A 121,896-nucleotide genomic window follows, 5' to 3' on the forward strand; every position below is an offset into this window, starting at 1 on the left:
CATTGTGTGGAAAAATGAAGCCACTCACTCATTCTTCTTTCTTTCTTTCTTTCTTTCTTTCTTTCTTTCTTTCTTTCTTTCTTTCTTTCTCTTTCTCTCTCTCTCTCTCTCTCTCTCTCTCTCTCTCTCTCTCTCTCTCACACACACACACACACACACACACACACACTGCTTATAGGTTTAGGTGCGTACACTGCATTACAGATGAATACACAGCCTTAGAATTTAGTTTGGGAACCATTCCCTCCCATTTAAACACAAAAATATTTTCATTAAGATGACATGTTAAGAATACAGGTTTAAAAGGTCAAGTTTGCTTTGCTAATTGTTTAAATTTAGGTCTCCTTGAAACTTTTCTGATCCTAGAAATCACAGCTGTGAAAAAATGCATTTTCTTGTTTCTTAAAAACTGTTTCTTCAAAACTAATTTATACCCTATTCTTAAGTAGCATAGGTTACAAAATGTTAAAATACTCCGCCTTGCTATAAATGTAATCAGACTGTGCCCAGAGTTTATTCAAATGTTATTTTTACTTTACATTTTGTATGTCCTAGTAAGTATACTTCCTGCGCAAAGCAGTTATCAGTAACCCCTAAATAAACCATGATATAACACAAAACCAATGCACCGTCAGCACATCCTTGCATATGTGAGAAGTCTTGCACACAATGTAAACTTTATTTTAGGATTTCCACTGCCTGAAAAACTAGAGCTTCTGCACCCTTCCCCTGTCCCCACTATTTATGTACTGTATTTTTTCATGTATAACACTCCCCCCCCCCCGGTGTATAAGACGCCCCTTATTTCGGGGGACTCAAATTTAAGAAAATGGGGGGAGATGGCCCAGAGTTGTTGAGCTTCTTTTGAGGAGAATTGCCCATAGTTATGGAGCTTTTTTGGGGGGGGGGATACGGAAAATCACCAACCCGACAGACAAATGCTTATAATCGCTCGCGCTGCAGAATCATACCAGCGCCCGCCCACTCACAACAACCCCTATTGCCACACCAGCCAATCCACAGCAGCACTTCACGCAGCAACCAATCATCCACCCAATTACCGCAGCAGCCAATCCAAAGCAGCCCCTGCCGCAGCCACCAATCACCCACAAAATTACCGCTTACAAGCTGCAGCTCACGGCTGCAACCAATCACCTATCCCCCCTATGCACTATCTGTGTATAAGATGACCCCAGTTTTTTAACCTTATTTTTGTGTAAAAAAAGCTCGACTTATACACGGAAAGGTACCGTAATTACTTTGAGCAATTTAAAAATGGTTCTGTTTGGAAATTGCACCGATGACCTCATCAGTATGCTGAAATCCTACACAGCAGCAAACCTTCTGCCAGATTCTGAGTAGATACAGGAAATGACACACTGTGCAGCCCATAGTACTGTATGTGGGCACATCCTCCCTTCTTTCAGAGATACACGTTGGAAAGTCAGTGCTGCAGGTTGTCAACTCACAACAGCACAAAGCTAGAAGCACTGGGTACTTCTATAAAGGGGCTTAAAAAAACCACAACCCTAAGACTCTAGCTCACTAACATTAAATCTGTTTGGTCCTTGAAGGTGCTACAAAACTTAATTGACCTGTCCAAGTGATCCTGTCCCTAGGTACACATGTGACCAAAGGACAATGACATCAGAAACCAACAAAGAAATCATACACCAAGTACATTGTGCTAGATCACAGGATGTGCCGACCTGTTTGTATCAGTGGATGTTTGGGGCAATGGTATTTTAGGTTAGGATGCCAGACTAGACAATCTCCATTAGTTATTCCAGGACAGAATCATAGAACCACACAGTTGGAAGGGACCCCAAGGGTCATCTACTCCAACCTCCTGCAATGCAGGAATCTTAACTAAATCTTACATGAAGAAGAAGAAGAAGAGGAGGAGGAAGAGGAGGAGGAGGAGGAGGAGGAGTTTGGATTTGATATCCCGCCTTTCACTCCCCTTCAGGAGTCTCAAAGCGGCTAACATTCTCCTTTCCCTTCCTCCCCCACAACAAACACTCTGTGAGGTGAGTGGGGCTGAGAGACTTCAGAGAATTGTGACTAGCCCAGGGTCACCCAGCAGCTGCATGTGGAGAAGCGGAGACACAAACCCGGTTCCCCAGATTACGAGACTACCACTCTTAACCACTACACCACACTGGCTCCACATGACAGATGGCCATCTAAACTTCTGCTTAAAAACCTCCAAGGAAGGAGAGTCCACTTGTCATTTAAGTTCATCGTTCAACAACTGTTACATTTGAGCAAGATTTTTCTTTTTTTCTGCACAGTGAAGAGAAAGTATAGAGGCAGGAAGTGGAAAGACAACACATCTGGACCCTATGAAGCATTTAGCCAATTAGAAAAAATAATAATAAAAAGGTCCAATGTGGCAGTCTGTAATTACTTAAAATTCCCAGAACAGATCTATAATATAAAAGTGATTTTTTATATTTACATTCCAGATTTCCATTCTATTCAGAAGCATGCAGAAAATACAAATGAAAATAAAAACAGGAACAGAGATCTCAACTTGAAGAGCACTGGTCAGGCTTTTTTTCCTTCAGATGACCTGTTGCTGGGTTCCTTCACAGATATTTTTGAGGAGGGTACAGGGGGCACGAAAGGGTAAGAAAAACCTACTTTGCAAATGGACTCTACTCATAACAACTCTGGATCCAACCTATTGTCAGTTTCTATATTATTATTAATTTCTATACTGCCCTTCATTCAAAGATTATGAAGGATGAGGATGAGGACAATTACTACTACAATTTACTACCAGCCCTTCACCATATAGTCCCAGGATGGATTACAGCAATTAAAATACAATATTAAAAATAAAATATAATATTAAAAACAGTTTAAAACAATTTACATTAACAGAAATAATGTGGGTCCTGAAAGTATACATGCATATAGTTGTAATGCAATATACACATGCCATTTAGGATACAAATATAGAGCGACCACAGTTTCTGCATCAGCTTAATCAGGGAAATGGCTATTGTGAGGGGTGAGGTTTTAGAGTACAGAATATGACTACAGTACTATTAAAGAGCGTAACACACATAGCTAAAGAAAGCCCTGTTATGAATACGTGCTGTTAAACAGTATTCTGGTGTGATCATATGCCCACAATGACCCAACAATGCTCTCTAATTAATTTAACAATACTGATATTTCTTGAAAATGGTCCAATACTTTTAATTACCACTGTTAACTTATGTATTGCTGCAGTTTTTAACTAGTTATTCGGTCATGTTTACTTAAGACTATTCCACAATTAAACAATGTTTTCAGGTATACTTTTATTAATATAACAGTGTAACTTTGATCAGCACAACTAATTGCTCCCTGTCTTAAGCTAAAATGTATGTAATTATATGCGTCAAACATATAAACATTTTAAAAAATCTGCCACATAAAAAGCAAAAGGGAATGAGCACCATCTCATGGGCATTGGAGGTAATGAAAGAAGAAAAAACGTATTTGCAAGTCTCCTGTACAGTGGTACCTCTAGTTACGAACTTAATTCATTCCAGAGATCCGTTCTTAACCTGAAACTGTTCTTAACTAGAGGCGTGCTTTCGCTAATGGGGCCTCTTGCTGCCACTGCACCGCCGGCACATGATTTTCGTTCTCATCCTGGGACAAAGTTCTCAACTCGAGGTAACTCTTCCAGGTTAGCGGAGTTTATAACCTGAAGCATTTGTAACCTGAGGCGTTTGTAACTCGAGGCACCACTGTACTCAGATGTGAAAATCTCCACCTGATTCTCTAAAATTCTTCAAAAGTATACTAATATTTTAACAGGTTTTTAAAATGTAATTTAAGAGAAGAACTCACGTAACTATACAAAGCTTTTCCACCAGTAAGCTAAACATATACTGGTAGCATGTAAAATTTAATCAATTAAATCCTATAGGAAATGTTGTACAGGTTTTAGATTACCAAAGCTACAATCCCTATTGGAAGTACCTGTAAACAGAGTGAGATTTATCTTCATGTAAACATGCATAGGATTGCACTGCAGGCCATTAGTTATCAAAGGGGCGGGTAGAAATATGAACACACCACTGAAGATGCCAAGGTAACTTTTTTTTGTCAAGCTTAGCTTAATTTAGTACAATGGTACCTCTGGCTGCGGACACAATCCGTTCTGGGGTGCTGTTCGCACCTCGAAAAGTCCGTAACCAAAGCGGCGCTTCTGCGCATGTGCGAAGTGTGATAGAGCGCTTCTGTGCATGAACGAATCGCACAGAACGCTTCTGCACGTGCGGCGAAACCCGGAAGTAAACACTTCTGGGTTTGACGCATTCTTAACCCGAAAAAACGCAACACGAAGCTAATGCTATTCTAGGCTGCATATATATTATGCAGAGAGAGAGAGAGAGAGCGCACTTTATTTTATCAAGCACACTTTGCTTTGGAAGTAAATTAATTCTGCTTCTTCACAATACCCTTCTTAATTTTGTACAGTATAGAAAAATAGTGAACAAAAAAATACAATTAATTCCATTAAATTTGATCAAAGTACTCTTTATTTCACAAAAATGGCCCTTGCTCATTTCCTTTAAGCTGTTTTACGTGTACTAATTTAAGTACTGATTCCAGTACCCACTGACCTGAAATTTTACCCAGTAATAGCAGTACTCGGAGAAGTCCCACACCAGCTTCTGTGTCAGTTCAAGTTACAAACACCTGTCTACTGCCATAACAGTTTGGCAACATGCTCTTAGAGGAAATGATTATAACAATGCCATGTTTATACACTGGTGCTGTCTGTCATTAATGAAAGTGTTCACAAAAGGAAACTGTATCAACTTCTGATGCTAGGAAAACGTTCGCAATTTGTTGTTGTTGTTTAGTCGTTTAGTCGTGTCCGACTCTTCGTGACCCCATGGACCAGAGCACGCCAGGCACCTCTGTCCTCCACTACTTCCCGCAGTTTGGTCAGACTCATGCTGGTAACCTCGAAAACGCTATCCAACCATCTCGTCCTCTGTCGCCCCCTTCTCCTTGTGCCCTCAATCTTTCCCAGCATCAGTGTCTTCTCCAGGGAGTCTTCTCTTCTCATGAGGTGGCCAAAGTACTGGAGCCTCAGCTTCACGATCTGTCCTTCCAGTGAGCACTCAGGGCTGATTTCCTTAAGAATGGATGCGTTTGATCTTCTTGCAGTCCATGGGACTCTCAAGAGTCTTCTCCAGCACCATAATTCAAAAGCATCAATTCTTCGGCGATCAGCCTTCTTTATGGTCCAGCTCTCACTTCCATACATCACTACCGGGAAAACCATGGCTTTAACTATACGGACCTTTGTTGGCAAGGTGACATCTCTACTTCTCAAGATGCTGTCTAGGCCTGTCATTGCCCTTCTCCCAAGAAGGAGGCGTCTTTTAATTTCGTGGCTGCTGTCACCATCTGCAGTGATCATGGAGCCCAAGAAAGTAAAATCTCTCACTGCCTCCATTTCTTCCCCTTCTATTTGCCAGGAGGTGATGGGACCAGTGGCCATGATCTTCGTTTTTTTGATGTTGAGCTTCAGACCATATTTTGCGCTCTCCTCTTTCACCCTCATTAAAAGGTTCTTTAATTCCTCCTCACTTTCTGCCATCAAGGTTGTGTCATCTGCATATCTGAGGTTGTTGATATTTCTTCCGGCAATCTTAATTCCAGCTTGGGATTCATCCAGCCCAGCCTTTCGCATGATGTATTCTGCATATAAATTAAATAAGCAGGGAGACAAAATACAGCCTTGTCGTACTCCTTTCCCAATTTTGAACCAATCAGTTGTTCCATATCCAGTTCTAACTGTAGCTTCTTGTCCCACATAGAGATTTCTCAGGAGACAGATGAGGTGATCAGGCACTCCCATTTCTTTAAGAACTTGCCATAGTTTGCTGTGGTCAACACAGTCAAAGGCTTTTGCATAGTCAATGAAGCAGAAGTAGATGTCTTTCTGGAACTCTCTAGCTTTCTCCATAATCCAGCGCATGTTTGCAATTTGGTCTCTGGTTCCTCTGCCTCTTCTAAATCCAGCTTGCACTTCTGGGAGTTCTTGATCCACATACTGCTTAAGCCTTCCTTGTAGAATTTTAAGCATAACCTTGCTAGCGTGTGAAATGAGTGCAATTGTGCGGTAGTTGGAGCATTCTTTGGCACTACCCTTCTTTGGGACTGGGATGTAGACTGATCTTCTCCAATCTTCTGGCCACTGCTGAGTTTTCCAAATTTGCTGGCATATTGAGTGTAGCACCTTAACAGCATCATCTTTTAAAATTTTAAATAGTTCAGCTGGAATACCATCACTTCCACTGGCCTTGTTATTTGCAGTGCTTTCTAAGGCCCATTTGACTTCACTCTCCAGGATGTCTGGCTCAAGGTCAGCAACCACACTACCTGGGGTGTACGAGACATCCATATCTTTCTGGTATAATTCTTCTGTGTATTCTTGCCACCTCTTCTTGATGTCTTCTGCTTCTGTTAGGTCCTTACCACTTTTGTCCTTTATTATGGTAATCTTTGTACGAAATGTTCCTTTCATATCTCCAATTTTCTTGAACAGATCTCTGGTTCTTCCCATTCTGTTGTTTTCCTCTATTTGTTTGCATTGCTCATTTAAGAAGGCCTTCTTGTCTCTCCTTGCTATTCTTTGGAAATCTGCATTCAATTTCCTGTATCTTTCACTATCTCCCTCGCATTTTGCTTGCCTTCTCTCCTCCGCTATTTGTAAGGCCTCGTTGGACAGCCACTTTGCTTTCTTGCATTTCCTTTTCATTGGGATGGTTTTCGTTGCTGCCTCCTGTACAATGTTACGAGCCTCCATCCATAGTTCTTCAGGCACTCTGTCCACCAAATCTAAATCCTTAAACCTGTTCCTCACTTCCACTGTGTATTCATAAGGGATTTGACTTAGATTGTATCTTACCGGCCCAGTGGTTTTTCCTACTTTCTTCAGTTTAAGCTTGAATTTTGCTATAAGAAGCTGATGATCTGAGCCACAGTCAGCTCCAGGTCTTGTTTTTGCTGACTGTATAGAGCTTCTCCATCTTTGGCTGCAGAGAATATAATCAATCTGATTTCGATGCTGCCCATCTGGTGATGTCCATGTGTAGAGTCGTCTCTTGTGTTGTTGGAAAAGCGTGTTTGTGATGACCAGCTTGTTCTCTTGACAGAACTCTATTAGCCTTTGCCCTGCTTCGTTTTGATCTCCAAGGCCAAACTTGCCAGTTGTTCCTTTTATCTCTTGCCTCCCTACTTTAGCATTCCAATCCCCTATAATGAGAAGAACATCCTTCTTTGGTGTCACTTCTATAAGGTGTTGTAAGTCTTCATAGAATTGGTCAATTTCAGTTTCTTCAGCACCAGTAGTTGGTGCATAAACTTGGATTACTGTGATGTTAAAAGGTCTGCCTTGGATTCGTATCGAGATCATTCTATCATTTTTGAGATTGCATCCCAGTACAGCTTTCGCCACTCTTTTGTTGACTATGAGGGCCACTCCATTTCTTTTACGGGTTTCTTGCCCGCAGTAGTAGATGTGATGGTCATCCGAACTGAATTCGCCCATTCCCGTCCATTTTAGTTCACTGATGCCCAGGATGTCAATATTTATTCTTGCCATCTCATTTTTGACCACCTCCAACTTACCCAGGTTCATGGTTCTTACATTCCAGGTTCCTATGCAATATTTTTCTTTACAGCATTGGACTTTCCTTTCGCTTCCAGGCATATCCGCAACTGAGCGTCCTTTCGGCTTTGGCCCAGCCGCTTCATCAGCTCTGGATCTACTTGTACTTGCCCTCCGCTCTTCCCCAGTAGCATGTTGGACGCCTTCCGACCTGAGGGGCTCATCTTCCAGCGTCATAACTTTTATATGCCTGTTGTCTTTGTCCATGGAGTTTTCTTGGCAAGGATACTGGAGTGGTTTGCCGGTTCCTCCTCCAGGTGGATCACGTTTGGTCGAAACTCTCCACTATGAACGTTCGCAATAGTCTGCACCAATTAACAATTAAACATGAATGCATAGCTTTGTGAAAAAAAACTATTTTTACACACTTCCAAATAGAGCTCTTTAATTTAATGGGCATGTTTGGACTACAGCCATCAGTGTTGCGAGTTCTATTTTTCTGTGAGGTGCTGGAACTGAGTTCTGGCTGAAAAAAAGCCCTGGTTGTGAGTAGCCTCTGAATGGACCTAAGTGTAAAATGACATGCAGAGAGGATTCTTCTTGCTCTATATAATTTTTAAAAGTTTTTGGGGGGGGAAATCAAGAAGTTATGGTGTACAGGGGCGCCGACTTATAAAAAATATTGGGGGGGCCCATACCGGGGTCCTGGGGGAGGGAGAACGCGAGAAGCAGCGCGAGCCTCTGAGAGAACGCGAGACCCCGCGCAGCTGCTGCTCCTGCCTCAAGGCAGCGGGTTGGCCGGGTAGGCGTCGGTTCCTTGCTTGAGCAGGACCCCCGTGCCTGCCCGCCTCCCTCCAGGTAGACCGGGTAGGAACCTGTACCTTCGTATAGAAGCGCCAGGCGGCCGCAGGCAGGCAGGAAGGCAGCAGGCCAGGGTGCGTGGACGTCCCATGCCTGCCTGCCTGCCTGCCTTCTTCCAGGTAGACCGGGTAAGAACCTGGACCTTGGTATAGAAGGCAGGCTTGCAGGCAGGCAGGCAGGCAGGCGGCTGCTGCTGCTGTTCGGTCGGCGGCTCCTTTGCTTTGCTTGCTGCCGCCCAGGCCCCGGGAGCCACAGAGCCAGCGCCGCCTGAGGAGGAATATCCAGCCCATTCAGAGATGCTGCTGCTTCTCTCTCTCTCTCTCTCTCTCTCTCTCTCTCTCTCTCTCTCTTGTTGCTGTTCCGTTCGGATTCCCCCTCCCACCCGGCGGCTCCTCTGGCGCGTCCTGGCAGCAGCAGCGGCGGCGGCAGCAGCTCCTCCTGCAAAACACTTTTCCCTCTCCCTCGGTGTGTTTGTATTTGCGTGTGCGTGCGCGCGGCGAACGAGTGCACCTCCTGCCTCTCTCTCCCCCTCTCTCTCCCTCTCTCTCTCCCCCGCCGTGCAATCTCCTCGGGAATCGAATTTTTGAGGGGGCTCGGGCCCCCTCAGGCCCCATGGAGTCGGCGCCTATGAGTATGAAGGTAGGAAACGCCTTGCTGGATCCAGCCAAAGGATTAACTAGTTCTGCAGTCCATCAGATGCTTATGTGAAGCCAACTAGTAGGACCTGAGTACCCTCCTCACTTGCAATTCCCAGCAGCCAGTAGTCAGGAGGCATACTAGCTCCCATAGTGGAGGTACAGCATAGACATTGTGGCTAATACTTACTGTATACTCCATAAATTTCTCCAATTCCCTTTCAAAGCCGTATGACATACAAAACACTTTCTTTTAAGCAATTTACAGAGATTTAGATTCTCTACTAAAAACGAGGAAGACTACCTGCAAAGCATTTCATATGGCTCACTAAAAAATCAAGTGCATGGAACCTGGAACATTATAAACGGAGGGTGAAATATGCCATTTTGAACATACTTGTTATGCAGGGTCACGGCCTTATTCCAGTGCTGGTATGCACAATTCAATTAACTCAAGTTGTTAACTCAAGAGGCGCAAACTGCCACATTAAGTGAACAAAATAGTTTACTGTGGGTTTTATTTTCTGCCTGTGCAATGGAACTTCTTCCTCTCCCTGCTCCCACCCCCCACCCCCCAACAAAAAAATTAATCCAGAGGGTTAGTGGAAACCCTAGGGTGCAGCACAGGAGTAAAAGACCAGGTAGGAGCAAAGCAGCTGCAAGCTCTCCAGGGCCCAGTGTGGTGCCAGTAAGCTACAGCTTGTCTTACTGTGATGTGCAGACCAAGTCAATGCTCAAGTTGTCTAAATTAGATTTAATTGCCCCGTTGCTCGGTCCCAGCTCCTGCCAACCTAGCAGTTCAAAAGCACATCAAAGTGCAAGTAGATAAATAGGTCTGGCGGGAAGGTAAATGGTGTTTCTGTGCACTGCTCTGGTTCGCCAGAAGTGGCTTATTCATGCTGTCCACATGACCCGGAAGCTGTACGCCGGCTCCCTCAGCCAATAACGTGAGATGAGCGCCGCAACCTCAGAGTCGGTCACGACTGGACCTAATGGTCAGGGGTCCCTTTACCTTTACCTATAAACTAACCAAACAAAAACAAATCTAAAATAAATTCTGTTGAAAATGAAAGAATACTCCTTTTCTTGATTTGTTATCAGAGTTAAAGGGTTATGAAAGAACATGTGCTATGGGTGGCATTCAACTGTGTTTTACTCAGAGTAAAACTTACTCTGAGTAAAATTTGAACACGCAATGTTACAACATAAGCAGGGATTTGATCTACCAAAGGGGATTCCACCAGCTTAATCAATTGCTGCCATGTGTCAACAACTTGGCTTGCTAATATATACTGTCATGCAACAGTCCCAATTCCTCTTTGTTACTTGCCAGGTTTGGTTTAGTCTCTCTGGTTGCAGCTGTGAGCTGTTCTCTGTCTGTTACCGGTGTGATAGTTGCTTGTGTTAGTATGTTTTGTTAGTACTATTTCCTAATAAAGGGACAGCCTCTTTGAGAGCCTCCCTGTCTCTGTTGAGAACAAGGCCTATTAGGGCATGGAAGCCTGAGTCAGTACTCCACCCCTGGAACTCACAAGGAAACAATTTTGTAACACAATTTTGTAAACAATTTTGTAACACTAGTTTTGGCTGATATTCAAACTACTTACAAATTGTGAAATATCTAGCGAATGAAGGTGCAATTTGCACACACGTTTTGGTCAGCTTCCACATTTAAAGAGATAATACAGTGGTACCTCGGGTTGCATACACTTCAGGTTACATACGCTTCAGGTTACAGACTCCGCTAACCCAGAAATACTACCTCGGGTTAAGAACTTTGCTTCAGGATGAGAACAGAAATCATGCAGCGGTGGCGCAGCGGCAGCAGGAGGCCCCATTAGCTAAAGTGGTGCTTCAGGTTAAGAACAGTTTCAGGTTAAGAACAAACCTCCAGAACAAATTAAGTTCTTAACCTGACGTACCACTGTAGACTTAATAGACGTGAGTCCCTCAGACTGCAAAATGGAAATATCCCCAGGCATAGCTAGGGATATCTAGACTTATATAGATAGGAGAGCCAAACCATGGATGGAACATTGACAGCAGTTGCAGACTTTGGGCTCTCAAATTTCCTGCAGTGCCCTGTGCAATGCTAAAATCCACGTTGCACAGATTTGAACTGCCAACCTTCTGATCAGCAAGCCCAAGAGGCTCGGTGGTTTAGACCACAACGCCACCAGGTCCCTACAATTACCTTTACTTATTTCAACAATACTGGGCTGTACAGACTAAGGCAGACAATTAATTAGAAAACACTAATTTGTACAATTTTAAAGCACTGGCATCTCATTTTTGGAGTAATGCTCTAGCAGAAAGCGTTGTGAACAATTAAGCTGTTTAAGTAGGTCTTTGATAACTACAAGCTACTTCATTACAACAAGCTGTGCAATTTATTGACAATATGTCTTGTCCTAGTCTGTACAATTGTAACAGAAGAGCATGCAAAGGGTTTGAAAGTTACAGAGAACATGAAAAAGACTATTCTGAAAATGGTTAATTGAGATCAGATGCACAGGCTACAAGACAGTCAAATCAATTTTGACGAGGCTTTGTTTATTCATTGATACAAGTCAGAAAATAGTTACAAGAAGTGGAAGAACAATCAAGAACTCATCCAATTATTCTGTCAAACATTCACAGTTGGCCAAAGAGCCCATTTTGTATCAATAAAAATATAAGATCACAGCTAGAAAATGCATTAAAACCTCCTGCATTCTGTCAGGTTGGATTGAAAACAAGTAACAAACAAACCCCAAGAAATACACAAAAATATGTTTCCTTGAAACATAGTATGTCAGTCTGTACTGAACCTTACTCAGACTGGGAAAAACCAGGTTGCAAAATTTAGAGTAAGGTTTTACTGGGGGTGGGGTAGTATGAGTCTCAGATCATACTGCCTTCTGTGTGTCTTCCTTATAACACATGTTTCACAAGGTCATCTTGGATTTTGTTTTCAAGGGTTGGGTTTACACAATGGTTAGTATAATGAGACATACGGCTGTAAGATACTGGTGTCCATTGTGCTTTCATAGTGAAAATAGAGTATCTTGTGACATCAAGACCAAAAACAAGACATCTAAAAGCAAGACATCTTAGAAATATACAGTAGCCCTTAAAGACTGGTGATAAACTAGCTGCAAGCTAGAAAGTCAGTAGTGCTAAAAGGAGTAGGTGGGGACTGCAACTTCTATCAGTTTGGCAAAGGAAGTGGCATCTATCTGGTATACTGAAAGTAATGAGTAAGTGACCTGTTCTACTGCCTTTTTAGGTCTCTTGCTGCTTGAAAAACCCACAACTCATGCAAAATAAATAAAAGATCTTGTTAAATACAGTGGTACCTCGGGTTACATACGCTTCAGGTTACATACACTTCAGGTTACAGACTCCGCTAACCCAGAAATAGTGCTTCAGGTTAAGAACTTTGCTTCAGTATGAGAACAGAAATTGTGCTCCAGCGGCGTGGCGGCAGCAGGAGGCCCCATTAGCTAAAGTGGTGCTTCAGGTTAAGAACAGTTTCAGGTTAAGTACAGACCTCCGGAACGAATTAAGTACTTAACCCGAGGTACCACTGTACTCTACTCTGACAGAAACCTCCCCAACCCCAATACATGACCTTACCATCCCTTGAGGTGCAGTTTATGCAAGACAAACCTAGAACTCATATCATTTTCTGTTCTCTTGGCTCACAATGACATTAAAAAATGTTCTGTAACCTACTGATAATGGTAGCAATTAATAGCCATTTGCAGTGTATTTACTTAATAATCAGTGGTCATCTATTGATAATTTAAATATTTTCAAAGTATTCAAAAAAGTGACCTAGAGATTTATTTTATTTTTTTACCATGGTAGCACTTACACATTTCAAGAGTATTACTCAAATTATTTCATAAGAAGGAATATATAGATAGAAGTCATCCACTGAAACTAAAGAGGAAACCAGTCTGCTCCTTGCATGCTATCAAATTTCCACACCCAGAACAAATTGCTGAAAGCTGGTGATATGTCAATGCTTTAAGTATTTATGGATGTGGCAGACACAAAATCAGGAAACATGTCTTATCCATATTGGTGACAGTTAGTAGGAATGTATTTTAGAACCGGAGTGTATCTTCTATGAATAATACACCAGACTATTTATTCCTTGGAAAAAAGTCCAGAACAAAATTTAAACTATATGCATAAGGACAAATTTGCAAAGTTTTGTTTCAGTAACACTTCATTGGACTTTTAAAAATAGTAATCAACAGCATGACATAGAAGCATTTATGGAGAGGTCTTGTCATGAATCTGACCTATTGGTGTTCAAAAGGCATTTGCAGGTGTTGTTGTGAAACTAAAGCAAAAAATAGCCAGTAGGATGCCAATCAAGTTTGGTTCTCCTGTACAGCAGCAGCACAGACTAGTCCACAAGCCAAATTTGACCTTCCAGGTGTCTCCATGTGGCCTGCCAGTCCATTTGCCCCAAACCAAAGCCACCTACCTCATACTTGGCATTGTATGTGATGCCATATGTGGGGCAGACAAAAACTTCAGGTGGAAGTTGACAGAGTACAAGCTAACATTCAACCTGAGCTGCTTCAACTGGAAATCAGAGGTAACACCTTGGTGCAGCCCCACAAATCTAGACTGACCGGTGTTTGGCGTATGCTGTCTGTTAAACCAGTTCACTAAAGAGAGAAAAAAACTTAGCTTATACTAGTAAACAACTGATTCTGTTATATTTAAACAAATAAAGCTTTTATGCTCCTATAGAATCATCCCAGCGAAACAGGTGTCTTTCCCTAAAATACTGGTGTTTGTTTAGGATGTACATGTCTCAAATATACCAGAAATATATCCAACAGAAAATGGAAAGTAATTCCTAATTGCTACAGTTTAGCCTAGCCTTTCCCAACCTATTGCTCTCCACATATTTTTAACTCCAACTGCCATCATCCCTGATCATGGCCATATTCGCAGAAGCTGATGGGAGTTGTAGTCCAAAACATCTAGAGAGCACTAGGTTGGATAATGCAGATAGCATTACAATGCAATCTTATACAAGTCAACTCAGCATAGGTCTTACCACCAGCTAAACAGTTATAGGATTGCAGCCTTGGTGTACTTTGTATGGAGTCACTCAGATACTAGCAGCACAACCCTATACGTATTTATGCAGAAGTAACTCACCCTTTGCTCAATACGATCTGCAGTAAATAAATAGGATTGCAGTCTAAAAACAATAAGGTTGTATCCAACACGGCCACTGCACAAGAGCAACAGATTCTCTGAAGCAGTTGTTGGCGTGTGCACACAGCAGGAAGGAGAGGCAGGATAAGTCCCACTGTGGAAGCAGAATTCCACTAGCGCAGTACAGTGGTACCTCTGGTTACGTACTTAATTCATTCTGGAGGTCTGTTCTTAACCTGAAACTGTTCTTAACCTGAGGTACCACTTTAGCTAATGCGGCCTCCCGCTGCCGCTGTGTCGCAGGAGCATGATTTCTGTTCTCATCCTGAAGCAAAGTTCTTAACTCAAGGTAATATTTCTGGGTTAGCAGAGTCTGTAACCTGAAGCGTCTGTAACCTGAAGCGTATGTAACCCGATGTACCACTGTACTGGATGCAACCCATGGTTGCTGGAAAAAGGATTAGTTATAAGGCCTATAGAGAGTCTAATTAATACTTTTTTAATCAGTGTTTCATGACAATAAGTGCTCAAGGCTAGTTTAATTTCTGAAATAACTATAGCACGTTTTCAGCATGGACAAGTATTTGGGTCTCATTTATATGTTTTACTCAAGAGACTACTGTACTGTGGTTCTTTAGGACACTAGAGTAAAAGGCTAATAATAAGAGCAATTATCTATGCTTCATCTGTGTACTCCAGAAAGAACAGACTTTGCAAGAAAATCTGAAAGAGTGAACTGCTATTTTTACAAACTGTAGAAAACCAATAATTAAATCATCCTTGTCATTACCATGGCTTTAAAGGTTTCAAGAAATTGTGGAAATGGATAGATCTGATCATAGCCTAAGCAATGTTTACCACTGGGGTAGGAAAAAAGAAACTAATAAAAAAAGAGGTACTTCTCTCAGAAGGGCAAAATCAGAAAAGAGAAAAAGAACAGCTTAGGTTCCTACTTAAAAATATGTGCCATCACTTAATGACAGCATTATTATTTTTGTATGTTTACTGTGAAGATCTAACTTAACATCTTACATTTGTTGCATATGGCACCACAGATGGTAACAAGTAGCTTGAGGAAGTAAGTTTCTAAAAGACTGCAAACATGAAGGCAATCAGGGGATAAAAACTATTTTGTTTCCTTCCAGTCTCATCACCCTCTAGATTTAGAACAAGGTGTAATTCACAATTTTAATAGTTCCATTTAAAGAATCCAGGGGCATGGAAAAAGGCAAATTCATCTCAGGCATCTGAATTTTAAAGGGATGTCATTAAACAAAAGTAACAAAAATGGGGATATATGACAATATAGGCAATAATTTAATCCACAGCAGGTTCAAGGAATACAAATTCTTATTATATCTAGCAATATGCTTTGTTTTTTACATCTCAACTTTAAAAAGTATACTGAAGTTTTCACAAAAATATTCAGAGTATCCACTTATTTTGCCCCAAACTGGAAATTCACAAGATAAAAAGCATCACTAAAGCTGTCTTTTATGTCGCATTGCACAAAAGTTTTAAGCTTCAACCATGAAGGCAGACAATTCAACTACAAATTCACTTGTAGCCAAAGTTCCCTTTGATAGGATTTACAATGCAAGACTATACCCAATATATTTTACTTGTACGATGGTTTCAAGCCAAAATGTATTAAACATTGGAGTTCAAGGCTGTTCTAATGAAGTTTGCCACAAGGGTAAGACAAAATAACTGTAAAAACTTTCCTCAGTACATGTAAAAATATTTTGTACTTCACTGACAAGTATTTTTTGTCTGCCTTTCCATCCTTTATTAACCTGGGTATATCTTTTTTTTCTACTTTGTTATTTGCATATAACCATCAGTACAATGCGTCATATAACCTTATTAGAGTATATTCAGAAGGTTTTTAGATAGCATCACATCCATTACTTTCATAGCACAGAAGAAACAAATGTGGTCTGAAAAGCTGTCCTGATCTATTTGCTACTTCTGACTTACTTCTCGAAACACAGTAGAAGAACTCTTGAACTAAGGGATGCACAACTTGCCTGTGCTGGTTAATTGCAAATTTATTATTGTATTAATTTGTCTATTGCTAAAAGTTCTAGATTTCCAGAAGTTTTTAATGCCAAGAGCATGCAAAGCACCATATAGCAACGAAAAAGAGTTCCTGCTCTCCTCAAAAAAGGACAATCTACATTAGACAAGTGGAACATGTAACAAACATTGCACTGTATTTCACCACCCTCTTTCCTGGGTTCCTGCCAGCCCTTCTGTAACAGACAATTCCATTATTCTCCCCGCATTTCCTGTTTTTCTTTTCTCAACACTCCATGAGTAGTAAGCATACTCAATCCTTACTGAGTTGTCTGAGCGCAGTTGTCCCCCTGAAAGTTGTTTTCTATTATTTTTTTAAATGTATTTTTGTACCTCTGCTAAAATCTTGGATTATCCAGCATATGTTGAGACCATTTTCTTTCACTGGTTCCAATAATGCCGTGGGCACTTAACCACCTGATCTTGCCGTTAAGATTGGCAAGACTGGATAACCCAGGAAGTGGCAACACATTCCAGGATGAGATCCAGTAAATTAAGGAAAGCTCTACTCTCTCTGTGTGTGTGTGTGTTGTATTTATATTTATTATTATTTATCAAATTTATATAGTGGATTTTTGAGAAGAAACTCAACGAAGAATAGGAAAATGGCCTGAAAAGAAGAAAAAGCAATGGGCTTTAAATGTGTGGAGAGCAATGCGACAGAAGTTACAAAGACAAACAGGATGAGACTGTATGGAATGTGAGACATATAAAGCAGAGAACGAGATATAAAAAAGTATCACTTGTTAGGAGGTGTTACAACTAAACCAGTTTATTCACAAAGCTTTTTTTTTCCTTTTCAACAAAGTGGGCTTAAGCAGTTAAGCTTAATATGATTTGCCATATAGCTACCTGAAGACTTGCCCTGCAGTGCGGAGCGATTACATTGCCCAAAACTAACACTGCTTAACAAAAAGGATTCAAATTTTGGGGGGGTTCACTGAAACCTTTAGATGATTTGAAGGTTCATCTTTATTAAGTGGTGTTCCTCATTTACTCCTGCAATAATGTGTGTCCACAGCTGTAAGTCACTACAAAGCCAGGTCCTTTACTAAGCCCAGAAACAAAACCTACCTCAAATCAGCGTTACTTTATCATGGGCACAATACATAGACTGAAGTGACAGAACTAGGATAACCAGAGCTAGAGGTGCATTCACCAATGACCTAGAAGAGATTACGTAATGACAGTTATGCACACTTCCATTGAATACGAAGTGATTGCCAAATACTAGCTGGATCTCCTCACTTAGCACCAACATTAGAAAGTCTTGTTAATGCAATGAAAAGAATGACTTACATAAGTTTCATGGAAAAGGTACAATAGCATCCTAAAGAATGTATGGATTTACTTTAAAAGTTGGGATAGCAAAAAAAAACCCAACAACATTTTGAGAGGTGAAACACTGTTCCATAGCAGCCTTGCACATTCCACTGCTGAAGTACATCTTCTCACTTTTTAAAAATTAAAGTTGTAGTTTAGCAGAAACAGTGTTAATACAAGTAGACGGATTTATGCTGCAGCAATTAGACTACTGCACATTTCAAGCATTCCCCCTCATGTGATTTACAATTGCATGGAAGACACAATATGGCCACGCCAGGTGACGCAGCCATTGCATCTTCTGCCAACCCTTCCCCCTTCTCATCTAGGTGTTGGGGGCATACCAGCAGAGTGAAAGGCTGCCGAACAAACATAGGCTCTCTCCATGTTCTAGAGCCCTGCATTTGTCAAGCTTTACCTTGATAGATATGCCCTCAACACATGGATGGCGAGGGGTGTAAGTGAGCAGGAGACATAAAAGCAGGAGGTAAGTCCCACTCCACTTTCCCCCTCAGACCTGTGGAGTAAACCAGAAACGAGCTCATGTTCCTATGCATATCTGCACAGATGTAAGGCCCATCTAGTTCAATGAGGACTTATTTCCAAGTAAATGTGCACAGACTTGCAGCTTCAATTAGAAATATACTTGATATGCGATTTTAGACCTTATATTAACTTATGGTTAAATTGTTTATAGAAAATGGTTAAGACAGAATTAGAAAACTGCACATAATATTTAAAGATACATAAAAATGCTTTTCCTCATTTTGAAAAGGCTAGTGTAAAACATTTTCAAGGAAAAACAATGCACAGAACATGCAAAGAATACACTCCAGATCAAATTTTAGAGGCGAAGCACAATTACTGGGTTAATTATTTAACAGACTTCTAGTAAGGAATGCGCCTTACTTCACCATAAGTCACTATTCAGACCAACTTCTAGAAAGGTCCAGCAATTTTCTTTTGTTAAAACTTCACCTCTCTACTCTTCTACCAAGTCTGAGTATCACATTTGCAGAGGAGCCTGCCCCTGTGCTTCTGTCACATACTATTGATAGTACTTACTGTAACAGTGTCCAAGGTTAGAGAGAAGACTTCAGTAATGGGCTAAAGCATATAGAACATTCCATGCTCATGTGTATAACTTCTCAAAGTTGAACTATTGCTATTATTCCCCTATATATCATCTGGTTTGATGATAGATATGCATTTATATGGTACAGTATTTTGTAATTTATTTATTATTATTATTATTATTATTGAATAGCACTATATTATATTTTCAGTGTAACCCTCCATGGCACCATATGATGAAGGGTGAGTAACAAAAGAGTTATTCTAACAAAAGCTGAAAGCTTGAGCCATCTATACCAGCCCACATCATGATCAGAGCAGCCTGATAGGGAATTACAGCTTTGGGCAAGACCTCCAACATTTACAGTTTCTCTGGGCATGAGTTCCCTCCTCCCCCCACACCTTCCCTATATTCATTTGTCTTAGTGATATTCATAGAGCTTCAGTATGCTGATGACAACGTAGTGTGTACACACTCAGAGGATGACCTCCAAACCATCCTAAATATCTTCGCAGAAGATTTTGGAAAGCTTGGCCTATCGCTCAATATACAAAAAACCAAAGTGCTGCACCAACAAGCAAAAAACAACCCCTCTGAAGCGCCACAAATCCAACCATGGTGTAACGTTGGAAAATGTCAACCAATTTTCCTACCTGGGCAGTTATCTTTCCACAAGGACTGACAATGATGCCAAAATCCAGCATCACCTGAGCTCCACGAGCACAGCTTTCTCCCAACTGAAGATCAGAGTGTTTGAGGACCGGGACACCCGCAGGGAAACCAAAATGCTTGTTTACAAAGCTATTGCACTACCAACTTTACTGTATGCTTGTGAGACATGGAACACTTATAAATGCCATCTCCAACTCCTCAAAAGATTCCATCAATGGTGTCTCTGAAAATGTTTTACACATCACTTGGGAAGACAGGCAACTAATGTCAGTGTACTGGAAGAAGCAAAGATCACCAATGTTGAAGGCAATGATTCTTTAGCATCAACTTTGTTGGACTGGTCATGTTGTTCAGATGCCAGATTATCGTCTTCCAAAGCAACTACTCTATTCCCAACTTGAAAACAAAAGAAGTTTAAAGATGTTCTCAAGGCAAATCTTTAAAAATGTAGTATAAGCACTGATAAATGGGAAAAACTGACCTGTGAGTGCTCCAGTTGGAGAACAGCCTTTACCAAAGGATTTGTGGACTTTAGAAGCATGAACTCAGAGCGGAAAGGAGAAATGAGCTAAGAGGAAGGCACATTTGGCAAACCCTCACTGCGATCAACTCCCACCCAGAAACCTATGTCCCCTCTGTGGAAGGATATATGGATCCAGAAATGGCCTCCATAGTCACTTTAGAACTCACTGTTAAGACCGTTTTCATGGAAGACAATCTTACTCATCTATGAGTGATAACCAAAGAAAGAAGAAATAAAATTCAGTAATGATGGAAAGGTGCAAAAGGTTGCTTTCAAAGAGATGTTGAAGGAAGGAAGGAAGGAAGGAAGGAAGGAAGGAAGGAAGGAAGGAAGGAAGGAAGGGCTATGTTTAAGGATCCTACCCCCAATCAGCTTCTAGGACACTGAACTAATTTAAGGTTCTCATTTAGGATTAGCCAATCTTAACATGTCTCAGAGAATGATAGCACTGGTCTGAAGCTACACTTTTCTTAATGGGATAAAGATACTTTTTTCTAACCACAATTCTTACAAGAGCAAAGAGCCTTGAGTCACATAGTTTATCACTTCAAAGAAATGGATGGGCCATTAAGATAAGAAAAAGGGCAAAATGTCTTGGCAAAAGACCAGTCTTTTACATTTGACATGACCTTTGGGAAAGGGATTTTGGAATGAAAGAATTTTTGAAAATTACTTTGAAGTACATGTGTTCTCAAAAAAAGTGTTATCTATAGAACTCTCTCAGTTCACCTTAAAGACTAGAGTACAAGTCTAGTCCTTTATAGCAGTCTTTTATCGAGGACTTTTAAAAATAAAAAGGGTTTCTGATATAATATTTTTTATAACTGACATTTTCATGATTGGAACAAGGGAAAGATTAGTTAAAGAGGTTGAATCCAACTACAGGCAGAACTTCCTTATTTGCAGTACAACCTTGTGCAATATGAATGCATCAAGTAGTTGTGATGCTAATTCTGGAGAGCCTTCCATCAGAAACTCTTACCCTAGGTGCAATGTGTTGTATTATTGCGACCTGCAATACAACTGAAGCTACGGTTAATACACTGCTGGCATAACCAGGGAACTAGCCAGCCTCCTTAAGTCATGCTCTGGCAAGCAGCTTATACAACTTGGCAGAGAGGTGCGAATAAAAAATTTCAATCCCTGCTCAAAAGTTTCCCATCTACATTTAGGCAGTGGTGAAGTTGTGCAAGAGGCTAAACGCAGAACAATGTCTGCCATTGAATAGCAGTAAGTTGCACTTCAGCTGGTGCTGGCTCTTTTCTAGCAAGCACACCTGTACATAATTGAGACAGGAAGATAACAGGCTTGCAGATCTTCCATTATACTAGTGTAGCCAAACACAGCCACATCTAAGATATGTCAAGCTTGCTATTCTTTCCTGTACAAATCTGTGTGGCTCCCCATCCCTCCCATGCTCACTTTGTACTTGATGAGAGAGCGAACATACCTTTACCTAGGAACTTGTCATTATTAAGGTTTGCATCACATATTATTTTCAGAAGACCCGAAGTTCAGTTCTATGTCACTTTATAAGTGAAAGTCATCTAATTTCACAACCCAAATGCCACTTAAAAAAAAAAAAGCTGGAGTAATTAACCTGCTTTTGGAGAATAAGTATGGCATGAAATCAAAATACTTTAAATAGGCACTAGCTATAAAAAGGCAGTGAGAGTACTCATAGGTCTATCTATTAAGATTCATGAAAATAAAAATGTAAATTTTGGAATCAGTCTTGTAACATATTTTGTTTATGATGATATCTGGCCATTCCTGCCCTATGATTACTTACAATGTGACACACGGAACACCAGAGCTATTTCCATGAACTACCCCAAAACAAAAATTATGTTATGACAAGTGCAAAGAGAAGTTGCTACTAGGCAAAACAGGTGTAGGAGGAAGGACTGCAACAAGTCTTGGGGGGGACACCATGAATTTGTGCCTAACTCATCTGTAGGCACCAAGGGTCAGGAGCACTGAGTATCTCCCAGTGTAACACTTTCCTGAATTAAAACACTTTGCATTTCCTCAAAAAAAGTGAAAGACACTGCTGGAATAGAGGCTCAACTATACCTTTCTCCTGTTTACTTCATCCCCACAAAACTAAATCATATTTGAATAGTAACTTTTTAGTGCCCAGCTCAGCATAACATAGTGACTAAAAGTCCAAGACTGCAGTCCTAACCTTGTCCGCTAAGAAGGAAAACATATTGAATCAGCAGAGCTTAGTCCCAGGTACATGAAGTTAGGATTGAAACCTAGGAGAAAGCCCCTTTCGACGCACTAAGACTTACTTCTTACTACATGTTTGGGATCTTTTTTCTTGCTTTGCCGTTTTACAATGTTATGGCTAAAGTAGGGTGTCAAAGCCATAGGATTCCAGTTCAACACTACATGTGTTCAACCCATTTTTACTGTTCCCAGCAACTATGCAAAGTCCGCTTGCTCAAACTAAAGCAGAGATGACATTTCTCAGAAAACTTTTTCCAAAAGAAAGAGGGAGGCATTAATTGCCTCTTTTATTTTGCTTGGCCTTGTTTGAGTTTCCTGGCATTCTCACTTTTGGATCTCTTTCCCCAGTTTGCTGTGTAACTAAATGTAAAGTGTTCTGTTGAGTTGAATACATTTTTACAGACCTGGAGTCTGAAGTAGCCTAAAGCAGCTAAATTTAAGATAGCAGCTGCAGAAACCACGTTGGCAGAGGATTATTATTTTTTTCCTGACAGTTGACTTGTGAACTGTAGGAAATACTGGTTTCCAAAACATTTCTTATGGAAAACCCTCTGAGGTTCTTTTTTGGGGGGAGGGGAGGAATAAAGCAGTTGTGGATTTAATTGTAAAATATTGTTTGGAGTGTCAAAAGTTGGTTTTGACAGAACATATTTTGTTTAAGATTGTGCAATGAACATAAGGAAGACTACTGTATAGCTTTGGCAAAGAAAGCTTTGCTTAAAGGGTTGAGTAATTTGACTGAAGTAAATCTGTATAAGCCTACTCCCTTTGGGTAAAACTAGTGCTTATCTGTTTAAAAAAATCTGTATTTAGCTTTTGTTTGGAATTGGAAAAAAATTAAAAATAAACAAATTAGGTGACCAAAAAAAAAAAAAAGGAAAAAGAAAGAGGGAGGTTTTTTCCCCTCACCTCCCCTAGAAAAAGAACATTTCCCAGACCTTTTCTCCAATACAGTGGTACCTCTGGTTACGAATCCTTCTGGTTATGAACGCTTCAGGTTACAAGCTCCAGTAACCAGGAAGTAGCTGCTCCTGGTTGCGAACTTTGCCCCAGGATGCAAACGGAAATCGCACGGCAGAGGCGCACGCGTAGTGGGAGGCCCTCAGGATAAGAACGGTTTCAGCTTAACGGACCTCCAGAACGAATTAAGTTCATAGCCAGAGGTACCACTGTATTATTCAATTTTTTAACGGTGGCTGCCACCCCTTCCTCACCCCACACACCCTGCTCCAGAATGATGCTGTGTCAGGCGAATTGTACAGGATGCAAAATGGTTGCAAGGCTGACAATACGGTTTTCGAAGGGGGGGGGGAGCTTGCGGGGTGGAGAAAGAAGCTGTGCTACAACCACTACTAACAGAGAGTCCAACCCTCATGAAAATGTTGAAAATATTCTTTTTTAAAAATAGTGAGATGGTCCACCCAGTTTTCTACCCACAAATAGGGTGGAGAACTTTAAGAGAGTAGCAAACAAGACATACATTGCCACTGCTATCCACATCCAAACCACAAATGAGAGACAGAGGACATGCTTTGCATGCAGAAGGCCCCACTTTCAACCCCTAGCCTTTTCCATTACAATGTTCTGAAGTAGCAGGGATGGGGGGGGGGGACACAATCTGTCTGGCACCTTGGAGAACAACTTTCAGTCAGAGTTGACAGCACTGGTTAAATCAACAGTCCAATTTAGTGCAGCCTGGCATGTTCATGAGTTTATCTACACACACACATCCTGCAGAAATTTCTAATAAAGTTGTGGGTGTATTTAATGAAACTCAGTTCTAAAGGAAACTGTTCTTCCTATCTTTCTACTCAGGTTCCAGGCAGATGGAAAATTTGCAGAATATCCTGTTATTTAGGTCACACACTGAATTTCTTGAAGACAGCTTTCTATTTCCTATAAAAACTGCATTATTATTTCAGTGCAAAACATGGAAGCTATTTCTTCTGCAGCTTCCACAATGTACAACATTTCAGCATTTATCTACAGAAGTCAGATTTTAAAAGAAAGAGATTTTATAGTTATTTCACTACACATAGGAGAACGATGAGTGGGCAGGAAACTTCAGAGCAGTACTTCACTTCTGTAGTATGACTGATCACACACGCTAGCAATACTTTGTACAGATGCTGCAATGCTTCAGAGACTTAAATAGATTTCTGTATTATAAAACAGTTGGTTGTCTAAAGCTTCTTGATCAGTTTAATGTGGCACAACTGCTTTGTTTTTTCTTCTGTTCCAGGAAAACACGTAAAAGTTTTGTTTTGCTTTTTAAGCTACAGGCAGCTGTAAAAAGTTACAAGAGGCCTAGTGCACATATGTTTTTGCACTATTTAGTCAGAATAATTGCTTTCTATTTATTCTACATAGCAGGTCTAGACCTCAGTTTTCCTAGGCAGAGCATTTTCGTTCCACCCTAATTATACATTACCAATATTTAAGTCAAATAAAAGTCTGCAGTCTTACCCAACCAAGTTGTATGGACACTGTGAATGCATTGCCTACATTTAACTTCTAAAGGGATATCAGTTCTATTTGCACCGACCAACAACCCTCAGCAGGGCCACAGATGATTTGCAAAAGAACTTAAATTCTTGCAGGATCAAGAATTCGGTCTCCAGATACTTACACACATGTGGAACACTATACACTGTGCCTTTGAGTTTTCCATTCCACTTTTAAAAGCCAGATTACATTTAAGCAGTGTTGGAGTACAGCCTTCTCAACTCAACCATTCTTACCTATGGTTGAGACAGCAATATAACTTATCCTCATCTAATGTTTACATAAATGTACATTGAACAGGCACCACTATTCAGAATATCACATAATTACTATCCTTTTCCATTACAATTGTGATATTCAAATATAATCTTACTGTTAAACAAATCCTTCTGTTCTGGTGTAGCATTTGTCATTTTCCAAGGAAATTCTTACTACTAGGAAAAGTTGAGTGCTCCCAAGGTAAGTAACACTGATGCACAATGTTTCAAGTTCTACCCAAATTGGTAGAAATATCTACAAAGAGTTATATTGCTATGGTTACTGAAAATGGGCTTAAAATGTTCACATGGGAGAAAAGAGGCATACCTCTGCATAATCAAAGCCTTACATCAGAGCCCTAAAATTTGCAGCACCAGCAATTGTGTGTTAACAATGGTATATTCCAACTGTGAATTAGCCTAAAATACCAAAATACATTTAAGCATTGCAAACAGATATGACAGCACAACTATTTAGAACCTAAGTGCTTTCAAATGACTTCTACGAAGGTGTAAATAGCAGGAAAGTTCCTTGATAGAAGCTATACCTCGGGAAAGTAAGGAAACAGAACAACTGAGTGGAAAAAGTATTGCAGCCTCACGGTTACTAAGTAAGGCCTAAGTAAGGATCCCTTCCGGGAGAATAGCTTACCAGATGCACCACCCTGTGACAAATAGGTAGGCGGGCAGCCTTAACTGTAAGGATGAAGTAATATGAATGTGGGTAGAATGTATTGCTTTCCTTATGTTTCACCACATACCATCCTTCTCCTTTAAAGAGTTAGAAAGGTGATTGCCTTACCAGATTAAACACAGTTTCCACAATATCCCTGTTGGATACTTCTCCGACTTCCACCAGTCCTGTCAGAACAGCAAATTTCATCCTGATACCACGAATAGGGATTCCTGGATTCAAAGGCTGCAGCTTGCTTTCCATTTCGGCCGTATTTCCTTCTTTTCCTGTACCACCTCCCCCTCCTCCATCATCACCTGTTGGCCGAGGCGAAGCAACCTGTTTGTCTTCACTCGCCATAGCTTAGTTCACTTCCAGGTTGCCAGCAGAAGCCAGCACCTCAGAAATAAAAAGAGTTCAATGCGTAGCCTCGGGTCCAGTTTCTGAGCGCTGAGATAATCTTGTTTTCCTTCCCTCGGCACAAGGACAGCGGCCTCTTTAATCTGAAAACTAAAAAAGAAAGAAAGAATTATATTAAAAAATTAGTAGCAGGCGCAGCTTGTTGAAAGCATTTGAAAAAGCCTGTCATCTAATAAAAAGAAACACTACCCCATTCTCTCTTTGCACTCACCCCCCCTCAACCCAGAAAATGTGGGCAGGTGCAACTGCATCAGGCAGGTGAGCCCCTTTCTTTGTCAGGCACTAAACTTGCCTGCAAAGAAGAGAGCGCGGGACTCCCGAAGGCGTTTACTTCTGTATTATTATTATTATTATTATTATTATTATTATTATTATTATTAGAGACGCGCCTCTCCCCTGCCCCGCTCTGTTTCTGCAGTGCTTCCCTCCGCCGTCCTTGTGCTCCAGCAGCTGAGGTAACTGCAAGCTCCGCTCCTCCCTTCACGCACAGTCACAGGTGCAAGGACAAAGTAGGGCCGGCAAAGAAGTTCCCACTCACCCAGCCCTGCTGCTGCTGCTCCTCGCCTCTGCCGCGGACGGGGCCGGCGGGGAGGGACGAGGCTCTCCCGACCCCAGGCAGCGGGAGGTGTCTCCGGTGCTTCCCCACCAACAGCCTGGCTTCTACCTGCCCGGGGTAGAGAAGAGGGATGGGCAAAGAACTTCGACCTCAGGCAAGCGGCTGGAAGTTTCCTGTGCAGCTCCTTCACTCCGCCGACGCCGCGAGGAGCTCCTCCATCGCTTCCTGCCTGCCTTAGCAGTTGCTGTGGCGGCTGCTGCTGCTGCTGCTCTCTGCCGCCATGACAGCGCTGAGCCGAGCCCCGGGAGTGTTGCCGGGCGAGCGGCAAGTGCGCCTGCGCGGCGGCCAAGAGCGGGCGGGGCAGGGAGGCGAGAGGGCAGCGGGCTTGGTGGAGGGGGGGGGAGGAGGCGCCCGCGCAGGCTCAGGTGAGCACAGGTGTGTCCAGGTGAGGCGCAGGCGTAGCCCGAACGAAGGTTCCCGTCTGTTCTCCTCGAGGCAAGGGAAACGCTGCGCCGTCGCTGCGAAGGGGAGCTGTGTTATCTCCTCTCTTTTCTTCTTTAGTTTCGGGCAAGGCACCTGAAGGGCAAGCGGCAGTTTCAGGAAACGGCAAACCTACCTTTTTAGATAGGTCCAGGAAACCTGAGGGGCAAGGAATTAGTAGCGTCATTTTATTTGTTGTGTGTTCACGCACTATGGACATCTGGTGACTTGAGGTGCTAGTCCTGTCGAATTCAGGACTACTTCTGGGGAAACGTGGTCCCGTGTAGATTGAGATAGGCGGCGGGGGGAGCGGATGCCCTTTAGCACTGGTGTGGGTAATATACGAAAATGGAACCTCTGCTGAACTGGGTACAACGTTCAACTGGCTTTCTTAATTGTTCTTGGCTGCTTTCTAGTTTGCAAAGTATATACACAAAGTATCAAATGTGGTGACAGTAATAATAATAATACAACAAAACAACACCACCACAAACAGGCTTATAAGTATAAAACCAAATTTACTAGAATAATAGCTAGAATAGAGAGAGACTTGTAACCATTCAAACAACAAACATACTAAGGTGCCATGTGCAAAACAAAGCCTGGAGATACTATAAACATGGAGTGGATAAATGTACAACTCTATCTTAACAAGTTACATTTGCAGTAAACATTATGCAGACTGGATAAATGAACCGTTTAACACAAGTGGGCAAAAGGAGTATACTTGCTTTATCCTGAACAAACCATTTTGTAAGATTGGCTTTTCGGACTGATGAAGTGTGTAGCGAAACCTGTAATATATCCGGAGAACAGGTTTCCTTTTGCCCACTTGCGTTATTCTCACCAGGGGGGTGGCTTTGATTTGCCTTCCCGTGATTGATCCATGCATACAGCTTTGTGTTTCCAACTCAGGATCCATTGAAGAACATCTCATCCAGTTCAATCTTTGAAAAACAGCTTTGAAAAACTTTTTCATATTCTCCAGTGTGCTACCCTTGACATTGTGGCGGCACGGGGTTGCCATTCTGTGATTGGACTTACGCTACTTGTTGAACAGTTCATTTAACCAGTCTGTATAATGTATAAGTCTGTATAATGTATAGGGCTTGCCGATCGAAAGGTCGGCGGTTCGAATCCCTGCAGCGGGGTGCGCTCCCGTCGTTCGGTCCCAGCGCCTGCCAACCTAGCAGTTCGAAAGCACCTTCGGGTGCAAGTAGATAAATAGGGACCGCTTACTAGCGGGAAGGTAAACGGCGTTTCCGTGTGCGGCTCTGGCTCGCCAGATGCAGCTTTGTCACGCTGGCCACGTGACCCGGAAGTGTCTCCGGACAGCGCTGGCCCCCGGCCTCTTGAGTGAGATGGGCGCACAACCCCAGAGTCTGTCAAGACTGGCCCGTACGGGCAGGGGTACCTTTACCTTATAATGTATCTCCAGGCTTTGTCTTGCACATGGCACCTTTAGTATGTTTGTTGTTTGAATGGTTACAAGTCTATCTCTATTCTATTATTCTAGTAAATTTGGTTTTATACTTATAAGCCAGTTTGTGCTGGTGGTGTTTTGTTGCTTTCTAGTTTGCATCAAAATGAAGGCTCGTACATGATCATATCAGTCCTGGTTATAGTTGTATAAAGTTGCATACCTGTCAAACAATAGTTTTGAAAAAACTAAAAACACAACACTTTGACTCACTGTTCCTAGTTTTTATAAGACTATACACGTTCCAATGACGCTTGTATGCCAAAGAGCATGTTGCCGTCAACACCTGACAGAACCATCAGTGGCCAGAAGGACCTGTTGGGGCAGCTCCTCCTCCACCTTACCTGAGGCTGCTTAAGACCTGCTTGTCCTAAAGGGAAGGCAAAAACTTTGAAGCCCAAGGTAGCGCCATCAGTTCCTGCAGAACATTTTAGCTAATAATATTTTGTACAATTTGTATGAATGCTGCAGTTTAAATTGTAAAACGCCATGGATACCTTGCATTTGCGTTCATTTGTTAATATAATGCAATGAAAATACACAGAAATAGTTCACGTGGTTGGGTGGTTAACTCTAAGAGGCCTCAAACTACTTGGAACTATTCAGTAGCACAGTTCCACTATAAAATGAGTATGAGGCAAATAGAATGTCAGTTTTGTAACTCTGCTTAAAATAAGTAATAAACTGATTAGCATATATTGTTCAGAGTGTACCACTTGTTTTGGACTTGGCTGGGTCCTTATTCCTTCCAAAATCGCGAAATATAAGTCTTCTACATGGAGAGGTCTGTGAAAGCTATGTTTGCTGTAATGTGTAAAGAGCACTGCAAGCTTGGTTTTTGGTTTTGTTTGTTTTTTGTATTATGAGTAGAGGGGAATCCCTGCTTACATGGGGGTTCTGTTCAGAGTCACTGCCCAGAAATAAGTTCAAGCACGTTCCACTCCCATTCCATCTGTGGCCCACCCTGTTCCGCCCCTTTTTTGTGCCCAAACTGGAATGTGTGTCAATGGTTGCTTATCATGTGCAAGTGGGGAGGTGCCTGTACATAGGTCAGCCAAAGCAACACTTGTCCATCACACATTCTCCTGCTGCTAGAATCAGACTTCCAAAATGCAGGAAGCGTAATGTGTGAATTGGTCCTAATCGCCAGCCACAATCCCTTTATTTTCCTCTCACTGGTTTCTTGGTTGTCTAGACTAGGCTTCCTCAACCTCGGCCCTCCAGGTGTTTTTGGCCTACAACTCCCATGATCCCTAGATAGCAGGACCAGTGGCCAGAGATGAAGGGAATTGTAGTCTCAAAACATCTGGAGGGCCGAGGTTGAGGAAGCCTGGTCTAGACCGAATACAGCCAGCACGGTGCTGGACTGCAACTCACATCATCCCTGACCACTAAGCATGTTGGCTGGGACTCATGGAAGTTGGGAGTCCAACAACATCTGGAGGGCACCACGTTGGATACTTCTGGTCTAGTTCCCATACATGTGCACTTGAAAGAATAAAAAGTTACAGCTATTAAAATCCACAAAATCAGTATGGGCAGCTCAGCTGGTAGAGCATGAGACTCTTAATTTCAAGGTTGGTGTGTTCAAGCCCCATGTTGGGCAAAACAGTTCCTGCATTGCAGGGGGTTGTAGTATATGTTCTGTGAACCACCCTGAGACCTCTAGGTATAGGGCAGTATATAAATTCAATAAATAATAGTAATAATGACCCTTGTGGCCCTTCCAACTTTACAATTCTATGACAAAAGAACTCATTTCATACACTGCATTTCATGTAGTTCATATCATTGCAGATTTCTATAGAATTGATTTTCTATCCCCCTGCCCCCTTAATTGTAAAAGGGGAAATGCTTAACGGAGAAAGAGAAGATGACAGATTATTATTTTTGCAATAGTTGCAATGGTTTATCTGTTCAGTGTAGCTGCTTGCCGTGCAAATGACCCAATATTAAGTCAAATGAGCTGCAATAAAATGTTGTGGTTGTAAATACCAAAACACGTTTATTACTACTGTATCTGAACATATCCTTATTTGCATTATAAATTTGTTGTATCTTTCATCTGCAATAAAGTTGTCTTACTAAATTAGTAGCCTTTCTACACCATGCAATGATTGGCTCAGTCTCATCATCATTGTAACTTTTGGTATTATTTTTTCACACCTGAGGCAAACAAGAAAATGCACACACACACACACACACACACACACACCAGGGAAGAAGGGGAGAGTGAAGATCTACAACAAGAATAAGGGGGAATAAAGTTTTACATTGGAAACAAGCGTGGGAGGAGACCGGAAGTGCTGCTGTAGAGGCGAGGAGGGGCTGCCGAGGTGGCAGCAGATCCAAGCTCCAAGGAGTGCACTACAGCTGTTGCTGCCACTGCAGCAGAAGCAGTGGGTGACACATTCATTGGAGGCCAAATTTGCTGCCCCTGTGGATCCTGCCACCTGAGGCAGTTGCCTCCCCTTACCTTATGGGTGGGTTGGTCCTGATTTTCCCCTTGAGGTCTTTTACCCACATACTGCTTAGGCTCAAATTAATTTTCTAGAAAACAGAATCACAAACTATAGTGGCCTGGCTAAAAATCTTCACTAAAAAATAGAAAGAATATGCAATCAGTATTTAAGACTTTAACTATTATGCAATATTATTTATAATATGGCAAGGAATTATGTGACTTGCAAAGCTATATTTGTATATAATTCATTTATTCCAATGTAATCATTCATACTCGTATTGCACATCGTGAGGAAACTATAAGCCTGTGCAAAACCACATAGTTTGCCTTTTCTTGTCACCTTGAACTTCCTGTTGTTGTTTTCCTGTGTTGAAAAGTCTGCAGATCTTCAGCACGATATGCAGGGACTTGCAAATCTCATCTGTGCTGAGACTTCTTAATTGACTTAATTCTATACAAGGTCTGCTTTTATATGTTATAATGATTATTATATTAGTAAATCAAGTTAAGCATGTTTGTCCAGGTTTTTAAATGAAAAGCAAGGAAGTCTATCAGTCTTACCAGTCAGTGACTAACTCTTCTAATAGTATCCCACCAGTAATGTATTGGAATCTAAACTAGGTGTGTGAACAAACTGATCTATTAAAAGATAAAGATAAGCTGTGTCAGAACTTGTTTTTACCACGTCATCACCATTACTCTGTAAGAGAAGTCCTAATACTCTATTTACCATCTTAATGAAACCCCCACAGAAACCAATCTGGAGATTTGAGGTAAGGGGAAAACTGTCTGCGGACAAACGTCAGCTCCCTTGGCCAGTAAAGCGAGATGAGCGCCGCAACCCCAGAGTCATTCACGACTGGACTTAACTGTCAGGGGTCCTTTACCTTTTTTATTATCAGTAGGCAGATGTTCTCTGGGTCTCTGTCAAGTAGGTAAGACAGAAAGTTCTAAACCCACTGAGGGTAAATAAACTGAATGTTAATCCCAATGAGATTTAGCCATGGCAGGCGCTGCAACCTTCCAATATCTTGACCTCACCCCCAAAGATGCAGTCATCCATTGTCTCTCCAGACAGACGGATGTCAACCTCTACAACCCTGTGGGTGATCAGTCTGACCAGAGAGGCTATGTTCATCCCTGAGTAGATTTGCAGCCACACTTAAAGAACAAGTTCACAGATTGGGGATCCAACACTGTTTAATGCCTTTACAAAAGTCCTAAGGTAACTCAGCTGGATATGAATTTTGATTCCTGGATGGCATCTATGCCACAAAGTGCTTTTCACCAGCTAAGGCTGGTGCACTAATTCACACACACACACACACACACACACACACACACACACCAGACAGGGATACTCTGGTTATCTATACATTGGTAACATCCAGGTAAGACTACAGCAACATGTTACATATAGGATTGCCTTTGAATTCTACATGGAAACTTAAATTGGTGCAGAATATGGCAACCTAATGTTTCTCCTGAACTAGATGCATGGAGCTTACGTTGCTGTTGTTAAAGCACAGTCTTCCTCAGCATTCTGGGGCAAAATTCAAAGCTCCATTATTGGGACCTACTGTAGGGGCTTATACTCATATGCGCCTGCTGCTTCTTAGTATCTTTCTTTAGGTCACCTTACCTTTGAAAGTTGGGCAGGTGACACAGAGAGGGCCCTTTCTGTGGTGATATCAACTGTGGACCCCATCCCAGAGAAAACTCACCTGACACCAAATACTGTAGTTCTGGGCACCACGTCAAAATCATTTATCTGCCTAGGTTTTTAATGATCAGCGAGGCTAACTTTAGTGCTGCTTTCAAGTTTTTTATTGTTTTGTAGCTGATTATTTTGTGCAGTTTCCTATGTGTTACTGGTTTTATTGTGCTGAAAATTAGTAATGCTATTGTATTATTGATTTTTTTGTTTGTTTTCAAAACCAGTATTTTTTTTTTAATTAAGAGGTGAAAGAGAAATGTATTAAACAATCAATTTTTTTAAGGTCCCTGAAAGAATCCATGTAATATGGTTTTCCTGCCTTATATTTAAATCCTGGATGTATGAGGTGTGTGTTTACATTTATCATAGGATCTGCATTATATGCTGAACTCTAAGCCATGAGATAGGAAACACATATATCGTGGATTCATGCACAAATTTCACATATACACAAACAGCGTCTAAAACAACAGTGAGTGACCAGGAAAAAAAGACCAGGCAATTGGATAGCTTGATGGAGATGTTGAGTCAGTATGCATCAGCTATGAAACAAGCAAATTCCTAATGTTGTTATGCAAATCTCTGGTGACACCATACTGGAAAAGGGTTTTGGCTGCCCTTGGAAAGCAAAACGATCAAAGGGCTGGTGCAAATCCCCTATGAGGAAAGGTTACAACATTTGAAGTTTTCCAGTTTAGAAAAAAAGGCAACTAAGGCACGCTAGAGGTGTAGAAGTTTTTTAGATGGTGTGGAGAAAGTGGCTGGAGATAAGTTTATCTCCTCTTCTAATAGTAGAAACTGGGACCATTCAATGAAGCTGAATGTTGGAAGTTTCAGGACAGACAAAACAAAATTATTCTTCACACAGTGCATAGTAAAACTATGGCATTCACAGCCACAAGAGGTGGTGATGGTCACCAACTTAGATGGCTTTAAAAAGGATTAGACAGATTCATAGAGGGTATTCAGTTGCTACTAGCCTTTATATCTTTATTCTATCGCCACTGTTGGAGGCTGTATGCGTTTGAATACCAGTTTCTGGAAGTCATAAATTGAGAGAGTGCTGTTGCACTTGGGTTCTGCTCACAGGCCTCCGAGAGACAACTGGTAGACCACTGTGAGAATAGGATGCTCTGCTAGAAAAATCTTTGGTTCTTGTGTTCAGTTGTTTCCATAGAAATCCTTAGTAAAAAAAAAATGCTAACCATTGGAAGCTCTTCATCTACTTTACCAAATGCTGGCTTCATATTTCATTTCATTTCGCTTGAAACCAGAAGAACTAGAAACAAAACCTGGACTCCTGGACAAGAAACCTCTCTTCTTCCTGCAGAGCAAGTCACACTTTCTCCCTCCCAACTAGTGTCTTGAATGCTTGGGAAGCATCAGAAAATAGATTAAGGAATGCACTTTTTTTGTGGTTCATCTCAATGTTATTTTGAAGCATTCCTGAGCCACAGTTCTAACTGGGAGCCGCCACTGCTATTGATTTACATATATCTGCATTTGTGCCTTCTGTTGACTTCTTTTACAGCCTTAAATCTATTTCTTCCCCAAGCCTTTATGTACCATTACCTATTTACCTGTCTGTATTCTCTGGTACAAACCAAATCAGTGCTGTCATCCGTATCAAATGGTGTCCTCTCCATATTCAATGTTGTATTCTTCTTTTCATTGCATCAGCACAATCATTTCTACTTGTCAGGTGGAATGTTTTCCCCTCTTTTCCCCTATGTGCTGTTCTGGGATTTCCCCTGACCCACAAGAGCAGATTTGGGGAAGGGGCAGAAGAGGAAAAGCCACAATGCACTAGTGGAAGCCCTTGCTCTGGCTTTCATTAGCACAGTGGGTTAACTGAAGCCTTTGATTCACAATCTGATAGGGGTTAATTGTGATGAGGTATTAAAAACCCCAAGACTTCATATGCATAATCTTGTTGCCTATCAGCTGGATTTTCTAGAATATGACTGGTTTAGGGGAGATTTAAAACATTGACTCAAAAGGTGTGACTTGCTTTTTTGTAGAAAAACAATTGGGGATTTGTTTGATTTTTGCTGTAAGGTTGTGAAATCAGAGGTAGAGTAATGGGTCCAGTTATAAGGATTAAAACTCCACTTTTATGTAAAAGTTGCACTGTAATTCTATAGGATCTGAGGATAAAAGTGCCTGTGTTGCATGAGAAGCTTCATCTTTTGCTTTTAATTGGAAATGGTCCAGTTTATTTCAGCAGCATTTTATTGCATATAAATATACAAGCACCACAATCATAGTTGGTCAAATGCTGTTTATTTTGATGCAATTTCCTTCTGAACAAGCAAGTGTTTGTTTTTGTGCTCATCCTTGGTTTAATTCTTAGCTGTGCTTAATGTATATTCTTGGATATATATGTTAAGTCAAGCATAGTACAGTGGTACCTCGGGTTAAGAACTTAATTCATTCTGGAGGTCCGTTCTTAACCTGAAACTGTTCTTAACCTGAGGTACCACTTTAGCTAATGGGGCCACTGCGCCGCCGCCACCGCTCACTTTCTGTTCTCAACCTGAAGCAAAGTTCTTAACTCGAGGTACTATTTCTGAGTTAGCGGAGTCTGTAACCTGAAGCGTCCGTAACCTGAAGCGTCTGTAACCCGAGGTACCACTGTATATCTAGAAACAATCAAAGATTTATGCAGCGTATTGCGAGCCATGGGTTAGTACTATTAGCCAGCTTAACTAAGCCAAAGCTTGATAACTAACCGTCACAGCTAAATGACAGTTGCCCGTTCACCTCTTATGATGGCAAAATATATTTGTATCAAGACACTGGGTAGAAGAAAGGGCTCTGTGCTAGTGTCCATAGCCTCTTGTAGAAACTATATTGCAGAAATCTGTAAGCTATAAATAGTTCCAAGGCTTGGTAAGTCTGGATTAGTACATCTGCAGTCAGAATTTGTCATGAGAATAGGAAATGAGGAAGCTGCAATTCAAATAGTGTCTGTGGAAAGCCGAACAGTGTATATGGAAATACATTCTCACTCTAGAGGCAGGAGTAATGTGCCACAAGCGCTGTTGTTTTGACAATTTGCCATAATTTTATTTAGGTCTGACATAAATTTTCCCCATAAAGCCTGGTGAAGAGATTCCCAGCGTGCAAGGCTGATTTAAAATGTATGTGTAGGCAGTATAGTTTCATTTATCCAGATCTTCCCTGTCCAGATCTTATTATGTGTTGGACATACTTTATGTTCTTTGACACGTCAATATTGAGATAGTATTGTTCTGCAGCAGTTGTAATGTTTCTTCCCAGAACTCCCCTCTGTGTGATGCCTGTGATAAATGGGACAGTAATCAGACAGTTTCCCGTGGGCCTATGGATAAACATACTTAGCTTTCTTTCTGAGTTTTGCTCTTTAAAATCAGGACTGTGTCTAACATAATTTCTCAGACTGCTAAAGTTAACCAATGCCTTGTTCACTATTCTATGCCCTTATGCTTTCTTTGTTGTATCATTGTGTTGATTCTTAAATCAAGAGTTCGATCCTGAAAGATAACCTTCCCACCCCCTTTATTACCTTGCTCCTTGGAAATAAAATAGTGTTTGCTGTGCCCATAAATCTATGCAATATTGAAACTGCAGATGCAGTCTTTTGAGGTATGGGAAATCATTCTGTTATGTTATGTGGTTATATACTGTACAAAGCACAATAGGACAGGAAGGGGCAAACTTTCAACACAGAGCCTTAATAGGTATATTTTTAATAGTTAGGTTGATGGGAAAACTTTGCCAGATACAGGCTACAGATTTTTGAAATTTCCTTTATGCAACCACTAGGCAACATAGGTCAAAAATTCCTTCGGCTGAATCATACTCAATATTCCTACTTAAAGTTGGAGAAGTAAGAAGATAAGCTTGGATCCAGACATGGGTGTAGCCAGGTTTTTGTTGGGGGGGGCACAACCTCAGATTTGCATTGATTTTGATTGATTTAGGAGGGCAACTGCCCCCTTGGCTATGCCCATGGATCTAGAGGAGTGGGGCTTGAACACCATTTGTGCAATGGCACTTTTCCACTCGCCCCTAACCACCGTGCTGCCTGTACTCCCCAGTAATCACTTCTGAGTCCCAACAGTCCAGAGACTTTCTGGAGTGGCAGGTGGTGCAGGTGCCTGGTCCCATTTCTACCAATTCTCCTCTCCCATTACAGCATTCTGTACCACATCCTACGCCGTTCCAGAAAGCCCACCAGAGCTGTTTTTCAACACTTCTCCAGGGAAGGAGTAGGGAAGCCCCATTTTACGACCAGAGTGTGCACTCATGCTACTCTGGATCCAGCACCCATAGCACTTTAACAGTTTCCCATACCATCTTGTAACAATAGCAGCAGCCCAAGACGTTGAAAACTGCCTTTATTATTAAAGATGAAGCTATTGATGGGGGCCGGTGTCTTTACTTGTTTAAAAGTGACGTTCTGGATACAGGCCTTGCTGTGACTTTCTGCTGGTTGTAATTTCATCTGTCCCCATCCTCCTCTAAAACTGCTTCATTGCGCAGTATCAGGTTCTCACACTTCACAAAACATGCATTTTAGGTGACAAAATAAAGTGGTTGCAATAGTGTGGTTAAATGTTCAGCATCTCTGAAAAGTTCTATTGTATCCCATGGATCACAGATGGCTATATACTCTGTTGCACACCACCCTAAGCTCCAAGTGGTGCAAGATTCCAGGTGCTTGCCCAGGGTCTGATTTCTCAGAATCAGGGACAGTGGACACTCTGGTGTCTTTAGGAGATGTGGTTTATCTATGCATATGTACAACCTGAGCCTGCAATGGAGGGGTTCACGGCATTAATACCCCTAGAGGGTTATGCTTCTTCCACAGCCACAGCCTTGGATCCCAGCAGAAATCAGTCATGGCTCTATTAGCTGCCTAGCCTGCTTCTTTCCTTCTAGCTTCTAGCTCACACACCTGAACTCTGTCCGCTGGCCTTCTAACTACCAGACAGTTGGGGGACCCATTTTCTCTCTAGCACGGACACGCTACCTTTGTTACTTTAATGACCCGTACTTAGGGAGCCATTCCCAAGAAGTTGGCCTGGCTATTCAAGCAATGAAATCCTCTATTGGATTTTAACCCTTGCTGGCTCCAGGATTTAGAAGGGACTCAGGCATACAGCTTAACCTCACGAAAAACACACACACAAAAACCTCACAGCAATACTATGAAGAACTATGTGTACTTTACTTACTTTCATAAATATTCTCCAATTAGAATTTGCTTTCAGGAATATGTTTGTATCTGGTAATCAAATATGAATCTAAACGTCTCACTCATTTTCTCTCAAATAGCAGTAGTAGTAAGCTAAATTATACAGATGTCTAACTTCAAGCACAACATAATTTTCTATCTATTTTTAGATTTTCGAGAGCTACGGAATTGATATGATTTCCCTCTGGTTTGTGCACTTGACATTTCAATATTGGAAGGTCACTCAGATTTATGTTTCTATTTATATGTTTTAAATGTTTGATATTTTCTCTTACAACTTTGTTTCCATTTGGTTCATTTTAGGGATTTGGGACACAGCCAGTCTCTTTCAGCTGTCTTCTGCTCCTTCACCAGCAAATTCATATGCCTTTCCAACCAATTTACAGTGGGGGAGTCCAGATTAGCAGCAGCAGCAGCAGCAGCATCCAAGGAATGTGTGAGACAGACCTCAGGGGCCAGCCACATTCCCTGTTATTTTGCATATGACAAGGGGCTCTATGCATGTACCAATGTGTACATGTAAAGAGCCTCTGAATGGAGCAGGACCTTGCCTGGAGCATTTACATTAGTACATTCTCTTGCCCTCAAGCATTGCACTGGAGGTGGGGCTCGTCTTGTTTGTCAGATTGGCCTGGTTGCGCTTTCATTGCAAACTGCATATCGGAAATTATGGCTAGAGACACAACTTTTTCCAAACTTTTCCAGTAATGTGTTGGGCTGCGTGTGTTGCAAATTTCAGTGACCAAGTAGCCATCATAAATGTGTGTGTTGGAATAATCTCATAATGGGGTTCACAGAAGCCTCTTGGTGCACTGATGTGAGGCGACTGCAGCAGGGTCACCCTCTCCCCGCCAGCCACACATTAGTCCAGGGGTAGTCAACCTTTTTATACCTACCACCCACTAATGCATCTTTCTTGATGTTTCTTGATGGCAAAATTTCCTTACCACCCACCAGTGCTTGATGGAAAGAGGATTCAGCTTGTGCCATAGAACCCCCTGCCTAGAATCCTGAAACACCCACCAGGTTGACAACCAGGTTGACAACCTCTGCATTAGACAACTATGGACTCAGCTACATTAGTAAGGAAACAGCAATCTGAATGCGCTATAAACATGCAACACTAGATGGTGGCAGAGAGCAGGAAATTTTAAAACGCTGTTTTCCATAGGGATTTCTTTCTCTCGTTATAACCATCCAATTTCTGACTTATTTATAGCGTTTTCCCCCTGTGTCTAGATCCACCCTATGTGATGCAAGCCTATGTGTGCAACAGGGAATCCTGGTTCAATCAGCATTCACCCTCATGCAGAGGACCCAATATGTGTAGGGCTGCTTCTCATGGCTGCCAGATGTGTAGCTAATGGTAAGCTCTGTGGCCAGCATGTGTAGCAGGGCAGAAGACTGGTTAGCCACACGACCCCCTATCACGTGCTTCCAACATGTGGTGAAGCTTCTATGAAATCTCACCATCATTACCGTTCAAAAGTTTTTAAAAGCTGGAACTATAAAAATGTATTATAAAAAAAGGACTTTATTGTAGTTCAGGTGCTTTGAGTGTGCTCTAGTCCTCTAAGCTTCACAGTTCAGTAGCTATCTAAATACGGTTTACCTTTTCAGACAGCAGTGCCAGCTTTCATTGCATCATCTGCTGCTGATTTCTTAGAGCTAAATAAATGGTTCCTTACAAATTTTGATCATTAAAGGCAGCAGTAGAGGCAGAAGAAGGTGTTAACAAACTGCCAGGATGGATTTTTGTTCCCAAGCCGATATGGTAATGCACTGCAGCAAGAATAATTTTGAACTCACTCATATCCAGCATAGTTATGCAAGTGAACTTTCACATGAACAATTACAAGATTAAAGTCAACCTTTATAAAATTCAGTCTTTCTTGCGGAGTTGAAAAACCACTAGTGATTGGTGACAGGATACTTTGATAAAGACCTATGCCTGCCCACCATAAATTTAATCCTTTATATGGAATTAGTGATTATGGAAATGTGTCGGTTGGAATAAAGGCAAGAGTTTACCTATTCTGCAGTGTTTTTCAGGTTTAAACCACTATGGCCCACTCTGTGCATAGGATTGCAGCTGTGGAGGTGAAGCAGTTTACAGTGGTACCTCGGGTTACATACACTTCAGGTTACATACGCTTCAGGTTACAGACTCCGCTAACCCAGAAATAGTACCTCGGGTTAAGAAGTTTGCTTCAGGATGAAAACAGAAATCATGCTCCAGCAGTGTGGCGGCAGCAGGAGGCCCCATTAGCTAAAGTGGTGCTTCAGGTTAAGAACAGTTTCAGGTTAAGAACGGACCTCCGGAACGAATTAAGTACTTAACCCGAGGTACCACTGTACTTTGGGTTGAGTATAATGACTTCAATGTGGTTTACAAAAGTTCACTTTACAACAACCAATCAGCTGCTAATGTGCTATATCACACCGTGTGACATTTTCATAGTGTCACTTTTTACACTTGGGCTGTTTTAAAGAACAAATTCAAGCATAATAATATTAGCGAGAGCAAGTGAGTCCTTAAAAAAAAAGACGCTATTCTGCCTTTGGGGAAATCTGCACCCAGAATGTCAGTACACCATGTACAAAAATAAAATAAAGCAAAAATCTCTCTTGGTTCAGAGCTGATAAAAGTGGTGCGGTAAATAAAATGATAAATTCTCAGTTCTATAGCCAAAAGGAAAATGAATACATTGCTACGCATTGTTTACCCAATGTTTTAAAAAGCTCTTGAAGGAATGCATAAACATACAGGACACTGAACTGGAATTTCTGAAAGATGGTCTGATCTACACCAGCTGCAATACCCACATACATTTCATTGGCGTGCCAAGAAGCAATTACTTTAGAAGTAACAAGGAGGCAGCACCCCACCCGGACCCAGTGGAGCACCCTTTCAAATACATTTTTCAAAAAAAATAAATTGATAAAAGCATGAGCACGTAAGATATTGAACTGCAAGCAAATCCAAACACAGTTGTGTTAATGCTCTGCATGCAATGTCTGCTCCAGAAACAAAAGCGTGTGTGTGTCATTAGTTTGACTGCATTTGTAGTTTATTTATTTCATGTCTTTTAAAATGGATTGTTTTCCTCCAAATGTATTTTTAAAACATGTGCCCATTTTATTGATTTATTTAGTAATATTCTTTAGACCACATTTCGTGACACTGGTCATAAAGTGGTTCCCAAGATAATGAAATCACACAGCATTTAAAACCAGGAGCACAATTAAAATCATCAAAAATTAACAGCAACAGTAATTACAGTGCAGAAAATCCTAAAACCAAGCTTAAACAAAAACCCATGAAATCCTGCGAGAACAGATGTGTTGTTAATTAGGTGATGGAAAGCCATCAGTGATCAGTGTCTCCAACGGGAGTGAGTTCAGAAGCATATTACAGATCTGCTCAGTGGCCCAAAAAGACTGGCAAGCCCTAGAAGAGGAGCAAGGTTTCTAGACGCATGCAATGCCCAACTCTGCATCTGGTCTTCTTGGCACGAACCTCTATTTGGCAATTACCGTAATCACCCCTGAAGAGAACAAATAAATTTTCCTGATGAACGCTGCCCCTTCTGGTTAAATCAACCACAGGGACCTCAACCCTTGTTTTTCACATGCATATCTATTGGTGCACCACTCTTTAACACCTGACATGCAAGGTCAAGTACAGTCTCTGTTGATTTATACCTATCTGGATTGGCTCACCTATGCTTCCATCCACTCGCAAAAAAATTGAAGGTAACAGGTCTCCAGTTACTTGGCAACCTTTTGTTTCTGAATCTCCTCCCTCCTTAGCCTCAGTCTCAATCATGTTCACGTTTTGTCTCAGGGACCCCCTCCACACACACACTTCTCATTAAACTGGGGCTTTAGGTTTTTATCCCCAAGGGCCCCATCACTGCCCAATCTCAATGGGAGGCTCCAGAACAATTTCCACCCCTAGTAGCTCCTCTACTCTCTTCCCTTGCCTCTTCTCTTTCTGTGTGTGCTTCTCTCCAAGTTAGTTGAGGCCCTTAAGGGGACATGAAGTCATGTGCCCTCCCATGAGGCAACTTTTCCATCCTTAAACCATCTGTAGTGGTTTTGGAAGAGAACATAGTTCTCCACCACGCAGAGTTTCCTGGGTGAAGCACAGTCTGCAAACTTTGAAGGGCAGGCTATGTGTTGTGTCCATGCGTAGCCATTTCAAGACCCCTGCTATGCAGCTGTGGCCCCAGACTCCTGGGTCGTTGTGAAACTTGGGGAACCCACTGGTTCTTTTTGCCTGGCAACATGTTGCTCATAGCATTTTAACTTTTCTGTTTCTTTCTCTTCTATTTCCTTGGTCTTGCTGTCTTTTCTGGCCGCCCAACTTCTACCTAAAAACCTCAAAAGAATGAGAGTCCGTCACATCCCAAGGGAGTCTCTTCCACTGTCAAGCACCTCTTAGGATCAGAAGGTTCTTCCTGTTAGTTGGAATATCTTGTCTTGTAACTTGAATCCATTAGTTCAAGTCCTACTCTTTGGAGCTGGAGAAAACAAGCTTGCTCCATCGTCCATGTGACAGCCCCTTAAATATTTGAAGATGGCTATCATATCTCATCTCAAGTTTCCTCTTTCCAGGCTAAACATGCCCAGCTCCCTCAACTGTTCCTCATTAGGCTTAGTTTGCAGATCCTTGATCATTTTGCTCATCCTCCTCTGCACACGTTGCAACTTGTCAATATTCTTTTTAGATTGTGATGCTCAGAACCAGAAAGAGTACTCCAGGTGTGGTTTGACCAAGGCAAAAAATGAGTGGTGACTTTTCTTGACCTGGACGCTACATTTCTGAGTAGTATACATGCAGAAACTCAAGCACTGAGTGCTACATGCTTGCAAAGCTTTGGAGGTATATAAAATATTTGCACTGTTTAGCACTGCAAAGACAAATGCTTTTACATAAGAACATACTCTGAACTAATCCACCAAAATCAGTCAGTTAAGCCTTTAAGATGTACACAGCACAGCATCTAGCTCTTTTTCAAAAAATGTGTGGGAAAAGAAAGCATATATAGTTTGTTAGAAGCTGAGCAAACAGAACTGGAATTCTGATGTTTCATAGATGTAAATCATGCATTTTTTTAAAGTCAGAGCTTTTTTTTTTCTTTCTAATACCTACAGTGCTGACACCCAGTCCAGGTGCATATGCTTAGATCCCACCCAGGATAAAAACGTCTGCTATGAGTGAATGCAGCCAATCCCTTTTGGAAAAAGAATGTCTATCCTTTATTCTACTGAACTGTTCTTTTGTTCTAAAGATAAGAATGAAGAAAGAATATGTGAATTTGGTTTTGTCATTTTAAAATTTAGAAGACCACCTATCTAATAAGTATTTTTCTATATAAATCTGACATATTATATAGGGAAAAAAATATATATTGCAATTACAGCAGCACAGTGCCACTGTTGGGGTCCCAAATGGTGCTGGGGGTGGGACGGGACTGGTAAGAGGCTGAGTTCTGATTGTATTCCTGAGACTAACATTTGCTTTGACCCACCAGTGTTGCAGTATGTTGTTTTCTGTGGATGTTTCACTTGAACAAGTTTACATTGGAATGTAAGCTTAAAACTCGCATGTATCATGGGTTATGCAGTAGGTCTTTCTCATCCTAAAAACAGACCATTAATTTCAGGAAACTCCTTTAAGTACAGCTCACCAACATTTAAAACTTGAACCACACATTATAAAACAAGAAGCATTATTGTGAAGAATTATGGGGATCAGAGGCAGCAAGGAATCTGTTTCTTTGAAATCAACCAAATTCCATTCACATGAGCCATAATGTCTAACACTACTGAAAGTGCTACTACTTCTGAATTTTTACTAGTCAGGTTTTCTCCCCAGTCCTACTGGAAATTCTGGTTCCTCGAGTGATAAAATCTTATCAGATCAGCAACTCAGGCCATTTCTCCCTTCTCTTTGTAGCAGGAACCCCCCACCCCACCCCAATCATTCTGTTTGTATAAACTTCACACACACTCACACTCACACACTACATACGCCACACTTCTGTTATAAATTCATAGAAAAATCAACCATACATTGGATTTGCACTGTTCCATTTTTATTTTACTCCATATGACAAGGACTATCAAAAGGGGGTGGCTTGGTTCTGGTCAGCCATAATCCCTTCACCATCCCAGCACATCCACAGGAGCCCTGCCCAGTTGTTATGCCAACCCTGATTATCCCAGACAGAAGACAATCAAGATCACAAAGAACTTGCATATGGGAGTGGATTCAGCATGGACTGAAACAAAGGACAATGATCAGATCTTCCCTCTGGGGGCAGGAAACTGCAAACTCCCCTTTGTCTCCTGGAAGTGACTCATGGGGAGGGGGGAAAGGAGGAACCAGCCAGGTGACAGGACACTCAGGTTACCACCACCACCCCTCCCTCAACCCCTCCTTTCTGTAATGTATGCATGATGTTACCACCACAACTCCTCCCTCAACCCCTCCTTTCTGTAATGTATGCATGATGTTTCTGGGGGTGGGCTTGACCTAGAGGAGGGGAATTTCAAAAGTTTTTATAAGACCTTGCACACTATTCTTCTTGGTCTTTCCTCTCTCTTGCAAGTGAGGGGAACACCCTGTTGCAACAGTTCAATAAAGGCCAAGCCTACAGGCTGCTGTTTTGCTCCAAGTTATCCTGGTTGGTGTCTTTGTTTTGTCCAAGGGAGCCCTCGGATTTTTCCGATAACATCTTCAAGTGACATAATTTGAAGCGCTTGGACTAAATGCTGGGTGTCCATAAGAGATCCAAAATGACACCTTCCCTCCAAGTTACTTAACTTGAAATTTTTATGCAACTGCATGCCAGATATGTAGAATGTGAGCAATGGAAATGGTTTTGGATAGGTATGCTTATGTAAATTTTCTAGGCGCTTAGAAACAATGTTGAAAACCCTGAAAATATTTGCTTTCATGTTCTTATACAAGTAAATTTGTATTGCTTGAAGAACAGGGCTGGAGAACCTTTGGCTCTCTAGATCAGGCTTCCTCAACCTCTGCCCTCCAGATGTTTTGAGACTACAATTCCCATCATCCCTGACCACTGGTCTCGCTAGCTAGGGATCATGGGAGTTGTAGGCCAAAAACATCTGGAGGGCCAAGGTTGAGGAAGCCTGCTCTAGATGTTGCTGAACTACAACTCCCATCAGCCCCAGCAACTATGACCAATGCCCAGGGATTAGGAGGGCCATATGTTTCTTACTGATGGCTAAGAGCATCTCCATACAAAGGGCATCCAGATTAGGCTAGGACCCCCCCATACATTACCACATTTATGGGCAACCTAGGGGCATGGGACTAGGCTAGCCTGCATGGCTGCACAACCTGCTTCAAGTGGTCTTTCAACAGGCAGAACCACCACCACCTTTTAATGATCTGAATCCATGCTTTGAAATGCAAGGTAAAAGCCTCAAGTGGAATCAAATACATGGCTAGGATAGAAGAGAAGCTGCAGACATGTTTGCCCCCCATTCATTCATTCATTCATTTATTTGTTTAGAACACTTTTGGGTTGCCCAGCCAACTAAGTCCTCTGGACTGTGTCCAGTTCTGGGCGCCACAATTTAAGGATATTGACAAGCTGGAACGTGTGCAGAGGATAGTCACCAAGATGATAAAACGTCTGGAAATCTATCCTTATGAAGAACAATTGAGGGTGTTGGTTATGTTTAGCCTGGTAAAAAGGAAACTGAGAGGAGATATGATAGCCATCTTCAAAGGGCTGTCACATGGAAGATGGAGCAAGTTTGTTTTTTTCCTGCTCCAGAGGACAGGACCCGAACTAATGGATTCAAGTTACAGGAAAGGAGATTCTGACTGAACAGAACTTTCTGAAAGTAAGAGGTGTTTGATAGTAGAACAGACTCCCTTGGGAGATTGTAGACTCCCCTTCATTGGAGGTTCACAAGAGGCGGTCATTAAACCGCTTCTTAAAAAACCATCTTTAGACCCGGCCAGTATGGCCAACTATCGCCCAGTCTCAAATCTTCCATTCTTGGGCAAGGTGATTGAGCGTGTGGTTGCTGAACAACTCCAGGCACGCCTGGAGGATGCGGACCATTTGGATCCCTCCCAATCGGGGTTCAGGCCTCATCATGGGACTGAAACTGCCTTGGTCGCACTGGTTGATGATCTCCGGCGAGCTAGGGACAAAGGTGAGAGCTGTTTCCTAGTTCTGCTGGATCTCTCAGCGGCCTTTGATACAATCGACCATAACATCCTTCTGGACCGTCTAGAGGGGTTGGGAGCTGGGGGCACTGTTATACAGTGGTTCCGCTCCTTCCTCCTGGGCCGTGTTCAGAAAGTGGTGGTGGGGGATGAGTGTTCAGACCCTTGGGCCCTCACTTGTGGGGTACCTCAGGGTTCCGTCCTCTCCCCCATGCTTTTTAACATCTATATGAAGCCGCTGGGAGAGATCATCAGGGGGTTTGGACTGGGTGTCCATCAATATGCAGATGATACCCAGCTCTACCTCTCTTTCAAATCGGAGCCAGTGAAGGCGGTGAAGGTCCTGTGTGAGTGCCTGGAGGCGGTTGGAGGATGGATGGCGGCTAATGGGTTGAAGTTGAATCCTGACAAGACAGAAGTACTGTTTTTGGGGGACAGGGGGCGGGCTGGTGTGGAGGACTCCCTGGTCCTGAATGGGGTAACTGTGCCCCTGAAGGACCAGGTGCGTAGCCTGGGAGTCATTTTGGACTCACAGCTGTCCATGGAGGCGCAGGTCAATTCTGTATCCAGGGCAGCTGTCTACCAACTCCACCTGGTACGCAGGCTGAGACCCTACCTGCCCGCGGACTGTCTCGCCAGAGTGGTGCATGCTCTAGTTATCTCCCGCTTGGACTACTGCAATGCGCTCTACGTGGGGCTACCTTTGAAGGTGACTCAGAAACTACAGCTAATCCAGAATGCGGCAGCTAGACTGGTGACTGGGGGCGGCCGCCGAGACCACATAACACCGGTCTTGAAAGACCTACATTGGCTCCCAGTACGTTTCCGAGCACAATTCAAAGTGTTGGTGTTGACCTTTAAAGCCCTAAATGGCCTCGGCCCAGTATACCTGAAGGAGCGTCTCCACCCCCATCGTTCTGCCCGGACGCTGAGGTCCAGTGCCGAGGGCCTTCTGGCGGTTCCCTCATTGCGAGAAGCAAAGCTACAGGGAACCAGGCAGAGGGCCTTTTCGGTAGTGGCGCCCGCCCTGTGGAATGCCCTCCCATCAGATGTCAAAACGATAAACAACTACCTGACATTCAGAAGACATCTTAAGGCAGCCCTGTTCAGGGAAGTTTTTAATGTATGATATTTTAGTGGGGTTTTTGGTTTCTATGGAAGCCGCCCAGAGTGGCTGGGGAAACCCAGCCAGATGGGCGGGGTACAAATAATAAATTATTATTATTATTATTATTATTATTATTATTATTATTATTCCTAATGTGGTATGAAAACAATTTATGTGCTTTTCAGTGGGATATGGGTAAGTAAAAACAAAATAAAAGGGACACAGCTTCACAACTGTAAACTCAATGGAATTAATGCTTGGCTTGAGATGGGCCTGCTGTTGTAATCCCTCTCCTCTTCCAGATTTTACCACCTTGTGTGACCCTACTGGGAGTATGAGATTCCTGATGGCTTCGCCCACAAAGATCAGAGGAATGTGCAGGCCCACTCACCACGGCGAGGTGATGATCTAGTGAGTGAGTGAATAGGGGTTATTACCTTTTGAATCTTGGATGTAGGAATTTGCAGCAGTGTTTGAAGTGCTACCTAAGGAAATATCTCATCCATTTTTTTGAAAGGGAAAACATTGCACAAGAGTGGTTTTTATTTTACCCCAAACAACCAGGAAAACAAATAAAAGCGAGAAAAAATGTTTTCTTCTAAATGTTTCTGGGTTTTTCCAGGCCTTCACACCTCAAAGTATGTGGGCAATGACAACTGAACTATTCTGTGCATTCAATTGCTCTTCTAAGGTCACATAGTTAAATGTAGTCCATTGATCCTATTTGTAACATATGCATTGTTATCTTTTTAAAAAAGAGGAAGCTGCACCAGCATAGTCTATTGCTGAAAGAGAAAGGAATCCAGATTCTTCAGTACTGTACTGCTGTAACTAGTAGTATTACAGTGTAAGTGCTGGGTTTATGGTTTGGCTGTTAAGGGTCCCTGGATTCAGAAAATCTAAGCAACTACAGTCTCCTCTTTTTGGACAAGGTTTTTTGGGTGGTCACAGACCAGACCCAGGCACTTTTGGAGGAAACGGATTTCCTAATGGCCAGTTTTTGGCACAGAAACTGTTTTGGTCATCCTGTATGATGACCTCTGCTGGGAGAGAGACAGGGGAAATGTGTCCCTGTTAATTGTCCACAACGGGTTTCAATACCATCAGCCATGGTATCCTTCTGGAGCAGCTATTTGAGTTAGGGATGGGCGGCCCCACTTTTCAGTGGTTCAACTCTTACTTAGATGGCGGTTTCCAGAGAGTAATACTTGGGGAGTACTCTTTGGCCTTGTGGAACCATCAATGTGGAGTTCTTCAGGGTTCAATTTTATCCTCTATGCTGTTTAACATCTACATAAAACAGCTGAATGGGGTTATCTAGAGTTTTGGAGTATGCTGTCAGCAATATGCCCACAACACACAGCTCTACTTCTCTTTTACATCTGCAGGTCTGAAGATGTTTCGGAAACTTCAGCTGATGCAGAATTTGGTGCTAAGGTTGCTGAACAGGGAAAGACCGTTTTAGCATATTATACTGATCCTGAACTGACTGCACCAGTTGCCAATTAGTGTCTGGGCCCAGCTCAAAGTGCTGGTTAAACTACTCACAACTGCAATACCTCAAGGACAAACCTCTCCCCATATGAATTGACCTGGGCCCTGCAGTCATCATTTGAGGCCCTTCTTTGTTTGTTTCCTCTACAAGGGGTTTGGAAGATGGCAACATGAGAACAGGCCTTTTCTGTGGTGGCTCTCTATTTGTGGAATGTTCTTCCCAGGGAGGCTTGCCTGGCACCTTCATTACATATTTTTAGGCACCAGGTTTCTCTTCAATCAGAGAATGTTGTCTGGCTGATCAACAATCAATTTTTTTGGTTTGTTTTTGTTTATGTATTTTGTATACTCATTTTGTATTTTACTGTTGTGAACCTTTCTGGGGTCTTTGGCAAGCTGAAGGGCAGCATACAAATTTAACAAATAATAGTAATGAAATTAAGAAGACCTATTATCTTGTTAGGAAAAAAAGTTAGTGGAAATGATGTAGTTCCCTTAAGTGACATTTCTCTTGTTTTTTGTAGGTTTGCAAGCTTCTTGTCACCCTCCACAAAGCATGTGAAGCGGGGAACTTTCTGTACTCGCTTTTCATGTTATAGTAAAGGTAAAGGGTACAGGGACCCCTGACCATTAGGTCCAGTCGTGGCCAGCATGACCAAGCCGCTTCTGGCGAACCAGAGCAGCGCATAGAAACGTCATTTACCTTCCCGCTGGAGCGGTACCAATGTATCTACTTGCACTTTGACGTGCTTTCAAACTGCTAGGTTGGCAGGAGCAGGGACCGAGCAACAGGAGCTCACCCCATTGCGGGGATTTGAACCGCTGACCTTCTGATAGAACCCTGGAAATCAGGATTCTGCATCATCCACTGAGTCAGTGCAAGCAGCATTCCCACTTCAGACAGCAGCCCACCAACTAGTGGAGCAGCAAGCATACTGTACAATGGTACCTCGGGTTAAGTACTTAATTCGTTCTGGAGGTCTGTTCTTAACCTGAAGCACCACTTTAGCTAATGGGGCCTCATGCTGCTGCCGCGCCGCCGGAACACGATTTCTGTTCTTATCCTGAAGCAAAATTCTTAACTGAAGCACTATTTCTGGATTAGCGGAGTGTGTAACCTGAAGCGTATGCAACCTGAAGCGTATGTAACCCAAGGTACCATTATATTCATCTTCCCTGCTTCCTCCTGCATGTAAACCCTCAATATAATTCTTCAAGAGGGCTTCTGAGGAGCTCAGATTCTAACGACTACTGTAATAACCTTCACTATCAAGGCTTGGCTGACAATGTTCAGCCTTCCCTACTTCATCATGCTGATGTCCATCCGTTCTTACGTAACCTCCACTCTGTGCAACTCAAAAACGAAGTATTCAGCTTTGAACAAATGTGAATATTAACGTACATGCCCCTTTCCCTTTGTTATAGCCAAGTTTTTGGCATTTTGCTTTGTAGTTAAAAGCAACAATAAAATACCTCGTGAGAATAATCGAAAGTAGCATTGTGCCATAAAAACCGCTGACTGTACTACCGAACTTCCCGTGGTGGGCTGTATTTTTTTATAAGAATCTCCTGGTTTTTGCTGGAATGGAGTTCTGCGAAAAAGCAACTTCGCGGAAGAGATACGGCTTTTTTTCATGGGTGTCGCGTGCATTTACCAGGGATAAACCCTTGATGATTTTCAGCCTGTACCACGTGGAAAAGACATTGCTGATTCAACAAGGGAAAGGCGTCCAGAGCGTACTTCCTTAACTCGCCTGAGAGTGCAAAACAGACAACCTACCGCCAGAGGCCGCTGTGACTTCCCGCCGCATGCTGGCTCTTCCGAGACCCTCCGTTTCTCGCGATACGCGCGGAAAGCGGCATTAGATCTCGCGCGAGCCCGGTTCTCGTATAATCTCGCGGGGCGTCGAGTTTCCGGCCTCTTTTTCTCCCGGCGCGGCACTATGGCGGTTGGCAAGAACAAGCGCCTCACCAAAGGAGGCAAGAAAGGCGCCAAGAAGAAAGTGTAAGTCAGGCCGGGGCAGAAGCTTCGGGGTAGCCGGAGCGCGGCCGAGGGGGAGCCGCGGCCCGCAAACGTCGGATGCCTCCGATGTTGGTCGGATTGAGGAGAGTGGTTGGTGGGTGTAGGGAAAGCGCTGCTGACATGGCGGCTCTCTAAGGGAAGCGGGCGGGCAGGGGAGCGCGCGGGAATCGTTCTAGAACGGGCACGTGCGAGTTCCCCAGGGGCGGGGAGGGGCCGGGCTGCAGATCTCGTGCCTGGAGCCCTGATTTGGGGGGCCTGAGTTGGGGGGCCCCGTCCGGCCTTTCCCTCCTAGTAATTGTCGGGCCCAGTTAAGCGTGCACCCTGCTATAAGCAGAACTTTGAAATAAAATGGGGAGTTTCAAAGAAGCATCACGTACTGGCGATCATTTTGCCTGGTGGCTCCAAAGCTCAGGTAGTGTAGTTCAGGGATGTAAAGTGGCAGCTGACTAACGCTGCTAGCCTCACCTGACTTTTCCTTGAATTGAGCTTGCTTTTGGGTAGACACGGATAGGACTGTGCTGTAAATTCAGCACCGTTTACGCCTTTCTTGATATAACTTAGAAGGATGAAAAGCAGAGTTTTTGGCATCAGGACTTGATTGCAGGCCCAGTTCAGACAGCGTAGATGGGTGAAAACTGCATAAAATATTAACTTTGGTGTTTTGCTGGGATATCAAGGGAGTCACATGCAGAAGGTGAAGACTTCCCTGAAACCCTGGAGATGTGTTGCCGAGTATAGATAATGCTAGATGGACCCAGAAATCTTTATTCTGTATAAGACATCTATCTTCCTGTATTCCAAATGTTTCTGGAATTATAGGAAGTTGCAGGTCTGACAAAGCTTTTCTCTTTTCCTGGAAATCAGGGTTGATCCCTTTTCAAAGAAGGACTGGTATGATGTCAAGGCCCCAGCAATGTTCAATATTCGAAACATTGGGAAGACATTGGTCACCAGGACTCAGGGAACAAGTAAGTTACCTAGATAGAAAACTGCTACATAATTTTGAAAAAAGATTTATTCTAAGGCTTGCTAGGTAAAAATATGCTGAGTTGATAGGTGCTACTACTTATTTATAAACTAATTGTTGTATGTGCCATGTTTCAACTCTAAAAGCAAGGCCTCAAACCTTCTAATTTTAACTGCAGAGATGTTGAATTCTTATCTGCCTTGGGATTTTTGTGAAATGCAAAGCAAAAGAATTCAAAACTGCTTGAAAGTGTCTATAGGGCAGTTTGTTTGGAAAGCTTGCACTCCTGTGCATATTCCCTGGAGGAAATAAATTGGCAAAACACTTTCGTTTCTAGCTATTACATTAACAGTTTATTATGAGTCTGCATGAAAGACGCATTAACATTATTTTGTGTTTTTAGAAATTGCCTCAGATGGACTTAAGGGTCGAGTATTTGAAGTAAGTCTTGCTGACCTGCAGAATGACGAAGTCGCCTTCCGTAAATTCAAACTGATTACAGAAGATGTGCAAGGGAAAAACTGTCTGACAAACTTTCATGGAATGGATCTCACACGTGACAAAATGTGTTCGATGGTCAAAAAATGGCAGGTTCGTAATATTTGCATGTAATTGTGCTAATCTGTAAATGCTGCACTTCATTGCTGTTGCAGGGTGGTGGAAATCTTACGTACTGGATAATCCTCTCTTAGCATCACAGGATCAACTTGCCCCATTGCTGGATCCAGTTCTATGCTCTCACCCAGAATATTCTCCCCACACTCCCCTTTCTCAAGGGGAGAAAATTGGTTTTTTGTTGGAACTATAAAAGCAGATTTGTTTAAAAAAGTCTGACTGGATAGTGAATAAAGATTTCACAGCATACCCACAGTGCCAAATTCATATTTGAAATTTTATAATCATGAAAGATTGCTAGCTAACTGGGTAACACTCGAAATTTACCAGGCACATCTTGCACCTGGCTATTGGCCTCTTGCAACCAAGTGAAGGTGCCCAGGTGCCAGGTTGGCGCCTGATGTTTCCACCATCTGGAGGTGCATGCCTGGGGATCCATGGAACTTGACTTTTCACACACTAGCAATACACCCTGTAGTTATATTTTATCTGCACAATCAGAATGAATTTCAGTTTCAAGAACCAAAGTTGTCTTGAAAAATGTGGCTTTTGAGCTGTCTGGATCAAAAATGAAAGCCAGGCATTCCGTTTCTAACGCGGTAACTGGGTATGGGGGCCTTGATTTGTAGATGTGGCTACTTGGATGACTGTGTTGATATAATCCTTCCTTTGTTGCACTTAGCATTGAACACCTGATCTTTTTGCTTGGTCCAAGATTTATAGTAGACACTTTTACTCAAGTACATTATTTTTTCCAGACAATGATTGAGGCCCATGTGGATGTAAAAACTACAGATGGATATCTTCTGCGTCTTTTCTGTGTTGGCTTCACCAAGAAGCGAACTAACCAGATTCGCAAGACTTCCTATGCCCAACACCAGCAAGTCCGCCAAATCCGCAAGAAGATGGTGGAAATCATGACACGAGAAGTGCAGACAAATGACCTGAAAGAAGTTGTCAATAAACTGTAGGTTAAAATTTGTGTCCCATGTTTAGGAAGGCAGTTTTTATTCCATCTAGCTTTAATTTTCATAGCAGTGTATATAAATACTCCAGCAGATTTTAGCTGTTCCAGGCCAACCGTTAACACCCATTTCCATACAGCACAGTCCTGTCAGCTTCAGTTTATGGTGGGAGAGTTGTTCTGTCAGCTCCTCTGTATTACGAAAACAATATTCTTATGAATCATTCGTTGTATCTTAATACTTGTTTTATCCAAATAATTTATCAAATTTTATCCAAATTTTCGGCAAATATATTGAATCTTCTTGAATTGTTTGCTAGTCACGTGTAGCAATCTCATGTGTTTGTGATGGGGTTTCAGTGAGACAGGCACCATAAAATTCCTTAGTAGAATTACCGTTGTGGAGGTATGTTACAGTGTGACTTTGCTCCTTGAGATCTTTCTGACAAATTCATGGAGCATAAGTCTGCCAATGTGCCAATCAGGATGGCTATGCACTGCCTCCATAATCAGAGGCAGTTAAGTTTTTGGCTCAAATGTGGAGTCACAGGTTCAGTTGCAATCCTTTTTTTATCACTGTGGTGCAGAGTCAGTGGAGGAGAACTGTCATCTCCATTCAGGCTCCAGCAATAATGGCTGCTTTCTGGGATATGTAATGGTACTACTTTTGGGGGGATATGTAATGGTACTACCAAAAACAATGGTACTACTTTGGGGGGTTTTCAATACTGTGATTCTTAATTTGAACATAATAAGTCAAACTTTATTTCCTGTCATTCTAGCATCCCAGACAGCATTGGGAAAGACATAGAAAAAGCATGTCAGTCCATCTATCCCCTTCATGATGTCTATGTTCGTAAAGTCAAGATGCTTAAGAAGCCCAAGTTTGAATGTAAGCATTCTGGTATCTTATCTAAAGAATATTTTTTGCTATATTCATTGGTTGGGAATGAATGATGACAATTTGTTTCGGTCCCAGATGAAACAATGATTACTATTTTCAAATTCTGACATTCCCATAAATCATAAAAGGTGAAGTCTTGATTGTTTTCAAAAAGTGTATTGAGCAGCCAATCAATTTGATTTTTAACATGGCTTCATTCTTTAGAAGCACTTTGTTAACTTTAAATGTAGAATCTTAGCATAAAATTGTCTCGGTGTTAATTCAAACTGTTGCATTATTATTTGCAGTGGGCAAGCTGATGGAGCTGCATGGTGAAGGTGGTGGTGCTGGAAAGCCATCAGGTGATGAAACTGGTGCCAAGGTAGAGCGAGCTGATGGGTATGAGCCCCCTGTGCAAGAGTCTGTCTAAAATCAGATACAAAAATAAAAGAAAGATTTAATATAAATGGCATGGTTACGGGCTTTGTGTCTTTTTCTTTTTTATAAACACAATTGGCCATTATACTTCAAGGTATACAAGATGGAGTGCAGATATTAGAGTGATTTGTAGGTAGGAGTAGTTGAACAAAGTGACTATGGTTGAATGAGATAATTAAAGCCACTTGAAAAAAATGCTTGTACAGCTATTCAGTGTTTGCTTCTCTATCTAGAAAGCATGTTGTCAATTAATACTTGAGACATTGAAGATTCTAAAGGCAGTAAGTTGAGTTGTAGTTCCCATTCAAGTTAGTTTAGTCTGGATCAACCAAACTAGTTGGTAAGAAAATATGGACGTTAACAAGTTGAATTGTGAACTGTCAATCAAATGCTGATATAAAGGGTTGCAGTGTATGTTAAGAACCAGTGTGCAATTTCTACTTAATATTTGATGTATTTGAAATTCCTACCCTACACCTTGGGCAAATAGTCTGCGAATCAAGCCACTTTCAGCAAAATAAACTTTCAGAAATTATTATTAGTATTGTTAATACCCCACTCATCTGACTGGGTTGCCCCAGGCAATCTGGGTGGCTTTGAACATAATATATAAAGGTTGAGCTCAGGTAGTAACTTAAACAAAGTCAATTACTCTTCAAGTGATTTTGTTTGTTATCTACACAGAGAGGCAGACATTCTGTCACTTGTATGTAAGCATATTAAGGTTTTTTTTTCAACAAAAGAGCATGTCTATGTACTGAAAGATTTGGATTGTACTCCTAGGTTTATTAAAACCAGATTTACTGAAGCACAGTTAAATACTTGTTTTTTCAGAAGCATAACTATTAACATTAGAAAATTTTAAATTGGAAACTTTGTTGGTTTAATAATAGTATAAATCAAGCATGTCCAAAGTCCGTTTTGGGGGCCTAATTGGCCCCTCTGGTTGGTTTAATCCGGCCCCTGTGGCAGTTTATTTCCTGGGGTAAAATCCTAAAAAAACCCTCAATGGCTTCAATCCTAAAAGAAGTCCCAACAACTCCAATCCTAAAAAAAAAAAGGGGGGGGGAAGCGCTCAATAACTTCAATCCTAAAAAAAAGGTCGTCAACTTTGGTCGGCCCCCACGCCTCTTCACTTCATTCATCAAATCTAGCCCTCTTTGAAAAAGGTTTGGACACCACTGGTATAAATAAACCCACTCTTAAAACTATGACACTTAAGACCGAGCCCACTGAAATAGCGTTAATCGCCACTACCTTTATCTAAGGCTGCATCTTACGCATATTTACACAGAAACAATTTTTGAATTCAAATTTTATTTTTGAATATATACAAGAGATTATGCATAACAAGTATCTTGAAATTTACAGAAGAAGAAAATGGTTGGGAAATGTTGGTATTGTTGGTATTGGGAAATGTTGGTATTGGTATTATTGTGACGACAGAGTAGGTATTTGGACAACATAAAATGGAAGTAAAAGATAATCCATATTTGCTTGCTTGGTGATCTTGTTAAGTATAAGATTGTGTCTCATGGTCAGAGCCTTGCAGAGCCAGGCAGAGGCCCGGGCCAGGTAGTAATGTGCCCCCCCTTTTTATCCTGGGGATAACTGAAGTCTTATAAATAAGTAAGTATATAAATAATTGTGAATATGCTGACCGAGGCCCCCTTTGGAATCGGAGGCCCGAGCCAAGTGGCCCATATGGCCCCCTTTCTGTGCCTGCTCATGGTTTCCATAGAGTTCTCAAAATGGCCATGCCTAGCTTGTTTCTGGGTTTGGAAAACACAGTAAATCTTGTTTGTTTTTATGGAGCAAGCAGTAAACTTTGAACTCTGTAAATGATGCCTTCATCCTAGCAGCTTCTGGACCACGTTAGCTGAACTTACGATTACTTGTGCCTGGATAGCCCAGTTGGCTAGAGCTTGGAGCTCTACAAATCTATGAAACCAAACTTCGCATGATGCTCCCCATGTCCAGTCAGTTGCTTCACTTTACACCGTTTCAGTCAAACAGAAAAGTTTATTGGTTAAACAAACATGGGGTACCATAAAGTGGAGGGGGAGTACACTGAATGTCCAGAGGTAAAGTGGCTTTTGTATGCAGATTTTGTAAGTTTAAAAATCCCTGCAGGCTTAAAATAAACTCGTATACTTTAACAGTCCCTGGTTTACATTTACGATTGCATATATATTTTAGACTAATTTGCCCTATCCTGCTTTCCCATGGAATGGTATGCTGTGGAGTTTAGATCATTATCTAAAATACTTCATAGTCTCATTCTGGAAAGTGATGTCAACTAGTCATGCATTTAATTTTTAATGAGTATTTTTCAAGTTTGAATCATTAAAGCTGTATTATGACCCTCTTAGATGGCACTGTTGGGATGAGATTGTTGCATTTGGCAATCTTGGTATGCAGAACGATGAGAATAAAAGAACGCTCAGCCAGCTGCCTATTTAAATTAATGAGATGCTAATAGATATAATACCCATTTAGGAAAAAGCAATTAATGCATTTTCATTAAAGAGGCCAAAAAAGTCAGCAATTCCCAACTGCCTTAATACTTAAATCTCTATTTGTTGGCAATATTTCTTTGAAATCATTAGAAAAGCAGGCATTTTCAACAAATAAATAAACATTACCCTGAATCTGGAATTGATTTTCAGTGGGCACTTCAAGTGACCTTCAGTAACTTAGCTAGTAACTGCACAGGATATAGTTTTGATAGAATGAGAATCTGCTAATGGCTGTTATAAGACAGCCAGGGCTATATGGTGAAAAAGGTGGCTTTTGCATAGGACATATTCTGCTCCGCTAAAGTATGAAAGCAACTAAGAATCCAGATGGGCGGGGTATAAATAATAATTTTTTTGTTATTAGAGAATCCATAATAGCTGGATGAAAAGTGGTACCTCGGTTTACAAACTTAATCCGTTCCGGAAGTCCATTCTTAAACCAAAACAGTTTTTAAACTGAGGTGTGCTTTCCCTAATGAGGCCTCCTGCTGCCAGTGTCCTTCCACCGTTGGATTCTGCTCTTGGTCCGAGGTAAAGTTCGCAAACCGGGACACTGCTTCTGGTTTTGCGGAGTTCGTAAACCGAATCGTTCATAAAAAGGCGGTACGTTTTTAAACTGAGGTACCACTGTATTGTCTTCATACTAGCAAAGCCCCATATACTGTTTTAGGTGTGAGAATTCATATAGTAGTCCATATACATTTTGCACTGAAAGCAAGTTGGGTGAGTATGTATGACTCATCTATGAAAAGGCACAGAGGAAGTTTGTTCTTATAAAGATTAGATAACCCGAATTTTCTTTAAGCACACCTTTTAGGTAGCATACATAAAACTTTCCATGAGATGGAAAGTGGTCAATTGTGACATATTAGGTACAATTAAACAATCTTGCCTACCTTACCTTTCCTAGTACAGTGCTAAGCCTAAAGTCACTTCTCTATCAGAATGAACAGTTTTTCAGCTTACTGCCTTATTCAAGGGAAGTAGGAAGAAATTTACAGTAAGCATGGGGTTTCTCCAGACCTGTTCATCTAATATCAACAAGGTTTACTATCCTGGGTCCAGGGACAGTCCTGTGTAAAAATAACCAGTTGACATTTGACTTGTTTTTAAAGGGGAACTTTGAAATGGATTAGGAGATAAAATTTGGAGAAAGCCACCTACAAAGTCAATTTGAGTAAGTTCTTGATCAGCATTAATCACCTCAGTCCTCTACTGACCAGATTGCAAAAGAATTGCAATTAAAAGCAACCTGTAGCTGCTTGAAGCTTTCTGTATACTTGGATGAGAAGCAAGCCTCCTGCAGTTCCAGGCACTGTTAATTCTGTTTCATATTGTTCAGAGGAGGGTATTTGTAATTTCAGTATCCTCGTGTTTAACAAAGTTTTGGTTTTAAAATCTGAAGCTGAATATAGCAAGGATCTGAAGAAGACTGGGTATCTACTGCCCATACAGAAATGAATTATTTGTACCTATGTCATACAACTACCCAATTGGCTGGAAGAAAGTGAAGACATTAATTTATGTAGAACTCAACTTTTTATGAGCAAGATGTTATGAAAAAGTAGTCAAAAGTTCTAGTCAGTCTCTGAAAAACATTGTTAAAATTCAAATGCCTAGTACCTGCTTGGGATGCAATTGGAAGGTTCCTTCTTTTGAAGATACAATTTTGGAGTGTCCGTGAACTGCCCAGGGAAAGACTTAGGATGGTTGAATTGACTGAAATCTTTATGTAATTGCTTTTGCAGTTTCACGGTTTCTTAATCAGTTTAATCTAGCTTAATCAGATTTTTAATGTATATGCATAAAGTGCTGTTTCCTACACTAACTTGGGTGTGGGTGTGTAATGAAAATTATTCAGCACAGACCTGCATTACAGATGTAGGATAAGTATAATACAGCCACCGAATTGCTATTTTTCCTTTATCATCTTAACTAGATTCATCTTAGAACTCTGAAAAAGGCAGGCAAGAACAAACCAGCATGCAGCTTAGATGCAAGTTACACACTTTTTAGAGACACACAGGAAGACAAAATCCATGGGCAGCAATACAGATTTTTGACAAAACTATGGTATGTCTAACTTGTTATAAAGAAGCGGTCATATAGGGTGGTATCCAACTAAGCCATAGCATTGACTCAATGAAATAAGTCATTGATTTCTGCAGATCTGCTATGAGTATGTCTTAGTTGGATGTCACCTATAGCGAGGCATATTTTCACATGCAACATTATTTCGAACACAAAAGTACTCTTAGTTCAAGAATATATGGTGAAAAGATGACAAGGGAAGCAAAAGGTTTAAAAAATTGAATACAATATGAAAGAATGAAGGGTATAAAGCACCAGGTTGAATTGAAGGCAGCATTCTGAATAGGAGAACCTTTTATACTGTAATTACTAGATAACGAGCCACTTGTCTGCATAATTTAGTGGTGAACATTCAGTCCTTTATATGACCAGTTAAAGATCAGATAGCAACCAAGAAACTACTGCTTGAACCCATGTGGAGCCCCTGGCAGTCAGAGTAGATAGTACTAGGCTAAACAGAACAATGGTATGGGTTGGTATAAGAACCTTCATCTGCTCATATAACTGAGTAACCTTCTAGACCAGCGTTTCCTCAAACTTTGGTTTCCAGCTGCTGTTGGATTACAGCTCCCATCATCCCTAGCTAGCAGGACCAATGGTGAGGTCCAGTAACAGCTGGAAACCCAAGTTTGAGAAACACTGTTCTAGAATCATGTTTCATGATATTTTATTCCTTTAACACTAAGTGATGGAGTAAGCAATAAGTAGTTTAACATGGTTTCTGAAACAAAAAACCCAACCCACCAAACCCTGTACCTTACAGTGATCAGACTGTACATCAGGGCTAATGTTTTCACACAATGGCTATTTAGTGTTTACTGATTTAAGTATAATATTGCATTGGAAAGGAAGAACGCAGCTTGAATATTTAGCTGCATTTGCTAAAATGCAAGTTGCCAGCAGTCAAGTATTGTACCAAATTCCGTTTCTTGGAAGAATGAGTAAGCAAGACTTCTAAATAAGTGTAAACGTGAAACAAAATATTGTATAGTCTACAAAATGTTGTATATTCTAGTATACCTTTATAAAAATAGTGCAAAAATGCATTTGATAGTCAAAGAGTAGATCGTATGATCATAGAAGGCAACCTTTGCTGCCTGCAGTAATGTGCTTTTGTGCTAGTAAGGTATTTGCTTGTATAGGCTTCTGTAGGCAGATGGTCCAAAACTGGGTTTTATCTTCAGGAGGGATGTATAATCTGGACAAAGTTTTTGGGGAATATTCCAGTTTTGCCATGTAGCTCTCCAGTCACCCATTCTTCATCTACAGACTCCAGTTCAGTTAGGATATCACCAACCTGATGGAATAGTTAAAGTAAATATAAATCTGGAAGGGTGTCATTTTTTCAGTATTGTCAAGTTCCCATAGATGGTCTTCTAGTGGCATTCTGCTGAAGTTCTATATTCGCTTGCCATTCCTTTAGGTTGGATGAAATGAATCTTATTGCACAAAATAAAGACTTTCCTTGACTAGCCAAATTGCAGGCGGTATTTTGTTTGCCAATATATTCTTTGTCAGCTGAGAGGTAGCTGATCGTGGCACCAATTTCAACAGCACCTCACTCTTCTCTTCAGTTGTATTCAGCATACTATAGGAACTGCCTTGACCATCAGTATATCTAGCTTAGCATTGTGTACATTGATTAGCTGAGGTGCTGAAGGGTTTCAAACAACCCAACCCTATTAAGATATGCTAGGAACTAAATCCGAGGATTCCTGTCTCCATGCACATTTAAGTTTATGTCCCTTACCCCACTGGCCACTGGATCAGTTTAGGGAGGCCAAAACATTTAAACAATAAACAGCAAGTATATGACCTCATATTTTAGGGGCTGTAGCTTAGTGGTTGAAAAACCCTAGGTTCAATCCCTGGGGTCAAGAATGGGGATGGGAAAGACTGAAACCTTAGAGAGCAGCTTTCAGCTATGGTTGTCAATACTAAGCTAGCTAGACCTATATTCTGACTCAAGTCTTAAGTCAGCTCCCTGGCTCAGATGTAACAATAATACTTCAGAAGTAGCTCTATCAAGTGGAGAATTGTTCTGGATATACTTATTCAACTTACCAACTGAAAAAGAGATGCAGATCAATATTTTTAAGAGTCACACAGTGCCACCTTTAGCACTGCAGTGTCGTAAATAAACAAAATGGATGGGTTTAAAAAGATACCTTGAAGGAGAGTTCATCTACGTTCTCAGCATGGAAGTCATATAAAGCCTTGGCTTTTTGTTTCTTAGTACCTGGAGGTTGTGATGACTGTGTTCCTCCTGTAAAACAGAAAGATAGTATTATTCTTTCATCGCAAAGATGGCAATTGTACTACACTGTTTCCCATTAGCTACCATATTTCTTACTTTCGTCTAAAATTTGATTGAGTGGAAAGGGAGAGGAGAGCAGGATGCATATTGTATACCTAAGAAAAAAGTTTGTTCCCCATCTTTTTTCCAAGCAGAAACGCAAGTACGAGTGGGAGTTTTGGAAACTGTTCAGGGTTTCTAAAAGCACAGTTAGTTGAAGTCAAGTTGAGGCATTGTGTGAGGTTAGGAACCACTCTTTCCCTGTTGCCCCCTAGCTGAAGAGACGTGAACATGATAGTACCCAAAACATTATCGAGATACAGTGGTGCCTCGCAAGACGAAATTAATTCGTTCCGCGAGTTTTGTCGTCTTGCAATTTTTTTCGTCTTGCGAAGCACGGTGTCGGAAAAGTTTTGGAAAAGCTTCAAAAATCACCAAAGTCTTCAAAAACCTCAAAAAAGGCTACCACACCGCGTGCTATGAGTTGCTCCTCGAAGTCAAGTCGCAACTGTATTAACGGTGTTAAGAAAAAGGAAACAAACTTGCAAGACGTTACTGTCTTGCGAAGCAAACCCATAGGGAAAATCGTCTTGCGAAGCAGCTCAAAAAACAAAATACCCTTTCGTCTTGCGAGTTTTCCATCTTGCGAAGCATTCATCTTGCGAGGTACCACTGTAATGCCAAACCTGTGGCCTATGTCAGTGCTACTGCGCCAGTAACTGGCACTGTCCCAAGACACTCAAACAGCAGGTTAGTGGCATTTTTATAAGCACAACAGGTTGGGACTGCGCTGCTTGTATCCCACATGATGCTGCAGCTTTAGGATCTGGGTACCAAAAATACCATGGAATTTATGACAATTGTACATCACCAAGGCACACTCTTCATCCATCTCTGTCAATTTAGTGAGTTGCTTTCTCTGTCTAAACAAATGTTTTCCCTTAAGAGTTCATTGCTTTTTCTTTCTTTTTTGCAATACTAAGCCCTGTGTGTGAGAGTGGTGATTTATTTAGAAATGTAACCAAGCCTCTCCTAGGGATGGACTAATTGTTAGATCCATGGCAGAATGTGTCACGCTTCAAGGACCAACTGAGGTTGTCTGCCTGTCTAATTGCTGCCATAAGAAGCTTATCTGCAAACTCACTGCAACGGAGCGCATTTGAGTGTTGGGAAACTGCCTTCCATTTTGAACGAGCTACCTAAAGTGTGGCATTTGCATAGAAATCTAGAACAGCATGAAGTGTGGTAGTATTTATAAATTAATTCAAAGGGATTTCATCTGCCCTGGAAGCATTGGAGCTTCTGCATCAAAATTTTCAAGGGCAGCATCTTGATGAAGAAAGCTGATTGGCAGCAAACTGCATCATGTAGAATGGGCGTTTCAGGAAATGTCTTTGTGCAACCTGCCATGTGTCCATCTATCGTAGTGGATCATGCAAATTACCCATGTCCTGAAGCCCCTTTCCACGTACCCACTAAGGCCTAAAAGAACTATAAGCCCTTCATGTTCGAATCCACTTCATACATTTCTAAAAACCTTAAAAGTTTATACAGAGCTTGATCAAGAAACTCCCATTTTACATTCCATTCAGCACTACCTGAGCAAACATGAACAAACACTGCAGGGAAAATTCCTTCCTTTCCATTCAGTCTCCCTCTGTACCACTCTGAGTCCAAGTGTTCCAATATCAAGATGTGATCTCCCCTTTTAAAGGACAAGTCTTCCTGCGTTTCTGCTGTAAAATCATGGAGTGCGTCACACCACTGTCCGGCACGTCCTTCCAGCTGCAAAAATGGAAGAGAGAACTTTTCTATTACTGTATGGAAAGCAACCCAGCCCCCATTACTTATGTACATAATATTTAATAGGCTTAAAGCAGATTACTGGTGAAAAAAGCTTTCTATCAATCCTGGCCTGTGAAGCACAAAGAAAAGATAGCATATCTTTCGGCTCAGTTTAAGTAGCTTATTTCTCTGTGCGCTCCTTACACTAAAAGGCAGAAGGTAATGTGGCATTCTGAGTGCACACATCTTATTTCATTGACTTTTATGGAGAAAGCGGAAGCCCAGTGAGTACAAAATTAAAACTGCTTTCCAACCCAGACCCCTGGGCATGCAACAGCAAGAGGAAACTCTGAAATGAATGGGCTTCCTGCAAGTCTGCTCTTGCTTCCTTCTCTTGACTCCATTTTCCTTTTGTGATCGCATCTGAAGATGTTGGCCATATTTGAGAATGTATCACTGCAGGTTTTTAATCCTAAACATATATGCCAGAAGAATGAGCTGTTGAATTTGGTGTGCTTTACTTATAAATGAGCATGTTTAGCATGAATCTGTGCCCAGGAATAATAACGCTTTCTATTTTGCAAAATATGATAATGAGGGTTACCCAGCCCCTAAAAATAACATTTTGTTCATTTGATAAAAGCTATTATTACTGGTATTGTTGATTTAGAAGCCAAGCTCTCGGTTCTTTTCATTTTATATTAATTGTCCAGTGCTTCTGTGCAGCCATAAATTCTCAGTTGTCACCAACGAGAGACTGCTTTTTTACTCATCTCTACAAGCACACCTAGGGCATCTTTATCAGTATCAGAAACAAAAATCTAATTGCCAGTGAAATAAGCAACTCAAAGAATTGTTGGCGGAACAAAAGTGTTTTAAAATAAACCAGAAAAAAATGTTTGGATTTTTCTTGCTAATCGCAAATCTGTTATTTCCTTGAAATTTGTATAATTTAAAACTTTCTAAGCAATTGGACTGAATCAGTCAGGAGTTATGGGGGTAGGTGGGTGGGTTTCCCTATGTCCCTCATCTCTTTTCACAATGCTTCACCCATTTCACCACCTCCATTCCACATGTGTACTAGGGCATTTTATTTCCCTTCCACTTTCAGTGACCCTACCCTCTGCTTCTGTTCAGGGTGTGAAAACTGGATTCCATCCATGTTAATTAAAGGTCTACCTAATGGCATATTTACCAAACATGTGAAGAGCAGAAATGTTAAATGGATTACCTGTGACACAGACACAGAATTCTTATTCAGTGATGTTCCACCATCTACATAAGAGGATGATAAAGGGAATTATTATTTATCACTTATAAATCACCTAAACTTTTCTAAGCCCTATACAGAGATTAAGAGTTAAGGCAGTACCTGCTTCCAAGATTTGAATCAGTGTATGTTCCACTGGCTGAGTCAGGATGGGGGAGTTATGCCCTGGCTCAACTAAGAAAGCCCAAGCTCTGCGAATCCAGCATCTCTCATCTCAGTGAACCTTGGGTTTGGACTGTAATGTTACTCACAATTGCTTTCTGTATTACCTGGTCCAGGGAGATCTTCAATAATTTCTACGAAGTTCAAGGGGAAAATTCCAGATGTGCCTCTCAGCTCTCCTCTAGCCCATTCTTCATTGACATATTCCTTCAAAGTAATAATTTCACCTTCCGAAAAGCTTAATTCATCTTTCTGATCTCCGATGTACTCAAATCGAGCTATACATCTAGGGCCTCTAAAATAACAAAGATAACAAAACAAAGCTCAAAGGAACAGCAGTAATAGCTCCCCCCCCCCCGACTCTTGCTCCAAACCATCAACCACATTAAGAATGGAGCAACAGCTTTATTCTAAATGAGCCCCCTTCATCACATGTATGCACTGACTGCTGACTTGAAAAAACAGCCTGCCTCTTTCCATTGATGTTAAGCCCATTCCAGGGAATCTCTACCCATATCTGACACAAACAGGTACTATGTAGGTGCTGTGTCAGTACAGCTGTCAAGCAATGCAGTATCTAGTCTTCGGTGAGGCCAGGTTGTAAAGATGGCCATAATGCTCAGACCTGAGCAGCTGGTTTATATACAGTGGTACCTCTGGATGCGAATGAGATCCGTTCCAGAGCCCCGTTCGCATCCAGAAGTGAACGCAACCCGCATCCGCGTGTCTGCGGGTCGCAATTCGCTGCTTCCGCACATGTGTGTGACGTCATTTTGACTCTGCGCATGCGCGAGTGGTGAAACCCAGACGTAACGCGCTCCACAGCGCGCAACCCGAAAATACTTATCCTGAAGCTACTTCAACCCGAGGTATGACTAATGCAAATTCTCACTGGGATCACGGATGCAGGTGGGTGGCTGCATAGAAATCCATTTATGTAAACTGGGTAGTGCACAGACATTGCCAGCAGGAATTGATGCAACTACCTCAATACAGAGCTCAACTTAACACTTAACATTTCTGCATGTGATTTCAAACCAGCCTACATGATCTCAATGTGGGTGGAAAGGTGAGATTTCCAAAATGGTCCCAAACAAAGAAAACAGTTCGTATTACATCCAGTTATTTGGCTCAGAACAGGAAGTGCAGATATGCTGGAAATCAACGTTGCTTCTGCAATTCGTAGCTGGCAAAGCATGTACTATTAGCAGAGGGACAACCCATCACTTTGGGTCATAACCAGGCTGGAAAAATGAATTACTATAAATGCACCTGTGCCAGGGGGGGTTTCCAAGGAAACACTCCTGCCTTCATTCAAGCCAGCAGCCACATAAGTGGGCAGGAAGGACTCATGGATTGGCTGGGAAGGACATGAATTCTCTGGCTCATAAAATTTGAGGTGGGAAATAATTATTGGGCCATAATGTTTGATATTTTAAGTGACCGCTATAGCCCTGAGGTACCTATTTCCAAGCCAGAAAATTAAAAAAGTTCCAGTGATATCTCTAGTTTGTGTGCAGTTTGCAGTCTCTATCACTGGCTGAACAAAAAAGGATATCTGCAAAGTGAGGCGGGGTGAGACTAGCAACACAGTAAATTCAAAGTAAGGTATTGTTAAAGCCATGTTGGAGGGCAGATGACACTGAAATATTATTTTAATGACATTGGCAGCTGGTGGTTTATCACCAGACCGATAACAAATGGAAATAATTCAAATCACTTTTTATCGTCTGAAATATAAGTAAAATGTCCAGCCTTCTTAAATATTTTTCCTACCGTAATCAAAATTCTAATAATAAATAAAAAGACAGATGTTCCCATTAACCTACTGAATGATTATTGTACACAATAAATAAATTTTCTGCACACTACCAAAGAACAATAAATTATAGCTCGAGAGTTCAAAATGAAAAAGAATTGTAAAAAGTAATCCTATAGTAGGCAGACACTCTACAACTGAGTGTAATCAATCCAGTACCTTAATTGCAATTTTAAAATGCTATGTAACAATATTTCAAATGACAGATCCACTGTGTCACTGGATATATGCAAATGTTTTGATTTAGCAGGGACCTCACAGATACATAAGAAATTTGCAATTGTTACCTTCCTCACATAACTCAGTCTTTAATGAGAATCTTGATCAAAATAGGTTACTGTTTTTTACCTTCAGACATTTTATTGCCTATCTTCCGCAAGTACAGGCTCTACATCTAGAACAAATTAACATCAATCCTTGGAAAAACACGTTTGAGGGATGATGCCATCTGCCAGTTCCTTTAATCATTGCAAATCAAACTAATGTTTATATTCTGCACACAAAAAACCGTCTTGTTCTTTACCTTACGTTGTAATTGATCTTGAATTAACAATACTGATTTTTTTTTAAGTACTTTGCAGGTATCAAGCAGCACAAAGTCAGGTGGAACATTTCCCACTGTATCATTTGTCTCACTAATCATACTTCTGACACGATATGAGAGAGCCTAGAGTCCTGCTACATTATTTTGTAATACCATGGCATTTTAAGAAACTTGTGTGCTGGTGCATGAAGTTTTAGAATCAAGTTGCAGGTTTCACAGAAACCCTAGTGTGAGTGGAAGGCATTTTTATTCATGTGAGTGTCTGATTCTTATTGCTATCTCTAGCTGTGGTGCCCTGTAAGACGTTAGACATTATTCCACATAATTCCATGACCCAGAAGAATAGAGGGGTTTTGGGGTGGGTGTGTGAGTGTAAGGAGCTTCAGCTGCTTTGTTGACAAAGCAGAACTCTGCTTGTGGTTTTCATCTAGACATTTACTGCATATTGCTGTGAAAACTTACACAATACTGGATGATGAAAAGTGCCCTTTCCCCCTGTTGCTTTCTCCTGGAACATCAACCTAGGAAGAAGACGTAGGAAAATGTAAGTGTCCAGCTTCAGAGGTTTGCTCTGCTTTGAAAACAGAATTCTTAAAAATGCAGACTTGCTTGATAAAACTGCAGTTCCACCTGCAGCCTTCATGTGGCAATGCTCAGTTATTAGAATGTTTTGGTCACGGATCAAAACCAAAGGGGTTTCTTGCAGGATCAGTCTCTGATTCAATATTCTGGAAGACACACCATGTTCTATACTTTTTTTTTTTTGTTCCCAATACCATACTTCAGTATCAACAGTCCTCTCTTGGCTGCACACACGACTGGCAGAAATCAGGACTGAGAGTACAGTAATTACATGCTGTTGCCTTTGGCTCCTTCTCCTAATTGATATTACAGTCTATTATCTGCTTGTTCGTGTCACAAAAGTCAGAATAATTATTCAGACATATCCATTCCAGGACTTTGATTTCCTGGATCTCACCATCTGCAAGCCAAAACAAATAAACATATGTCGCAAAGCCTACTACTTTATTCATACAAAAGCAGAATTTTAAGAAGATGGATGAAACAATCTATTATCCAGAGGCTCTCCCACTATGCATTTGGTTTTGTACTCAAGGAGATATGCTATAAACAGTCATAGAAACCCTAGGGTGAGTGTTGTAAACTTTTACTGCAAAGCAGTAACTGCTTCCAGAACCAATATTTCTTATTAGATGGCAGAATTGCAATCTCGTCTGCCACACATCAGGAAATCTATGTAAAATCTGTGTTCATTTCTGGTTTTGAATTCACCTGCCTAATAGAAATATTTTGGAATGATCAATGAATCTTCACCTAAATAGTTTCAATCTAAACGGTTGGAAATGGAAAATAACATACATATTTAGACATACACACAAAGGAATTTTGCACTTCCACTGGCATCATAACAGTCCATGTCGAAATCTCAGGTGTGTTCACCCATTTACCTCAAAACCTGTGTTGGAAGCCTACATATTGTACGGAGATGGGTTTATTAGCAGCTCCATGAGGTCAATGCCATTATTTAAGGGATGCGGGTGGTGCTGTGGGTTAAACCACAGAGCCTAGGACTTGCCGATCAGAAGGTCGGCGGTTCAAATCCCCGTGACGGGGTGAGCTCCCGTTGCTTGGTCCCTGCTCCTGCTAACCTAGCAGTCCGAAAGCACGTCAAAATACAAGTAGATAAATAGGTACCTCCCCTCCTCCAGATGAATATTTTATTTATCTGCTGTACATGTATAGCAGGGGACCCACAGGTTGAGAACCGCTGTCCTACAGGAAGCAGGAAGCACTCTTCTGTTCCTCTCTTTTTTCTAAAGTTCTTAAATCCTTCAATGGATTCACAAGGTGTGGCCGTGGTGGTAAGGCACAAGGTGAATCGTGGAGCAAAAGCTAATAGTTTACTGTCCCTGAATGCTTGATAAATCATAGAGCAGCCGTAAGACTCTTGCAAGCTGCAATCTTCTGTTCCCCTGGCCACCAGTCATTCTGGTTTCCTTTGCCTATAGCCGGAGTGGCTAACCTGGAACCCCTCCAGATGTTTTTATATTCCAAGCTCCCATTATCCCTGACCACTGACCACTGACCACACTTCCTGGAGCTGATGGAAGCTGGAGTCCAGAAACATTTGGACGGGCACAGGTTAGCCACTCCTGCTTTATAGTTGCACAAATAACAAACACACGCAGAGTCCCTTAAATTACATCTTGTTTCTCCCAGTGCTGCATATTTTGGAACCCTGCTTGATACAACCACAGCATCAGCTGCAAAGAACGGGTTTTGTAAGATTTTGACATTCCCATTCCTTCTTTAGGAGATGTACAGACACACTGAATCCCGTAATGGGTGGCCATGCTATTTAAGCGTAGGAGTGGAAGACAATCTGATCTGATGTACCAAGAAGAAGCCCCAAAGTAACATGGCTGCTGTTGTGAGAAACTGCACAATATGCTCTTGGGTGATTTATGAACACACTTGAATTAAGTAAAGGATGTGTTCTCACTTAACTTGAAATTATCATGAAAATGATGCCCATAAACTGCCAGGCAGAGCTGCGAGATTAAATAGATTTGCTGCACCTCACAAGCAACTTGATATCTGGTTTTGTGCACTCAAGCAAGATTTATCTATATGGCATGCTCAATAAAATGCACAGGGGAGAAATTAAATTAGAACTGGGATGTGTACATAGATGGAATGCACCATATTTCACTGGAAGTGGCCTACTTACAATAACTTTGACAAAGCTGGCAGGAAAGATCCCTGTGCAATTCTTGCATTTTCCTCTGTACCACTCGTCATCTATTTTCTCCAGAAGATAAACGGTCTCTCCAGAATAGAGGTCCAAATCATCAGTATGTTCTGTGGACAACAAAAAATTATACCTGTTCATGTTGTAGCCTAGTATATTGAATATCGCTAAGAAAAGCCTCATTTAAAACAAACACTGTATGCAAAAACAAGCCAGAGTTTGGAAAATACTATAACATAAACTACTTAGGGTTGGGAGTAGGGAACATACTGGAGTTTGGAGTCAGCACAGCCCCTTACAATAGCACAGAGGAGCTAGGTTACATCTTCCCTATGAACATAAAACCTGCCTGCTAAATCAATGGGTCTAATTTACTTGGCTGTCATCCTATGATTCTAAATTTCCTCCCAATAGTCTACTAGGCATTTTAATATCAACAAAATGAAGCCAATTATTTTCATTTAAAAGGGGGGGGTAATGGGGGGTGTAGGTGGAGTTTGGAAACTTTGGGGCAAGTCCTTCTGTGCTTACCTTCTTGCAATCCAGAGTGTGTGCAGTTTAATTCAAGCCATGAACCATTTCTGTGTGTGTCTCTGGCAGTGCCAGAACATTACATCTACCCATGTTGTATGTCAAAACAGTAGTTGTGCACAAGAGGCAAGCTGCAGTAATTCATACTGGGCCCTTTCCCCTGTTCTCCCATCTACCCATGTATCTGACACCATGTCCCTCTGAAAACTTCCCACAAAGGAACCCCAGAAGCCTATCAAACCTGCGATGCCCACAGGCCGACCAGGTGTGTAACCGTGTTTATGGTTATCTAGCCATTTCTACAAAGGTAACTCAGTGAGTGACTCTGGGCATCGCAGAGCTGTGTACACTTTCTGCCTTACACAGGTATCCTCTCAATTTCTTCTTCATCATCCTCATCCCCTTTAAACTTTCTCACTTAGCCACTGCATTGTGTCCCTTGCAGCAATCACTTTAGTTGTGTTTGCTTATAAGCAATAAACTGAAAACTATGAATGGAAACTGCTTCAAGCATGTTGCCGTTTCCCAGCAAGAAACAGCCTAGCACTGTCAATATGTTCTGGCATGCAGCAGAACCAGTAAACTAAAATCTGTAACTAAACTAAAATCTGTAAACATGATTCAAAAAGAAAGAAGAGCCCACAATTTTAACTGTTTCCATTTACACTGCTACCACTGAACTGCACTTACCTGCTAGAAAATCATGCAGCACTATCGCATGAGGAACACCTGGGTCGGAAATCTTCCGCATATTGTCCGAATCCTTAAAACACAGTAGATTTGGAAATTGTGATGCTTGGTGTTTGTTATTTGTTGGGAGCCCTAATTTCTGTGTGGATCATCCATCACTGACTTAAATATAACCTTCCACCGATTTATGTTGTTAGCTGTTAAGACATAAAATGTGGGGCCTGCTTCTTTTCTCATTTAATCTGGATTTTAATACCACCTGATCTCATTGAAAATCAATGATCTTAAACCAGCGCAGTACATGCATCAGCGAAAAGAAAATCGCATCTCTGAAAACTGCAAGCCGCTGCTTTGTTACTGTAAATGAGATGTGTGCCTGTCTAAGCCTTTTCCTTATTTGCAAAGTTTTCTAACTAATTCTCAGATAGGCTAACTCCACAGCACCAATAATAACAGTAAATCCCCTTGGGAAGTATGAGCAAAAGATGCTGACCATTTCAAAACACAATATCTATTTTAATTTGTTAAGAGACACAGATAAAGGCATCCTGGTCTATTTCTAAGAGTAACCTAATAGCACGAGATGCTTAACATCCTATACTAAGATAATAAAATTATGTTTTGGATTAGGATTTACCAACTGCTGTTCCAGTGAAATAGTGTTGCCCTGGAGTAAGAACTTTTTTAATACAAAGCATGCTAGGATCTGCAGAAATGTATAGGAAGCTATAGGCTCTGTGCAGAACAGCTCTCGATAATTGTCTATTTTTTTCTAATTCGTTTCAACTGGGCAGTTTTTGATACGTATATTAAAATTCATACCCTCTGTCTGCTTTTCAAACTCTCATCCAGTGGAGTTATTATCTGCATCTGGGATGAATGAACTTTGCCAGTTTCTTCACCCTTTTGACATTCAATGATGCTGTTGTCAACATGGTCCACCAGCACAAGCACATCCCCACGCTTTAAAGTTAACAAAAGGCCATTAGATGGTTCATGATTCAGCAAGCAGCATGTGCATATGCATGAATAAGCCACAAGAAAGAGCTTTACCTTGCAAGAGAGATGGCTGGGATCTTGTGGAGTGATATCTTCCTTGGCGATTCCATGAGGCACAGGAAGCTTAAGACAAATAACTCAAATGTTTCAGTCCAAAAATAGCTCCTGTCAATTTGCTACACAACTTAATGTTTTATTACATATTGTAAAGAAAGAAAATCAAAATACATTTTAAGCATTTTAAATAAAATATGCAATATATTTTAAAAGCATTAAACATTTGAAAGATACAGAATCAACCATATTTTTGGAGCATAATTTTTTGTGCGAAAACTGCAGTGTATTACCGTATTTTTTTGCTCTATAAGACGCACCAGACCATAAGACGCACCTAGTTTTTGGAGGAGGAAAACAAGGAAACAAATATTCTGAATCCCAGAAGCCAGAACAGCAAGAGCGATCCCTCTTGCTGTTCTGGCTTCTGGGATAGCTGCACAGCCTGCATTCGCTCCATAAGATGCATACACATTTCCCCTTACTTTTTAGGAGGGAAAAAGTGAGTCTTATAGAGCAAAAAATACGGTAATTCATTGTTTGTCTGTTTGCTTATTTCTTAAAAATGTGTCTATCCTGCCGTTCATCATAAGATCTCAGGGTGAGGAACAATAACACTTATTTTAAAACCCACAGATCCATTAAACAACCTAAAAGCAGATAACATTACTATTTACATAAGTTACGAAACAATAGGGTGGCTTCTATCAAACCCCAATTTTGTTCTTTTCCTCACCATGTATTTACTGTAGAGAGGATGGCCTGGCTTGGGTCGAGGAGGTAAAGCTGGGTCTTGATTTTTAGCAGTATCATTCTTTGTTCTCTTGACTCCTGGCCCTGATTTGCCTGGTTGTTTATGGAGGTTCACGTCAGATGATGAGCGAGAAAACCTCCCCTTTTGCGATGAGGCCTTGGTAGACTTTGGTGGTGGTGGCCTTCCAGGGGCACCCTTAGGTGGAGGAGGTCGAGCTGGGGTGGTTTTTCCATCACCAGGCCTAGAAGTTACACAGACAACAAGGAATATAAACCATATAACAGAAAGCATAGTTCATTCAGATATGTAGAAAAATACTTCAGGGCTGGATTATCTGAAACTACTAGAAAAAAAAGCAAGAAGCATTTTTTGAGGGGGCAGTGGACAATCATTGCAATATCCCCAATAGCCTAGTCTCTTAAACAGAAAATTCAATTTCTGCTGACCAGTTTTGATTACAGACAACCAGCTATTGCAGGAAGGCAGACCATAATTAAAGAGCTTTGTTTGAAGCTGCCGAGGGCAGTTATGTGCACCATGTCTGAGCTGCCTCATGTGCAAGCTTGCTGAACCAGCTAGACAGAATATCAGATTATAAACAGTTAGGAAGAATGTTTACACCATACAGTGGTACCTTGGTTCTCAAACGCCTTGGTACTCAAACAACTTGGAACCCAAACACTGCACAATACCTGGAAGTAGGTATTCCAGTTTGCGAACTGTTTTCGGAAGCCGAACGTGCTCCATTTTGAGTGTTATGCTTCTGCTTTGAGTGCCACACTTCCGTTTTGAGTGTTACGCTGAGGTCTGTCTGTTTTTGCTATTTATTTTACATTTTTGTAGCTCTTTTGTGTGTGCGTGTTTTTGTGACTGTGTGGAAACCAGTTCAGCTACTGACTGATTGATTGTGTGACTGCAGTACATTGTTTATTGCTTTCATTTTATGGATCAATGGTCTTGTTAGATAGTAAAATTCATGTGAATTTGCTGTTTTAGGGGTTGTTTTTAAAAGTCTGGAACAGATTAATCCATTTTGCATTACTTTCTATGGGAAAGCACGCCTTGGTTTTGGAATGGAGTTCCAGAACAGATTAAGTTTGAGAACCCAGGTACCACTGTACTGGTAAATATGTTCCCATCTACTGAAGTATTTAAAACACCATAGGAACAAATAGGTTTTTAGCTCACAAATGTCATTCTGCTGGCCACTAAACAATTTGATTGATATGAGATACTAGGAAATTGTCAAAATAGTACAGTGGTACCTCGGGTTACAGATGCTTCAGGTTACAGACTCCGCTAACCCAGAAATAGTACCTCAGGTTAAGAACTTTGGTTCAGGATGAGAACAGAAATCATGCTCTGGCGGCGCGGCAGCAGCAGGAGGCCCCATTAGCTAAAGTGGTGCTTCAGGTTAAGAACAGTTTCAGGTTAAGCACAGACCTCCGGAACGAATTAAGTTCTTAACCCGAGGTACCACTGTAATAAGTAAGAATAACTTGGCAGGGCTTTGATATGTATTTTTACAGCGTTCATTTCAATAATGATACCTGTTGTGCCTAATTCTCTATATTTGACCAGGGGAGTTGCACAACATCATAAAAAAAAAATCATTATAATCCTTAAAACATTTAAAACTACTTCTCTAACAATATTAAAAGAACATTGCCACCATGTTAAACATATTTTAAATACAAACTGTTTAAGCAAAAAGGAGAGATGCAAAGTATATATTTATGACGATCTTAATAAACACAAAAGCAACAGGTTAAACGTGTAATACAACAAAGCTGACAAAAGAGAGAGAGAGAGAGAGAGAGAGAGAGAGAGAGAGAGAGAGAGAGAGAAAGCCAAGCTTATATCAACAGCAACAATGACTCATCTCCTTTGGGATTAGCCGAGTCTTCCTGAAACAACGCTCTCGGGTTTACTCCTATTATCATCATTCCTGCAACTTAAGATTTCGGAGCTGAAAGACAGCTCTGTCTTCTTGCTATGCAAGACTGGACTGATCCAGTTCCACAATCGGTTCAAGCTGTCTAATGCAGGATAGTTATGTCAGAAGAGCAGTGGTACACTTTCTAATTTACTGTATCCTTGCTTGGAATAGCTGGCCAAACGGTTTATCTGCTACAGAGTTGAACGCCATAAAAGCTTCCCTAGGGCCCAATTCCTATGTTGCACTAGCACTATGTTACCAGTTTGAAAGTGGAATCATATAAATGCTGTTCTGCTTTGTATGGAAGCAGCTCCCCACGTGGGGAGCTCATGAAAAAGGAGGACTGCACTGGCAAGGCTGAAATCATGAGGATCCTGTTTCGAAGCAGCTTCATGCAAGCAGCTTCCCATGTGTAACAGTGTTTATATGCAAAACAAAAAAAAAATTCCTTCCAGTAGCACCTTAAAGACCAAATAAGTTAGTTCTTGGTATGAGCTTTCGTGTGCATGCACACTTCTTCAGATACCTGAAATTTTCCCAGTAGCTCATATCAATCAATTTCCCAGTAGCTCATATCAATCAAATTGTTTAGTGGCCAGCAGAATGACATTTGTGAGCTAAAAACCTATTTGTTCCTATGGTGTTTTAAATACTTCAGTAGATGGGAACATATTTACCAGTACAGTGGTACCTGGGTTCTTCAGATGCATGCACACGAAAGCTCATACCAAGAACTAACTTAGTTGGTCTTTAAGGTGCTACTGGAAGGAATTTTGTTTTGTTTTGACTATGGCAGACCAACACGGCTACCTATCTGTAACTGGAACTATGGAAGTGTTTATATGATTTGGTTTTTCAATAATATATATGACCGGAGTGTTCTTTTCTGGGTTGCTCTCAAACTGAGCAACTTACTATTAGATGCACTCCTATTGCTGTCTAATTCACACTTGGCCAATAGTAATCTGCTGCTATTCCTAGCTATAGAAAGAGGCAAGTGTATCAGGCTAAACCATGGGTTAGTGCTAGTGCATGAACGGGAACAAGCCCAAACAAAGCCTCTGGTTTAGACATTCCTCCCTGGCAGGAATTCCTGCCAGAATTTAGTTTCACCTTTGCAAAATGTTGACTTAGTTTTGCATTTGAACCAGAGGTTGTGGCAAAAGGTAGTTTAATTATTCCTGTCCCCCCTGAGCAAAACCAGTTGGGCATGCAGTATTCTCCGTCTACTATTCCCTTATACATTTCAAGGGAGCCTGGGATAGCTCTGACTTTGCTAATGTAAGGGGACAAAAGAGAGAGGAACAGCAGGAGTTCATATTCCACTCAAGAGGCAGTGTCAACAGTTCATTGCCATTGCAGTTAAAAGGAAATGAAACTGTTGCAGTGTGGAAAATGATTTGAATGCATTCTTATGATGGATCAGTGACCATGGCCAATGTATGAACTACACACACACACACACACACACACACACACACACACAAACTAGGCAGCATCTTTACTACACCAAGGCTTTTCCCCATCTCTTTCTACTCCTTTTTGTATGGTTATTGGACAAATTGATACTTTACTCACCTTGGGGGCATTATGGGTTCATTCTTTGATGACTGTTTCAAACTAGAAAGGTCAGATTCCTATTGGAATAAAAAATCTGCATTATTATTTGGACAGCATGATTTGAAAGTTCAACATTATTATTATTATTATTATTTCAAGGGAAAACTTAAATTAAGATTTCACTACAGAGATTTTATTATCCCCCCCCCCCGAGGGACTCCTGGTGAATATTAGCACAACTTGTGCTATTAGTATTTTGAGAGATGTAGGGCAACTATTTGAGAATAAAATGTAGGAAAGCCCGTTTACTGTAAACTAGGGGCCTCAATACACAATGGCAATGTCAGACATACTCCAAGTAGTCCACTGATTTCATGTGGTCTACTCTATGTCTCTAAGTATGCTGAAGAATTGATGCTTTTGAATTATGGTGCTGGAGGAGACTCTTGAGAGTCCCATGGACTGCAAGAAGATCAAACCTATCCATTCTGAAGGAAATCAGCCCTGAGTGGTCACTGGAAGGACAGATCCTGAAGCTGAGGCTCCAATACTTTGGCCACCACATGAGAAGAGAAGACTCTCTGGAAAAGACCCTGATGTTGGGAAAGATTGAGGGCACAAGGAGAAGGGAACAACAGAGGATGAGATGGTTGGACTAACTCAAAGCTACTAACATGAGTTTGACCAAACTGCAGGAGGCAGCAGAAGACAGGAGTGCCTGGCGTGTTCTGGTCCATGGGGTCACGGAGAGTCAGACACAACTAAACAACAACAACAAATATGTCTAATGTTGTACAATAACCCAATGTGACTGAAGAAAAGCTAGTGCCAAATTCTTCCCTAGTGAAAAAAAGACTAATATCTTCCATCTTTGTGATATCCAGTGGGGCAGTGTGGTGGGGTGGTGGACAGAAGATCTTTCTTTCTAAAGAGATATGATGCACTTTCAAAAGGGTAAGTGGAATTAGTTCAAAGAAATCACATTAGAGATAAAAATGCTTAGTAGAACTTTGTGTATTACTGTAGGATATGGGGACAGCCCTCGCTGAAGAAAGGAAACAGAAACTACAAATGATACAACTGTATTTTTCCAACACAGAGAATGGCCTTCTGTATCAAAGCAATGTGTTTCCATGCTGATAGCCAAGGCATCCTTTCTTTTCTGAGGTAAAAATAGTTGATGCCTTCATTCTCATACCAACTCCCATCAGCCCCTGCCAGGATGGCCAAAGGTCAGGCTTGGATGGGCCTGTAGTCCAACAACATATGGAGGGGCTCTATGCTGGTGACACCTACAATAGAAGATCTCACACCAGTACATTACACACAGCTTGGGACTTTATGGTCTAGCATAAGAGGGGTGTAAAAGAGAAATTAAACCAAGATGGAATAATGGAGCTGTGTGTGTCATCCTGTAAGCTACAGGATATACATACATACATACATACATACATACATACATACATATGGAGGAATTTCAGAGCTATGACTATTCACCCTCTACTTGAAGACCCCAGCAAGGAGGAGCCCACACCCCCTTTCTAAGTAATTGGTTTAATTGTTGAACTGCTCTTATGATTAAGAATTCTCTCCTAAAGTTCAACAGAAAACAATTTAGAGTCTTAATTCTCAAAATGGCACCTTATGTACAAAAGGATAATTCAAAGATTATAAACAAAGAAGAATGAGTTACCACATTTTTTGTTGCTTTGTTGTTATTGGGTTTTCCAGCCGAAACGCCAGATGTGTTCCCTATTGGTTTTTCTGTAGGAAGTGGAGGAGGGCTCTCTGGAACTTCATTTAAAGCTGAAAAAATATTAGTGCTTTTATAAACATCGCCATAAACATCATACAGATACACTAAAAAACATAAACATCAGTGGATCTGATCGATCAAACAGAATCACAACATCTCTTTGAAAAGATAGATCCTTCATCCTGGCCAGGGGGTTTCACCATTTCAAGAAATGACACATGAACACCACAACAAAACCAATGACCCATGTACAAAAAGGTATGGACCTCTTCACTAGGGATACGGACGCACTGGTGAGGATGCATTATGTCAGACTTTCCAACAGATGCTGGAGTGGGTCATAGAGATAGTACTCCACACCTCCCATTTCAGAACTATAAAGACTGTGTCTTTCACAAATGAACTGCCTGTTTCCTCTTGCTATCAGAGCACGACTGTTTTCTTGGGCCAGAGGACAGTAACGAGGATGGTGCTGTGGGTTAAACCACAGAACCTAGGGCTTGCCAATCAGAAGGTTGGTGGTTCGAATCCCCGTGACAGGGTGAGCTCCCGTTGCTCGGTCCCAGCTCCTGCCAACCTAGCAGTTCAAAAGCACGTCAAAGTGCAAGTAGATAAATAGGTACTGCTCCGGCGGGAAGGTAAACGGCATTTCCGTGCACTGCTCTGGTTCGCCAGAAGCAGTTTAGTCATGCTGGCCACATGACCTGGAAGCCGTATGCCGGCTCCCTCGGCCAATAAAGCAAGATGAGCACCGCAACCCCAGAGTCGTCTGTGACTGGACCCAATGGTCAGGGGTCCCTTTACCTTTACCTTTAAGAGGGGCATAAAGCTATAGCAAGAAACGTAGATCATCAAGATCTGAAGGGACAAATATATAGGATGATTTTTTCCCCCTTATGGAAAAAAGGAAAATGTAACCACAAACATAACTGGCACATGGTCAAATATTCCACTTTCAAACTTCGGTTGTATGCTACCAAATATATGCAGTGACTTTGAACTCTTTGGATAAAGAGCAAGGGTAAACACCTGACAAATAAAAATAAAATACTCAGTATTCATAGTGTTGTTCAGTCAACCTGAACTTTAAAAAAGAATGGAGTTTTGTTTAAATGTCACTCTAAAGACCCTAGAAATGGAGGTATCGTTCTAATGAAGGCAGATGTGCATGTTGCTAAGCAACAGCTCACTGCATGGAATGAACTCTAAGACAGAATAGGTATGTTTTAAGGTATCTCTACCCAGAAGCCTTTCACTGTTCTGTCATTATGAGAAAGCTTTTGCTAAATCTTTACAGCAGTGCACTAAGGAATAAAGGAGACGCACGGCTCTTAGTAAGCTGCTTTTTGTCAGGCCAGACTATTTGTCCTCCTGGCCCAGAACTGTCTACTTTGACAATCAGTGGCTCTCAAAGGTCTCAGCAGAGGTCTTTCCTGTAAACTTAAACTGGAGATGCCAAAGATTGAACCTACGACCTTTTGCATACAAAGCTTGCGCTCTGTGACTGAGCAATGATCTCTCCATGTGTTAGAAAACTAGCATTGTGCAAGGAACTGTGCGAGAAGTCTCAGCATATGCCAGTGGCGTGCAATTCCTAAATTAAACCACTGCATAATACAGCCGAAAAATGTTAAGTGCTAGGGGTGGCATCCAATGTAATGTTAGCATACTTCCACTTCTGCAGCAGAGTCCTTTCTCTCTTCCACCCACAATCCTTCTGTGCCCGACTCAAATTTGCTCTGGATGGTCCCCCCCCCCAACCCTCCAGAGCAGATTTTTTAGGAGACATAGGGGCCTGTAGGGGAAGAGAAAATCTGTTCTGCTCACAGACAAATATAATTGGATTTCACCCTTGGATGTTACCTTTTGTTGGTTTAGCTGGGATTCGGATCACAGTGGGTTTGCGCACAACAGCTGGTTGAACCGCCTGTTCTTTTGCAGGCTCTTGTTTGGAGGGCAAAGTGACAACGTCTAAGGAAAACACAAAATTCAGCATGTTATCTTGCTCCGGTTCCAGAGAAAATGCCATAAACTTCATTCATTATGGAAATGTTGCTGAAAGGATAAATCTGTACCCTTACTGTACATTAATTCTGTAGCCATCTTGACTCTGAAGACATGCAGAGGTTTTTGTATGGGGGGAGAGTTACCCCTGAAGACAATCCTACCCTTTGTTCCTGAATGTCTGCTGAAGGTCACCTATGGCCCTCTCATTTGAACTAAATCTATGTTGCTGTATCAAATGATTCTGTGGGGAAAAACTAATTGATTTACTTTTGTCATTTCCATTTCCAGAACTGGATTAGTGACAAAAACTGGCTTGTAAACAACTCTAAATACAGTCATACCTTGGGTTACAGACGCTTCAGGCTGAGTTTTTTCGGGTTACGGACCACCGAAACCCGAAAGTACCGGAACAGGTTACTTCTGGGTTTCGGCGGTTGCGCATGTGCAGAAGCGCTCAATCGTGCTTTGCGCATGCGCAGAAGTGCCAAATTGCAACCCGCGTGTGCGCAGATGCGTCGCTCATGGATCACATTCACAACCCGAGCGCCCACTGTAAAACAAAACGTTGAACATAGGAGGCTGTCTTATAGTGTGTCCAGACCAGGCCCGGGCAGACAGCTAGGTATACTTGCCCCAGGCCTCGGAGGACTAAGTCGGCTGGGGGCTCTTGCCAGGGACCGGCTGCATTTTTGTGTTGAGTTTATAACTTTATTCTAACAAGCCTACAACCCTGCCGCCCCTGGCTGGGCCTCAGACAAGCTCTGCATGGGCCTGAGTCAGGACACTAGTTCATCTTGCTCAGTACTGTCTAAAGTGACCAGCAGCAGCTTTGCAAGATTTCAGGCAGGGTTCTCTCCCAGCTTGACCTGAAGATGCCAAGGATGGAACCTGGGGCCTCCTGTATCCAAGGCAGGTGCTCTACCACTGAGCTATGGCTCCTCCTAAGAGATCTATCGCTCTGAGTGCCTTTGGGAGGAAGGGAAGCATGTACACTGAATTAATTATGAATGATATGCTCAGGGCTTCCGTCCTAAGAGGAATTTCCACTGCCCCGCCTTTCTGTTCTCCTTCTCCAATTGACACCTAACAATCCATGGCTAAGGATCATTGTGCTATATTTACTAGCAGCTTTATCAAGGTTTTTGGGGTGTTTTTTAAAAAGAGTTTTGTTTATTTCTGCAAACCTTGGGATTTCTCTGAACATGCTGATATCTCCTTATTTCTCGTGGGTGGTGGTGGGTTTTATAATTAAGTGTATAATTATGCAGCTGTTGTAATTTAGATATTATATTTTATGTGAGAGAATCATTGGGAATTTTGGTTATTATGTATATATGTTAAGTTTCAATAAAGATATTTGGGGGTGGGGAAAGATATCTCCTTATTTCTCAGTGGATCCATTTTAAACTTCATTCCTGTTGGCACTTGCCATCTAAGTGTGTTATTAGAGAGACGAATGCAGCTGCAAACAAAGGGGCTGGCAACCTATAAATACTCAGTGCTATCTTGAGCACAATCCATAAAAATGAGAAAGCAAAATGCTTAATGCACTTGCTAAAGACTTTTCTCTAGCAATAATCTGATTCTATTTAGGAGTGTGAACTTCACACAGGTTGGAGCTGACTACCTTTACTAACAAAGGGTTATTACTGTATGAAGCTTTGAGAGCACAGTGTAAGACTAAGAAGGGGCAGTATGCAATTTTCCTACGAAGTATTCCCCGCCCCCAAATGCTTTTTGCCACATTTCTATAAGATATTAAGGTGCTTCCTATCTTTCCTACAGACTACAGATGCAGAATATCCTACCATCTTTCAGTGTGCTCTATTCCTATTTTGGCACCATTATCTAGATCAGAAATGGAGAAACCTGTAGCCTTCTAGATGTTGTTGAATTACAGTTCTCATGATCTCCAACCAATGGCGGTGCTGGCTGGGGCTATTGGCAGTTTGAGTCCAGCAATATCTGGAAGACCACATGTTTGCCACCGCTGAGCAAGACATACTGAGCTCCCTGCCCTATGCATAGCAACAAGCACAAACAATAACCCCACAGTATCATTATAATAATTATTATATCACGATATAAGCTTTTCACAACCATGGTGCCCAAGACTTCTAGTCACCATCTCTCTGCAAAATATATGCTGACTATGATGGGATAAGGTGCATATGGCTTTTCTCCTTCAGTACACTGCTCTGCGATGCATGTTTCATTTCCCTAAGAAATGTAGACCAGCTATATTTAATCTGATTTTAAAGTACAGCAATAAAAACAAAACAAAAAACACCATTAGACTCAAGGTACCGGTTTCAAGTATATACAAAAAACCATCAACAGTTCATTTCCTGCTGTAATCTGCCAAGGCCTCATTAAGGCAATAAGGAAAGGAAGTTGTAGTACATCAAAATTCCATCTACTTATTCACTGCACAGGACATAATAAGAACACACAATCCTTAAACATCATTAATACAGACTCATTTGTGACAACTATACCCTATTACCAGCGCAGATTTACAACCCACACAACTGAAAGCATTTAATAGTAAATGAGGCAAGAAGCTAAAATAGCCTCCCCCCTTCAGTTTTGAAAACACATTCTCTGCATGAAATCTACACAATATTATTGGGGGAGGGGAACCATATGGCCCCTATAAAGTATTTGGAAAACTATGAGCAAGATCCTATTGCAGCATCTGATGTGTAAATAGAATGTCCCCTCCCTCCTGTGCACCCCTAAAATCTGCTGCAGAGCATTAGGGGACCCTCCAAAGCAGGTTGGGAGGTGGGGAAAGTTCTCATTTGCTGGCGTGACACTGGATCTTGTCCTGTATGTTTCTTCAAATAAGAAAGAGTGCCACTTCCCAAGAAACAATTGGAAGTGCATATTATTATTATTATTATTATTATTATTATTATTATTATTATTATTATATTTGGAAGGTACATACTACTACTACTACTGCTACTACTATTGTCTACTTGATTTATTAGTCATTTACTACAAAAAGTGACTAACTTTAAACTCCTGATTGCTCTTTCGCAGCCACATCCTTACCCGTCCCATACCTGATGTCAACTGTGATATAGGTGAGCGTGGTTTGGGAAAACAGACTAGTGGGCCAAATTAGGACTCTGGGCTGTGGATTGGTGGTTCTCCACCACTGCTGTAATAGGAAGAAGCAGCACTTTCCATTCTGAGCCCTGGCAGTTTTTCTGTTTTTATTTTGCAGCTGACACTCAACATTCAATGGCTTCTGAGCATGCTCAGTCTTCATTGGGCTGTGTTTTCGGTTTGTTTTTGTTTTTTTGCTTTTGCCACCATAGGGTTTGGAGTTTTGTTATTAACTGCAGAACTCTCCTGTACTGCATATCTCACTAGGCACATTTGGATACCCACTGGGGAAAAAGTAGGGGTCTTAACCCCCTATCTCTTATATTTCTCCTTTCATTGAACCTTTCAGCAGCATTTAGATTTTTGTATGAGCCAGAAAGCAGTAATTTCACACATAAAAATTCACGAAACACACCGAATATAAAAATTATGAAACATATCAACCGTGTTCCTCTGAATGGAGGGATCACTACTGTTGCCATGTGATGAAAGTGATCTCTCAAAAGATCAACATGTAGTGACACTTTTATACTTAACACAAATGTATCCTCATGCAAAGAATGCCTGCAAATCTTGTGCTATAAATCTATAGAGGCTAAATGCTAGATAAACCAATGTCTCGTTAAAGTTTCTAACTACAAATGTGTGTGTGTGTGTGTGTGTGTGTGTGTGTGTGTAAAATCCACTCAAAATGTCACAATAATTCTTACAAGCAAGGGTAATTTTAATTGGGCACTCCCAATACACATATATGCTATTTATTCAGTGTACTTAGCAACTCACACTCTAAACTTCTTTGAACACCAGCTCGCAGTCCCAAGGCAAAATTCTCACTTGCTTTCGGGTCTCAAGCTTTCCTTCAGTACAATTTATATATAACCACTACATAAATGTACATTACTACATAAATGTAATTCTTGAAACCATCAATCATGGATCAGTTGTTATGCCAATGTTCCAGTAGCCCTGTTTTTTCAAATCTATTCCTATAACCAAGAGCATTGCTGCCAGAAGCCAAATAAACACAAGATTATATTGAATAACATCATATAAAATTTAAGAAGACAGGAATAAAAATAGAGAAAAAGAACAGAAATACTCTTTTTTGCATTTAAAAATTAAAACAAGAATGATTTAGGGAATTGTAAAGCAAAATTATTTTAAACATATACTAAAGGTACAAGTCCATATCTACATTGCCTGAGATGAAGTTGAAATACATTAGGAGAATATTATTTTACTGGTAATGTTTCAGTTCCACTACCCTAAAAGCCTGCAAGCTTATGGAATCAAACTTTAATTCCAGATTCTAGGCAGACACACTCACCTGTATACAGCTCAAATGAATGAATTTTGACCTTGATTTGATAGGTTTCCCAAACATACCAATGTTGTGATAAAAACAGGCATGCATATTCAGAATTGTAATCATTCTTATAGGAAATTCCTTCCCTCTTCTTAAATCTTACCGGATTCTGACGGCGTAAGTTCCTGAGGAGTCCCGGCTGAGTTAGGGGGTAAAACATCATCATCAAAGCTAATCAGATCTCCTTCCGCAGGTGGCTTGCCCTGCCCTGGAGGTGCTGAGAGGCTGCTTGCAGAGGGCTCCGCCAGGGATCGAAAGGCATTAGACTGGGCAGCTACAGAGAGCCTAGGAGTAGCACTTATTGGCTTCAGTGGAAGCATAGGAAGAGCAGGACTTTCAAAAGAAACCGACTTCTTGGGAACAAGTGGCCGAGGAGCAGGAATGGGGGATTTTCTCTGTCCATTACTATTTTCTGAAGCTGACTGGCTTGTTGAACTAAGCAGTCCATTGCTACTGCTTTTTACAATACCTGATTTTGGTTTCTTTGGCAATTCAGGCTTGGTTATGTTGCTCCCAGCTTCCTGAGGTTGCGGTTGCCTTTCCTGGGGAATGACCTTTAGTTTGCTTTCTGTCCACGAATCCCACTCACCTGAAGCTCTGTTGGCCACTGGCTTTGGGGCCACCACAGGTTTTTTTGCACTTATTATGGGTTTGGGGCCTAAGGAGCGTGGAGATATTTCTGGCTTCTTTGTTTCGGTGTTTGCTTGCGATTCAAAAGCTTTAATCCGAGATAGTATGCTACTTTGGCTCTTATCTTTATCCATACTGTCCATATGAGTGTCCCAAAGGCTGTCATCTAGTAAGGACAGCAGCTGAATTGCCGGTGTGTCCTTTTCAGTCCTCGACTGGCTTGCTTCTTCCTGATTGTCTTGTGCGTTGCTTTGAGTATCTCTAACAACAGGTTTCAGATTGCCTTTTGATCTTGGTTTTGGAACAGGACATATTACAGCATTAGGCTTCTCCTGACATGCCTGCTCCTCTTCCAACACAACTAGAAGTTCCTCATTTTTGGAAGGATTGCTGATCAGCAGAGATGATGAAGGTCTAGGTGGCTTTCGAGGAATTGGTACAGCTGCAAAACAAAACGGTACCTCCAATTCATTGGACAAATTTTAGAGGGGGAAAAGATACAAGATCTTATTTTTTAAAAAGCGACTTGCAGATTGCAAACACCATCTAAAAAGAGGCATTCTGCATTTTCTCACATGGAAGGGAAGGCTATTCTTTCAAGAAAATGCCTAACACAACACAGACATAAAAACAAAGAAATAGGTTTCTTCCTTCAGAACAATAGTTTTCCACCTATATGCAAATTTAATCTAGCAACTAATAAATTCATAGTAACCAGCTAAGCTTTCTTTTGTTGTGTGGCATCCCTAATTCTGCTACATCTTAACTAATCACATTTATTTATGTCACTTTCCCCCCTGTGATGCCATTAATTCGTTTTTGTGAGCAGTGGTTTGGCTCTTGTCGGCGCATGTTCACATGCAAGTCATTTGTGTGAATGGGCTCCAGTTGTGAAAACTCAACCACAGCAATGCAACACACGCATAGAGAGATACTGCATTGGTCTGAACTGGATCTCCAACAACTCTTTAGGGAACACTTCATAATAGGATTTGCCTCATACAGCTGAACCCACGCAGCTGCTTTTAAATGTAATTCAGCTACAATTAAGAGTTATATACCTGCAGTGCTTTCGCATTCACAGAGACCATGCAGATTACTTTTCACATTTGTTCCTGGCAAGTTGCTGATTATCTCTTCTGGAAAGTCAGTCTGTGTTGAAGATGTAGTGGTGCATCTAGCATTAACAGCACTGGAAGCATTATTGTTGCCAGGAGTGTTGACTTGCACTCGATTGATCTCTTTGATTACCTGCTCATAGGAAGGGGGCTGCAAAAGAAACACATGCAAATTCCACATGGCATGGTTTTGTTTCGCAAATGGAGCATTTCTGCATGCATACAAATCTGTCCCATGCCCCAAGCGCAGAGGATAATTATTAATTCTGATACTGAAGTCATATCACCGTATCGTAGTCACCACATTAAAATCAGCCTAGAGGGAAACCCTCAACTTCCTCACCTCGGCTGAAACAAGGTCATTTGTTCTCCAAGGGGCCTGGGTGTGAGACGACTGGAAACCTAGCCCTTGCTGAGGGACATGATTTCCACCAGGAAACCAGGAGGATGGCCCAAGCGGCTCAGCTGCAACTATTGTGATTTCAGGGCGCCTGAAAAAGGTAAAAAAGAAAGATTAAACCAATGGCTATTGATGTAATTTGGAGATGTATTTTATGTAGATCTTCAGCACAGGACCCCTCTGGGCACCCAGTCTATCAAACAACAGTTTCCTAAGGTAAAGGTAAAGGGACCCCTGACCGTTAGGTCCAGTCATGGACGACTCTGGGGTTGCGGCACTCATCTCACTTTACTGGCAGAGGGAGCCGGCGTACAGCTTCCGGGTCATGTGGCCAGCATGACTAAGCCGCTTCTGGCGAACCAGAGCAGCACATGGAAACACTGTTTACCTTCCCGCCGGAGCGGTACCTATTTATCTACTTGCACTTTGATGTGCTTTCAAACTGCTAGGTTGGCAGGAAACAGTTTCCTACTTTCTGCAAATAACCAAGAACTCCACAGATATCAACAGAGTTCTCGAATCTTTGTCCTCTGTCATTTTGATTACCATACATTTTGATGTGTCCACCCATGAAAGACCATAAGAATTCTAAAAGCAAATTATCTGGGGCTAAGAGCATCTGTTGCTATGGTACTTGGAGAACTATTTTGTGGCTTCGGCAATGATACATCTAGACACTACCAAAAGAGAGCCTACGGAGGGTGATTTCAGTACTTCTTTTCACACACTGGAATTCATTGCATGCTCATGAACCCCTGCAATATACAGAGTATTTATCTCCTAATAAACCACCCATGATAATATTAAGTATTTGCATTTCAAATTATGTATTTCATACTTAAGAAGAGTAACGGAGTCTACAGGATGAAAACAGACAGCATCACATAATGGTATTAACAGGTTAAAGAGCACAGGAATTACTTTGCACTGCAGCTTAAAATATTATCGCTAGAAAAATGATTTATTATGAATATTACAAAATTATTGTTCTTTAAAATATTGGTTGACTGATAGTAAGTCCTCCTATGAACTCATATGGAAAAAACAAACAAAAATAAAAAACCACCTGCACTTGCTATAAAGGCTAAGGCAACAATCGAACAGCTCAAGTTTTACAACGAAAAGTTTTTATATTGTGACATTTGGGTAAGTAAACAGGAGGAAAGTAGCAAGTGAAGAGAAAAGGAAAGGAAAGGAAAAGAAAAGAAAAGAAAAGGGGGAAATGTGAGAAGTCAAGGGAATACAAAACCAAAACATGTAAATGTAGATTATTTGTCCCTTAGCACACTTTTGTACTTGCAGAAGAGAAAGATGGATAAAAAGATGATTTTCCACAACCTTTTAAAATCATGTTTGCCAAGTGGCAGGTTTAGGAACAGGTGAGGTTCTTCCTGGTTAATTCCATGTCATTAATCTGGAACAAAAGGTTGTAGAAGCATGCATCAGGAAGCAGCCAACACAATCTGAGTGGTGGGGAGTTCCAAAGGAACTCAGCAGAGGAAACAGGGCCAACTCTTTACACACTGAGGCATACTTTCAGTTAATTCAGTCCAGTGCATACTCTACTGGAAGAGTAACAGGTTTTAAAATAATTTTTACAAGGCAAATGTGTTTGTGTGAGAGAGATAAAGAAACACGAGCACAGATGAGAGAGAAAGAGAGACCAGTTGACAACAAAAGCAGGATTAGACATACATTCTCAAACACATTTTATTACCAGGAGAACTGAATGAAATATCAATTATCACATCCTACCTTCTCTCTCTTTGCTGTTCACTGTGGCCAGATGTCCGAGAAGCTAGTTTGAAAAGACGTCAACAGTTAATTTGGTCTAGTACAGGCATAACATTTATATTTCAATACCCAAATTCTTGCCAAATTACTGGGGGGGGGGGAACCTGATTGTAGTGAAATTTGTTTATCAGTAAAATCATTCACAGAGATTGTTAAATTCAACATAAAATATGTTTGTTAAGGCTAGTCCTTGAATGGCATCTCGACTGAAATTAAAAGAATTTTCGCAAAGCACATCTCATGGTTTGGAGGACAACATAAAAATGTTAAATCCGAAACTGGTTTTGTAACGCGGTATTAAAAGACAAGGCTGCACGCTTGAACAACAAGGTTATGAAAAAATACAGAAGCAACGCTCCAGTCCAGTGCGCATACAGATCTCTTGAGCTTGTCAGGAAGCCAGATTAATTTCCGAGAGAGAATCTTTAATTGCAAAAGTATGTGTGCCCAGAACTGCTTTCCATCATTTAAATTACTGAGAGAATGCTTTAAATGGAGGGTATCTGTATGAAATTCACAATTCCCTCTTGGAAATCACAGAATTTGGGGTGCTTACATTTTAATCCAGACTTCTAAATTTAAAAAGTGTGTGTGTGTGTGTGTGTGTGTGTGTGTGTGTGTTGCTCTGTACATTCCCACTCTTCAGAAGTTCCTCCTAATATTCTTCTTCTCAAAAGACAGAGAGGGAGCCCTGCAGTCACTGCAGCTCTATTATATATCAGGTTCTATCACGATTATTGAACAAAGTTAATGATAGTTATGTTTTTAATGCATTTTTATTAAGTAAAACAGGTACAATATAGTACCATGCAGATGTTTTGGACTACAACTTCCATCAGCCCATCATCATAGCCAATGGTGAGGATGTTGAGAGCTGTACATAGTCCAAGCATCTCTGCACTATAGCCTCACCTCAACCTATTTTTATTAGCATTATTTAAACCGTACTTGAATGCATCCTTTTACATAGGTCTCATATAAATAATACAACAAAGAATTAACCAGGAGGATGCTTCTGCAGCAGTGGAATTTAAGAGAGCAAGTTTGGTCTTCTCGTGCAGAAGCAAGCTACCCTAATTACGCCACTGCAGATGGATCAGCAAAAATCAGCAAAGCAGCAGCTGGGAAAGGACAGCGCAGACATACCTCTTCCACGGGGCATATTTGATGTGCACTATTCATGAGTGCTGAAGGAAAAAGAGAAGGGGTTACAGCAGAGGATAGAAAGAATAAACCATGCTAGTAGTAAAGATCCACTGGGTTTCTATTGTTAGTCACACAAAGACGTCACTGTAGTATTCCCCCTGCCTCCAAGGAACACTCCAGCAATCATTTGCCAATTTTAAAATTTAGAAAAAAAATTTCGCGGGTGGCACTGTGAGTTAAACCACAAAGCCTAGGACTTGCCGATCAGAAGGTTGGTGGTTCGAATCCCCGCGATGGGGTGAGCTCCTATTGCTCGGTCCCAGCTCCTGCCAACCTAGCAGTTCGAAAGCACGTCAAAGTGCAAGTAGATAAATAGGTACTGCTCCGGCAGGAAGGTAAACGGCGTTTCCGTGCACTGCTCTGGTTTGCCAGAAGCGGCTTAGTCATGCTGGCCACATGACCCGGAAGCTGTATGCCAGCTCCCTCGGCCAGTAAAGCGAGATGAGCGCCGCAACCCCAGAGTCAGCCACGACTGGACCTAACGGTCAGGGGTCCCTTTACCTTTATATATATATGGGGCTTCTTTCTCCACCTCAAAAGAAATCAGAACCTTCCTATTTGGTTTAACAGTAGAATTCATCAGGTTCAACTGACCTTGCTTTGGAGTTCCCAGGAATAAAAAAAAGTTATCTAGTATGATTCAAAATTGCTGTGCTTGATTCTGCTATTCAAATGAATGTTAACAGGCCACTGGAGATAAAAGGATTGTTTCAAGCAGGTATCAGCAATAGATCCTTAGGTCCTTCTCTTATTGACCTTTAGTCTCAAAGAAGCCTTAGATGAGGATTTAAAAACATTCCTTTTATGCCGCAATTTAACCTTATACTCACTGACCAATGGGACTATATTATGCTTGATGTGACACTGTACATCACCCATTCTAGGAACCTGTTGACTTATAAAGCACTGAACTGGCTGCCAGTGAGCTATTGGGCCCAATTCAAGATGTTAGAATAAAACCCTGAATGACTCGGGGCTCAAAGAGTACCTCCCCCAGTATCAATCATCTCAGACCCAATGAGTAGCAGATCAGGCCTTGTTGGAGGCACTGCCCAGTTGACACTGACTCACGGCAAGGCCTCTGGTGGTTCCCCATTTGCAGAATACAATCTCTAGTGAGGTGCTTCTGTCACCATCATAATTAACTTTGAGGATGTATTTGAAACCATTTCTGTTTACCCAGGCATTGGGTGGCTAAAATATACTGGTCCTCACAACCCAAATATCACTGGATGGGGCAATGTTTTTAGCTGTAACCATTTTTAGAATGCTTTAACTGCCTTGCAATTTTGTTTTGTTTTTCTTTTAAGTTGTGGATCTGTTTTCTGAGCTCCTTTGGCAGGAAGGGTGGGATATGAATTCAAATAAATAATAAATACTCTTATTTCTGAAGCAGAAGTTTTTTCTAGTTTTTGTTCTGCAGCCTGGTTGGCATTGATATCAAGAGATGAAGGCTGGGAGTTCAGAGTATGCCTTAAGACCTGAGCAGGTACTTTGCAATTTTTCCTGGATTCAAACCTTCTCAAATCAATGCTGAACCTGCTCCCAGAAAACTGGGTCCAGACACATACTTTATAACAAGCCAAACCACATCTTAGCTTAAAGCAGCACAGTATGGTCTTTAATTTCTATGGGATATGGATTAAGTTGTGTATAAGCAAGTGGCATCTAAGTATTACCAATATCAGTTGCTACTAAAGGGCAGTTCATAATATTATCCATGGGGAAAGGAACTTTGATGCATGATAAAAGGAATGTGAAACATTGTTCTTTGCAGGCCAATTTATTCAATATCCAGAACAGGAATCCTGTAGCAAACATAGGTTTTTTAATACCGGATTTTCTATACATCTTAATATGTTATTTTGATACCTAATTTTATGAAACTGTATTTAGTTCACCTAAAAAGGTAAAGGTAAAGGTAAAGGACCCCTGACAGTTAAGTCCAGTCGCATACGACTCTGGGGTTGCAGCGCTCATCTCGCTTTATTGGCCGAGGGACCCAGTGTTTGTCCGCTCCACAGACAGTTTTTTCCGGGTCATGTGGCCAGCATGACTAAGCCGCTTCTGGCGCAACGGAACACTGAAACCAGAGCAGCGCATGGAAATGCTGTTTACCTTCCTGCCGGAGTGGCACCTACCGGTATTTATCTACTTGCACTTTTTGGCGTGCTTTCAAACTGCTAGGTTGGCAGGAGCTGGGACTGAGCAACGTGAGCTCACCCCGTCGCAGGGATTCGAACCGCCGACCTTCTGATTGGCAAGCCCAAGAGGCTCAGTGGTTTAGATCACAGTGCCACCTATCTACAGAGTAATAATAGGGACCAAAAACTAGAGTAACTCTTGGACACAGGCAAAAAAAAGTTTGGAAAAAGTTGTTTTTATATGGAATCAGTCATGGGGAATACATTTGTGATACATGCAAAATATGGTTAGTGCAAGACAAAACAAATGAAACAAGGGAAGTAATTCCTGGTAAGCATTAACTCCAGCTAGTTAGAGAGAATGAAGTACTGATATAAAGAACGGGAGAGTTCAGAATCGTTGACTGAAAAGGGAGAAAGAAAATGGGATAGTTTAATTTCAAACTTGGCCAGACTTGGGTTAGCCTGCAGTTCATTCATCAAAGTAGGGTGTGATCCCATCCCACATACTAAAGATGGCACAGGCCGTATTTCAATCTTCTTGGCCAGAGCTGCTTCATCTTTACTCATGCCAGAGTACTGTTCATACAGCTGGGAGAGGTGGCAGGCAGGCACTTAGAGAACTTCCTTCCTTCCTTCCTTCCTTCCTTCCTTCCTTGAAAGGAGTTGAAAGGAGGAGAAACTCTCTTTGGAAGAACCTTCTTCTCCCAACTCCACAAACAGGTCTAGCCTGTATGTGAGTGACTTTTCGAAATACTGATGTAACAGTGCTCCTGACGTAGTTCTACATCATACTTCCTCAACCTCGGCTCTCCAGATGTTTTTGGTCTACAACTCCCATGATCCCTAGCTAGCAGGACCAGTGGTCAGGGATGGTGGGAATTGTAGTCTCAAAAGTAGGAGGATAGAGAAGTAGGAGGATAGTTTTATGTCGAGCCAAAACGAAGTGGAGCAGCATTGCTCCCACTTTCTGTCATGCATTGGTGAGAAGAATAGAAAATGGCCTTTAATGTAGCCGCTTAGGATGGGGAGAGAAAGTAAGGACATTCCATTAGCTTGCCTACACAAGCTACCACCCAACCCTTGCCTTCTTGGACTCCCAACAGAAGCCAACCATTCTGCTTAGCAGGGAGGGACAGACCTTTCCTTTCAACCATTTTAACTTAGCAGCCTGTGCTCCTTTAAGCTTCCCACAGGCACAGTGGTGAGCCATGGTGGGTAAATAATGTGAGACAAGATCATCAGTCTCATGTTCTTAAGAACCCCTGAATTTGTACACTCCCTCTTTCTCCTCCCTCTCTAGCACAGCAGTGAGGAGGAGTTTGGAAACTTTCACTTCCAGTTCAGACTAATTGGCCGAGTCCTTTGAGTATTTATCTTAATTGTGGAAGCAAGACAACTTCAAGCCACGGTGCAGGTAAAGAAATGTTAGTTTGGCAGCTACTTCTCAACAACTACAAGACAAAACAAATGCATTTGCAATCTGCTTAATGAAGCTACAACAATCATTTTCGTTGTCATAAAAGTTAAGACACCTGCTCAGAAGGTGTAGAGAGCAGTCTGAAAGTATACTTACTTCTCTTGATTGCTGCTTTAATGGATGACAGGGGGCCTTGGCTTGAAAAGGAGAAGACAACAAAACAAAACAAAATATCAGTACCCATTGTCCTAAAAGGTAACAGAAAAACAGGGGGGAATTCTTCTACACACATCCCTAATTATCACTACCTATAAAATTGTTCATTTTGTAGCGAAGTGAAATTCTAGTTTATTTACTGAAGTAAATAAAAGTAGGGAAACTACTGTGGAATCATTGCACAATACCAAAAGAAGACCAGTCTTATCTCTTTCTGATAATTTTAACAAGTGTGGTTGATTGCAGTTCAAAGTCATTTTTTCCAGCTACGATGACATTTTCCATTTACTACTTCCCTCAAAAGCCCTCATTCCTTTAATGGGAAATTTTAAAAAAGTATTCAATGGAAAATCTAGAGGATATGGTGCAAGGAAAAATGGAACTATGTAGAACTATTCTTTCCAACAATGGGCTCCATCTCCCCTATGCTAAGGCTCCTTTATGAGCTCAAGCTTGCCAACACCTGTTTATAGGAGCGAAATTCACAAACTGACCAAAACTGTCTATGGAAAGCCCCAGCAAAGATGTAGGGATTGTTCCATTGGGTACTGGAAAAGCTGTATGCATCCAATCTTAAAACCTGCTGCTTCAGGAAACCAGTATTTTAATGGGGTATGCAACAGCTTGAAACAAGACATTATACTCAGGGATAAATCCTAGGAATAAGGCAGGGATTGCTCTGAGATAATGAGCACCGGCAGCCTCAGTCTCTTTACTTAATTTGGAATAGAGAGCTATTTCCCCCCATTATTACAATAACAATTACTCAACTTTTGGTGTGTCAGGTCCCCCTGACCTCACATGGAGAAGGCAATAAAAAAAATCCTTCTTTCACTGTTCTACCTCTGTACCCCTATGAGTTCTTGATGTCCTAGTAATTTCAGGACTTAAAATTTAAATTCCATATCTATCTTACAAGGATATAAGTCCTATTTTAGGCCTGTACTAAGGTACTAGGTTCAGTTTTTATTTTCTTTGCCTCAAGGAGGAGAAAAGCAACCAGATCCAAAACATAATAACAGATCCCAAAGACTTAACCATTTTCCCCTGTACAACTGAGGCACAAGCAAAACGTATTTTAATTTCCTTGTCGCCAGAGTGAAGAGCAACAGAGTCTGGGACAGTCAGTGCCTTCCCTTTTAAATAAACTTCAGTTTTGTATTCCAAAACGTGGGAAGAGATTTTTTAAAAAATCTCCTGCTCTAAATGTGAGCAGAAGGTCTGCCAGATCACTATTCTCTCATGCAACAGAATTAATGCTAGAATTCTTAAGATGGGACAATGGAATGCAACACTTCAGACTGAAAGTGCAGTAGCACATTTTAAGAACGTAAGAAGAGCTCTGCTAGATCCGGCCAATGACCAATTGAGTCCACCATTCTGCTGAAGCATGCAAGCAGAATCCAACAGCCCTCTCCCCTCCTGTGGTTTCCAGCAACTGGTATTCAGAAACATACTACCTCTGACAGGTATCTGAAGAAGTGTGCATGCACACGAAAGCTCATACCAAGAACTAACTTAGTTGGTCTTTAAGGTGCTACTAGAAGGAATTTTTTTGTTCTGACTATGGCAGACCAACACGGCTACCTATCTGTAACTACCTCTGACAGTGGAGGTAGAACATTGAAAGTAGACAATGTTTTTGAATGCTCCTTTATTGAACCCCCAGCTCCCTGCAAGTAGAAAAGTAGCACAACAGGCAGCAGGCTATATTAGAATCAGATGTGTTTTCTTATTTTCTTACAGGATTCCCTTCCTGCCACACCCCCCAAAAAATGGTATTCTCACCATCGATCACAAATGGTACGGTCTGCCAGCTCCAGGCAAAAATCAGATCCTGTGATGCAGACGAAAGGATCTTTCCCCTCAACAACAACACACACAAGCCTTACAAACCGGAGCTGCTCATTTCCAAGCAACAGGGGAGAAAACTATGCCAAAACATCTGTTGATGTTCCCATGATGACCGAAGGGTTAAACAGCCCTGTGATTGATTTGAGTTGGCTTTCACAGGAGTGAGTCATTGGGTGGTTTCTTGGCCCTTTACCTCTTGCACAATTCAATTTATAACTCCAGTTAAACTTTAGTTTGCAAATAAGGGTCGTAAACGTTTTTTACTTTCTGTATTCTATATACTTTCTGTTTCCATTGTATACCAATATTCCTGTGAGTGTATATAATTATGTATTGCCCTTCGTGAGTGTTAGCTGCAATCTACCCTGATTAGTTTAGCTTTTAAACACTAGTTCAAGCTTGAATAGTTTGTGGTTTCAGCACACTATTAAAAGGCTCACATTAATCATAAGCCCTCACCCATTTCAACATCGTGCAACAATAACAGTAATCATTGGGATAAAAGCTTTATATTAGACACCATGGGTTGCACACCAACATCACCTCAATAACACAGATGTGTCTTGGAAACAATAACATCACACACACAAAAATGGTATTCCACCCAATTTGTGCGTAATAGAAAAGAAAAAAACACAAACAAATTATTTTTAGCAACAAAGTCCCATGCCACTATAAAATGTTGACAGATTTATGATACCATGAAGCATAGTTTTGTGCACCAGAGCCCAACATGTCTTTGTCATGTGCAAAAAGGAGTTCTCTAAACGAGCTTGCAAAATCAACAAACCAGCAACCAGTTCCTCTTGCCTTTGAATTTTGTCTTTAAAGGAGACACTGTTTATGCTGCAACAGACTAACCTAGCTAGCCTTCTGGAATCTGTTACCAGTGATACTTTAAGATGAACCAGTATTTCAAAAAGCAAAAGTTATCTCTCCACACAGCAACAACTTGTTCCAAGTAGCTGCTGACTCAGTTGAGTTACACCCTTTATGGCATTAGAAACACAAACTTATAAGTGTGTGACCTTTGAAGAAGATGCCTGGCTCAGAAATTCTAAATTGGTGTAATACAACCACACCTCTTCTAAACTTGCCCTTCCAGATGCAGCAACATTGCATGCAGAGCTGTACTAATGAAACACCAAACTTTGCTGTGCTAACTCTCCATGACTACAATTCTACCATACCAGAAATGAATATTCACCAGAAAGAAAAATACCTCTAACAAAGCAAAACCCACTTCCACCCCAACTTGAAATGCAGTCATCAAAACTGTTAATGTTGACTATCTTTCCTCCACTTCCACATACAGCAGGACAGCCAGAAATATTTAGGCTGAAGTAGCCCTATGAGAATGGGACGCGGGTGGCGCTGTGGGTAAAAGCCTCAGCGCCTAGGGCTTGCCGATCGAAAGGTCGGCGGTTCGAATCCCCACGGTGGGGTGCGCTCCCATGGTTCGGTCCCAGCGCCTGCCAACCTAGCAGTTCGAAAGCACTCCCAGGTGCAAGTAGATAAATAGGGACCGCTTACTAGCGGGAAGGTAAACGGCGTTTCCGTGTGCGGCTCTGGCTCGCCAGAGCAGCGATGTCACGCTGGCCACGTGACCCGGAAGTGTCTGTGGACAGCGCTGGCCCCCGGCCTCTTGAGTGAGATGGGCGCACAACCCTAGAGTCTGCCAAGACTGGCCCATACGGGCAGGGGTACCTTTACCTTTACCTTTAGCCCTATGAGCATCAGAGGCATCTGTCTGGGAGGAGGAAGGGGGCATGGGAAGATCAATATACCAACAACGTGTCCCTGAACTGCATCTGATACCTACAGTGGTCATGGAAATGAAATGCCAAATTACCATATTTTTCCATCTATAAGACGCTCCCATGTATAAGACACCCCCTATTTGGGGGGACTCAAATTTAAGAAAATGTGGGGAGATATAAGATGCCCCCCTAATTTTGGACATTATTTTTTTAGGGGGGAAACCTAGTCTTATACACAGAAAAAGACGGTATGTTAATTGCATGTATCAAAATATACAAAGCAGAGGTGTCTCTTCAGCACTTAAATGTACTTTCAACGCAGCATTTAGAAAGTAATTTTGCCTTCAGTTTCCTAAAATGTTAGCTGTGAGAGGGCCTCTATTCTATGGTGTCAGGAGGTCATCAAATAATCTGCCTTGGAAATTCGCTTCTCTTTCTGTTCCAATTTATGCATTCCTAAATTACAGCTCTCCATTCATTTTAGCGATGCTTTTCAAACAAAACTCTAGTTATTTGAATGTCATCTGGACTAGATAATAATATACTGTACTGTATTATAAGGTAAAATACCAACCAAGGAATCACAATTCTTTTTTGTTCTGGAAAACTACATGTATCTCTAATAATATGCTGAAAGCAAACTGGAAAGAGGCTACAGTATTGTTTAGTATGCATCTTCTTAATGGAGCTGAGTGTTCTGAAAAGTATTTCAAGTCACCCTTCCTGTGTATTTCTTAGTTCTCAATTGCATTTTGAAAATAACATTAAATAAGATTAATAGGTACAAAGATTATCTTTTTTTAAAAAAATAAATATTTCCATAGATTATACAGTACTCCACAGATTATATTTAACAAAGTGATTTCTGAAAGTACACTTTCCAAAACAAAAACTTTTGGGGATTTTTTAAATGTTAAGCTTTAAAAGAACTCAAATATATTTTATTTAAAAAGCAAAAGGCAAGCAGATTCTAGTTCTAAGCTTAAGTGTCTGTTTAAAAAGAACAAATCGCTGGGTTGTATCAAATGGACTGGGAGACCCTCTGGAACAAACATTTTCTTGGGGACGGGTTAGAGAAGACAGAAAAGGGGGGCCTCTTTGCTTTAACTTGCTTACTGATGACCTGATGACGTTTCTTCAGAGAGCACTCATCTCTCAAAAATGTTTTCTAAATGGCACATTATGAGTGAGGTTACTACAAGGCAAGATGGGGAAAGAGGCCAAAGTTCTGCAGCAAATGCTTATGTGGAAGAGAAAGAAAAGCAGTGTGGAAAAGAAAAGCAAAATAGCCAACTAGACAGACACCAGGACCGTCTTCAGCAGATGCGGCGCCAGGGTGCAAATATCCGCCCAGTGCCCCCAAATTACCACGGATAGTATTGGGGTGGCCGTAGCTGCGCACTGCCGGCCAAGGGGGGGGGCGCAACTCTCCCCCATGCCATTGCGGGAGAGCGATCCGTGCAGAGGCTTGGGAGTGAAGTTGCGCCCCTCCCAAGTCTCCATGGGAGGAGAGCAATCCCTGCAGAGGCTTGGGAGGGAAGCTGCGTGCCCGCCAGCCATATGGTTGGTGGGGTGCAGCTTCCATCCTAAGCCTCTGCGGGGATCGCTCTCCTCCCAAGGAGGCTTGGGAGGGAAGGTGCACCCCCGCCAGCCTTATGGTTGGCGGGGCACAGCTGGCGGGCGTTCAAGGAAAGGGGAGGCCGCCAGCAAAGCCGTGCAGCTCCACCACTTGCTGGGGCGCCCCTGAGAGGCCAGCGCCCTGGTGCAACGCACCACTAAGCCCTATGGGAAAGACGGCTCTTATAGGTAAACTGCTCACAAGTTGTTAAGGGCTTTGTATACTCAGTTTTACTCACAGTATATACCTATTTAAATTAATGGACCTTAGTCATGTTTATTCATTTTAGTGGGTCTACTCAGTTGAATACCACCTTATAGCTTGGTCATGTCCGCCCCCCCCCATAGATTCCTCCCTACAGGATACTCCACCCTCCTTTAAGATTCTAGCTTTTCGGCTGACAGATGTAGACTGAAGTTTGTGCAAAAAAATTTCCAAAACAACCCTCCTCGCCAGACAAGCAGACTGCCCATTTATGCCTTTGGTGTTCTCACTTATATGAGCCGTATCTTGTCTTGACAGAAACTTTTACAAGCACAAACCAATTGTCTAGACAAATTGCATCTCCAAAAGGATATGAGAGAATGTTATACTGAGGTCTACTAGGCTTGTGTGTTGAGCATACTGCTTTATGGAAGTGAGACGTGGGCAACAATGCCTTCCACAAGCACTGGGTCAGAAAGATTGTGGGCAACACATCGCAGGAGAGTCTCAAACAAAGCTGTTCTATCCCAAGCCTACATTCCCAGCACGTTCACACTTCTGTCTCAGTGATGTCTATGCCAGCTTGGTCATGTATACAGAACGGAAGATGGCAGGATCAGCAAGGACAGGGAGCTGGCTTCAGGCACTAGGTCTGTTGGCAGAACAACTCTGCGTTACAATAATGTCTGCAAGTGTGACATGAAGGCTGGCAACATTAACCCGGATGCATGAGAATCCTTTGTAGACAATTGTGGTGCCTGGAGGCAGACAGTCAAGTCATGTATGCATAGCAATAACCAGAGGAGGAATAACTCTTGGGAGGAGCACAGAGAGAAAAAAACGCCAATAGCAGCAAAATTGGATGCCTTCATCTGCCCCCACTGCAACAAAATATGTCTTTCCTGTATCGGTCTCCATACCCACAGCAGGCACTGAACTCTACCCTCAAAGGTGCCTTCTTCCACTGTCTTCTGAGACAGATGATGCCAACAACAAGCGTCATAGCTGACATACAATAAATACATTAAAAATGTTTAGCATTCATTCCTGTGAATAGCATGCATATCACAGTCAGAACCTCGTTAGCTACCATTACTGGAAACAGAAACAAATCCCTACCCCAGGTCACCCCAACCTGTTTCTGCTCTTTGTTTTTTTTTTAAGCCTATGGCAATAGACAGTTCCTTGGCTCTTTCAACCGAACACTGTGACTCTAACACGGTGCACTGTGTTCCATCATTTTTCCGTATTAAAATCTGCATGATCAGGATGAATATTTATAAGAAACAGAATAAGTATGGAAACCTAATCCTAAAGATGAGAGGGATAGGGATAGTACAAAGCAGGAGAATGAGCAGCAGACCTAGATCTCTTTGCTGCTTTATCGTTCCTCCTATTCTTTCCACCTCCATGACAAGACAGAGAAAGCAAGGGGCATCATTTGGATACAGGGGCACAGCTATCTGCTCCAGCTGCTTTGTTGACAATATTGCCACCAACAACAGAGACCTGTGGTAAGCATGCATCATTACCCTGTTAGCACTTTTCAAAGGTCAGCCCTCTCCTAAAACACACAATTTGTTTGTCCACCACAGCTTAGACGAGTGCTGGCTGTGAGATTTGGCCAAGAGGAATTTGCTGGAGTCTTTGGAAAGAAGCCAAACTTAACTCGGCCCCAGAATTCAGTAGAGGAAAGGCCCTGAGAGAGCAGATGTCAGCTGACTATTGCGTGAGTGCAGTTTTCTCAGTTTCATATTCATACTGTTTCATTTATTCTCTCGCAAAAAGGGAGAGTTTGATTATGAAAATAGGAGTAAATGAATAGGGGGCAGGAAGTGCAATGCTGTACAAAAAGTAAGAAGCAGGAGCAAAAGAAAGAACATGAATGTTTAGGATAAAATATAAGGGATTGTATCCAGTGCTGCACTGTTTTTGTCCCTCCCCAGCTCTGCCCCCTGCCCCCATCTGTTTCAGGTCTGGAGTGGGGAGGAGAGGAAGAAGAATCACAGAACTGTAGAGTTGGAAAGAAACCCAAAGGGACAAAATTCCATTGTACAGTGGTACAGTGGCGTAGCGTGGGGGGTGCAGGGGGGGCCGGCCGCACTGGGCGCAACATCTGGGGTTAGGGCAAATCCACAGGTTAGGGGGCGCAAATCCACGGGTTGGGGGCACAAATCCACGGGTTAGGGGGCGCAAATTACTTGCCTTGCCCCGGGTGCTGACAACCCACGCTACGCCACTGCAGTGGTACCTCTGGTTGTGAACGGGATCCGTTCCAGAGGCCCGTTCACAACATGAAAAGAGCGCAACCTGCAGCGGTGCGTCTGCGCATGGCATGCGCGAGCGGCGAAACCTGGAAGTAACCCTTTCCAGTACTTCCGGGTCGCCGCAGGACGTAACCTGAAAGAACGTAACATGAAGCGGACGTAACCAGAGGTATGACTGTATACACAAAAGTCCCCTGCACCTGCAGAGCTGCAGCGTTAGATACAACCTCAGGTCTTAAAACAATTAGTTGAATTATTCTGAGGTAAACATGTAACCCAAATGAGAATCCAAAAGTTATGAGATGGTATTGATTTGCACACTCCTCTTATAGCTTAATGATTGGGTTTGGGGTTGTGGTGGACCTTATTGATGAACCCCGATAATTCCTGCCTAGTTTCACTCTTTTGCTTAAAAACAGAACTTGCAATCACAGAACTGTAGAGTTGGAAAGGCACCCTGGGGGTCATCTAGTCCAACCCCCTGCAATGCAGGAATCTCAATGAGATCATACATGACAGATGGCCATCAAACCTCTGCTTTAAAACCTCCAAGGAAGGAGAGTCCACTTGCTATTTCAATTCTTATATTATCAAAAAAATCTTTGGTCACCAACTGTTAAATTTGTGCACCTTTTAAAGTAAGCCTTTTGTTTTTCCTGTACAGTGAAAAGAAAGTTAAAATGGGGGCAGGAAGTGGAAAGAGAACACATCTGGACCCTATGAAACATTTAGTCCATTATATAAAAAAAATAAAAGGTTCAATGTGGCAGTCTGTACTTATTTAAATTACTGGAACAGAATAGAAAACTAGAATAGAAAACTTATTTTTTTCAATATATATTTACTTTCCAGATTTCCATCCTATTCAAAAGCACACAAAAAGAAATAAAAGCAGTAACAAAGATCTCACCCTGAAGAGCGGTGGTCAGGCTTATTTCTTTCAGAACGATCTGGAAGAGAGAAGACATACAGGGAAATGTGTTAGTTTAAATTTAGCACTGCTTAAGTAAAGCACACCATCATGATTCACTTTACATTTTTTAAAAAATCTGTAAAGAAGAAGGTAAATTTGCTTGCCCTCTTTAAGAGCCGTTTGCCTGAGAGCAAAGAAGAGGCCAGCAATCTCAGCATTTGTTAAGGGCAGCCTTTTGAAACGCAACTTTATCCATGTTTACTAACTTTACTTTTTGTGCTCAACATTTGCCATTCTGAAAAGCAACAGAATTTTGTTTCGCAAAGAAAGTGAGGGAGCAATGGAAAAGAAAACCACTGGATTAGTCAGCACATTAAAAAAAAAATATCATTCCATGAATCACAGCTGGCAGACTCTGCTAAAAGGCTGGGAGAAATGAGTGGTGGCTGCAGCCATTCCTGCAAAGACAGACTGCCTTAACCGAAGTCCTTTTATGTTCTTAAAAACATCTCTGCACAGGCAGCCACCATTAACAGGCATTTCCAGTTAACTTGCCCCGTTGTTGCTTCTATAGGCATACTGTGGTTCAAAGCATTTTTAAATTTATTTTCAGAAATCCAAATAATGATTTCATTGCACAGGCGACAGAATATGTAGTTCATTTCATTATAACTGGACCCACCCAATCACTATAGTGTGATAGGGATTTTGGGGAGAAACTCTTCCCAGTATGTAAATCCCAAAAGAGAATTACGCAGTGTTCTATTACAACAAATTCGATTGGTTGGATCCCTCAGTTTATTGACAAAGGCTCATTTATTTTTAATGCCTTTATTTCCATTAGCCCACAATTTCCCCCCTCCGTTCCTTTTTGGAAGGCTATATAAGTATGTTATATTTTATAAATGCAACAAATATATATACACACATACCAATCAATGTTCCTTTTCTATATCAAAACCAATCTTCTAAAAATGCTTTTCTAACTGAATGAAATTCTTAACCAAAAAAAGTTCTTTTAGTTCATGTCAAACCAGGTTTATTTTTTTAAAAAACACACCCTATCTTGCATTAAGATAAATGTTGACACTATGCGCACAAAGACAACATATAAGCACATTCATCTACATTGCACAGATGAAATATTGCCTCTAGTTCTGCTGTAGTTTTCAGTCTTTATTTGGTCTTTCTATTTTGCTAGACAAAACAATATAGTGATTTACCACCTATTCCCCAGCAACCAATACATTTTCAGTTTATAAACACCACTATTACATCTATACTACAGCAACACGACACTTCTGCCGTTTATTTCTGACATGCTTTTCACTGTATTTCATCAAAACTAACATTGCTGTTTAACGACAACTTTTCAAGCCACAATCATAAAAAGTTGCTCAGAGACACAGGAAAAGCTCTCTCTTTCATCACAACAATTTAACCTGGCAATTGCCTTACCTGAAGCTACAGAGGTACGAGCAGCCCTTTCCTTTCAGTTCGATTTCCATTTGATGTGGGAATTAAAGTCCTAGCTATTTACACAGAAATGTAGCAGCAACAAACCAAGAGAACTTTCCAAGTTGGACGACATCAGAAGCGAGAAGGAGAAATCACAGAACATGTAAACAGCATCCCAGCGCTTCCCTCCGAGGCCTGTTTCTGATTGGCAGCTGCATCGTGGCCAGTCTCAGAACTGGAATGCTGTCATTCAGGAAGTTAATGTTATTCCCTTTTCCCTTTCATTCTTTGTTTAAACAGGAAATGGTTCAGATGGAGTTGCAATTTGCTGCTTAAAACGGGAGGACGAACAGCACGTGAAACACAACAGTGTCCAAACTCTTTTTTTAAAGAAAAAAGGAGCTTAAAAAAAGAGAACTACCCAAGAAACTAAAAGGCCGTGCAGCTTAAATACAGTATATACATTCAGAACAATGCATATACATTCTGCTTAACTTGATTCTAGCAAGAAAGAATGTTTTTAAAGGCAAGTCACACAGATTTCCAGTTTTATACAGGATAATCATTCTATAAAACCAAACTTTTATAGCTGTACTAGTCCCACAACTTGCTGCTAATATATACAGAAAGAAGACAGATAAATCTCAGGCACATAAAAATGTGAGTCTGACACATTGGAATCTGAAATATTTCCCATATCTGGAAAAGAAATGTACTTCTTCAAGAAGCGTAGCAGTGGCCAAGGTTTTTGACAACTGTGCCAAAAGTCAAGTCCAAAGGATTAGATAGTGATACTGCTATGTACACCACAATACATAAGTAGCCTCTCCACCACTGGTGGATTTGGATCGTGCTGAGAGCAGACAGCTCTGGAGAGTCAGTACAGTGGTACCTCGGGTTCAGAACTTAATTCGTTCTGGAGGTCTGTTTTTAACCTGAAACTGTTCTTAACCTGAAGCAACACTTTAGCTAATGGGGCCTCCTGCTGCTGCTGCCGCGCCGCCGGAGCACGATTTCTGTTCTCTATACCAGTGTTTCCCAACCGGTGTTCCGCAGCACACTACTGTGCCGCGAGACGTTGCCTGGTGTGCCGTGGGAGGGAGGCGGGCGAGTCGCACGGCGTCTCGGCGTCGGGCGGCAGCGAGCCCAGGAAGCGGCCCAGCCGGCCGGGGTCGCCCGCCTGCAGCAGCGCCTCGCACCCGCACGAGACCTGCTCCGCCGAGAAGCGGGCGAGCGCGGAGGATCGGGTGCGGCGGAGGCCAGCCCCGCGCTTGGAGAGGACGCAGCAGCCGTCGCCAAACCCGATCCTCCTCCTCCTGCTCCGCCGCCGTCCTCTGGCTCTCGGCCGGGAGGAGCCTGCGGCGACGGGGCGGGCGCCGAAGTTGGCAGAAGTTGGCGCGCCTCCTCGGCAGCGCCTTCCGTCCTCCTCCTCCTGCCTCTGCTCTCTTCCGGCGGCGGGGGCGCGCCGCCCTCCCCAGCCGGGGGGCTCGGCGGGGCCCGCGGGGAAGGAGGCCATGTTCGCGGCACGCGGGATAGCGGCCCCCCTCGCCCGCCTCCGGCCCGCTCCCCTCCCCCTGCGCGCTGCCCTAGCCGTGCGGGTCTCCTCCCCCTGCGCCGCCGTCCCCTTTCCACATCCTAGGAGCTGCGGTCCGCCTACCGCCCCCGGGCCGCGGCGCGGCTCCCAGCCCGGGCTGGCCTCCGCCTCCTGGGGCGCGCGCCCACCCCCGCGGCCCCCCAAACTTCGGAGCAACTCTCCAGACGCTTCTCCCCCGCCTCGGTCTCCCTCCTTTCCACTTCTCTTCCCCCCTTCCTTCCCTCTTTCTTTCTCTTTCTCTCCCACCCGCCTTTCCTTCTATTAACTTTCCTTTCCCCTCCCTTCGTCCTTCCTACTTTTACTCCTGGGCTCCTCCCCCCTTTGCGCAGCCACAAATCAATCTCTCTCTCTTTTTTCCCCTCTCTCTCTTCTTTGCTCAGACGCAAAAAAGCGCCGCTTTTTGGAAATCCGGACTGCTGTCCCCGCTGAAACGATACTTTAAAAAAGGAAGAACCCACTGGCTCTTATTTCTGTTTAAAGCAGTAGATCCCGAACTCTTTTGGCCCACTGCCCCCTTGGTTCCACATCCCCCAGTGTCCCCTATGCTTACTCTATAGAAAGCATTACAGGGGTTAACGCGGCTCGCTAAGGAAGATATTAATAGAATTCTGCATTTGGGGGGAGACCCTAACAGTCATCTACCATTACCTTCTATGCTGTTCCTATTTTTTTATTATTTTTTTACATAAGTAAAAAGTGACCTTTCCCCATCTGGCATGGTGGTGTGCCTCGAGATTTTTTTCATGACACAAGTGTGCCTTTGCCCAAAAAAGGTTGGGAAACACTGCTCTATACAGTGGTACCTCGGGTTACATATGCTTCAGGTTACATACGCTTCAGGTTACAGACTCCGCTAACCCAGAAATAGTACCTCGGGTTAAGAACTTTGCTTCAGGATGAGAACAGAAATCGTACTCTGGCGGCGCGGCAGCAGCAGGAGGCCCCATTAGCTAAAGTTAAACTTTGGCATTTAAAATGCGACATTAGATTTTAATTTAATAAGCATCTATGCTGAATGTTTTCAGGTTACTGAACTTAATTGCCGGACCATTTCCCCTCACAAGGGAGCTGAGCTGTGCATGGAAAGCTCCCCCCCCCCCCCTTGCAGCACTTCTGACAGCCTTTTGTGAGGCCACAAGAGGGCAGCTCATAGCAAATCTGAGAAACGTCAGAGACTGATTTCTATAAAGCCCATCATCCGAGTGCAGACCCAGTGTATTGGAGAATGAAGGTAGCACTGTCTGGCCCCAGGTGTGACCAGCCTCTCATAGGTTACTCTCTTTATATGCTGCTTAACAGCAGCATCCATTCGTGGAACCACCATGCCATGTTCAACTTAGCAAACAGCTTCTTGTTGACATTTTTCACATCAATGGAGGTGATACACCACCACCACCACCATCTCTCAACGGTATGCAAACATTCTTCAGGATTTTCTATTGGGCATGTGCCAATCTTAGCAGTATGCCACTAAGTTCTGGCAGAGCATACCACATGTTATCTTTCCATTCCTAGCAAATGATTATACGCTGTACACTGTTGGAGACTACACCTGAATGGAAGCTGCTTCTGATCTTCTTCATTCAATTCTCTCCTGGTTCGAAGAGACCGTGGTGCAGGGAAGGGTGGGAAAGCACCCGGTCCTTCACTTGCCTGGCCTGCCTTTTCCTCCTCTTCCCCCAGCTCTGAAGCTTCCCCTGCCTCTGATTCCTGCCTCTTGGCTTGTACAGCCCCCCACAGATCACTGTCCTCGTCTCCCGAGTCAGACTCCAGCCCCCCTTCTCCTGGTGCACACTTGTCAGTGTCCTGCCAGCCCCTGACACATACCTTACAGGGCAGGGGCAGGGAATGGCTGCTTACACCTATCATGCCTCATCCACCTGTTACAGGAGCCTTGATAAGGGAACAGCTGCCAGAAGTACTGTGAGGGGGGTTCTGGACTTTTGAGTCTAGGTCAGCAAACTTTTTCAGCAGGGGGCCGGTCCACTGTCCCTCAGACCTTGTGGGGGGCCGGACTATATTTTTTGGGGGAATAAATGAACGAAATCCTATGCCCCACAAATAACCGAGAGATGCATTTTAAATAAAAGGACACATTCTACTCATGTAAAAACACGCTGATTCCTGGACCGTCCACAGGCTGGATTTATAAGGTGATTGGGCCAGATCCGGCCCCCAGGCCTTAGTTTGCCTACCCATGGTCTAGGTATATAAAATGGGTGGGTTGCTGGCTACTGCTGTCATTAGTTTTAAGACAGCTTTGGAAATTAAACAGCCTTTTAGTAAGCTTTATGCTCACTTAATTTTCTTTGACATGTTTTAAATTAATTGTTGAACTGTTAGTGCTGTACCAATATGCTAAAGTTTATTAAGTAGTAAGTTATTATTGTACTTATACTGTTATTTTTTGTACACCTCTTTGAGTACTTTTTTTTAAAAATGGAGCATATAAACAATGACTACACAGTTAATAAAAGACGAAATACTCTCCCTGTGCAAATTGATGGGGCTGGTGCCAACCTACAAAGCAGACCCCAGTAGTTCTGTTATTGTATGTTAACATTCAGTTCATAAAACTCCAAGGCCAGCTCACAACAAAGTCCATTTTGTTGTTGACATTGGGCTGGATCTAGAGAACCTGGAGCAGAAGGAAGTTCGACATTTATTTCCAGTATCTTATTAAAATAATTAATTTTACTTTCCGTAAAGAAATTACTGAATACCATATATACCTAGTTTGGCCTGTAGCATGCTCCTTAAAGCTGCAAGCCAATGCACACTTAAGGTAAAGGGACCCCTGACCATTAGGTCCAGTCGTGGCCGACTCTGGGGTTGCGGCGCTCATCTCGCTTTACTGTCCGAGGGACAGCTTCCAGGTCATGTGGCCAGCATGACTAAGCCGCTTCTGGCAAACCAGAGCAGCGCATGGAAATGCCGTTTACCTTCCTGCCGGAGCGGTACCTATTTATCTACTTGCACTCTGACGTGCTTTCAAACTGCTAGGTTGGCAGCAGCAGGGACCGAGCAACGGGAGCTGGGGATTCGAACCGCCGACCTTCCGATCGGCAAGTCCTAGGCTCTGTGGTTTAACCCACAGCGCCACCCGCGTCCCAATGCACACTTACTTGGGATCTAAATAGGATTTTCTACAAGGAAAAATGCATAAGGTTGTTCTGTACAAGTATGATCCATTGTTTCCCTATTGTTTTCAATAATTGGTCCAGCAATGAGAACTGTAAAGCAGGTGGGGAAAGCTAAGTGCAGCCCCTTGAAACTCATTTTAGGCGGGTTGGTTGATACTCCTGAACAGTGCAGGATGAGACATTGGTAACTTAAGTGGCAGTGGGAAATTGTCCAAAAGGATGGAAGAAGTTTGGGCTATAGCTCAGTGGTAGTGCAACAGCTCTGCATGCAGAAGGTCCCACCTTCAATCACTGGCATGTCCAGGAGGGACCAGGAGAGATTACTGTCTGAAATTCTGGAAAGGTATCATAGGCTGAGCCAGTCAAACCAGTGGTCTGGCTCAGCACAACAGCTTTCTATGTCTATTGCTGTTCATGCAAGGTTCCTCTACTGTGATGTTGGTCAATTACCGTATTTTTCGCCCTATAAGGCACACCGGCCCATAGGGCGCACCTAGGTTTTTTGGGGGGGGTATTTCCCCCCCAGGCACGGCGCTGGGGCGGGGGAAGCCCAAGCTTCCCCCGACCCCAGCCCCCAGAACAGGCTGCTGCCCGCAAGCCTTGCGAGCCCGCAGGGACTCCTGCCGGGCTCGCAAGGCTTGCGGATAGCTTCCTGAAGCCTGGAGAGCGAGAGGGGTCGGTGCGCACCAACCCCTCTCGCTCTCCAGGCTTCAGCGAAAGCCTGCATTTGCCCCATAGGACGCACACACATTTCCCCTTCATTTTTGGAGGGGGAAAAGTGCGTCCTATAGGGCGAAAAATACGGTACTCCTTCCACCAGTAGTTACCGTATATACTCGAGTATAAGCCGACCCAAATATAAGCCGAGGCACCTAATTTTAGGACATAAAACTGGGAAAATTTATTGACTAGAGTATAAGCCGGTTCACCACACCACAAACACCACCACAAAAGGCTGCTTTCAGGCTGCTCACTCCTCCTCCGCCGACAGGGGCAAGGGTGGTGGAGGAGGAAGGAGCAGCCGCTCATCCCTCCGCATAAAAAATATGCTGAAAAAGTCAGCTTATATTCAAGTATATATGGTACCCATGCACCATCTTATGTTCCATTTGACCTTCCAAGGAGGCTTTTCAGGTGGGGCGGGGCTTCAGTGGGGAGAAGTGGATGGGATAGCATGTGGTTCTCTGGATCTGGCTCATTGTTTAAACTACATTGGATCCTTCAGAAATTTATGTTCTGAGCAATCCTATGCATGTTTACTCACAAATGAATCTCATTTAGTCCCCAATGAGTAAGTATGTGTTGCAGTGCCTCTTTAAAGTGGCATGCTGCAACCTAGGAGTAATTTACTTACAGAAAAGAAACTCGGACACCAGTTATTTCTGTTTGGTTATGGAAGTGGACAAGCCTAAATATAACAAACTGCAAGACGGTGCAATTATGAGAAATAAATAATAAAGAGATTATACACAACATTAACTGGAATAATCCTAATTGTATAGCTCATCTACACATTTCGTTTTACAGTGATTAGTATGTAACAATATTTTCATTTTAAAAACTTAATGTGGAGGAGAGGGAAATGTAAGTTTTTGTATACTGCAAGAGCAAAACCGTACTAGAAAGCTGTGTACCAACAGGGGTTTTGCAAAATCTTAATCTGAACAGTGGGCAGGATTAGTTACTTGGCAACCCTGTGTAAAACCTGCCCTGAAGGGAACATTATAGCATACTTCCCTAATGCTTCTGATACCATGCTGTGTACACTGTACTTTAACCAGGCTTTGTCATAACATGTTTGCAAACTCACTCTCTCCCCCCCCCCCCCACCTTAACAACTGTATACCCTACAGGACACAGTGACTTGAATCAGTTATCACATGAAAACAGTTCCTTTTCAGGAAACAACTGAAAACATACCCTGCTAAAACTGGACGTAGGTTACATTTTGGCACTGTATGAACAGATCTGCATAAGTCTGATTTTGGAGACCAGATCTACTTCTTCCAAACACCCAGCTCATGCAAGCCCAGGGCACATCCCTCACTCATCTTCCTTCGCTGCAAGCAAGGATTAGTTCAGTCCACCCAGTGAAGAAGCAAGATGTTGCAGGGAAGCAGATAGCAGCGCAACACAGCTTGTTTCAAGAAAGAATTGACTTCCCCACTTCCGCACTTTCCAATTCCTGCCTTAAACCAACAAGGACTGTGCTTCCACAGACACAGGGCTGTATATACAATTGGTAATTTGACTCAGCAGAAGTGTCTGCTGACAAAGGAGGAAAGGAGAGAAAAGACTTGCAGGGAAGGGGGAGCTACAGGGGTAGAGGAAATTGAGCAAAAATTCCCCCTGCCTCGTCTGTTAGTGGATGGATGTCTCTGCTGCTGCAACAGTGCTGTGATTAGATCCCACCCATACAGCACTGGCCCTGTGAGGGCAGCATGACCCCATCTCCCCCCCCCCCTTAAAGGTAAATGGACCCTTGACCATTAGGTCCAGTCATGGCCGACTCTGACGTTGCGGCACTCATTCGCTTTATTGGCCAAGGGAGCCGGCGTACAGCTTCCGGGTCATGTGGCCAGTATGACTAAGCCGCTTCTGGCGAACCAGAGCAACGCACGGAAATGCCGTTTACCTTCCCGCCAGAGCGGGATCTATTTATCTACTTGCACTTTGACGTGCTTTCGAACTGCTAGGTTGGCAGGAGCAGGGACTGAGCAACGGGAGCTCACCCCATCGTGGGGATTCGAACTGCCGACCTTCTGATCGGCAAGCCCTGGGCTGAGTGGTTTAACCCACAGCACCACCCGCGTCCCTTAAAGGGCACCAAATTTTCCCCCTTAAAGGGCACCAAATGCATCTTCTCTTATGTAGCCCCTTAATACAGTGGTACCTCGAGTTACAGACGCTTCAGGTTACAGGCGCTTCAGGTTACAGACTCCACTAACCCAGAAATAGTACCTCGGGTTAAAAACTTTGCTTCAGGATGAGAACAGAAATTGTGTGGTGGTGGCACGGCGGCAGCAGGAGGCCCCATTAGCTAAAGTGGTGCTTCATGTTAATAACAGTTTCAGGTTAAGAACGGACCTCCAGAACGAATTAAGTTCCTAACCCAAGGTACCATTGTACTTGGATGGACCACTATCAGGGACTGGGTTACTCTGCTGAAAAATGCAGCACAGTCAGGGAGAGACAGAATCATAGTTAATAGTGCAGACAGCACTCTCAATCCAGGGTGGGGAAACTTCAGGCTTAGCATTTAATTGCATAGTGGTTTTAAGATATGAAAATTTTGTCCCACATATGATATTGTGCTATTATTGGTGGCAGGGAATTGGGATTTGGAGACAGAGAGGATAGGGTGCCTTTGTTCATCTGGTGAATTTATAGCACAACCATGACTTGAATTGGGAACTTCATGGTTCCACAGTGCTATACATTTCCACTCAGAAGTAGGTCCCATTGAATATTGCCTAAGAGTAGACAGCTGACTGGCAGCATAAGAATATAAGATGAGCTCTGCTGTACCAGACCAAAGGCCCATTATTTCAGCTTCCTGTTCTCAAAATGTACAACCAGATCCACAAGGAAAGCCCACAACCATGGGCAACAGCATTCTCCCCACTTATGCTCCCCAGCAACTGGTATTCAGAGGTATACTGCCTCCAATATTGACTTCCAGCCATTGACAGTCTTATCCTCCAAGAATTTCTCTAAACCCCTTTTAAAGCCATCCATGTTTGTGCCCATCGCTATACCACATGGCAGCAAATTCCACAGCTTAACTACCCGGTGTGTGAAGATGTTGTTCCTTTCATCTGTCCTATACAGTGGTACCTCGGGTTACATATGCTTCAGGTTACATACACTTCAGGTTACAGACTCCGCTAAGCCAGAAATAGTGCTTCAGGTTAAGAACTTTGCTTCAGGATGAGAACAGAAATCGGGGTCCGGTGGTGTGGCGGCAGCAGGAGGCCCCATTAGCTAAAGTGGTGCTTCAGGTTAAGAACAGTTTCAGGTTAAGTACGGAACGAATTAAGTACTTAACCCGAGGTACCACTGTATTCAAGTTTCATTAGATGAGACCATTCATACTTTTATATAACTCACATCCCTCCTCTATTTCAGACTAAAAAGCCCAAAATATTGTAAATTTCATCACAGGGGAGCTGCTCTAGTTCCAAGGTCTCAGATCGGGCTCTTTCCAAAATGTTTTTGCAGGACCTGGACTGTCCATATGCAGGACTTGTGCTAGAGTTACATCACTGAGCTACAGTACCTCACAGGTTGCCGATTAAGCTAAACCAATTACACTCCTGCACTCTATTACAACAGTTATTTGAATATGGGGGGGGGGGGAGGGAGTTAAGATGCAATATTAAGTGAGTCTGCATATTTGAAATGTTCACAACTGACTTCAGTTTCCTCCTAATAAATTCTACAATACGGTGAAGGAGCATAAAAGGATAGCTTTAGAACAATTATTAGCATGGTGCACCAACTGCTGTTTCCCCTTGAATTAATAAGAACGAAGCACCACAGAGCTGTGGATTACAAACTGCTCATTATCTCAGAACTGCTGAAAATGTTCTACCAAACATATCAAAAGCAAGGAAACTATCCAAAACTGACCTTTAGCATAGCTTATATCGTTGAATTTGACTCCTTAATTAAATAAATGGCGACAGCTCCCTCTAACAAGGCCCATTGTTTACTAATTATGTTGCCTCCAAGAAGCTGGCAACCTACCCGTCAGAAAACCAAAGAAAAGTATGGCATTCCTTTAAAAGTCCCAAACAGGCATTCCGCAGGCCTCCTCCACAGAATATCTAAACAGCTGCTTCAGTATGGCTGCTGACCAATAGTGTTATTTACCATGACAAAATGGGCAATGATATTACGTAGCTACAGTAGTTGGCATTCCTTTGTGATGAGTACAATGGAAAGTGTCACCCACACCAGGCATCTTGCGAATTAGTCCACAGTCACTATGGCCCATTTCTCACATAATAGTAAACCATAGTTTAGGGGTGGGAAAGCTCATGATCCTTACTTCAGCATTACACCCAAGCCACAGGTTATGGTTTGTTTTGCTGCAGTGAACGAGAATAAGCAAGCCAAGAACTATTGTGGTTTTTGGAGAGTGAAACAAACCGCAAACTGTAGTTTGGACATTATGCTAAGCCAGGGGTTGTTGTTTGTTTGTTTGTTTGTTCTCAGTGTAAGCAGGGAGGAGCAAAGTGGACAAGATCAGTACATTTGCAGTAAAATATTGACTATGGTTTACTTTATGTGTGAAAGAGGCCAATAATGGAAGTAGTAAAGCTACAATCTTGCCAAAAGGGGGAAAGTGTTCTGTTAACAGCTTTTCTTTTTTCAGTCTATGTTACAATGCCATAGGCCATACTTAACAAGCATGAAAATTCAAAACAAAAACAAACCTGCTCTTACATCTGTTCAAATGCTACAATAGTCTGCCATATTTCTAGAGGATTAAGTTGTGAAGTGAATAATGTAACACCAGCCTGTTTTTTCCAGCAATCAGTAATGGAACTCCCTGAAGACAGCCACACAAATGCCTTAATTTTCTACTTTTCAGAATCACTGACTTACCGTCGTAAAAAAAATTGTAATACAATAAATTGTATTAAAATTCATCTTTAACTGCAATAGAGCTATGGTGCATTTTTTTGCTGACATCTTAAGATTTTCCACTTACCAACACAATGGATACCATCCACTGTGAAAGAAACATTGGAAACCTGCACCTAACACATTAACTTACCAGTTTTCAAGTGAATTTACAGGAATGTGAATTGTAAAGGCCTATATAAAACACTGAAATTGATCTTCCTGACCACAAGAGAACTTCAGAAATGTAAACATACTTTTTAAATATTTCAGAAAAACAGAGAAAGAGAGAGAGAGGTATGCAAACTTAGATACTGAAATAACAATTGCAGACTTCTTTCTGCAGGGAGAAATAAAGAAGTATACTAAAAATGTTGGGATCTTTTGAAAAAGCTGCTGCACAAGTCCACAATGCACAGTTATTTTAACAGCCTTTTATTCATTATGCTTTTGCTACAAGGGAGGCTTAATCTCCCACCTATCTCAAATGAATATGCATTAACGAGGAAGGTTCACACACTTAAAGGGTTTATAAAAAGCAAGCAATCTGAGGCTTTGAAATAAACTATTTAACAAGACTTCTCCTAAAGTGGCATGGAACATGCTCTGTTGAGCTTCTAACTGGCAACCAAACCCATGCAGCAGGCAGAAAGGGGAGAGGAATCCACCCTGTATTTTTAACCAAGAAGCTTCCCATAATTTACTTTCTTGAAACCTCCTGTCAAGAGGCAGGTGATGATGGAGCAGTTGATGTGGGAGAGGGGCTGGAAGAGAAACACCAAGTTTATGCAGTATTACACACAATGACAGCAACTTCAACTTGCATGTTGAAAAAGGCCAACATATCACTTCATAGTAACACACAGCGCTTTTCAAGAAAAGCAGTTCACACATTTAGCTGATTGTCATAAGTAATGCACCTCTAAGTGATGTACCAAAGGTTGAACCAGCTCAGAAACTAGAAAAATTCCGAATCTAATACACACGGCAATCAGGCTTAAAATGTACTATTGCATGCTTGCTCTTATCAGCGTCTTCCATATCATGCATGAACCTCCCCAAACTGGTTTTAAATATGACAAGGGGCTACATTGGAATAGACATCAGGCATTCAGCCAAATGCATGAGAGCACAAGCAGTGCAACTGGCATGGTTCCATGCACAACGGGTCCCTACTCAAGGTTCCAGATGGCAAGGAAGGTTCTAAGGACATTCAGCTGAACATGCTTAGGAGTCCCTTCCAGTTCTAGCAGGGAAGCCCAAGTTTGGAACTAAGAACACTGTAAGTCAGGGGTAGGCAACCTAAGGCCCGGGGGCCGGATGTGGCCCAATCGCCTTCTAAATCTGGCCTGTGGACGGTCCGGGAATCAGTGTGTTTTTACATGAGTAGAATGTGTCCTCTTATTTAAAATGCATCTCTGCATTATTTGTGGGGCATAGGAATTCATTCACCCCCCCCCAATATAGTCCAGCCCCCCACATGGTCTGAGGGACAGTGGACCGGCCCATGGCTGAAAAAGTTTGCTGGCCCTTGTTGTAAGTATTTACATGTTTGACTGAATGCCTGTCCAAGGGTCAGAGATCCCAGTTGAAAGAAAGCCCTGGTTAGTGTTAGATCACGGCCAACACCTGCACAAGACCCGATGGCTTGCTTCAGAAGGGGGAGGAAGAAGAAGAATCAATTCTAAGTAAACCAACACCTTTACCGCATATTTTCATGAGCTTTTATATCCAGGGGTGTAGCATGCGGGGGAGCCACAGTGGCGGTTGCCCCGGGCACAAAATTCTTAGGGGTGCAAAATTTCAAAACACACAGTGCTGCTGCAATACAGCTGTGCACTTCCGTCTCTAGGCTCCATTGAAAACGGCTTATTCATGCAAACTAGGAAGTGACCTCTCCAGACAACGGAACAACTCTTTTCTTATCTCTGCAGCTGTGATCTCCTGGGTGATGCAGACACCTTTAGGCAGTTGAATGCAACCCATGCTACACCACTGTTTATATCTCCTTTATTCGTATTGCAGCATCTGTTTGCGAATATACGTCAATAGACCTTGTTCTCAATACTCCATGCTATCTTTTCAGCATTAAAATAACTTGTTGTGGACAGATGCAAGAGCGTTCTAATGTAAATTATTGGCATGCGCATGTGGAGGGAGCAAGACTTTATCTAGTCATACTCCTCATAGTCCAGCACTTTCCAAAAGGGCAACCTGACAACTCATTTGACTCTGCCCAGATACACAAGATACTTTTCATTATATATAGGACAGGCCAACTTGGATTTTCTTTTCTTTTTTTAAAAAAGATAGCTTTCTCCCAATTACTAAGCTTTAAACCTTTTTTTTTTTTTAAAGAATATTTCATTTTTCAGCATTTATTTTTTTTACAAATGCTTGAAAAATGCAACTTTTATGGTTCCATTTGCGCCCTGGTACAAATGTCGGCAGACAAGTGCTTTTCTGTAAAATAAAAACACACTTTATGCTTAGTGATGTTGGTTCATTTCCAAGGACAAGCTGCAACAGATAACAGCAAAAGAGCCTCTGTTACCATCCTTAATTTATTCCAACAGTGCTTGGTCTGCAGCCAGTTGACTTCAATGGATTCTTCCTACTGACTTCCTTGGATTCTGGAGCGGACTCACAAGTACAATTCTTTTAGCTTAGATGCAGCCAGGTATTCAGTACATATGTATAATCACTGCTACCCAAGAGAACTGTGGATCATAAAATCGAAGAACTGAAAGGGATCAAAGGCACACATAATCTAATCCTCTGCCTAAAAGGAAGATTATCTACCAAGCAACCCCTCACAAATCAACCCATACAATCTGGATCACATAAATGTTAAGAGGAAGGAGCATGTGCAATGCAGAAAGGGAGTTACAAAGCAGCAAAGAAGGCGGGGTGCATCATGTATTCTGCAACTCTCTGATCCTATCTTTTTTTTTATTACTGCTGCAGAACAAATCCAAATGGCTCAGTCACATGCTGCAGGTGAAGATGTAACAACAACAACAACAACAACAACAACAACAACAACAACACACTGCATACTGCACACAACACAGAGTCTCTAATCATTGTCTGACTGGTGATCAGCCATATCCCAAGCAGAAGCAAAATCCCCCCAAATTAAATTATTTGGCAAAATACCTTGCCCTATTCCTTGGTAGAAGGAGGTTCTGGTGCTCCAGAGAAGAAGTGCCATCTTTTTTTGGCCAGTGGGCACATTTGGAGTTTTGATAAAGTGACGAAGGCTCTAGTCACAAAATGGCTGCCATGGAATGTAAAGTAAAACAAAAAGGCGGCCATAAAATGAGGCAGAACCACAAAATGGCACGGGTTTGCTCCCCAGTAGCCCCCATCAATTGGAGACAGGGAGACATCAACATTGGCCCCTGCCATATTTATTCACAGAAGGAAAGTCTGTGTAAAGGAAAGGAAAAAAGAGTAAAACATTCCACATATACAGTATGTGTATTTTAAATAAGTGTCACTGAGGAGATACAACCTAGCACCTCCCAAATACATATATCTAGAAATCAGGATTCTTCTTAGAATAATACACTACCAAGTAGCTTAAAACATAGAGCAAGTTTGCTTTTCAAAATTGTATTCTATTCCAACTCTGATTTCACTTCAGCCAACTTACCTTCACCTGTGTAATTTCTGTGATTATATTTTGACTGGTGAGTTAATCTCTCTGATACAACCTTGTTTTGCTGTCCAAAACCCAGCTAGCATTTTAGAAATCAAGTTAGAACAAGTTTAATGTGGGAGCTAAGATTAAATAATGCTTCTATGAACGGAATGTTGCTTTAGAGGAAATTGGACACAAATTATTTTGCCAGTTTTCTAGCCCTTACAAAACTGAACAACAGAAAGGTGACTGATGAGTTTATAAAGAATTACTTTTTTAAAAGAACAGCCTTAGAACAACAGCATAACGTAAACAGGGGATTTATAAGCACAGCAAGTGCCTGTTTTGCAACATTCATAGACACCACAAGGCCAGAGCTAAATCCAGGACATTAAACAAACGACAGATGCATCCATCCACATTTAACTTCACAATCCTAAGAATGTTTACTCATAAATAAATACTAGGCCAAAATGAATTGCTCCTTAGTAAGTATGCTTAGGACTACAACCATTTAGGCAACGATTCTGCACACATTCAAGCAGTTAGTATCATGCTGAGGAAATTTTCTGTGGAATTGCAGCCTGAGGGCAAAAGGGCTCCTGGAACATCTGCACAAACAGCATGGGGCAGCTTTACTTGAGGCATGAGGAACTTTTTTTCCAGCTTGAGAGCCACATTTCCTCACAATCTTCAGGAGGCCACATGTCAGTGGTGGACAGGGCCAGAGGGAAGACTGAGACAGCAATGAACATGACTCTTTAAAGTAGGCCATGCAAAAAGCCAGAGGTTTACACACAGACACAATCCATCTAGGCAAGCAAGAGGCGGTATCACAGTTCAAGGACACATTCCAGCTATATAAAATTACTGGGAAGGGACATGGAGCAAGTCCGGTGTGGGTTGTGGTCTGGGAAAAGGGGGTGTGACCTGGGGAGTGGTCTGAAGAAAGTCCTGAGGATCTGGAAGAGTAGCCTCGAAAACTGCCTTTGGCCTGAGTTTTCCCAGCCATGCATTACACATACTGTAGTTCTGTTTTAGATTAATGTCTAGCGGTTACTCATGGCCTGCTTCCCTGCCAGTTGACTCTTCACTTATTACTGATAGTGGCATGAGTCACTGACCACCTGATACTTACAGGTAGCTCCTGGATTGTACCTTTTTCTAGCATAGATTCTTGACTTTGTTTCCTCAAGGCATGCCACTAATAACCCAGAGAATAGTCTGGATAGAACATGATTCCACTGCTGAAAGTAAACTGTACGGGTAGAAGGCTTATTAATTAAAACTGTTTGTTTGCTGAAGTTGCATTTGCCCTGCTACAATACAGAGCCCAAAATGCTCCAAATGCAGCTGTTTAATTAGGCAACATGAGCATAAAATAGATTCTGTCTGTAATCCACCATAAACACAAAAGATCCCAAGTCAGTCTCTCTCTCTCTCTCTCTCTCTCTCTCTCTCTCTCTGTGTGTGTGTGTGTGTAGAAATATGTCAATCTGTTTACAAGTCTGCAATCCATAGAATGAATTTCTGCAACTACGCTGCTCCAGCTTAATAAGAATCCACAACTGTATAACTATCAGTGAAGGTTTCTTAAATACCTCTGAGGGTATCAGACAAGGAAGTTCCCTGCCAAAGAGGTGAGGAAAGAAAATACAGTAACAACACCTTTTGGGTATGGAATAGTCTACCACTGTTCAAACACAGAAACTACTGATAATTCTGGGAAGTCAGCAAAGTTAGCAGTCCAAAGTCAACAGAGTGCAAACCTTGAAGTATGCCAAATTGCAAAGTAGATGACCCTTCAGTGTTCCCTCTCCTTTTATGTGTGGCTTGGCTCAGGCATGCAGTTACATAGAAAGCTTACACAAATACACCAATGGCACATCTAGCTCATTACTCTCTATACCAAGTGGCAGTGGCTCTGCAAGGTTTCAGACAGGGGAGATTCCTAGCCCGACCTGCATCCCAGGGACTGAACCTGAAATTCTCTGCATGCAAAACATGTATCACTAAGTGTTCACCTGCTAAGTTTAGGAGGAATACTTATTTCACATAAGATCCACATTCTGGTCTTAAAACAGAGAAATAGTTAAGGACAAAAATCTTTGGTGAAAAACTTAGCAATGTTGACTACCAGAGATACATTGGATGTGCCTTAAGTTAATGTTCAGAATTCCAAAGAACTAAAGGGAATGTTCAAGTGTACAGTAGACTACACCAACCAGGAAGAAAAAATGTATTGGAATATGATCCTTTCACTGAACCATGAGTGACTACATCTGACTCACCATGAGATAAGATTTTATGTGGTTCCAGAATGTTCTTCCACAAAGACCCAATAACGTTCCTCCCCCTTTCTTTAGTAGCCAACAGGGAAGGATATTCCCTGACCCAGACATCATAACCTTCGGTTGCTTGCAACACCACAGTTGAATACTGAGCCCATCCACAAGACTTCTGCATATCTATTACAGCAGCCTTCCCCAAATGGAGCCTCCAGATATTTTGGACTACAACTCCCATTATGCCTGACCATTCTGCTTGAAGCTGATGTCTGTCTAAAACATCTGGAGGGCACCACAGGGAAGGCAGTGTTTTCAAACCAATCGCTAGGTCAAACCGCTGCATACACTGAGAAATGGGGTGGGGGAACCCCAAATGTACGTATTCCAGACAATGCGCCTGCACTCCCTTTTTGACAGAGTCCAAACTGTATGCTGCTGGGGCACAGGTAAGGTGCAACGTAACAGCCCATGTCTTGACTGGATTTGAGGGCCAGGCCCTCATGAGCACCAGTGTGTTCTGCACTGAACGTCCACAGGTGTCAAAGGAGCTTAAATGCACATTCAGAAACAGGAGGGCAGAATCAGAAAGGATGCTTGATCCTGTCACCAGAGACACCTTGACTGTCCCCCAACCCCTTGCCATGTCACACTGCAATCCCTTCAGTTTCCAGAGAGAGTGACCTAAGCATGTGGAGTTGCTTGTCGGGAAAGGCAACCAGTGACAATAAAAAAAAACCCCTAAAAACGGGCATCGAAGTAAAATCTGCAGCTCTTTGAAGTGCATGAACCTAACTCCTGAATATATATATATATATATATAGGCGCTGAATTCTCCCCCACCCCTCCAGCACGTGCCTCCCTTCCCCACTTCGGACCCCTGCCCCCTCGGCGCACCTCTCCCTGCCCTCTCGCGCCTACCTGTTGCTGGGTTCAAGCTGGGTCTCCTGTGCCTTCTGCCGAGCTCTTTCAGCTCCTCCTCTTCTTCTTCCAGCCTCCAGGCTTCAGCCATCGACGACAAGGAGGAAGAGGACCCCTTTCTTAGGCTTCCCTCTGCTCCTCCATGGCGTGGCTTGGAGCTGCCCTTGCGCCTGCACCTGCCGCTCCCGCCGACCGCAGCCTGGAGAGGAGGCAAAGCGTCCCTCCTGCGCCGCCGCCGCTTCTTGCTTTCCCCCTTCCTCGAAAGTTTCAAGCGCGCTCTCGGGGAGGCTGCGAAGGCCTCGCTCTCTTTCTGGTCTCGGCTAGGGAATGGCAGGAGCTGGGAGGGCGCTTGCCAAGAGAGGCTCTCCCAGCTGTGGCGGCCGGGAGAGAAAGAGAAAGGCAGAGGGAAGCAGGAGAAGGTGGCGTTTCCCTGCCCATTCACAACATTCCGGTATCAACAGGAAACTGGGCTGCTGCCTGACACTAAAACAAAAGGCGAAGAGGGGGAGGTACCTGGAGCAGCGAGCAGCAATCAGAGCGGCGGAATGCGAGGGGAGAGCGGCCTCGTGGCTGAGGTGGGCAGGGAGGGAAAGAGGCAGCGAGAGGTGGTCTCTGAAGCGCATCCCCCCCACCCCAGTTAATGGTATAATCTGGGACCCCTTTCCCGTCTCTCTCTTCTGGTTTCTGGCAAGGCGCGCTGCCTAAAGGCATTTCAGAAAGCTCCTCCCAACGCAAAAACAACAGCACTCCTCAGCAGAGATTGAAGAAGAAAAACAAGGCCTTGCCATGGTGAATGGCTCCTGTCTTGAGAGGCTCTCAGGGAAGAGCCCTTGCTCAGTGGCATTATTATTATTATTATTATTATTATTATTATTATTATTATTATTATTATTATTCACATTTTTATACTGCCCTTCATCTGAA

At 42.1% G+C, this 121,896-nt stretch overlaps 3 protein-coding genes, 1 long non-coding RNA gene and 1 other non-coding gene across 14 annotated transcripts in view; 3 read left to right on the forward strand and 2 right to left on the reverse strand.

Moving 5' to 3' along the window:
* LRBA (LPS responsive beige-like anchor protein) overlaps positions 1-26,944 on the reverse strand; it is a 359,792-nt gene extending 332,848 nt beyond the window's left edge. For 4 of the 5 annotated variants that reach the window (XM_028742867.2, XM_028742869.2, XM_028742865.2 and 1 more), the window contains exons 1-2: positions 26,605-26,944; positions 25,776-26,156 (exon numbers count right to left, since the gene is read on the reverse strand). In XM_028742867.2, coding sequence (XP_028598700.2) covers positions 25,776-26,006 — 231 coding nt within the window. In that variant the 5' untranslated portion in view covers positions 26,007-26,156; positions 26,605-26,944. The remainder of the gene's footprint in view (positions 1-25,775; positions 26,157-26,604) is intronic. The other variant, XM_028742868.2, reaches the window with a different exon arrangement.
* A 23,733-nt stretch (positions 26,945-50,677) lies between these two features.
* On the forward strand, positions 50,678-54,747 carry RPS3A (ribosomal protein S3A). The gene is made up of 6 exons (XM_028743832.2): positions 50,678-50,833; positions 51,716-51,819; positions 52,222-52,409; positions 53,192-53,400; positions 54,180-54,289; positions 54,589-54,747. The coding sequence occupies exons 1-6, from the start codon at positions 50,772-50,774 to the stop codon at positions 54,708-54,710; spliced, it is 795 nt and encodes a 264-aa protein (XP_028599665.1). The 5' UTR covers positions 50,678-50,771; the 3' UTR covers positions 54,711-54,747.
* On the forward strand, positions 54,346-54,412 carry LOC114604796 (small nucleolar RNA SNORD73). Its single transcript, XR_003708434.1, has one exon. It is a non-coding gene; the product is annotated as a small nucleolar RNA SNORD73 (small nucleolar RNA).
* A 4,931-nt stretch (positions 54,748-59,678) lies between the features above and the next one.
* SH3D19 (SH3 domain containing 19) lies at positions 59,679-121,548 on the reverse strand. 6 transcript variants are annotated; one of them, XM_077934092.1, is made up of 22 exons: positions 120,973-121,032; positions 102,292-102,331; positions 93,619-93,659; positions 89,839-89,879; positions 88,654-88,696; positions 86,842-86,989; positions 86,442-86,649; positions 84,854-85,822; positions 80,124-80,231; positions 78,198-78,310; positions 76,523-76,581; positions 72,988-73,246; positions 72,252-72,320; positions 72,021-72,161; positions 71,199-71,271; positions 69,957-70,087; positions 67,667-67,725; positions 64,949-65,136; positions 64,641-64,684; positions 63,223-63,409; positions 61,497-61,594; positions 59,679-60,625 (listed from the first exon to the last, which is right to left on the reverse strand). In XM_077934092.1, the coding sequence occupies exons 4-22, from the start codon at positions 89,852-89,854 to the stop codon at positions 60,509-60,511; spliced, it is 3,030 nt and encodes a 1,009-aa protein (XP_077790218.1). In that variant the 5' UTR covers positions 89,855-89,879; positions 93,619-93,659; positions 102,292-102,331; positions 120,973-121,032; the 3' UTR covers positions 59,679-60,508. The 6 variants fall into 6 exon arrangements, with proteins under 6 accessions (XP_077790218.1, XP_028600834.2, XP_028600831.2 ...); XM_028745001.2 differs by lacking the exon at positions 120,973-121,032 and adding an exon at positions 103,753-104,015; XM_028744998.2 differs by lacking the exon at positions 89,839-89,879 and having other exon boundaries at positions 78,201-78,310; positions 120,973-121,546.
* Positions 93,294-95,983, forward strand: LOC114604660 (uncharacterized). Its single transcript, XR_003708387.2, has 2 exons — positions 93,294-93,459; positions 95,425-95,983. It is a non-coding gene; the product is annotated as an uncharacterized LOC114604660 (long non-coding RNA).
* Positions 121,549-121,896: the final 348 nt, after the last annotated feature.

Source organism: Podarcis muralis, chromosome 9 (assembly GCF_964188315.1).
Source record: "Podarcis muralis chromosome 9, rPodMur119.hap1.1, whole genome shotgun sequence".
Classification (NCBI taxonomy): Eukaryota; Metazoa; Chordata; class Lepidosauria; order Squamata; family Lacertidae; genus Podarcis; species Podarcis muralis.

Excerpts from the sequence above, each read along its gene's own strand:
- RPS3A (XM_028743832.2), top strand. The coding sequence starts at position 50,772 with ATGGCGGTTGGCAAGAACAAGCGCCTCACCAAAGGAGGCAAGAAAGGC. Across the intron at positions 50,834-51,715 it reads AAAGGCGCCAAGAAGAAAGT|GGTTGATCCCTTTTCAAAGA; the intron begins GTAAGTCAGGCC and ends CCTGGAAATCAG. Across the intron at positions 54,290-54,588 it reads TAAGAAGCCCAAGTTTGAAT|TGGGCAAGCTGATGGAGCTG; the intron begins GTAAGCATTCTG and ends TATTATTTGCAG.
- SH3D19 (XM_028744997.2), bottom strand. The coding sequence starts at position 121,063 with ATGGCTGAAGCCTGGAGGCTGGAAGAAGAAGAGGAGGAGCTGAAAGAG. Across the intron at positions 72,162-72,251 it reads CCAGCCATCTCTCTTGCAAG|CGTGGGGATGTGCTTGTGCT; the intron begins GTAAAGCTCTTT and ends TTAACTTTAAAG. Across the intron at positions 64,685-64,948 it reads TGAAGATCTCCCTGGACCAG|ATGGTGGAACATCACTGAAT; the intron begins GTAATACAGAAA and ends CCTCTTATGTAG.